We start from the raw sequence: 144179 nt of genomic DNA, 5'->3' as shown, positions 1-144179 counted from the left end.
ATGCATCTTTTAATGTAATGGTAATAGCCTACTAAAATTTTAGATTTTCATTGCTCCATTTGTGACAAAAATGTTTGTGTAAAAAAACAGGGAAAGTAAGATACAGGTCAAGTGTGTCATAGAACTTTGATATCCCACACACCCAAGGTACAAGTGCTGGACTAGTCTGATGCTGCCATGTATCATTTACCTTTACACACCAATTTCATCCCCACAGTTAAGAATTACATATAAGATAGGTCATGATAATACATGGTATAAGCTAGTCAGATTCTCTCCCTTTTCCTAGCCACTCAAGATATGTTATATGTATATGAATGTATGTGTACATATATGTATGTGTGCATGTGTGTGTATATATATTTATATATATAGAGAGAGAGAGGGCAGGGAGGGAGAGGGAGAGAGGGAACACCTATGGGGGATGTAAGAAACCACCCTGAAAATGAATTTCAATTTGGTAATAGTCATCAAAATTTCCCTCAAATATTTATATGCTTTGATCCAAGAAGTTTATGTCTGACAGTTTATCCTAGACTTATTGAGAAATGCAGGCAAAAATGTATCTATAATTATGTTTATATTATATTATTTGCAACAGAAAAAAATTGGATGAATAAAAACTTAATAACCATCTTCTGTTTAATTAATTATAATATGCTCATATTGTTAAAAATGATTCAGTTCTGCCTGGAAATCAGGTTACAAAAGAATGCTAAATAATGCAATAAAATACCCATAAATTAACTTTAAGTGAAAAAGAAGCATATAAAACAATTACACCCATAGTTCCAAGGATGACAGGCTAGGCATTTTTTTAAAAAAAAATATTTTAACTTTTCCATTTGTTCTTCAGTAAAAGTGTTTTATTTTTATGAACATAATAATTGAATAGTTGTTAAAGGAAGACAAATAGTTAAAATCTGAAACAGCTAATAGAATGGAATATGATAAAGCTAAATACAATTATCTATGTTTAGGTATAAATATTTGAGGAGACAAAAAATTTAATATGCATTTAATATGTATTCATGACCTTAATAAGTCAAGATCATGTTTAACTCAATCGTAGATCAATTTAATCTTAATAAGTCAAGGTTTAGGCAACAGTAGGCGATATCTCTGAGAAGATTAATGAAATTTTTGAATTATTATAATATTTCTATTAGGAGTATAGAAAGTGATAAGCCCTCTGTACTCTAATCTGGTTTGGTCATATTTGGAGTACTGTGTTCCATTCCAAGAACCATATTTAAAGAAAATCAATGATTTGTAAGCACGTATGACAAATGGCTTCCACGTAGAAATGGTTAGAATCACAAACTCCTCCAGAGTAGTAGTCCTAGTGAAAGTATCTGTTTTGATTGAATATAAAGGTATATTTCTCAAGAGTAGAACTATTAAAAAAAAAAATGGAACCAGTTTTTTTGTGACATCATTATCTTCCTTTCACAGAGCTAATAGAACAGCATCCCAGTGGCCTCTTGGACATGAGCCCCCAGCCACAGATAAAGCAGATTAGCTCCACCCATACCATCCCTCCAAATCTGCAGACTCCTGAAACTGTAAGTCAAAACAATCTGTGTGTTTTCAAGATTTAGACACTTTCTTCATTATAAGGATTCCTTCCCCATTAATAAAACATGGAAAAATATCAAACAAACGGGGCTGAGTATGAATCACAGAACTACTTTGTAATGTGGCATGTTATAAAACTATTCAAGCAGATGTACATAAAAATGGTTTGCCAAATTATTATGCAATAATATTATAAAATATTTTCTTAATGAAAAAGGCTTATGGCCATCAGCCTAAGAAAATCCTTTTGGGATGTATGTGTTCAAACCTGTCTTCAGAAGATACTTAATATGTCAATAATTACCTATGGGTCTATTTAATGTCTGGTTTTGAATTGCTTTTTCTGTGATTCGCAAAAAAGTACAAGTATGCCAGATGGCAGTGCATAAGATGAGAATAATTTAATGCTTTTGCTTAACAAAGTACTGTAACTTGGCTTACTTTGAGAAGGAAATTTCATTTTTTAGGATAAGTCAATCTTCACATCTAAATGTATATATGTATGTATGTATATATGTATATAAATACACACATATATATGAATATATCTATGAATCTATAAAGAAAATTTTCACATCTGTATCTTGTTTAAGTATTCAGTATTTTATGCGTTCATCAATGAAACTTAATGGGCATTGCTTTACAGTAAATTTTGTCTATGAGATGTTTTTCATTTTCTAGGTAACACATTACAGAATAGGAGAGAGAAGATGGGTCTGATAAAAACCTACAAAAAATCTGTATTAAGATCCTTATTCAACAAATGCAACATGGCTTTTAACCAAATGCATGAGGGCAACCGTATTTAAACCTTTCAATCAAAACTGTATGGACCTCTTAGTTATGAAGCATATTTATTAATAAAATGAAACCTGAGATTACATAGCATTAACATACTATTTATTGTGATTTTGTGCAGCAAAATTATATAACTTTCTTATTCCTTATTAGTAATAGACTTAACGTAACATATACATTTATAATAAATTGATAACTGTCTAAAACATTGGACAAAATGAGTCCTAATTAATAATGTTTTTTGTTATTTTCAGCTGAAGATTTTAGACAACATTTTATATTTAGCTATACTATAACCATATCTATTTAACTTTCAGCTGAAAGCAGAACTATGTCTTCAAAGTATCCTATACTTTCAGTGCATTGCCATAGCCTACATTCTAATTTTTCATTTTGCAGAAATAAAAGTGATTTCAGAAAGTTATCTTCTCTTTAGTGCTTCTCTATGATACCTGAATCTTCTCCATGCAAAATCACTGATCTCATCTAAAATAGCAAAACCTAAAGTTATCCTCATTATATTTGATGTCAAGTGAATTAACCTATCCCTTTCTAGTCTCATCTCCTTTCAATTGTCTTAACTTCTTTGCTGCCAATTGGTAAACATCTGCCATTCTGAACCATACCTAATTATTTTGGCTTTCCTCTCAATTTGTTCTCTGTTAATATTCAAATACGTATTTCTTAAATTACCAAAAAAGGTCTTGAAGATTTGCTCACTGTAGGCTAGCCTCAGAGACCTCAGTTATTTCAGGGTTTCTCTATCTTCAACAGGACAGCTTTTGCTACTTTGCCTGAAGCAGGTCTGCCCTTCTCTAAAGTTCGTTAGAGTTAGGTCTCCTCCACTGAACACTTTACGATTCAACTTTACCTTTCTTTTAATTCTAGTACACAGAGCTAATCTTCCTTGGATCTTCAATCAACATCCGGTGGCTAATAAACAAGTCAATTGCCCAACATTTAAGTTAGGTTGAGTCAAGAACCAAAATAATGTATATAAATGTTTTCAATTTACTGAATTAATAGCTATATAACAATTGAGCACTAAATTGGACTTAATCTACCCAAGTGAACCAAAAACAATACAGCAGATAGCCCACATACTCAGAAGGCTCACAGGTCATGTTTCTGTTGCAAAATGAAGGAAGAGAACGAGGGTCCAACCTGCCTAGCTTCCCTTGAATTTCTAGGATTCTGCAGGCACAATAGAAAGAATAGGTATACTGATACCTGCTTGGCATTTGAAGTCACAGTGCCAATCTGTCACCATCCTGTAAGCAATATATAAATCCCTCCTGCAGCTGCAAAAGGGCCGCTGTCTTCTGCACTTTAATTCATTTATTTGAAAGGAAAGCAAGAAACCTCATTCTACACCTTTTACAGGTATGGTGACTGCTGTCTCTGCAATTGATTAGGCTCCATTTGTTTACATAATATTAAGGAGTATTTCAGGCACCAATCTTTCAAGTTGGCAATATAAAAACACATTGTTTTCAGTTTCTTTAGACATAATTAATCTGTAGACTTCTGTGCTAGGTTAACCGAATTGATTTTTTTCTTGCCCCCTTCCCCCTTTGTCATTTGACAGCTTGAAACTAGGCCTGGAAAAGCTCATTTGCATTCCTGCAGCAAGGCTGGAGAATAAACCAAGCAAACGTGTCTATTTGTGTACTTCGATATATGACTGTGCTTGCTTCGATCAAGACTTATTTTCAGCATCATCGCCAACAAAAGCATTAAACGAGTTTTCTCCAACATGAATGATAAGCTGTAGAATATATTTCTTTAAAAGATTTTTTTTCAGTGACGCTTATGGAATGCAATAAAAAAAATAGAAGTAAGAGTGCAAATCTCACTAGAAATTCACAGTGCTACCTTGCCATTTGAACTCTTTCTCCTTGTTTCCTGAAATGTTAAGTACCTTTATTATAGTTTAGGTTGTACCTGATTATAAGTTTAAAAGGTTACAGTTATATTTCAAAAGAAATTATTTTTAAAAATTAGTATTTCACATAAAACGTCAAAGATTGCATTTTCAACCCAAGATTTTCATCTCATATACTGATATATTTTTGGAGTTAATGCTAGTATTGACTTTTTAGAATGGAATGCATCTAAAACATATGTTTTCAGCCATTAGTATTGCTTTGACATAATCCCTTCTGGATTTTTTTTCTTTTTGCTAATTCTTCCCCCATGGAAATATTTGGTACAGTTTCATTTAAATTATTTCTTCTTTAACTAACACCCCCCCCCCCCGCCTGCCCCCTGCCGGGGGCCAAACATTTAACTGAACTCAATTATTTTTCTGACTATAAACTCACATGGTTTCAACTATTAAAGTCAAATTAAGAGAGAAAGGAGAGTGAAAAAAAAAGACAGTTCTTTGTGTTACTGGAAAAGTACTGGTAAAAGAAAAAAATCACTTCCCCTGTGTTTCACGCAATGCTGTAGTATAGCTTTAATGACAGAGATGATGTTCTCAGTTATTTCAGTCAACACATTCTTCTTTTCACAACCTAATCTCCTTTATCTGAAAGAGAAATATATTTTTAGCCAACTCTCTGGGACCAAGTCATTGATTTATGAATATAAGGTGAAGGACTTCATGAATTTTTTCCTGGCCTCCATCAGTCATTGCCTTAGTCATATCTATTTTAAGAAATATAAAACAAATTGTCCTAATGGGGCACGTAATCACCTTGACATATCACAGTGGAAGGACTCCCTCTGCTTCTTATCACACTCATACAGAAAATAAGCTTTACACTGTCCTAAGTTGATTTCCTAGTCTTTATTATTTTATACTGATGATGACACATATTACACAAATGCTGATTCACTGAATGTTCTCACAAAACATTGGAGTAAGTCCCTTCAAGCCTTCTGTGGATAAGGACAGATAACCACAAGTAACTGTTGCTGCACCTGGAAATTCCTGGGAAATTAATCCACCAAAGCTGCCCAACATCTCATTACACCAACTGCTAACTTTCCCTTTCCTGTGAGTGAATTCACATCCTCCCAACACTAGCAGTTGTCTCCTCAACAGACATCACAACTGTTAGCCCTCAAGCCTCACCCAAAATAAGCATTAAAAATCACTTTTTTAAAAAAAGAAATACAACTATATAGGAAACAAAAAATTAAACTTTTGATTCATATTTGGAACAAACTCCATGTAGTTTCATTTTATAACTATAACTACATAAAGAAATTATAGTCTGTACACCTTTTAAAAAAATATTAAGGGGGTACAAATGTTTTTGTTACATAGATAGCATTCATAATGCTGAAGTCAGAGCTATTAGTGTGCCCAACACCTGAAGTGTTCATTATACCTGTTAGGTAAGTTTTTATCCCTCCCCTCCTCCCCATCTTGATTTCCAATGCCTTTTACTCCTCTCTGTGAGTCCTCTGTACACATTTACACATTCTCTCTCTCTCTCTCTCTCTCACTCACACACACACATATCCCACACACACGTACACATACACATACATCCACATCCTGTGGACTACAAAGAAAGTCTGGATGGAGGAAAATATGAGAACATTCATAAAGGCAATTTATTATCTTAGTTAGATGCAAAGTGGGCATAAGCCAATATGATATTTTAAAAGAGCAAGTTAGAAGTCTACACAAGAACAGAGTCCGTTTTAGGACAAGATACAATATATTTCAAGCAAACAGAAAATTTAACAGATGTTAAAGTGAGGTATTTCCTTTGTAAGGTACCGTATGATTTCTTGTGTGGATTTGGAAGTCCCAATAATATATTTCAGAATGAGAAATATAACTTTAATTCACATACCAAGACTTGGAACTGTCTCTAGAGGTTGGTATTGTCACTTCTGCAGAAACAAATGACAATTCATTGAAGGGACCTTATTTAAGGAAGTCTTGCTTGTAAAGAAGTTAGCAACTAGAGCTTTGTTATGATAATAAAGTCAAGATGAACAAATAATTACTTATCTTGGTTTTCGTTCTAGCTGAGCATTTATTTTGTCTTATTTGGACATTTTAAGAATTTTGATGAACTAAAGTTTTGTTAGAGAAGGCTGATTTGGAGAGTAAACTATCTAAAATCCAAATTATGAAAGAAGAAAAGCTATTGGTAAGGTAATTTACTCAGCTTGGGTACATAGGAAAGCCATTGTGACAGTTTTTCCATCTGAGGCACTGCCACAAAGAAAAAGGAATATCCTCATACTGTGTAACTTTAGAGAATAAAACTAGGTTGAATGAGCTAAGGTTGCAATAAGTTGGAGTTTGTCTCATGTTAAAGAAAGGTTTTTTGTTTTTTTTTTCCCCAATAACACTATCTAACCACACAATGAAACCTTTTTGAAGTTCTGTTCTTCCTGTCACTGGTAGAATGAAAGTGGCATGGTCATCTTCCACTTGAGAGCCAAAGAGAATCCTGCATTGCTAGAAATTGGGAAGTGAGACATTAGATCTTTTTCTAACCCTGAGATTTCAAAACCCTAATAAATAAGAAATATTGGAAGTTTGCAATTATCCCTTAAAAAACTTTTATAGAATTAAAAATATATTTGGATAAGCCAGATTCATATCACTTTTACTATTAAAGAATAAGGAAGGTGATTTAAAGAACATTTAAAAGGGTTAATGATCTCTAGAGTTACTCGGCATCATATTATGACAGAGCTAAGTATAGTTTTTGACTAAGTTCAGAGAAACATAGGAAAGGCCTGTTACATGTAAAGGTCACTATGTTGAGTGCTGAAGTTAACACAAAAATAAGACTGATCTGGTTCTTCTCAAGGAGATTTTTATCTACGATGGAGATTGGTCAATAATCATACAGAGATGAGCCTGCAGGCAGAAAGGCTTAAGTCGCCCCAGTAGATAGTCAAGATATTAGAGAACTGAATGAAAGGATTGAGGGAAGTACCAAATGCTGGAATGGACACACTACGTAAATCTAAAAGACCTACCAGAAGATTATGTTCCACGAGAGGATCAGAAGACACACCAATCACGGCCAAAAGGAGGCTGTTGGGGAGCAACAGAATCACTAAGAAGTTAAGGTGTGGCATCTGCAGGCCCAAGGATGATGGTAGGAGACGTAACCACAGAGTTGGGCTCATTGACATCTATGACAATTATGCAGCTCTGAAGTACTAGATGGTACCCATTAACCATAAGACTCTACGAAGCTACAATTTTCATAATAACTAGCAAGGACCCTGCTCACACAGTAGTAATATTCTTTGGGGGTACAGGGGTTGGGGGTGGGTAAACTCACAACTAATGGACACGGAGAATGTTGTGGGGGGAGGGCATGTCTCAAATCATGGTTGGGATGTGGCAAAGTCATAACATGTAACCAAAATGTTTGTACCCCCATGATTTCCTGAAATTAAAAAAAAACAAAACAAAAAAACTTAAAAACAAAATGATCACAGGTTCAGCTATGGAGACTTTTCTATAGGGAGTTGGGAATATGGTTTATATAACAAAGTATCTCTAAGGGCAAAATACACAAATAGTCAACAAGGGTGCTGCTTATCATATATAATATTAACTTAAATAAATCAAGAAAGAGGAATAAGAGACTGAGCATTGTCACCTCAATTAAAAAAAAGTCATTATTCCTCATTCATTTTCCTAATCTGAGCTGATTTTTGGATCCAGAACCCATTGACTGTCCCATCCCTAGGATGAAGGGTCCTACAATTCCATGACAAGTAAAAGCTGTGATGATTCCCCCAGACTAAACAAAAGCATAGACTGCTCAGTTATATTTGATTTTCAGATAAACAACACATAATTTAATTAGTACAAGCATGCCCCAAAGATCGTACATGTATTTGGAACACACATATACTAAAAAGTCTTTTGTTTATATGAAACACAAATTTAAATGGGCGTTCTGTGAATAATATGGTATGCCTACTACTTGGAGATCCAAAATGTCCTCCTGGCTCAAGTGAGAGCTTTCAGAGGTCAGATAATAACTGAGGTCCTGACTAAATTCTGTTTCACAGTGAGCCCAAGCATCTGCAGGCCCACCGGGAGATCATTTCCCCAGCACCAGTGCTTAATTGGGATTGACATACGTGGCAGTTAGAGTGACTTACACATTAGGTTCCTGGTCTGTGGGTAAGAGCTGTCATAGAGGTGAAAGCAAAATGGAAACCTATGAAAAAGCTCTTCCCCACCCAAGATAGTGTAACAAAAACAATATTGTATTCAAAGTTAACCTCATACTCAATGGTGAAAGACTGAAATCATTTCCCCTAATATCAGGAAAAAGATAAGGATGTCTACTTTCCTCACTGCTAATCAACATTGTACTGGAAGTTCTAGTCAAAAAAATTAGCCAAGGAAAAGAGATAAAAGACATCTAAATTGGGAAAAAAGAAGTAAAGGTATCTCTATTTATAGATGACATAATCCTATAAAGGGAAAATCCCAGAGAATCCATAAAAGCTATTAGAGCAAAGTTGCATGATACAAGGTCAACTGGATTATCACTTGTGCTTCTATACACCAGCAATAAACAATCTGAGAAGAAAATTAGAAAGTAATGTCATTGATTATAGCATCCAAATGAATAAAATGCTTAGAACACATTAAAGCAAGGAGGTGAAAAAACTTGTACACTGAAAACTATAAAACATCAAAGAAATTAAAGAATACCTAAATAAATGGGAAGACAACTCATTTTCATAAATTGGAAGACCTAATATTATGAAGATGACATTACCCAAAGTGATCTACAGATTCAATGAAATCCCTATCAAAATTCCAATAGTCTTTTTTCCAGATATAGAAAAGCCAAAGTTCAAATTTATATGGAACTGTAAGGGCCCCGCAATAGCCCAAACAACCTTGAAAAGTAAGAACAAAGTTGGAGAAGTCATACTAAAGTAACCAAAATATCATGGTACTGGCATAAAGATAGACATATAGAGCAATGGAATAAAAAAGAAAGTCCATAAATAAGCCACATATTATGGGTTTTACTGTACCCCTCCCCAAAGAAAAGATATATAGAAGTCCTAGCCCCCCAAAATCCCAAATGTAACTGTATTTGGATATAGGGTCACTGCAGATACAATTAGTTAAGATGAGGTGATGCTGGAGTAGAGTAGGCCCCTATTCCAATATGACTGATATTTTCAATAAGACAACTAACCATATAAAAACACAGACATACAGAGAAAACACACCATGTGATGGTGAAGGCAGAGATTGGAGTCAGGCAGCTACAGCCAAGGAATGCCAGTGACTGCCACCAGAAACTAGAAAGAGTTAAGGTAGGATTTCTCTATAGGTTTTAGAGGGAGCATGGCCCTGCCAACACCTTGATTTCAGACTTCTAGCATCCAAAATTGTGAGACAATAAATTTATGTTGTTTTAAGCCACCTGCTTCATGGAATTTTGTTATGGAAGTCCTAGGAAATTAGTACACCACACATCTATGGGCAATTGATTGTCAACAAAGTGTCATGATAATTCAACCAGGAAAAAAATAGTTTATTCAGCAAATGGTACAAGGACAATTGTAAATATTGTCTTATATATGCAAAAAATAACTTAAAGTGCATGAGCAACTTAAATATAAAAGCTAAAATCATAAAACTCTTAGAAGAACATGTAAAAGTGAGTTTTTATGACATTGGATTAGGTAATGGATTCACAGAGATGACACCAAAAGCATGAACAAAAAGGAAAAGACTAAATTGGACTTCATCAATGTTTAAAACGTTGTACATCAAGAAAAATCAAGAGATTGAAAGGACAATATATAGAATGGGAGAAAATATTTGCAAATCATATGTCTAATAAGGGTCTATTATCTAAAATATATAAAGAACTCATATAACTCAACAACAAACAAACATCTAATTTAAAAATGAGTGAAGGACTTGAACTGACATTTCTACAAAGAAGATATCCAAAAGCCCAACGAGCACATAAAAAGATGCTCAACTGCATTAGTCATTAAAGAAATGCAAATCAAAACAACAATGAGGTATCACTTCATATCCACTAGGATGACTATAATAAAATAAAATGAAAAAATAATTATTAGTGAGAATATAGAGAAATTGGAACTCTTATACATTGCTAGGGGGAATGCAAAATGGTTCATCTGCTGTGTAAGAGTTTGGTGATTCTCCAAAAAGTTAAAGATGGAATTACCACATGACTCTGCAATTCCACTCCTAGGTATATACCCCAAATAATTGAAAATAGGCACTGAAACAAATACATATATATGCATGTTCATGGGAGCACTATTGACAATAGCCAAGAAGTGGAAATGGCCAATATGTCCACCAATAGATATATAAAGAAATTGTGTTATATAACTATAATGGAATATTCTTCAGCTATAGAAAAGGAATGAACTTCTGACGTATGCTATAACATGGATGAGCCTCCAGCACATAAGGTCACATATTATATGATTCTCTTTATTTGAAATGTACATGACAGGTAAATCCATAGAGACAGAACACATATAATTGAATACTTGGGGTTAGGGGAGAAGAGGAAATGGAGAAAAACTACTTTGTGTATTTTATTTTGGAGTGACAAATGTTTTGGAAACTAGATAGAGGTGTTGGTTGAACAACACTGTGAATGTTCTAAATGCCATTTAATTATTTTTAAATACTTATTTATGTTTTATGAATTTTGCATCGATAAATCATTTTTAAAAAGCCAATATTGTATTCTAGAGGAGATGGCAGAGATTTACTTTGACCTTTCAAGAGCTGAAATATACGAGTGCAGTGACTCCTTCCATATCGTCATTTAATAATCTGGCCCCTGCAGAAACAAGATAGATCATGGTGAATGACTGTATTCTATGGCAGACTGAATTAAGCAGTAGCCCCAGTTGCAGCTGGAGCACTAGATGTGGTATCATTGCTCAAGCAGATGAATATGGCCTGTGTATGTGGTATACGGCCATTGACTTGGCACATGTGTTTGTTTCCATTCAAATTAGAGAAGAGGATCAGAAACAGTTTGCATTCATGTGGGACAGAACGACATTTATTTACAATTATGCCTCAGGACTATAAGTCTCTTGCCTTCTGTCATAATACCGTCCTAAGAGATCTAGACCACCTGGCCATCTCAAAGAATTTCATACTGCTCCATTACACTGATGACGTCATGCTGAGTTGGCAAGATAAGAAAGAAGCGGCTAGTACTCTGGAGGCTTTGTACAACACTTGTACTTCAGAGGGGGAAAAATAAACCCTGCAAAGGTCCGGGGACTTTATATTTTAATGAATTTTGGAGGGATCTAGTGGTAAGGATATTGCCACGGTATTTCTTTCAAAATAGTAAACAAATTGCTGCACCTTACATCTTCCAGGAAACAGTGCCTGGTAGACCTCATTGTGTCTACAGGTAACCCATCCACACCTAAGAATAATTACCAGAGAACTTCAAACACTATCAGATTTCCTGGAGGAGCTCAGGACACTGCAGCAAATCCAGTTCATAATGTCATCAATGCTGCCTCTTGGGCCATATTATCCTGCTGTCACTATGGTATTGGAAGTATCCATGGTGAAAAATAAGGCAGTGCGGAGCCCTAGTGGGAGAATCGTAGTGCAGGCCCCTGGGATTCTGAGCTATGCTATTCATCACAGAGAATTAAAAGTCCTTTAAAAAGAAAACATATTTTGACATGTAACTGGACCCTGTTAGAGATAAAGCACTTAAACATGGGACACCAAGTGGCAGTGCCTTTGGAATTTTCCATTACTAGTTGGATTCTGTAAGATCTACCAAGTCATAAGGTTAGATAGGGGGCCTAGAAGCAGCTGTCCATCATAAAATGGAAATGCACATGTGGGAATAAATCTGAGCAAGACCGAAGGGCACAAGTTATTCCCATGAACATATACTTACAGGCCCTATGTCACCTGCTAGAGCTGTATCAGCACCCTTCCATCATCTTGGGCCTATGGCCATGAGGGGGTTTCTATGCAACCAGCTGAAGGAGGAGGGAAGCAACTGAACTTGGTTTGTGGATAGCTCAGCTTGGTGGGTGGGCCCAGACTGAAAATGGGCAGTGAATGCAAACCCACATTCAGGGGTGGCCCTTAAAAACAGTCAAGAGTGATAATTTTCCAAAAGGGCTGAGCTGTGAGCAGTTAACCTGGTTATCTATTTTTGTGGAGCAGGAAATGGCCCAAGTATCAAGGCCCAGGAGGAAAAGAACTAGAAGTTTAGAGACATGTTCCCGACAGAAGCATGTGTATGGTCATATGGAAATGGACACAAAATGAGATACTTGTTATACATTAGCCCCATACAGAGAGGGTACACCACAGAAAAGATACTGAACCACCAGGTAGAACACATGACTTGGCTTTTGTCATCAGTCACCCCACAATAGGCACAGTAGACACATGAGTGGAGTAGCCATGGTGATGGAGTCAGAGGCTCTACACAGGCCCAACAACATAGGCTCCCACTTATCAAGGCAGATCTATTGATACTCTGAATTTCTATTTTGTCAGTAATGGAGACCAACACTGAACACCGTGATGGTATTATCCCTCAAGTAGGTTGACTACTTGGTGGGTAAATTAATTCTGTTGGGCCCATTCTATCCTGAAAGGACCTCATAGGGATGTTATTCCTCCTCACAGGGATAGTATGTACTTATTCTGGGTATGCGTTCTCCTCTCCTGCCCACAGAGCCAGAGTCACTATCTGGAGGCTTACAGAGTGATTGATCCACAGGCATGACATTTATACTCATATCACCAGATCAGAGGACTAACAGGCGGCAAAGGAGGCACCGAGTGGCCCATGACTAGGTGCCATTCGTCAGACACAGTGCATTCATTAAAACAACGGTCTCTCTATACGGTGCTCTGACCCTGGTAAGAAGGATACACATGTTCAAACACCAAGAGATAGAAGCATGAGTGGCTCCACTTACCATCACTGCTAATGATTCACTGGAGGACCTTATGTTTTCTGTCACTATAACTCTAGGCTTTATAGGGTTAGAGATCCTGGTCACCAAACAGGTACACTTTTGCCAGGGGGCATAGCTAGGAATCCCACTGAACTATGAGTTATACCTGCTACCTAGGCTATTTAGACTTCTTCCACCCAGGGAAAGGCAGGCAGTGAGAGGAGTCACCATATTGGCAGTGGTAATTGAGCATAATCTGCAAGAGATAATGCTCCTTTTTACACAAGACTGGGGCAAGGAGAAATACCTGTGAAACCCAGGTGTTACACTTGGGCACCTCCTGTTACTTCTGTGTTCCACTATATCCATGCATGAATACATGCAGCAACTTAGGCCTGGAAATAGAATGACTATCAAAGCCTCAGACTCATCAAAGATAAAACTGTGAGCTGCACCACCATGTGAGCCACCTGAACCTGCTGAGGTGATAGCTGAGGGTGAGGGAACTTAGAGCACATAGTGGAGGAAGGAGAGAAAGTGTCAGTTATGGCCCGAGATCATCCCCAGTAACAGAGCCTCTAGTTCATCTGATTAACTTCGTTCTTCTGGGTTTTCTCTCAGGAAAGTGGGCCACAGAAGACACATGCATGAGCTGCTCCCCACAGCTGCGTCAGAATTAGATCTGAACGGTGCAGGAGGAGGAGTGTGGCAGCCACGAGAATGTGCCTCACTGACTTCTAACTACAAGAGAGCACAATTAACTGAGGGCCTCAGCTGCTGAACGCTGAGCTCCGTCACTGAGATGTCCCAACATCATGCCTCTCTTAGGCAGGTTCCAGCCAATGACTAAGAGTGGCAAGGGGTCTAAGAACTTCCATATATCGATATAAAGAAATCAATAGAACAACAGATTAGGGAGATAATCAGCTATTTATCAGAAAAGGAAAGCAAACGGTAAACACGAAAAACTGCTCAATCACTAATAATTAGGATTCTCAGACAGAGAAGACACTGTCATTTCACAGTTATCAGATTGACAGATAATAATGATAACAATTACAATGAGGAAGAGAAGGAGGAGGAGAATTAGTAGTAATCTCGCAAGTCCAAATGCTGGTAAGGGGGAGAAGAAATAGAAACTGATATATACAGTGGTCTGAATTGATCCAATTATTTGGAAAAGCAACATGACAAAACCTAGTGTAAACATGTGTAATTCCTAAAACCTAATGCTTCAACCATGGTTTAGTTGAATAAAATGAAAATATATCTACATATCTGAAGCAAGAAGGCAATTCAAAACAGGAGTGCAGGGATATATAAAATTTCAGGAAGGCTGAAGGAGCAGGCCCCATGCGGAGGGCCCTGGGAAAGACTCCCATCTCTTATCTGGCCTCCCAGGGATGCTGCTATCCTCACCACAGTGGGGACGGGGGAATCAGGATGTGACCAATGGAATATACCACCACACAGCTATTTGCTCAGGGGCAGGAAGCTGTTGCCACAATTGTCAGCTCCTGGGCCACAACACATCTCCTAGTTCATAAGCAAAATAAAATAAAAATAAAAATAAAAAAAAAAGTGCTGTGTGCCCTGCCTCTTGGTGGCATAGTGGAAAGTGGGACATTGTCTGATGCTGGAAAAATAAGTAAGTAAAAGTCCTCTGTGCCCATTTGCCAGCAGAGCAGTCCAGCCTTCACCTCCTTTTCCTTTCCAAATCTCCACGTGGCCATCCAACTAGGAAGTCTGAAATACATTTGCAGCTACAGATAGAAGTGAGTATCTAACTGCTTGGGTTTTGTGAGATGGTCAGGCAAAGAAGAAGTTTGAAATGGCAGGTGATCGCCAACCTACTAAATCTACCACATCCACCAACTTCACTTTTAAGCACAGAACCTAGAGCACTCTTTATGCACAGGGAAAATTTTAATGTTTTGGGTGGCTAATTCTTTCTTGTTTGGGGTATTTATTTTGGGATGTTAAGCAGACCCCTAGTACCAATTTTCAGTAGCATCCTCCAGCCATTGTGATGAATAAGCTGCACATACACATTCCCAAACACCCCCAAGGACTGTACATCCTTCAGGTGTGGACCATTTCCCTGGAGGAATTCCATCATATTTGCATATGGATATTCATAGTAGCATTGTCAATGATAGTGAAAATTTCAGGACACAAATTGTCTTGAATGTAATGGAATAAAATGTATACAACTCAGGTGTATAACCTTCAGCAATTAAAGTGAATAATCCATCAACATGTATTAAGAATAATCCTTCAACAGTTAATATTTTGTAGGAAGAAACAAAGTTGTAAAACAGCTGCTATTATTGATCCCCAAACTTAACAGTATTATTAATATATATATATAGCTTCAAGATACTTCGACAAACTTAGCCATTTAAGTCAAAATGAGTCCAGTCTCCAGAACAGAAAGGCCTCTTGCTATTTTCTTTAATTTTTTTACAAAACAAATGAAAATTGTACATGTTTATCATGTACAATATGATGTTTAGAAATATGTATATATTGTGGAATAGCTAAGTCGAGCTAGTTAACTATGCGTTAGCTCACATACTTATTTTTTTGTTGAAGAAAACTTAAAATCTACTCTCAGTGATTTTCAAGAATGCAATTTACTGTTATTAACTATAGCCATCATGTTGTATAATAGATCTCTTGAACTTATTCCCCCTTTCTAACTGGAATTTTGTATCCTTTGGCCAATATTTCAATAATGTCCTACCTCCACCCCAGGAAACCAACATTCTGTTCTCTACTTCTATGAATTCACTTTTTTCAGATTCCACATAAAAGTGAGATTATGTGGTATTTGTGTTCTGTGCCTGGTTTATTTCACTTAGGCTAATATTATCCAGGTTCATCTACATTAGAGCAAATGACAAGATTTTCTTTGTTTTTAAGGCTGAACAGTATTCCACTGGGTATACACACCACATTTTCTTTTATCCATTCATCTGTAGTTGGACACTCAAGTCGACTCCATACCTTGGCTATTGTGAATAATGCTGCAATGACCTGGTAGTGCAGATATTTCATCAACATACTGACTTTATTTCCTTTTGGATATGTACCCCAAAGTGGGATACTAGATCATATGGTAGTTATAATTATATTATATTATATTTTGAAATCAGGGATTGTGATGCCTCCAGCTTTGTTCTTTTTGCTCAAGATTCTTTTAGTTAGTTGGGGTCTTTTGTGGTTCTATATAAATTTTAGATTTTTTTTTTCTATTTCTATGAAAAATGACATTAGAATTTTGATAGGGTTCGCATAAAATCTGTAGATTGCTCTGACTAGTATAGGCATGTTAATAATATTAACTCTTCTAATTCATGAACATAAGATTTTTTAATTTATTTTTCTTTAATTTCTTTCATCAATGTTTTATATTTGTTCGTGTACACATCTTTTACCTCCTTGAGTAAATTTATTTATAAGTTCTCTTATTTTATATTTTTGTAACTATTGTAACTGGCATTACTTTCTTGATTTTTCAGACACGTCATTGTTAGTGTACATAAGCAATACTGATTTTTGTATGTTGATTTTATTTTATGAATTTCACTCAAGCCATTTCTTAGTTTTAATGGTTTTTTGTTGTTACTGCATCCTTAAGGTTTTCTTTATATAAGATCATGTTGTCTGCACCAGAGATAATTTAACTTATTTCTTCCCAATTTGATGTCTTTATTTACTTCTCTTGCCCAATTACTCTGGTTAGAATGTCCAGTACTATGTTGAATAGGAGTGCTAAGAGTAGGTATCCTTTTCTCCCAGTTCTTAGAGGAATAATTTCAACTTTTTATCATTGAGTATGATGTTAGCCATGGCTATTATATTAAGTGAAATAAGCCAGGCATGGAAAGACAGATATTACATGTTCTCACTCCTATGTAGGAGCTAAAAAACTTGATGTCGTGCTGGTAGTGAGCAGAATGGTGGTTACCAGAGGCTGGGAAGAGTAAGGGTAAGAAGATAAAAAGAGCTTGGTTAATGGGTATAAAAATACAGTTACATAGAAGGAATAAGTTCTAGCATCTGACAGTACAGTAGGGTGACTATAATTAACAAGAATTTATAGTATATTTCCAAATAGCTAGAAGATTTGGAATATTCCCAAAACAAAAAAATGATAAATGTTTGAGGTGCTGGGTATCCCAGTTACCATGATTTGATTATCACACAATGTATGTGTGTATCAAAATACATATGGATTCTATAAATATGTGTAACTATTATGTATTCATAAAAGATCTCAAACAAACAACCTAACATTATACCTCAATAAACTAGAAAAAGAGAAACAAACTAAGCCCAAAGGTGGCAGATAGAGAGAAATAATAGGTATCACAGCAGAAATAAATGATATAGAGTCTATAAAAATAATAATAAAGATCAAGAAAACTAAAATTTGGTTTTTTGAAACTATAAATAAAATTGAAAAACCTTTAGCTAAACAGAGAAAAAGAGAAAAGACTCAAAATCAAAAAAGAAAGGGAAAACATAACAACTCATATCAGCAAAATACAAAAGATCATAAGAGACAACCATGCACAATTATATGCCAACAAAATTGGATAACCTGGAAAAAATGGATTAATTCCTGGACATGTACAATCTACCAAGACTAAATCATGAAAAAATAGAAAATCTGAACACACTAATAATGAGTAAGGAATAATTAACAGTCTCCCATAAAAGAAAAGCTCAAGACTAGATGGCTTCACTGTTGAATTCTACCAAATATTTTAAAGAATACCAATCCTTCTCAAACTCCTTCCAAAAAAAATTGGAGAGAATACTTCTAAACTCATTTTATGTGGCCAGCATTACCCTGATACCAGAACCAGACAACGACACCACGAGAGAACTACAGGCAAATAGCACTGATGAACACAGATGCAAAAATCTTCAACAAAATACCAGTAAACCAAAGTCGTATGCACATTTAAAAAAAACATTCACCATGCAAGTGGGATTAATCCTAGGGATGCAAAGATGGTTCAACATATGCAAATCTATAAGTGTGATACACCACATTAACAGAATGAAAGACAAAAACCATATGATCATCTAAATAGATGCAGAAAAATTAACAAAATTCATCGTATTTTCATGATTAACAACTCTGAACAAATTAGGCATAGGAGGAATGTCCCTCATCACTATTTTTTTGTTTATTTTTTTATATGTCTATTGACTTCAAAATGACTAGTCTAGAGTTCACAAGGTATCACAGAGCTTAACAATATTGGTACACACAGAATATGATAATATTTGTACAGTAAACTGTGGTAATTTGATGAGGCTGTTTGAGGCCAGAGGTGACAAGCCCATGGGCTTTTGCTACCTCTAAGCCTGTCCCAGCCTTCAGGGGCTGAGAGGATCAATATTTCAAGCACCTTTAACCCATTTGATGCACAATCTTTGGGAATATCTGCATTAACAAAAATCAGCAATATTCACATTGGCCTCAAATCACATTCTGCCAAGTTAGAACTTTCCTTAAAGGAGTTGTGTTTTTGAGACTATTACAATATAATGAAATAAAGTAAAGTAAAATAAAATATATCTAGAAAAAATATCCTGCAAGAGCAATCCTCATGTTAAATCTATTTTGTATGTACAGCTACTCCCTGAGAGTTGAGCAAAGTGCTTGCACCCCTAAATTTTTGTCAACTTTAGTGGAGTTCTGTTTTCATGGTTGTAGATCCCCTATTGACTGCCATATAAATTTCTAGATTCAAATCATAGTCTTCATTGTGAGATGATAGAAAGGGCAAAAAATGAAAAACTTCTAATTATATTCACATAATAGGGTTTTGCCCTAAAAAGTAAAAGGTCTAGGGTCCTCTGGTGAACAAACACAAACCACCAGGCTCTTCCTAAATCCAGAAAATTCTTTCCAAAACAATCCCAGTCTCATCTGTTACTGTAAACCAAATCAGTTTATTAAAAAGTAACACACAAAGTAAGGTTGACCTACAGGGTGTTTAAAAAACTGTTACAAATTCTGACGAGCCTGCTATGAAACAGAAAAATAAAAATTATAAAAGGAAAGAAGAAAGAAGGAAGAGGAGGAGGAGAAGTATGAGAGGGGGAGGAAGATGAGGAAGAGAAGGAGAGAAAAAAGCAACAACTTATTTTGGTGCTCTGCAAGGCAATTCGAAAATTCATGTGGATTTAATGCCTTTTTGCCCTTTGAGCCAATCACAAGGTCCTGGAGATTTCTTCTTTTCTGGGGACTCACGCCTCCTTCTTCCCTTCTTGGAGGGAGTAATGCGCCTTTCCTCTGCAGGATGTTTGGGGGTGGTGTGCCCTCTGCCTCGCCCATTCTCTGTGATATTTTCTGAACCTTAAGCAGGAGAAGAGATGCCCGGGGAAGCAGTGCCAATGTGGGAACTCAGACGTAATATTGCTCCCATCATTGCATGATCCCTCCTTTCTTCCCAAAACTCCATTTCAGTGCCTCCTGCTCATGAATCAAATGTGTTCTGATTCTGAACCACATCAGGCACCTGCCTGAAGCACTGCTCAGATTCTCTCTCTGGGGTATAGTTTGTGTGAAGCCCACTGAGTTGAAAGTGCTTCAGCATTTGTTCTTCCTGACACCTGGGAGGCAGAGCTGAAGCAGACCGTTTTGTATTCTAGCTGCTAAATGTTAGAAAGTCAGACCGAGACGGAAAGTTCAAGGCCTGGCCACATTAAGCTTTGGTATCACAGTGCTGCACACTTCGACTATCATTTGTGAGGCAGGACCACTAGCTTTAGAAACATTTTACATTTAAGACATAAGAACAGCCAAATCCTCTAAGTCCTCAGTTTTATTCATTCACCAGACCAAAATCATAAACCCTGTCACAAAAAAATCACTTGTTCTGAGGCACTGTCCAAATGAAAGGGCAGTTTTCTTATGTTTACAAGGAGACTGAACACGAATTCGTTCTGCTACTAGAATACGAATGTGAGAAAAAGGGCCTGGGGTAGTATGTCCAGTTCATTGTTTTGAGAAAAGGCTACAGGGTTGATAACACCAGTGGGAATTTGGCTTTGATATGGTAAAACATTTATCCTGAAATCCAAAATGTAAAAACTAAAATAACAAGATTTTTCTCCAAGACTCATAAAATGGTAACTGAGAGAGAAACACCCTGGCCTGCTAGAAAGAGACTAGGCTTTAGGTTGGCACGGGGTGGAGAAGTGCAGATCAGCTACCTGGTGCCGTAGGGAGCTGGGGAATTATCTTGCCCTCTCTGAGCTTAACTTTCCTTATCAGCAACATGTGTTTAATTCCAGCTGACTTTCAGGATTACTGTGAAATTTTACTGTCAATATATACACTATGTGCACCTAATTATGACCTTAAGCATCCTAAATTTCTTAATGATATACCTTATGGAAACCAAACACAATGTTTTCTCCGAATGGTATAGTGCTTGGTGTCCTGAATACATTAGCAAAATTCAAAGCCTTTCTGAAAGCTTGATGGACGAAATATGTTCCTGTTTAATTCGTTTATTTACTTAATATACACTTAATTGCTCACCAGGTTCTCAGCATCTAGCTGAGAACAATTTAGTAGATGATCCATCCTCCCAGTACATACATTAATTCAAGTATCTGGGAAATGTAGGACAAGATTTCTGGAAGAATTCAAAAGCCCAACCTAAATGTTCTCTTTTAGTAAAAATTATGAATATAGCTTATAGAAATTTATGAGTTTGATCATTTTTAAGTAAAATTCACATATTTTTGAGTTAATGTCAATACTTTACAGTGTAGTAAGATAAAAGTTGCTGGAAAATTCTATGTGCAGAAAGGAAATTTAAGTAGGTTTTCTGTAAGGACTGGATGAAAATAAGACCCTACCCACAGTGGGCGGAGCCCTGAGGCACAGTTCAGATCCAGGCAATTAAGCACTTACAGACTGAAGAGGAAAATTTGTAAACTCATTAGTTTTCATTAGTAAAGCCAAAGGGACATTTTATAATATAACGAGGAGGCTACTCCAGCCTTGTAACCAGGAAGCTTTAAGGCTATGCCTTAAACTCCTTGAAGTCATAGAGACTTGCCCAGTCTTTTCAGGGTAAACATTCCAGAGCATCAGCTCCACTTACAATTTCTCATTAATAGAAGGCCATTTTCTGTGAGCATCTTTTGACCCATGCATTTTTAACTTCTGAATCTGCTCTGAAATTAAGTCTCTGTAATTCATGCTTCCTATTCAGTCACTGTCCCAGGGGCCCTACTTCCAGATCAGCTGAAGTTTCTACAATTATCCATCTCTCTTAGGAAAGTTTGGGTGCAGAGCCACCTATCTGCTAATGTATGTTTGTGTGGAACCTTACTAATTGCCCAAGGGAGTTCCATCAAACCCTTTAGAGTTGTAAATTTCATGCTTACAAGAATTGCTTCCTCATTCCTAATTTTACATGCCAGCTCACCTGCCTCTTCTTTCTTGCTGCCAACACTGACATCTTAGCTTTGACTCTATTTGGAGCTAGAGCAGAATGGCATGGAATAAATTCAATTCTTGTCTCAGTTTTCCTAACACATTAAGTCTGTCACCCCTTTTTAGTGTGTATTCAATCAGAATCCCTTAGGTCTCCATTTCTAATTGTTTGGGCAATGTATCCTCTAGTGCCTTATACCCTTAGGTTACTGAAGGAATGGAAAGTTTCTCTCCCCTGAGATCTGGGGCAGCATTGTAATGATGGACAATGAAATTTGTGAGGACAGCCCAGAGTCGAACAATTTATGTGAGATAAAAATAGGGGACTTCATAGTGTTTCTTTATCTGACAGAGTGGAGCAATCATTATTAATAAAGTTTACTTGTATGAATTATTCACAGCCTTAATGAAACATAGACAGACATAATACTGTGGATTATACAACTGGCCTTGGAGCCAATTGAGCAAGCTTCATAGTAAATGTAAGCCCATGGGCTAGCTGAATAACCTCTACATGAACCTTCTTTTTTTCATTTACAAAATGGGGATAATAATTTCTATTAAACCCTGTTTCAGTGTTGCTTTGGGAATCAAACGAAAATGCATTAAAAAGTGAATTGAAATGTGAAAAGCATAACCAAATAGCAATTCAATAATACTATTAGATCCTGAAATTTGTCACATTAAAAGGGGACTATGTATCATCAGAAAGAGCAGTTTTCCTTTAGGAAAATTAATTACTCTTCAGTCAGATAGGGACTTACACATTGTGGATGAGCAAGAAAGATTCGTTGAATTAAAATCTATGTCCATGGTAAATAAATTTGAAACTCACATAATAGTTTAAGCATTTGAAGACAGAAAAAAGAATTTGAAAGAGAATGCCAACAATGAAGGAATAAACAATGACCCCCCCCAGGAAAACAGACAAATCAGTAAACATAAGCAAATTTTTAAAAATATATTCTTAAACAAGACCAGACTATTTTAAATGAATCAATGTGAGAATAAAAATTGTATGCATCTTACATATATATGTATACAAAATAATTATGCATGTGTTGTATATTAACTGTAAAATATATACTTAACTTGCTTATATTTTTAAAAAGCAGGTTATCTGAATTATAAAATTGAAATAAATAAAAATCAAAATGTTTATCATCAAAATGTAGTTGAAAAGGACTAAACAATGGAACAAAAGTGAAAAGTAAGCTTATTAAGAAGATATATACACTTTCTCAGCCTCATGTTTGTAAGAGTTGCAGAATCAAAAAGCGGAGACAATGAACAAGAGGACATAATTAAATAAACAATGAATCTGAGTGAAAACATTGTCAGAGTTGAAATGTTTATGTTATTTGAAGCAGAATTTATAAAAACACCCTCAAACCTAGAAATTCATTCTTGATTTTTTACAACTCCAAGGATAAACAGTATAAAATCTTCCAAAATAAAGAGAATATATGTAATCGCTTATCAAACTTCTTATCAGAGATGCTGCATCTACAGAATAATTATATTATCAAAATTTTGAAGAAAGACATTTCCGTAGATGTTTATGTCCAGTCAAATCTTCAGTAGGTACATGATTTGGAACACCTGTGAAAGGAGTCTGTCTACATGAATGAGAGAAAGATTGGTAGCTGAACCTGGCCCACAAATAAGAGACTACTGATTACTGACACTCAGTAGATTCTTCTTTGAGCAGTAACTTTTAATAACATTAGCTTACCTTTTGTTCATTCTATTTAGTTCTGTAGGGTACTTGAAGTTCTAAATTGATATTAGTCATAGAATATATGGTGTTAGAATCAAACTATAGATACAATCAAAAACCTAAAATTACAGATATAGGAGATAATGTAATGTTATAACCCTTCATGTAAAATAATAAAATGGCTAAGAAAAAATGGGAAAATAAGAATATTAGTAAAAGAACATTAAGTGTCCTAATTTCTGCATCTTTCATAAGGGAGACCAACATTTTATGTCTAAAGTTGATGTGAGGAGAAATAATTACTTAAGCTTATTTTTATTAATGGTGTCAGCCAAAACACAAATAAAATACTGATTCACACATAAGTACTAAAAATCAGGTAGTGAAATTTGGAAGGTTAAGTGTTTGATGGCATAATATAATGCATCTCTAATTTTTATTGTTATTTCAAAAATTCTATCTATTGTGATGTATCATGAAACAGATCTGAAGAGTTCACTCTTTAAAGATAACCACATAAAAACAAAACATTATTTGTCTTTATAGAGTGAGACCAGGATTAGGTTGGGGAAAAAGGCTTTCAATATTTATTTTATTTTTCTTTGCTGAGTGGATTACATTTTTGCTTGAGTGTGTACATTGGTTCTATAACTAATACACTACCAGTTTAATGAGGTGATTTTTAAAATTATGTATCCTGGCCTAGTTTGTTTATAATTATTGGATGTGAATGAGTCAGGACTGGTTATATAAATAAATCTATCTTCAAAGAATAAAGACTCAGCACTAGAGAATATTAAAAATGCTGTCTATACCAGGAGTTTTCCCAATAGTAGCCTCTCAAGGTCTTGAGGGCAAGGAAGGGTGAGGATAAAAGATCTTGCGCTATGCTACTATCACAGTGCTAGGGGCGCCTAAATGGATAGATTTTCAACTAGCTCTAAAGAGACCATCATGGAGAATGCTGGTTCCCATACTGCAATGTCTTCTTCCATTTCTAGTCTTCTTCCCTATATGCCTTCTACTAATCTCAAGAAAACTCAAACAACCATGGGTTTATAAGTAGAGGTTGTTGATATTTATCTTCCCCAAATCCTCCATCATTCCCCTTTATATTTCATAACATCACTACATTCTATGTTTTCCTTTGCTACATCATTTTATGTAGCAACAGGAAGGCTGTTATAGATAAACCAACAGAACAAAAGCACCATCTGTGTAAAAACCGAAAAGCATTTAGCCTCAGGGAAGAAATGGTCCATCTCAGGTGCCTACACAGAGAAGAGAATAGAGGGTAGAAGGATGTAAATCACGACATTTCTATTTCTCAAGGTTCCAAAACTTTCCCCCTAAAACAGTAGACCCCAATACAATTGATGACAATTACATCACTGTAGCCATGGTATATGCAACACTCATCCTTTAATATTAAGAAAAAGTAATTCAAGTATTTCCTGAGAATATAGGTTTTGTATCTTCAGCGCCTCACAACAGTGTGCTCCGGGTATGTCTGAACAAGTTTCAGACTCCAAAGGGAGTTCTCAACCTATTGCTAGGCCTCTGCCTCCCAAAAGGACTACTTTGTGGGGCACACCCTCTCTTTAGACGGGTAAGTGTTTACTTGTTAACTACCAGATACACTGATAGTCACAACAGGGATTCCAGTGTTATCTGAAATGTTTTAGTGATGATAATGAGGTGTACTTTCACTTCTGGTTGTTCATTATATATCTGCCACTAAATTGGTCATTCATTCTGTTTCTTAGGACTATCTCCATTTCAGCACCAGAGATGGAGAGGTTAAAACCCTGGGGTATACCTTGCCTAATTACAAGTTTGAAATACATTTAAATATATCACATTCTGGATTTTATAACATGGCTTGCATAAAAAGGAAGGTTTTATACACTTCAGGAATGGCTACACTAGGCAAGTGCTCAATACTGGAACCAAGTTTATTCAGCTTTGCCCACTTATGCTGTGTAAGCGGCTTAAAACCAAATGCAGAAATATTGCTATGTCTGGTAAATGGTAACACCAATCTGATTTTTCTTTTTCTAAGTCAGGACCATCTTAAATCCCTTCTCACCTTTCATTTCCCAGTCAGTCCTGCTTCATCAGATGCTCAGGACCGGAAATAGCCTTAGAGCCCTTCCTATTAGTAAATCAAACTATCTAGCTTAAATAGGCAAACCATATATCCTAACAGCACATTAATTCTATTCATTATCCAACAATAGTATAAAGATCAGATGCCAAATCTTAATTTTAAAAATTGAGAAGCTGAGACACAGAAAATAAAGAGATATGACAAAGCCTACCTAGAACTCAAATGATCAGCACAGAGGTCTGAGGATGTTTCAGTATCAGCCTGAGAAGGGAGATACTGGGTTGAGGGACAATATATCCATAGTCCAATGACCCACAGCATATAGTAGATTGCCCTTTTGTCCACTGCTCCTACGTTAGATGACAACCGCCTCCAAATCCAGTTTAGAATACAGTGACATTTGTATTTAGAGTACCACATTAGGATTTAGAATATTCCGGGCTCAAGGCCATGTTCCACAGTTCCCATAGACATCTTCTAAAGCCTCCAGAGCCTGAAGTGATGACCAGTGTTTCCCTGCACCTTGCCTTGATGTTAGTTGACCCCTTTTCTGGTGTTTCTAAAATGCTACGTTGTAATCAAGATCCTATCCTGCTTTTATTTGAGAATACTATTCTGGGAAAGAATATGAGTAGTACAATAACTCTACTTTGGGAACAATGTCAAGCCTTACAAGCCTAAGGACATAGTGAAGACCTTTCATTCTAAGGAGAACCCCCAACTCATTACCCAATACCAACAGTACCCTACCTCTCCGACGGCTACCAAACCTGAGAATTTATACCATGCCTGGGTCGCCTTCTATGACATAAACATGAACTCTACTCTTTATTGCCTCACAAATCATTGAGATGATCCCTAAATAAACTCAAATCATTTTATAATAGTATGTGCTTATGAATTCGTCAGAATTTGATCTGTAGACATTCTGGAAACTATGTGGAAGTAAACCACAACGAAGTTTAATATCATGTATGCTTAAGACACTTAGTTTCCTTCTGTTTTCTCTAAAATGACCCACACTGAGAAAATTGCTTAACATGCACAAGGTAAGCCCCATTTTATAAGCCACTAATGGAGAAGCTGCAGTAACTAATTAGCTCCAACCAGTACAAGTCAAACTGTTATTAACAAAATCTGAAAGTTAAATAGAGGTTCATTACTCCCCCAGTCATTGGCTCCCCCTCCCTGGGGAGTGTTTAACTTGTAGCAATGGTTTTGGCTTTGCTTGATTAAATATCATTATGAGAAAGGAATAAGCACTTGTGCCCAAATCTGAAGGAACTCAAGAGGTGTGCCAAGCCATCCATGAAGCTGTGCAGAAAAGGATGTGGTTAGAAGTCGGCATGCAAGCGCTTCTCTTCCAATTCAATCTGAAATGTGGTGAGAAATACTGTTCCAAGGCTTTTTGTTTTTCCTGATGGATTCCTTTTAGACCTCATTGAAAAATGGCCCATCTGCATCTTTCTATTCAAGAAAAACATGGTTAAATGGTTTGTGTTGTTTCCCATTTTTCTCAGGATTTTTCAAGGGAACGTTGGATTTGCAACGTTGGACAGTTGGCAATATATAAAGGAGGAACTAAGACAGCGTGTATAGTGTGTTTTCCAAAGACAGCAAAGGCCGAGGCAGGCATGAAGCTTAATAATTAAGGATGAGTCCTGGAAGCAGGCACAATCCTGTAGAAGTCAACCCATCATTTGCCATTATCCCCCCTCCCCTCCTGCTTATAAGGCTATTTGTCACATCTAACAATAGAAGATGGGGTATTAATGGGCAGAGCCTCTATATAGGTCCATGGTCATTTCTATCTACTCTCCACCTTGAACTGGAAGGTACATATATAAAATATTTTATATATATATATATATATATATATGAAGTTTGCTTGATCTCTGCCAATTGACTTAAATAGGATTTTTAAACCATAGTTTATTACATTTTATTAGATATTCAACTTTCTGAATTAATGGACATGCAAAATAAAAAAAAAATCTCAAAGTTTTTAGAGTTGTTGTCAAGAGAATTGCCTTTTCATTCTGGTTCTTTCTTCCAACACCGTGAGTAAGTCACATATGACTGCCATGACTGTCCCCATCTGCAATCCTAACTATGAATATCCCTAACTATGGTGTAAACAAAGGTAAGCAGGTGTCTTTGCTGTAGACCTTTTCAGAATTTTAAATTATGGGTTAAAATAAGATTTTAAATACAATATTCATAGAGATTATTCAAAAAGGGAATAAATCATATAGTACTTTCCAATGCTTATCTATTTTTTAACCACAGCCTGTTCTTCATAGTCCATAGAGTTTCTATGGGACAAGTTGGGAAATGTCTGCCTAATTCAGGGTTTCTGAATCTTGGCATTTTGGACCCAACATTCTATGTCACGGGCAAAGTTCTGTACACTGCGTACAGCAGCAACCTTAACCCCTACCCACTAGTCACCAGCAGCACCCCTCCCACCCCAGTCATGAGAACACAAAATGTCTCCAGAAATTTCCAAATGTACCTTTGGGACAAAAATCACCACTGGTAAAGAACCACTGGACAAAATGATCTTTAGGTACCTTTCCGATTGGCATGCTGTAGGATTTTCTATTCAGAAAACAATGTTCTACAGACCAGATCATGAGCACCACAGATTCTGAAATTAAAGCTTTGTGCCTCAACTGTTAAGTACTATGGAACTTAACACCTAGAAACTTTAGTTTCTGTCTCTGTAAAATGGTAGTAATAATAATAACATCACCTACCTCATACAGTTGTTATTGGGCTTAAAGGAAGTAATGTTTGATAAGCATTTATTGCAATGCCGAGTACACAGTGGAGAACTTTACAAACATCAGTCCTCATTTTTCTCTCTGGAATTTAATATCTATTAACCTTAATTTACTTAGTAGCTTAAGTATTTCTAAAAGTCACTTGCATTTTCAGAAGCAGGTTATATCTCCAATAATTTCCTTTTTCCTATTAATTCTCTCATTTATTTCCCTATAGCACTCTCGTTCATGTATACATCAAACGACTTCACTTTTGAATCTACTGTGCTGCCCTTCTGTGCTAAGCTCCTAATGATGGGGTTTTTTCATGGACGTGAAGGAATGGAAAACACCTCTGTCTAAAGTTGTTGGTCCTGGAGCTCATATCATGACCCTTTCAAAGAAACTCTGAGTTCAGCACAGGTAAACAAACCACTCTATGTTTTACAAGCAAATGGGGATTGATGTAGAAACCACAGAAAAGGCAGAAAGCTGAAGTCAGGGACCTACTACTAAATTTACTTTTCAAGGTGACACCTTCATGACACAGACCTACTGGCAGGAAGTATCTGCTTTTATACTATCACTGCTGTTACTGCCACAACTGTCTCAAACCCAAGAAGCTGGTGACAAGCAAACGAACCCACTGCAGACACACATGTCTTGCTAGAGCTTCTTGTCAGCTAACATAGACACAGACAGGTGGGTCTATTGTCCTAATCTCATGTACGTGCATTTAATTGGCAAAAACTAATTAATATCCAGAATACTAGACACAAAGAAGTCTAGAAACATATTTTTACCTTCCCAAACCTTCTGAAAAGGAAAGTGAAGCAGAGACCAGTCCAAACATCCAGCTACACGACACACATATAGAGCTTTATAGACATACATTTATAATCTTCAACAGTGCTGACAGTAAGATCTACTTGGCCGTCTCTAATATAATGTAATAATCCCCTTTACAAATGAAAACCTTCCCTTAAAGAGAAGACCTAAGTTTTCATCACTCTATTATTTGATGTTGTTCATTCCTCATCTAGTCAAAATCTCACCCTGAGATACTAAAACCTAAAGACTGAGTCAAGAAGTTCAAAACCAATAGCGTATCTTATAGAAAATGAGACAAGAAATGGGTTTTAATATATAAAAATATGTACATAATGAAGAAGGAAAGAAATATGCATAATTACTGGCCATGGTTAGTATTTATAATTTCCATCTCTCAAAATATATTTCATGCTTCCTTTACCCTAAGCTAGCACATCATATCGCTAAGGGTGCTATACTTCTTAGACAAGTGACACTTTCATTCCTGGAGAGTGTCAACCCTTGTGTTGAGTTTCTGAACTCTTCTAAGAATACCACACAGGCTCTTCTGTCCAGACATATTCTCCTGGCTCTTATTGGGTAGCAGCAAACCTATTTTTCCTTAATAATCAGAATCATTCATTCCAGTTAATTTGGTAACTTCTTTCCTAATTACTAGTCTTCATAGACTGGTTCTAATAAAGCACCACAACTACCATCTTTCTGTTCACCGGCATAAAATTCACCCAAGCATAGACCCTGAATTTCTTGATGGTTAACCTAAGTATAACTTGTGACAGCTGTGGAAGTTCATACTGGACTATTGAGGGCTCAAGAGGATGAAGATAAGCTGAGTTTGCAGCAGCAGTATGCTCCAAGACCCTCAGAATCATTTCCTGTACCCCGCTGTCCCTGCTCCTAGCCAAGAGCCAGGGCATTTTAGCAATAGAGATGACAGAGGACTCCTGAGCTATTACCGGCAAAACTATATCTCAAACTCATGATTTTATCCATAAACATCTTCAAATAATATTTTCCACATGGGATTTTTCAGACACAGTTATACTTCTGTTCACCCCTTTCCTGTTCACCTTCTCCTATAAATTTTCAATTTAATGATTGCACCATAAAAAATGTGGTATTGCTATTATTAGCAGTATTATAACTATTTTAATTGCACTTTAAATATTTATCCAGGTATTGGGTAAATACTATAAATACATCACCTTATTTTATCATTACAACTTCACATAGGAATGATAATAGAACTCAAAACTCAAGAGTTTTTAACCCTTTGGACAGACAGAAGAATAGAAATGGAGCCACTTTGAAGTTTTTCTCAAATTTGTCATAGCTTTGATACAAATCCCCTAATATTCAATAACAATATATATTTTCTTACCTTCATATGGATCACTGGAAAATGAGATTCCTCTTTTCGTACATTTCTCCTTTTTCTTAGTTGTCAGGAGGTAAAAGCCTAAAAATGCAATAACGACCCCAAGTCAAGATAACTTAAATCCTTTTTTCTTTAAAATAGGAAAAGAACTTTTGATTTTTATCTTAATTTATGAGCAATTAACATAACTGATTTTAAATCCTATATTTTTCCTCTCTCAGAAATTTTACAAAGGGAGTTCTTTAAATGGAGCTGTCTCTGTGTACTCAAGCAATGAAGCAATGATTGATTTCTGATTCACCTCTGATAAGGCTACTTTTGATCAATTATTAAACATCCCAGGAGCGCTCAGGGCTCTTGTATTATATGTCCTGACACCACTGTGTGACTTGGCCAATCAATTACTCTTGAGGCCTTTGTTGTGTTCCTTATTTGATGAATAGTTCGATATTTCTACAGCTCATATTCATAACAGATCTCACTCTGTGGACATACAGTCTGGTTTTCTGTGTTTCATGAACAATTTGCATACAGTTAAAGAAATGTTCCCCTAGCTATCATTGATCAGTTGGAAAAGAAATATATCAAAGAACTATAGCTATCCTAGAGGAAAAAACAGGTGTAAATCAGTTAAAATGTTTATTTGGAAGCCAATAGTTTATCACCTAAGTGATATATCCCTTTACATTTTTACTTTGCATGGAGATGCACAAAACAATTCCAGATGACACAATGACAAAATGGTGTGTTCCCAACACTGGAATCTTTAACCTCTCTGAGATTGTGATTTAGATGGATTTTGCATTTGGGAAAGTGCTTTAGATATATTTTGCATTTGAGATTAGCATTGAGAAATCCCAAAACTTAGGACTAAGGTATCCATAAAACTATAATTTTATTCAAGTGGCAAAATCCATATTATTATACTTAATAGAGATTGTCCTACTTAAAAACAGTTCATCATGAGGGTTGCTTCTATTGAGAAGATGTGCTCTTCATAATTTCTACCTGCCATGGATCTATTTTAGGTTTTTATGAGACAGCACGCTGCAGATTTGTTTTGGTTTGGAAACAACTGTCAAGCTAAATAATTGTTTATATAGTGTTTATTTTTTTCATTTATCCCTTCATTTGATCCTTCATTCAAGAAATTGACTGAAAGCTCACTGTAATTAATAAAGATATACACCACTAGACACCTGAATGTTGACTTTGAATCACATTCTAAAGATTAATCCTGATGTCAGCAGAGTGGTTCTTCCCAGCTACAATCCATTTTTCACATAGTAGCCAGAGTGAATATTTTGTTAGACACATAAGTGGATCAAGTGAACTTCATCTTGTGTGATGCTTTTCCTTACCAATTTCCTCCCTTTATGCTGGCCCCTCCTGTTCCTAAAACACAAGGTCTCTCTGCCCTTCCTCAGTGCCTTTGTGTCACTATTGCCTCATTTCTGATCTCCATTCCCTTAATTTTTTGCAGATCTGACCCCATCTTCTCAGATAAGCCTATCCAGACCACTCAATCTAAGATAGTATCAACTGAAACTCCATGGTTGAATCCTTACAACACTTAACGAGTAACTATTGCCTCCCTCTCTCACATTCATCCATCCATCCATCCATCCATCCATCCCACCATCAGGTATTGTCCATCCCGACCACCCCCTCATGCTCTTGCACATGTGCACATGCAGATTTTAATTCTACATGGGAGGGAACTTGTTCTGCCTTAGGAAAATAAAAGCAGATATATTTCACAACTCTAAAAACTTCGTGTGACACACTGAACATCTCCTGTCCTTGTGAGCATTTTTTTCACATGGCCAAGTTCCTGGCCTAGTCTCCCCTTCTCCTCTCTCCCTTCTTTGCCCATTGGCTCTCGTCTCCAACATCCCCCCTACAAAGGAGAAAATAAAGAAAAGACAAAAACAAACATTTCTATTTTCTTAAGTAAAACCATTCAGTTCTCTGCAACAGCCACCTCAGACTTCATTCAAGGCCTCCTTTTTTATCCCCAACGATTGCATTTAAACTTTGATATTACAATTTGTGACTTCACAGAATACACTTCTCTTCCCCATTTCTCCTTGTAGGAGGGAAAGGATCATACTTCCAGTTTTCCTAGCAACGTTGACATATTTCTATGATTAGCCCTACATTTCTAATCATTTTTACTCATTGAGTAGGTGATCTATACTGGATTTTGAGAATTTTTTAATTACTTCCTCGAGGAAAAGGGAACATTATGGTTCTTCTTGCAAGTATGATAGCATTACATGGAACAGTTAAAAAAAATAATATCTCAGCTGACTAAATCTGATGACAAAATGTTTTAGGGTATCACCTTGTTTAATCATCACAATCAATCCTTTAAGAATTAAAGAGAGGTTGTCATTCCTACTATATTTATGGGTGGAATGGGGAGATTAATGTTTTCTCCAAGCCATACATTCACAGCAAACACGAAAAGTCCCTAGGGTGGGGCCTACATGGAGGAGAAGGATGAAGCCAAAGAGGACAAGCTGGCGCAGCTACCCTTTACCCAGCACAGCACCTCTGATGTGTGCCCTCACCCTTCCTCTTACTTGGGATTACTGAAAATAGCTATTCATTCCCATGCCTCTAAAACCCAGCCGTGTGGAATCTAACATTCAACATTACCATCACCTCTCCTTCCCAGAAGCGATGGACCTAGAACCACGTTTAAATGTACTGATGATTGATTCTAAATCCACTTAAAAAGATGAATACTTTCCAATTATTAGTTCTCCCTACAAGGGAGGATGTGAAAAATATAAAGTGCCATGAAGATAGGCAGTGGATCTCACATGTATGGAGTTTCCGGCCTCTCTGGTAGAATCAGCTTTCACCCACCTTCCCCCTCCTGCATGAGCATGAGCTCTATGGTCATAAGTCTGCACTGAGCAACCAGCAATCACAGCGGTGTCAGCGGGTGTCTGCCTCTCCCTACTTGCCTAAAGTATTAACGAGCCATCCACATAATTTGGTCACAAAACCTGTATCTAGGTCTCTGACCCGGATTGCTTATCTTCACTCTCATGACCATAAAGAATTCTCAAGTTTCTGACTAATCAGGAATCATCTGATTAAAAGTCAAAGCAGTTCCAGAATGAGTCGTCAGGGAGAATCTTTGCTCCAAATGATCTTAAATGTCACCAACCAATGGAGCATCACAGCCCTGCAATCAGTGGCCTTGTTAACAAGCCTGCCCTGAGCATGCCCATGTCTCCCTGTACAGACCAACTTGTTTCTAATCAGGAAGTATTGATCTTCTCCACAGATCTGTTTGTTAAACTGACATCTACAACAAACATCAGACACCAAAACTAATATCCACCATTTTGCTATATCATTGAATGTCAAATTCAAGCAATGCCATTTTTAGCAATAAATAAAAGGCCCTGCAATAACTGTTGGTGAAAAATTTCTCCCTGTTAATCTCTCCTGTTTCCTGGAAACAGTTTATACCATCTGCTCTGGCCCTTTTATTAATTGCTAACCCTATTCAAGCTAACATAGTTACCAGTTCATGTTAGCACAGAGAAGTCACTGACCCATTTAAAAAAGAAAAACAACAACAACAACAACTTGCATTAGTGTACGTGGCACTGTGGTGTGTATCTTGATCACTTGAAAACATCTGCCTAACAACAGCTTAAAGTTCTAGAGAAATATCATAAAGTCTCTCTGTTACTTAGGTCTCTATAATCAGTAATCATCTAATTATATCTCTCTGGACTAATATAATTTGGATCAACAGAGTGGAGAAATATTTCATTTCTTATATGCTTTTGTGCTGAATCTATGAAACAAATGATGATTTCCTTTTTCAATCTCCTGCAATGCAGCACCTACGACATTTTTTCACTTGTGATAATATAAGGTCAGGGAATAAGGTAATTTGTATGTGGTTATTGAGCATATAAGACTCTTACGGGAAAATTTCTAAGAGAAAATCAGAAAAAAATATAAATTATGTTTTCTCCATTAAAATGAGATGATGGATCCTATAGATGAAAATTTTAAAGACATAAGAATTATGATTGATAAAATGGTCAGATTCCTCACATTGCCATGCAGGGTCTCTCAAACTCCAAACTGGCTCGTTCTCAAATGTATGGAGGGGGAGTCTCTGAACAACATCACTCTTCGGGTCTTTGCACAACAGGCCAGATGTGGAAAATACTGTTTAATCACTATCTTTTCCTCCTATGTTGTTACATTTTTTTTCAAACCAAGAGTACTTTTGAGATTCTATCTAAATATATAGTACTCATTTTTGGTGCTCCCAAATAGCAATTAGGAAAGGAATCATCATACTTCATCCTTCATTTTTTTCTTGCATTTTCCCTTACTTTTAATTGAACATTCTAGCCAATATTTGATTTAAATGTTCATTTTAAGTACCCAAAACCAGAAATCTCCAATTAAGCTATTTTTATACAAATTATTTTAAATAGCTAATTATATATAATTTTTATAATAGAATAAGTCATAAATCAAGTTTTTTAATTTTTTTTTTATTTCATGATATTATGGGGGTGCCCGTCAATCCATGAGTGGATTAATAAAATATGGTATATGTATACAATGGAATACTACCCAATTATAAACAACGATGGTGATCTAACACCTCTTATATTTTTCTGGATAGAGCTTGAGTCATCCTCCGAAGTGAGGTATCACAAGAATGGAAAAATAGGCACCACATGTACTCGCCATCAAACTGGCACTGACTGATCAACACTAAGGTGCTCACATGGTAGTAATATTCTTTGGGGGTTGGGGGTGGGTAAATCAAGTTTTTATCAGTATAAATAGTTAGTACAACTGTTGATAATTAAGCAGATGCTAAGAAATGAAAAAGCTTACCAGAGAGTACCAAGCTTGGAAACTTCCAGAGAGTCAGTCACTTCATTCTAATTAGAAGTCTTCTGTTATTGCTGGGATTATTGTGGTATATTTATTTGCTCTAATTCGACGAAGAGAACACAAAACAAGCCCTTTAAAAGCTGTTCTGGGAAGAAAGAAGATGAAAACATTTTAGTACCTCTAGAGTTTGTAACTGTCATATCACTAATGTCAAGAAGAAAACACTTAGCACACTAACTGCTTCACCTGCAGTTGTAGCATAAACTTACCACTAGGGGAAAATGATGCCAGAGATTTAATAAAATGTACACTTGATATGGCCATCATCTTACCAGGTGAGAATGTAAGCATAATTTACTTTGAAAGTCACTACAGAGAAACCAGGGACAGCTGTCACTCCTTGCCTGTCCCTCTCACAGGGCAACCCCTACATCAGCCCTCAAGTCCATGGGGGTTGGTGTGGGAACATGGAATTATTGGTGAAAGGCATCCAGAGGAACAGGTAAGTCACATGTAGGCTGTGGCCTGGGATGGCACTGGTGCAGCTGTATTCAGCACTCCCTGCTCAAGCTCAGAGTCTTAAATTTACAAAACCTTAATAAAAATTTTAAAATAAACTTTTAAGTTTCCAAACAGTTTTTATCTTTCCAGAAGTTTATGTTACCTTCAAATACTAGTATTTTATTTTCGCATTTTCCTGGCTGATCACATTCACCTTGGCTATGATGTAGGACCCTCTTAAGTAAGTTGCTATAATGAAAGAGTAGTGAAAAGAATGTTGTGTTTTTCTTTTTTATCAGCAATGAGAATGGTGCATAAAGAATGGAGAGGCTGGATATAAAGTGTTTAGTTCAGAAGTGACCCTAGTAAGTTACTGTAGTAACTTAAGCATGATGAGGAAGGTAACGGAATGGGAGAGAAATATCTCTGTTATTCTAGATTTAAAAATGTGTGATGGTAGGAAACAGCAACATAAAACAACAAAACCTTAAGTTTCATAACCTGCGACAAAGAAATCAGCAATATTTTTAATAGACATTCAAATCTATCACAGATTTCATATCAAAAAAAGAGTTCAGAGAAAGGAAAGTAATTATACATCTCAGTTTAAACACAGTGGCTTCAAAAGAAATTGGCAGATACAGTAACTGTCTACTGTTTTCTACTACTTAATCCAGGTACAGATAAAATTTTCTATAACAACATTTCCATGGTGCTTTTCCAGTTAATAAGGAAACTTTACACTTACTGTGTTATTGATGTTGTGATAGAAATAGCTTTTACATTTGCAAAGTACTTTCATTTATTATTTCAACTGATAATAGTTCAATGACTTATTGATTACACCTGACTAACTATAGTCTAGCCCAGCAGAGGCCAACCACCAAGAAGAATACAACACACACCCACGGATAGCCTAGAGACACAAATAAACCATGAAAGCCAGCAGACCTCTGGCCACCTTCTGCGCAACTCAGCTACTTTAGTTGAGGGTCCTTGAATAAAAAATTGATTTTAAGCAACGTGAACACCAAACCCATTCATTTGGTTCCACTCTCCTACAGCAAATACTGGCCATCTCATTAATAATTAAAAACAACAGCTGCTAATGCCTTGGAACAAGATGGCTAATTTACATATCCTGAGCGCTGGCAAGAGTTTTCTAGCACGTTCTGCCAAACCCATGGAGGATTATGTTTTCTCCAAGGCAGGTAAAGGGCAGAAAGGCATCTACAGCTCAAACACGAATATTAATAAAGTTGTAAAGGAGCATATAATTAAACCATATCAATTATTTATCTAATTATGAGGTTATTAGTCATCTAAAATTACTCAGCAAGCAACTCCAGAGTCTATGGGGTACTAACACACAAAGTGTTGTCCAAAATCATCAGGCCTGAAAAACTCCATCTGACAATGCTGCTTCAACATTAATTAGCTGTAAGATCTGAAGAATAAGTGGAAAATGGGAATAAGGTAAAATATTCCATATAGAAAAAGCTGTGTCTTTGAAGGCTGGAGGTAAGAGAATGAACAGTGGTTTTTTTTTTTTACTAAATGCTTCCTTATCATCTGAGATTATTTCATTTGGAGAAACCATCTCTTTATTCCATGGTCCAATTGGCTCCCTGGGTGTCAAGCTGCTTCATGGAGTTTTCTGAGTTTCATAACTTAACACTGAGGTAGGATCCTCCATTTACTGCAAGACTTGGCAGTTTGCTTAATATTTGCATGCAGGTAGTGAAGTTTATATTCACTGTGTAGACAAAATAATGATCTCCAAAGATGGCTACATCCTAATCCCTGAAATCTATGAATATGTTACTTTAAGCAGCAAAAAGTATGTTGCACCTACGATGAGCTCAGAATCTTGAGATGGGGAGATTAGCCTGTGTTACCCAGATGGGCGAAATGTAGTCATGAGACTCCTTACGAGAGGGAGTCAGGGAGGGCCATCAGAGAAGGTGTGACAGCAGGAGCAGAGGTCATTGAGAGAGAGCAAGAGAGATTTGGAGATGCTCTGATACTGTCTGTCTTTGAAGATGGAGGGAGGGGCTACAAGCCAAGGAATACAGGCAACTTGTAGAAGCTGAAAGAGGCAAAGCTACAGATTTTCACCTGGACCCTCCAAAAGTAATGTAGTCCTGCTGACTCGTTTTGGACTTCTGACTTCCCGAACTCTAAGGTAATATATTCATGTTGTTTTAAGCTCCTGAGTTTATGGTAATTATTACAGCACCAACAGGAAACAAATACACTTGCCACTTCTCCTCAGAATAAATTCACTAATACTTGAACATTTCACATTTCTTTTCCAAGGCACTAGGGATGATGAGCTAATTAAATAGCACAACAGTGGCAATAGTTCCCATTCACACTTAAGAGAAAGTCCTTTGTTTAAACAAATTAACTAATAAACAGAGTTTTGAAACTACCCTCATGAAAACATGGAGAAGTAATTTAAATGTACAGGAGAGAAATTGGGCTACTCAGCTGGCCTTCCGGATTTACAGGAATATAAATTAAAGCACAAAATAAAACTATTAGTATGGAAGAGTTCCATCCATAGAAATGATGAGAAATTCCTATAAGACATATTACAGTTTACAACAGATAAAAGTTTATGATAAACATTGTAGAACATAAAACTTCTGAATAAAAAAATCTATCTGGGGAGAGTGAGTGGAGTCCCCAAAGGAACCTACTTATACAGCCTAAATGAGAACAGCACAGGCTGGAGGCAACTGTGAGATTTGGGATTCATCCATGAAGTATAGTGTTGTGTGTTGGGTCCAGGGTTCACTGTCTGTGGACTTAGCCTCAGCTTATCCTTGGCCCCCAAAACATCCTATGTGAAGTAGAAGGACCATGGTGGTTGCTTAATGAGGGCACTTAGAGACGTTAAAGAGTCATTTCCACTTGTAAAAGCAAGCATAATCTCATCTCCAATTCCTCCAGAACCTTCTCTTTAAAGGAAATAAAAATGACTTTAGTAGCCTTCTACTGTACTGTGAAAGTCCAGTATCCTTCCTGACATTTCTGAAGAGACCTGGGGTGGGGTAAACGCTGTTTCCTTGGTCAGCCCTTATTCCACAGGCCGTCTGAATGGCCACTGCAACTTCAGACACAGTCCTTCATTCCCCAGTATACCACTAATAAAACCCCATTGTTTGTAATATACTCCTTCATTCCTCAGTATACCACTAATAACACCCCCACCCCATTGTTTGTAATATACCCCTTCTGAAGATTTGGTTATAACTCAAGAGTTCTAAAGCACAGCAAATAAAGTGAATAATTTAAAATTAAATGTTAGGCTTAATGATACTGGATTTCCTAGGCTATCTAGACAGAGACATTTTCTTACCAGACAACCTTCTTTGACCCCATTATGACATCAAGGGCCCCTTCTTCCTCCAAAGCCCGTTTACCCTGCCCACTCCCCGGATCTTTGCTTCCTTTGATCCTCCAGGGAACAATTCTAATCCCTGTTATTCCATTATACAGAGCTACTCACCTTCCTTTGTTATAGTTTCTCCCACCAAGAGAGATTGCACAACCTAGAAAAATGCCCGTTAAGATATTTTCCAAACAAAAGAGCAGTGTGCCCCCTACGAACCCTAACTTCTTAGGGCACAGGTGCAAACGCAGGCAGCTTCTGAAATAGCGACTTAGTCTCCCTGGTGCACAAGGAAACAATCTCTCCGGCCCAGCAGTGATTCTCTGGTCAGGCAGCCACCAGCTGTCATTTATTTCTCCCTCTCAATGAGCACCTGAAACTCATATTAATAAAGACAGACTATGGCTAATTTAAACATCTGCCCCTTCCTTTGTGCTTAAAAGATTTGGTAGGAACTCATACAACTTCTGACAGAACCAGTGGCAAATCCCAAGATTGGACACATAGTCCCCTCTGAGAAAAACTGCAAGACACATGAAAACATTACATACTTCAAAAGAAGGCAACCCATATGAGGAGAGAATTGAAACATCACCCACAGCAAGGAATTTAGATAAAATAGAAGCAAGTTATTCTATCAAAGAAAGTTTAGAAATTATTTAATTCCTATTTACAAACACATTTAAGAGGATATATTTATGAAGCTAAGGGAATCACTCATGAAAATGTACTGACAACTTGAATACATCATACTTTTCCTCTGTGTCAGTGAATGCCAGAGAACAATGGGACTTCTATAAGCTGCTGGGGGTGGGGAGAGGAATGTTTGGACCCAATTATTATATATTTAGTCAAATTTTCATTTGCACTTAATGACAACCCCCCAAAATTGTTGAGGATGAAAAAATTTTAAAGTATACCATTTACATTTACTTAAAAAAAGGAAATAGTGGAAAATGTTGAAACAAATGGAGAAAAAGAACAAAAAAAACAAAATAGTGAAAAATGGTACCTACAAAACACCTGATGATGAGCAAAGAAATCAGCAGAACAGAGTAGACTAACTCAGTGGTTCTCAATCTTGCCTTTGCATTTTAATTACCTGGAAGACTTAAAAATAAAATAAAATAAACATATGCATACATAAAATAAGTAAAAGTATCTCATAGGCCACATTCCCAGAGGAGTAATTGAATTGCTCTTGGGGAAGCCCTAGACGTGGGGACTTTGTAGAGTGACCTCCATGACTGCAATGTGCATACAGAGTCGGGAGCCCTAGCTGAAGTCATTTTTTGTGGGGGTGGGTTTATGGATATATGGGATGGTGACAGACAAGAGCTAGAGGACATAATTTTTGAAATGTTCTATCTCTCCTCATAAAAATAGGAGATGATTAAAACATCATTGAAAGCCTCTACTCTGCCAGCCTTTTTGATAAGTGATGGGAATAAATCCTGGTTAAAACAGGCCCAATCCTGAGATTCAAGGAACAAGAGTCCAGCAATAAAGATCAATAAGGAAACTGATGGACATGGTGTGATGTGATTCAAGGGGACCAGGACACACTGCCGTGGGAGCACCTGGGAGCCAGAGCTACTCGCCCAGAGGAGCTGACATCTAAACAAATGCCTGATTTGCTCTTCACTCATAAACAAGCTGTTCAGGCACAACTTATAGTATCTTTTTCTCTTATTCTAGCTTACTATTACTTGTTTTCTCATTCATACCTGATTAGAGCCAATAAATTAAATAGAAAGAAAGAAACATCTAGGGGCAAGTCTACTATTCAGAAAAAAGTGAGTTTAAGAGCTGATAACAATAACTAAAGCCAGTAAGGTAATTCAAAACAGATCCCAAAAGCATCACAGTCTTGGGACATTTTAGGGAAGAAAAATCATCATGCAAACCTCAATATTTTTCAAAGGCAGTGGTGAGAGTGCATAATGCCTACAAAATACATTTAATAAAAGGATAAACACATCGTTGTCACTTCTCCTTAAGTACACAGGAAGTAAAGTCTTGTGGGTACTTTCCCTCCTTGTAAGGATAAATTTTCTGTAAGGTATTGGAGAAGAGGGAGTTGTCTTCCTTCAGCCCCTGAGCTATGTCCCTGGGCTATTACTTATCTTTGTTTTGAACTTCTGAATTGAGCTTTTCTTGGGTTTACTAATCTTGGCAAACACGTAGAACTTTTATTCCACCTTCTATTCCTCCTCAACACGATGTTACTCCCTCCTCACCAACTTCAGAAACAGGGAAGAAGGATATGGTGTAGCCTGCACGCCCATTAAATGCCCATAATACTGTTTACGAGTTTCTATGGCAATATTGATTTTACTGAGTAGTTTTGGTAACAAGAGGATAATGAAATGTCTTGAATAATATTCCAAAATAAAAACTGCATGTTGCACATGACTAATCCTCTAGTCTAAGGCTGGGGTGGGGACTCAGCACAAAAATTGACACCTGTCACTTGAGTTTGTCTTGGGATATATCCCATTTCCTAGCTTGCCTCCCTGACCAGAAACCCATTACATTCCCAGAAAGTGCCTTCTTGTTCACACTTTAATAAGGCAAATCCCTCCTCCTTTTAGAGAAACCCTAGTTGCTTATCTAAGTTGCTTATCCATCCAGCTCTTCCCTGCCCAGGAAAATCTATGTACTGGAAAATCTTCTGTACTCATGTTTTCCAAAACGTAAGTAAGCCTTTCTAGGATAATACCACAGAATAAATAGGAAGGGGAAGAATGATTAGAGAACGAGCTAAGATATACGTGGCCCCCAGTCCCAGTTAAGACACTGTGATACCTCCTCAATGGTGTGAGGTACAGATGTGCTTTTTCACTCTTCTTGATCATCTAAATGGTAACTATGGAGTCAAACACAGACAACACTTCTAAAAGCAAATCATGCATTTTCTGAGGCAGTACAGTTGAAATCCACATTGAAGAAGATAAACATTTCCTTCACTGCTGTCTCCTCTGTTCAGCTGCCCCAGCCCACTGCAGAGGTGGCACTTTACACATATGTCAGCCCGTGCCAAGCAAGGCAGCCCTCCTTTGTTTCACACTGCCTGCAAGTGGCACTTCTGTGCCTATCAACACCTGAGATGCGACCTGTTACAAAGCCATCCTCATTACCTTCAGTGCTCTTTTCCAGTAATAAATACCCAGTAAAATCTTTCTTTCTTTCTTTCTTCTTTTTTTTTTTTTTTTTTTTCTTGAGACAGAGTCTCGCTCTGTTGCCCGGGCTAGAGTGCCGTGGTGTCAGCCTAGCTCACAGCAACCTCAAACTCCTGGGCTTTAGCAATCCTCTTGCCTCAGCCTCCCAAGTAGGTGGGACTACAGGCATGTGCCACCATGCCTGGCCTAAAATCTTTCAAATGCAAGGATTTTACTATTTTTTTTTTTTTTCCCATGTAGCTTTTAAGATAATTCAAGATTTTGGTCATGGCTTTCTGAAAGATTCTCCGATTGCCATTGTGTTGGCATCCAAGGTACATTTGGCTTGATCTAAGACAGTAAAAATATGTGAGCTTTCATAGTCTCTGGCTGGAAAGGTAACTGTATGCATATTGCCCATCCCAGGAGGCCTTTGCAATTATAAAGCGAAGATAAGGTTGGATGGGAGGAAGAAATGTTCAGAATTTTGGGACAGGCAAAAGGTCATGAGATTCCTAAGAACTGAATCAGTGCTCTCCAGAAGAAATAATGTGCCTTTTACTGATTAAACATGACAGCTAATTCCAACCTCAAAAGCAGCAGTTACTAAATAATGGCCTTGTAAACACTATTAACTAATGAAATACAGTAGAGCCTTCTTGGGAAGCAAGAGTTAGTCTGAGAGAGGTGAGTGGAGGGCGGTGGGGGGCAGAGAGAAAGAGAGAGAAAGAGAAAGAGAGAGAGAATTGGAAGCTTACCAATTCCATTGCCCATGCATCAAAACTTCAATTATCTTAGGCCATGAAGGAGCAGCTGAGTCTTCCTCTCATTGAATTCCTCTCAGATAGAATCCCAGTAGTAAGAAAAAAGAGAACAATATCTATCAATTCAATATTCTATTAAATTAGATTTGCTTAATGTTATACTCTTGAAGGGTTAGGTGCACTTTAACTTTACTGGAAAGCTCTTGGTTATAATCCTAATTGTTACAGAATTCTGTTTGCATTAACCCTTTAGAAATGCCTTATCAAATTAATTTGATACTTATACATTTTGTCTTTTAAAGTAAAGGAAATATAAAATAATCATAAGACCCTTATAGCAGTAAATGCCCAAAATACGAGGTCCAGAATTGAAGAAGAGTATCACGTGGGATCCATGTGAAAGGTTGGTTTGGGATTTGGCAGAGGAACCATTCAGCTATAGCCTGAAGATAAAGAGATACAGAGGAAAATCAAAAGCTAACTGGGAGGGGAGAAGTATGCAAATAGGGCTGTGAGTTGGAGACAGCCTTATTAATTTTCAGGGGAACCTTGTATACAATATCATGAACAAAGAACATTCACATTACAGATTCTGTAGAGATTCACTGAGGAATATGAAAGAAAAAAGATAAAAACAAAAACCAAAAGCAAATCCAAATCCAGTGCTGTTAAAGGAGTGTGGTTATGTGTGTGTGCTGGGGGGACACATATTCACATTTACACTCGCACATGTATTAAAGCTTGATGCTGTCTGCAGCGTATATAATACCTATCACTAGAAATTTGTTTACAGTTTTCTTTTTCTAACACAACATCTTTTTGCAAAGAGCAGGCCTCCTGCATTATTTATATTCTGAAGACTTGCATAATAAGGTGCAGGTACATTTCCATTACATTGCATGCATTTCTATAAAAGTACTCAATAACAAAACTGATATGGAGACTAATGAATCTTGGGTGAGGAGGGTGGCTTGGTGACTAAGTTAGGCTGCATGCCATCTTTACATATCACCACATTATTTTTATTGCCCACTGTTATTTCCTAACATTTATTTTAAAGAATAAGCATCCATGCCCTTATTTAAGATTTTCCATCTTCTGAATGATTCTTAAGATGATTCAGCTGCAAGACACTTCACAGACTATCAAAAAAACAATTTATAGAACTGAATTCATTCCCTTAAGATTTCCCTAAGGTTTGTTCTACAGAGTATTTGTTTGAGAAAACAAAACAAGTGTGTGTGTGTGTGTGTGTGTGTGTGTGTAGGATAGGACAGGGTATCCATGGTAGATTTTAGATGGCATTTGGCTGTCATAAATGCCTTAGATGTTTCTACTCCTCAGCATCCCAAAGTTACAAAGTAACCTTTGGAGCATTGAGTTAATTTCATTTAAACTCTTTGAGGACAGTGCAGTACTCTCAAGGAAAGCTTAGCAGTCAATAACTTGACCCTGCCCGCTAGAAGATAGATTCTTTCTATGGCATCAGTGAAAAAATGCTGCTCACACTCACTTTGGACACACATATGTCTAAGGGATGGGGAGCTAATTCGGGTGAGAAATCCTATTTATGTTCTTTGTTAAATTGTGCCCAAATATGCTTCCTTTTAAGTACACTCTGCTTTACAATTTGGGGTGATGCTAATCTAGGATATAACTTTGTTAAGCATTGAAGGCTTCTACCTGAATCCACCTGAATATTCTCTTCAGCAAGCTAAACTCCCTTAGTTACTTCATTGTCCCTAATTTCATGTGATGCACCACAAATTATAATAAGAATGATAACAAAATAATAACAAAACCTTATTTCACTTGTGTTAGTGTATTAAATTACTATAACAAAATATGAGGCATGTGGTGCATATATTAATATCCCTAAAATGCAGAGTGGGAAACCGACTCTGAGCCATTAAAAATTACTACCTGGTTAGTAGTAGCAGCAACAGAGCTGTATTAATAGGAAAACTTTCATTTCTCTCATAACTTCCAACTGCCCCCAAAGCTATTATCTCAAATAAACATACGTTCTAAACGTACCATTGCATTGTCCTGAGCTAACAGAGCTTCAGGACAAATCCCTTAATCATCAGCTCCTCCAGCCAACCAGACTAGTGTGGCCAAGACCTTTCTACAGGGAAATTCTAGAGCGACCAGAATAGAGACTGGAGCTCAGGGTGCCTCATCCTAGTGTGGGTGTTTTCCATTGCATCAGCTCAAGCCAAGGAAAACATGAATGGAATCAAGCCTTTGTTATAATGGAATTCTCCAGAAATAAGTACAACATAGACACTGCAGTGTGGACAGTTCAAAATACAACTGGTCTGCCAAGTCCTATGGTCTGGACACTCTTTTGTTTAAATGTAACATGTGCTCTATGAGCATTTTTAGTGTGCACACTGTTGTTATATGTTGAGCTCTTCAAAATTTTACAAAATAGTCTACATTTCAGTCCTACTAGTATAAGTAATATTGCATGTATTTATTTTGGAGGATGGCAAGCTTTTCCTCCACATATGTAAAAAGCAACTTTCTTTTCCCCTCATTAAACATAATAAAGAGAAGCTAACTCTGAATATATTATCTTCCTAATACCTTTTTGTTTTCAGCATCCTAGGTTCTGAGATTATAACAGAAGTAAAGAAATTGGTTTGTAAAGTATTACTTTGCATAGGGAGTCATTAAGTCCCCACTGACACCAAATAATACACAGATGTGTAATATTTGCACACTTTTCATATGTGGTGGCCAAGCAAGCACCTTGCCCTAAATCAGTCAAGCGGTCAAGGGCCATTTCTGAAAACCATCGTTGTCTTCATCGAAGTGCCCTGCCATCTCCCCAGAATGCTCATTTAAACTCCAAACCCCCTTTACCATTTTCCATCTGTTCACACCAAGATTCACAGGTATACTGGAACCACACAATTCCAGAGCAGGTGAGAATCCTTTAATATCTGTTTAGCTACAGAGATTTTGTAACTTCAGCCCTTACTAAGAGCTGGTTAACATTCTTCTTGCTCAGGGGAAATGCTGTTTTTTGTGTGTTGAGTTATACACGTATATGAATACATGTGTTATCTAATTATATATGTAATTATGATTACAGAGGAGACTATAGGGAATTTAGTAGGAATAATAAAAAACAAAACCCTTCCTTGTGGTCTGAAAGAAATGCACTCTAATTTCACATTAGTCACCTATAGTTGTGTTCCTTTAGGCAAACAAAGTGTGAGGGATAGTAAGTAGACAGCAATTTGTGCGAGGATTTTATTTACAGGTGGTCCTGACTACAAATGGATAAGAAACCTATTAAACTTTTTTTGAAAAACAGATGGATTGAGATATCCTTGACATACAATTAACTCAGCATATTTAAAGTGTACAATTTTCTACGTTTTGAAATATATATATATATATACCCATGAAACCATCATCACAATCAAGATAATGACTATATCCACTACTTCCAAAAGTTAATTCAGGCTTCTTAGTAATTCCTCCTTCTCCCCAATCCCAAAGGCTCATCTCCAGGCAATTACTGGTCTGCTTTCTGTCACTGCATATTAATTTGCATTTTATAAAGATTTATAGAATTAGAACATATAGTATGTATTCTTTCTGTATGGCGTGTTTCATTCATCGTAATTCATCAACCCTGTGTCTATCAATAGTTCAGTCCATTTTATTGCTAAGTAGTATTCATTCTATAGATATCCTACAATTATTTAAAAGATATCAGTTCACATATTCATTGATTTGACTGTTCTCAGTTTTGGTCTATAACAAATAAAAATAGTTTGAACAAGCCTTTGTATGAACATATATATACATATGTATGTGTCTTAGTCAGTTTTGGCTGCTATAACAAATAGACTATAGACTGTTTAGCTTAACAACAAACACTTATTTCTCACTGTGTTGAAGGCTGGGAAGTCCAAGATCAAGGTGCCAGCAGATCCAGTGTCTGTCCAGCACCCGCTTCCTGGTTTGTAGACGGTTGTCTTCTCATTGTACCCTCATGTGGCAGAGAACAAAGAGAGAGGAAGCAAGATCTCCCGGTATTTCTTCTTTCAGGGCACTAATCCCATTTATGAGGACTTTACCCTCATGATCGAATTATGTCCCAAAGGATCCACTTCCAAATACCATCAAATTGGGTTTTAGGCTTCAACATGTGAATCTGAAGGAAACACAGCATTCAGCTCATAGCAGTAAGAAACTACCAAACTGTATTCCAAAGTGTTTCACCACTTTACGTTTATACCAGCAATGTATGAAAGTTCTAATTACTACGTATCTGCCCTGAAAGAGATGAGTAGTAGTATCTCATTGTAGTTCTAATTTGCATTGCCCTAAAGACTGATTATTTGATCATATTGTTACATGTTTATTTTTCATCCATATATCTTCTTTGGTGACGTTTCTGTTCAAATCATTTGGCTATTTTTTTAATTTAATTGTTTTCTTATTATTTAGGAAATTCTTTATGACTCCTATGTCAGACAAGTGACTTACAAATATTTTTTCCCAATCTATGGCTGAGAGTATCTTTCAAAATGAAGAAATTTTAAATTTAGATTTTTAAATTTGATTTTAAATTTTAATTTTGATTGTTCCAGTACCATTTATTGAAAAGATTACTCTTTGTCTACTGAAATGCTTTTGGACTTTTGTTAAAAAAAATAAGTAGTTTATATGTGCTAGTCTATTTCCATATGTACTATGTTTCATTGGTTTACTTATCTAACTTTATGCCAATGCTACACTATTTTGATTGACTTATAATAACTTTGTTCTTTTACAAAGTTGTTTTGTATATTCTTAAGTCTTTTGATTTTCTGTACAGACTTTATAATCAGTTTATAAAGATCTGGCTAAGATTATGACATAGCTTCAGTGAATCTGTAGGTCAAATTGGAGAAAGTTAATGTTTTAGCAATATTGGGTCTTTCTACCCTTGAACATGGTACATATGTTTCAATTTTTATAGATATTTTTACATTTTTAGAAATAATTTATAATTTTCAGTGTCAAAGTTTTACACATATTTTGTGAGATTTATTACTGTATATTCATCAATTTTATGCTATTGAAGTGGTACCTTTTTATTTTAATTTCCAATCATATAATGTTATATAGAAATAAAATTGATTTTTGTGTATTGATCATGTATCTTACAAACTTTCCACAATAACTTAGTAGTTCTAGTAGCTTTTTTTCTGTAGATTCCACTAAATATTTGCATAGAAAGTGATAGCGTAGAGGCCTTTTCAGTACACACAGATTTTAGTGAGTATTGTGTCATTCATTCTTCTTTTGAGATGTACAAGTTGAAGATAGTGGAGCTAAAAGATGAAAAAAAAAAGTATCAGGTTTATTGAATCATGACTTTGAGGAATTCTGCTAACAGGAACACTTGTATTTAAGTGAGTGAGAAGTGTGTGTGTGTGTGTGTGTGTGTGATTAAAGGCAAACTTTGGGAGTTTTTCCATTTCAGCCACTAATATTCCTGAAATTAATACATGGTTAAATTATCACTATTTTATAATATTAAAAATTGAAAGTCTTCAATTAACTAAAAATCACATACATAGCAAATTTACAAAAGCAAGATTCAAATCCAGGCATTCTGACTCCAAGGCCCCTTTTTGTAAGGTAAACTTTTTATTTTAGAAATTATAAATTTACAGAAAAATTGTGAAGGCAGGACAGAAGGTTCTTGTACCACACACCTAGTTTCCCCTATTATTAATAACATACTAGTATGGCACCTTTATCACAATTAATGCATCTGTATTCATAGATTACTATTAACTAATAGCCATACTTTATTCAGATTCCCTTAGTTTTTCTCTAATGTCCTTTTTCTGTTTCAAGAGCTTATCTAGGATGTCACAGGATATCGTGTTATATAGAGCTGCCGTATCTCTTTATGCATTCCTTCCTTGTGACGGTTTCTTAGAATCTCAGACTTGCCTTGATTTTGAGGACTTTGACAGCTTTCAGGAGTACTGGCCATGTATTTGTGCAATGCCCCTCAGTTGGATTTTATCTGGTATTTTTCTCACTATTAGACTGGGATAGTGTGATTTTTGGAGGAAGAGCACAGATATAAAGTACTGTTATCATCATATCATATCATGGGTACATAGTGTGAATGTGACTTATGATTGTTTATGTTAATCTCAATTATCTGGCTGAGGTGGTATTTCTCATTTTTCTCTATGGTAAAGTTATTCTCTCCCACCCTCACTTTCCATACTGCACTCTTTGTAAGGAAGTCACCATGTACAACCTACATTTAAGCAGTGGGGTGTTATGTTCCACCTCTTTAATGGTAGAATATCTACACTGATTATTTGGAATTCTTCTGCATTGAAGACATGTCTATTTACCCCATTTATTTACTTATTTATTCAATAATTTATATCAGCAATGGACTCTTGGAAAATTATTTTATAATTTGGGTTATAATTTAATGCTACTTTATTTTGTTGTGTAAATTTTTCAATCTTTGGCCATTGGAAGCTTTTTCCATGAATGTCTGTGTCCCTTTGACATACCTTCTTCATTATTTTATTTTTTGAGCACTTTTTTGGTTTTTGTCACTGTAAGATGCTTTAAGCTCATTTTGTATATTTTCTGTCCCAGTCATAGAACCAACAATTTTTCCAAGAAGACCCAGTTTATTTTATTGGAGAATGGTATTGGAAACCATCTAAGCCTCAGAGTTTTTCACAGCTACTCTCTATTACCTAAATCCTTTCCAAATGGGAAAGGTATAATAGTGATGTTAGCAATAGAAAACATAGGAGGATACCAAAAAAAGCCCTTAGAGAAGGGAAAGATGTCTTTAACAAAAATAAAAGAAACAAAGCATTCAGGAAAAAAATGGAATTTCCTGTACTAAAAATAAAAATAATTTCTGTTCATTGGAAGATATTGTGGAAGGCGTAAGCAGAGAGGAGATGATTTAGAATTGGCTCTTTGAAGTGTCTCCTACTGAGAGGGAATTAACATCTAAAATACAAAAATGAATCCTGAACATTAATAATAATGCAACAAATACTATATAAAAATGGAAATGATAAGAATTCATAATGCATAGTTTGCGATATCCAGTTGGCCAGCAAGTATATAATCTTACGCACAACTTCACTAGTTAACAGAGAACTGCAAAAGGACAAGAAAACTCCCTCTTCCAGCTAAGAAGGGCGGGGGGGTTGTACCTGAACAAGGCTTTCATCAAGACCAATTAGGAAAAACACCTAAAATAGGGAAAGAAAACCCTGAAAAACTCTTTGAAGGCATTAAAGAGTTTCTGGGGAAGCCAGAAATTGAGAGAACAGGATCTAATAGAAGAGGAAACTTCAACAGAAGGAACAGACATTCTATAGCTGCTTTTCACCTTGGGGCCTTTCTGAATTCTCGGTACTAGGCAAGAAGCTGAGAATCTGTGCAAAGAACCCAGAAAGATTTGCTACTAAGAAGCAGAGAAAACAGTGTGGGACTGGAACTTTCAAGGAATTAGTGATAAAAACCAAACCAAACAAATTAATGGAAATAAATACCCAGGTACTTGAGGAGCTAAAATTTTGAGAAAATAGAATATCAATGAGTTCTGCAATCAGACAGTTGCCATATAAGTTGCCCATTGCAAGAGATTAAGAAAAAGCTTCTGAAAAGCAAAGCTGAGTATCTGGCAGTCTTTGGTACTGAGAAAATGAGGTCTAGAATTTAGGACTCACTAGAGGCAGAGGCCCCAATCAACACGATAGACTCTTAGGTGTAATTCCTACAGGGATATGTCCTAGGAGAGGCAATAAATCAGAAGCAGAGAACACTTACCTGAAGTGCAAGTCAGCCTCAAGTGAACTCACTCCCTAAGAATTTATGTGAAAGGCTCTCAGTACATCTGCCTAACAGAAAAAGATGAACTTTTCTTGAGGAAGATAGTAGCATACAGATCACATATAATGTTTTCATTACAATATCCATAAGGTAGTCATAATTACTGGGCAAGCTGTAAGATAGAAACAAATGACTAAAAACTAATAGGATAAAGAAAATAATAGAAACAGACCCACAGGTTACCCAGATATTAGAGTTAACTGATAAAGACTTTAAAGTAACTAACATCAATGTATTAAATATATAGTAAAATAAAATAGTTGGAAAATACAGTTTTATCATAGAATAAATCTATAAAAATAAACAAATGAAAATTATAAAACTTAAAAAGCCATGGTAAGCAAAACTGAGAACTCAGTAAATGGGCTAGCAGCAATTTAGACACAGGAGGAGAAAGGATTGGTGATGTGGAAATCAAGTCACTAGAAATAACTAGAGTGAAGCAGAAAGGGAAAAAGAGAAAACACATAAGATCTTGTAAGAAAAAAACATGAACTACAACTTTAAAAAATGACATGTCACAGATTAGAGTCATAGATTAGAGTCACAGAAAGTAAGTATAAAGTGTGAGGAGGCAATATTTGAAGAAATACTGGGTGGACAAGAGACATTGATCCACGATTTCATGAAGATTCATCAAGCTCTGCAAACTCCAAGCAGAATAAATACAAAGAAAATAACACCAATACACAAGTAAAGTAAAATTCTTGAAATCTACAGAAAAAAGTAAAAACATCTGAAAACAGTAACATTTGGACAATGGATTAGCTTCAAAGCTACAACAGTAATATTTGCAAATATCTCAACAAAAATGTTGGAAGAGAGAAAACAATTAGGTGGTATATATTTTTAATGTTTTGAAAGAAGATGACTGACAATTTAGAATTCCACACCTAGGAAAAAATATATTTTAAAATTTAGACAGAAATAAATACATCTTCTGAAAGTTAAAGACTAAAAAGTTTACTGCCAGCATGCCTACATTAAAATAAATTCTAATGAGATTATTTAAGACAGCAGTAAAATAATCACAGACAGAAACAAAAAAATGAAGGCTAAAAGGAAAAGCAGAAGGAAACCTCTACGCATAAACAGAAATGAAAACTTGCCAAAAATTAACTTATTGTAGGTTCTTAAAAAATGTAGAATTAAATGTGTGATAATAGTAACAAAAGATGCAGGAGTGGATAGATGGAATTAACATGTTTGAAGTTTTAGCATGTTGAGAAACTGGTAAAAGTAATAATGTATATTAAACTGTAATAACTAAAAAATGCATGTTTTGATCTTTAGGGTAATCATTAAAATAATAATAAAAGAATATATAACTAACCTAATTTATTAAAAGGGAAAAGCATAATAATTGTAAAGAATATATGATTAAGACATAAAAAGGCAAAAAAGTGAAAAAATACAATGAATTATCAACTTTACATGCATCATATTTTTAAAGTTAAATAACTCTAAGTGTTGATCAGGATGTGGAGAAATGGAAACCTTTATTCATGTATATATAGAGAAACATGGCTAATACTTCAAGATATAGTATTAAGTATAGCAATATGAATTATGCAAATTAAAATACATATATATACAGAATACTATATATTCTTCTACAATATAACCAAGGACATATATTAAAAATTAGAAAGGATACTAATGTGAGAGAGAAATTAGAATGGGGGTAGGAGATAGCCTGTCTTGAATTGAGGAAGTAACTAACCCACTGTACCTAAAATATCAGTTATAAAAAATAAATAAATAAAAGAAATCAAACTACAATTAAATATGATAAACATTTATTAAGCATGGACCATTATGACTTGCTTTACAAATACTGGTACAAGCATATGCACATTCCATTTAAATACACAAATGTGTATGAATGTTAAGTATGTATTCACTCATTTATGAATTCAGTTATTTAGTTATCTATTTTGAGCCCAATGTCTTCTTTGTAGAATACATAGTATTTCCCCTTGAATATTTATTCATTCCAAATTACTGTCACCCCTTTAGTGAAAACCAAGTGAAGATAATTATCTTGATCAATCTATTAATATTATGAACATTGCTTATTGTTGACAATCAAGTCAACACAATTCATAGGAAATCTTAACAGTGCTTCTGGAGGCTTTCTCTGTCTAGGATGCTATTGTCCTTTGATGAAAGAACATGAACTCAAATATTCAGTCTCTTACTTTCAAAGGCACTCCATGTGTGAATTACCAAGATTTAAGCTATCTAGTTTATACCTACTATTCCAGGGATTCTAAGAATTAAGAGGCTTTCCATTATTTCCTTGCCATTACACCACACCTTAACACCAATCTTTGGTCATTATGTTCAGCTTGAGAAAACAACTTGAATTTTCCCTTTATTTAAGGTAATTTTTTTCTCATTGATCTCATTTCTCACACCTTATTTTTGATCAAAGCTGGTCAGGTACCCCTAATTCATATCAAGATCATCTTACTCTAAAACTTAGGAAACAGGAATGGGTTATCAAACTCTGTCCTTTCTGGTTTTCTTGGGGTCCTTATATATTTTAATCCATCCCTCTTTAATCTAGAAATTAAAAAGCAATTCTATTTCTCTCTTTAATCCAGAGAGAAATCATGTCTGTATATTGGATATTTCAAACTAGAAAAGGTTCTTTTGGCTTTCTGTATCTAAGACAGTGGTTATTTACATGCCTTGTGCTGTTGTAACTAAATGTGCCCATCAACAGATGTTACATAAAAAGATCTTCTAACTGACTGTCCATTTTTAGATGCAGAAGAAGCTGCCATTCTATTTACTCTCCTCAGTGGAAGCCCATTAAATATTTTTTGAGAGATTACATAAGAAGATTAACTTACCCAATATTAGAGAGCTAGAGAAGATTTTCTAAAATAAGTGATTTCATAATCTGGCCTCTAAAAGATGAGAATAAGTCAGCATTGGCCAAGGTGGAAGTTAAACTTCACAAATGGATACACTTAATGTTAGAAAGGGTCAGTTGTATTCAGTAAAATACCAGTGGTCATGTATGATTGAAATTTAGGATAGGAATGCATCCTTCTTTTGGGATTAAGTCTTTTAGGAATCCCTCTCCTCTTCCCAGGACTTAGGGAGATAAAGACATGGTCCAGTGTCTGTTTCCCATTGTCAAGAGATGATATCATTCTCTTTCTACAAACCAGTTTCTCCGTCTCCATCTCATCGTCTATCTTACTCTTTCTCAGTGCTTTTTCTCCTATGTTGCTGACCCAGATAATTTATGCTAGTTTCTACAACATATCACTTCTGAAGTCCCAGTAGCTGAACACAACAAAAATTTATTTCTGGCTTATAGAGAGTCCAGTAGTACAGGAAGCATGCCTTGTGGCAACAGAACAAAAGAATGGAGGAATTACCCTAGTTCTAACTGCCTCCGGCTGGTACAGACACACGTCACCTCCACCCAAAGACCATTTGCCAGAGATAGTCATCGGCTCAACCTCACTGCAAGACAGGCTAAGAGAGATGGAGAAACATACAGAATATTACTTTCCTCTCCTTGTGTGGCTGCTATAGAGTTCCTCTCCCCTCTCTCCTCTCCCTCTTTCTCTCTCATTAACAGATGTCTGCCTAGAGAGGTTTTGCACTTTCCATTGTTTAAGCATTTGCACATGCATTGTGTCTCATTTAATTCTTTCAACAGCCACGAGCAGAGAAATAAGCTCATGAGTGGTTAGTAACCTACCCAAAGTCATAGCATCACTAAAGGGGCGATCCAAGATTTGAACTTAGATTTCCCTTTCTAAACTCTGCTTATAGTAGTTCTCAACCTTCAGCCTGAATCAGAATCACCTGGAGGGTGTGTTAAAGCATATATGACTGAGCTTCACTCCCGGTATTTCCGTATTTCTGATTCAAGTGATCTGATGGTGCACAGGAATTTGCATTTCTAACAAGTTCACAGGTGACACTGATGCTTCTGGTCTTGAGACAAAAGTTTAGATACAGGGCTGTATTATATCACAGCAACCCCCATGAGGGAAAAACTAAAAAGCATTACATATAAAAAAACATTTAAACAAATAACTCTTTCCAAATCAGAAATGCTTCTTAGGGGATGGGACATGCTGTGAGCAATGCTTGCAGACTCCTCATAGTCCCTCTTCCGACAAGTTTTCCTCTCTGCATGCCAAGTTGCAGAGCAGAGGCTAGGCTCTGGTATCAGAGGAAATTAGGTTCATGAGCCTGCCTCCTCTTCTTCTGGGGAAGGCACTGCCAACCGTTTTTTCTCCAAGCATCCCATCTGCCCCAACCCACATTGAGCTCTGGTGTATGTGTTCCCTGTTTAGAGGGGAAAAAGAGCAGGAATAGTTTTTCATTTCTTTCTGCCCATGCCTCTGGCAGGCATAACCACGGCCCATCTGTTCTCTTCTCAGATTCAGCCTACCCTTGATCTTTCTTTTTCTTCTAGACTTCACACTTCCCAGAAGAGCAGAATTATTAGCAGGTACTCCTCCTCAGCTCTCAACTTCTCAGACTGTCTGAAACGGCCCCTCCCTACACATTGCAAACCTCACTTTCTTAAAGTAAAAGTCCCCAGGGGTTGGCAACAAAATCACTGATTTATACATATGTATAAGTAATCCTTCTTAGTGATACACCTGGTTTGGAAGTAATAAATGAATAACAAATAAATATATAAGCAATGAAATTTTTCAGTATCCAAACTAGTCTATACTAGCATGTACAATGAGAGAAATTAACAGAGATTTTTCTGGACATACCTCACTTAACACCTTCAAAGCCACTTGTCATCAAAAAATTCAAGGGTTCCAAGAAGAAATATTGCCTAATGAATCTGAGAATTTGCATGCTATTTTCTAAGACTTGTTTCCTCAGTATCCTCTTTAACAGATATGTTTTTAAACAAAATCTCAGAAAGCTGAGGTAGAGACACTTTGTGAGAGGTGAGCCTGCCTAGACTCAGTCCCTGGGGGGCTCTATTTTGAGACTATGTCAAGACCAGGCCTCCCTACCTGTGCACAGGTGCTAGTGTTCAGGTAGTTTGGAGGCCCAAGAGAGAAGAGCCACAGTCCCAGAAGGGCTCTACAAGCTCCACACTACAATAAAAGGTGATTACTATGTTCGTTAGTGATGCCTGCAGCAACATTGCCAAACCTAGTCCCCACCCACTTGTTCACCCTCTGAGAGAGGTTAACTCCAACAAGAAGGATTACTCACAGGACTTCAGTTAGCTGTGTCCTGGAAATGAACAATGCTGCATAGAGAAAAGTCTTGAAAAGTCATAAAAAAAAAAAAAAAAGCTGAACTGGTTGCATTTCCTATACCAGGAGTGGAGTCAGGTAACTGAGGCAGAAGCAGAGGCGAGAAGGTGAGGGCACATTCACATGGGATCAAGTTGGTCTTTGCTAAAATAAACAAACACACAACCCTTTCCCAAATCTTCAAATTCTCTTAGAGACTAATAGGCCAGAGTTCCTGGTAGATTCAAAGGAGGATACTGTGCAGCCATCACTCGTGCAAGTAGATTAATCCGTTCGGACAACAGGGTATTTATAGCAGCAGGTAAAGCCAATTCGCCTGGGTGGTAGGTGGGAGAGGAGGAAAGGGAGGAGAGAGATTTCTCACATATGACATTCAATTCCTTTTATTTCAAACTTGACATTTTTCTCTTTCTTCATTTAGGCAACATACACTGAGTGATCGACATTAAAGAAGATGCAGGGTAAGGCCAGGACGCTAGCCTCACACTGCTCACGTGCAGACGTGGGGGATAATATGGGCACACTCAACAAAGTGCCTAATAGTGAGGTGACATGTTCCTTCGGAGGGAGACGGAAAAACCGTGGAAGACCCAGAGGAGGAAATTTTCAATTGTAAAGTTCAAAGAAGACTCACGGAGGAAGTGATTCTGAGCTGAGGCTCGAGGCTTAGGTGATACCTTCAGCCACAGAGGTATCCAAGATCAGGGTGGGGAGAAGGAATCAGCTAAGCAGAAGTAAGAAAAAAAAAAAAAGTAGGGAAATATTGGGTTGATTGGAGGGAAATGTTAAAAATGCTATTAAGCTAGAACATCTAAGGGAGGAAGAGTGTATATAACTTGATGGAAAAGTTGGGACTGGATATGAATATGGTCTAGAATTGATGGAACACGTAATATATTAGAGAAGGAAAGAACATACCAAATTCTTCTTTGGAAGGTGATATTGAAGTGGAGGGATGAAAGGGAGAAGATTTTAGAGCTGAACTAACAAATGGAAGGACATCCAATAGTACATGCGCACATTCATTCCACAATAATTATTGAACCTTTGCAGAGTGTGTGGAATATGTTTTCATGTTTTATTCACTTACTAATCCATTCAAACAGTTTTCATTGAGAGTCAGGTTCTATTCTAGGTTGTATATAGAGCAGGGGACCTGCAAACAAAAACCTTGGCCCCCGTGGAGCATGTCCTAGAGCAGGCACGGATTCTGCTAGACTTTGGAGATCAAGCCTTCCTTCCCTCCTCGGTGTCATTGTCTGAATCAGGGAGACAGAAATGCTGCCTGCAGATCTGTTGCATCTCCTGGCACAAGGCTTTGTAAGTTCACGGCTGGGGTGATTGTGAATCTTGTTAGTGATAGAAACCTGCTGATGACAAACAGGCCAGAAAATGAACACACAGCACCAAGGAGGCAGCAAGTATAGACTTCCACGATTCAGAGGAGGAACAAGAATACTAATCATACTGTGCTTGAGCACCTCGGAACTCATTCTTGCCTTCCCCGTATGCTCCCTGTCTCCCCAAATCATATGCTTTTATTCATGATATTGTCCTGTTCAGCTGTGCTACTACTTCATTTCATTTTATCAAAAATATGCTCATCCCCTTTTACTATTAATAATACTTACTAATACCAATTAACCATCATTATTGCTAATGATGATAATTAATTTTATGAATCATGATAGTCCATGAATAATAAAATTAATTTACATTTGTTGAGTGTATATTGATTTCTACTCTTTTATTTAATCCTAATAATTCTGATCAAGAAAGGTTAAGTGACCTACCTAAGTTCCTAAAACAGGGCAACACATTGATTCTGGATTCTGACCTAATGCTATAGAACTCCAGAGCCTGTCATTCTGCATATTTACTGTCTGATTGTTTCCACTGCAAATGACACTGCTCCATGTTGAATTTCTCTAACTTATCAGGCCGTCCTTGCCATTATGCCTGCCAGTGGCCTTAGTCATACACTAAGGCATCCACAGCACTTATATTGTTAATACCACAATTTGACATCTATGTGTATTACATGTGTAAAATCACCCTCTCTGTGTTTCCAGTTCTAGGCAAGGCATTAGGAATAACAAAGAGCCTTTTAAGAGACCTTAATCTGCCCTGAAAAGCTCACAGTCTATGAGGATTAAGGGACATCTGAACAGACAACTCTGTTTGATTTGATAAGTGGTCAGGTTTCCCGGAGGAGGTAAAAGCTGACCCTTTCTAAGAGAAACAGGAAACAGGCAACAGTGACACAATCCCTCCCACACAAATGTTCCACTTAGAATCATCCTAAAGAGTGTTGTCAGAATGAAAGAGGCTGTGACATTTGAGCTGAGTCTACAGTGAAAAATCAGAGACCCCTGGCTAATACTGAAAATTCCCAGCTGCCTTAGGAAAGAAAGGCTACATCCACACGGATTCTGGTTTGAGGTTCTTTTTCTGCCACTTAATCATGGTGGGCTTTTTCTCCAAAATATTTTATTCTTTAAAATGGCAGAATTTCATTTTATTGATAATATTTCCAAAAGGTGAGAAAACCAAAGTGTGTATTCAAAATGCACAGTGGCAGTTTTAATTCTCCTATTCTAAAAAACCCTTTTTGAAAATACAAATAAAATATTTAGGATATATGGAACTATAGCCCAGACCATCTAAAGCAGGGGTCAGCAAACTACCACTCACAGATCAAATCTAACCCATAGTCTACTTTTATAAATAAAGTTTTATTGGAACACAGCCACACTCATTGGTTGACATATTGTCTATGGATACTTTCATGCCACAGTTACAACAGACCATATGTCCTACAAAGCCAAAAATATTTGCTATCTGAACCTCATCAGAAAAAGCTTGCCAATCACTAAAGAACTGAAAAAAAGATGAAGATATGCAGCTTAACATTGTTAGAGCTTTATAGCAGTGCTCCTCAAAGTATGGTCTGTGGATAGGTGTCAGTTTGTGATGCAATAAACAGAAATTGAGAGTAAAAATTTAGAAACTTCTGTAGCAATTTGACAAAGTAATTTTAATGTCTGTTGAATTTATAGCAATTCAGACATTGGGTTTGTATTCTGTATTTTATTTTACTAGTTGCGTTTTAGTAATTCTTCCCTTGCAGTTTGTTTTTATTGCATTAATGCATTAAAGAATGAAATTTTTAAAAAATATTGTTTATGACAAATATCTCAAGAATTACTGCCCTAGAGCACAGGTGGCCAAAGCTATCCATCAAAGGGACCAGAATTCACCAGCACAAAATGCCCATGGTATGGTATTTTTGCTGGCAAAATACATAATCTTAAATATGTAAATACCTCTGTCCTTTGGTAGCTGAGGAAGCATTTATCTCTGCATTCAGTCATTTTTATTCTTCATCATAACATCAGTATACCTCACAGTGACAATGTACGCTCTCTTCTTCAGCCAAATTGCAAAGAGGAAACAAACAGAAACAAAAATACACGGAGTCTATCCTGATTCATTTTGGACTTGTGGCCAAAGAGTTCTCTAGTGTGTGTGTGTGTGTGTGTGTGTGTCCACACACGGGTGTGCATGTGTCACTTAACCTTAGAAGGGATCAATAGGGAAATAGAGTCTATGAATCTTAGAATTTCCAGTATTGGCCTCTTCATTAATGTGTATTGAATTTATTCTGGAACTAGATTTTAGATCAGTAGATATTAAACAGAAAAAAAAGTGCTACTCTTAAAGTTTAAAAAAATGATTTCTAGCTTGCAAAATAAGAAGAGGGATCTGTTTTCCAGGACTCTTACTCCCTTTGTACTATGCACGCCTCACTTCCTAATTGGCCAGCTCCTCCATGCATAGTCTCCTGGATTCATTTCTGCACACCAAAGCCTTCTGCAGGGAGAAGGTCCTTGCTGGCCACTGCTGGTAAACAAATTAGAGAAACTTCATTATGTTATGTGAAAGGCCTAGCATTTTTCTCTTGCTGATTGTAGTGAAGTTCATCTAAAGGTCAGCTGCAAAGGGCCCTCTGTGATCACGGCTGCTATACATGGAGGAGTTTAGTCATATTTAATACTGCAGCTTTGCTGTGGATAGATCCTAAGAACTGGAACTCGTCCAGACCTAGGACTAGATTGCTTTGTGTCTGTGTGTGCTTACTGTGCTTTATGTTCTTCAACTCTCATCACTTGCAGCAGAGGAGAGAAATGGAGAGAAGGGGTTCTGTAGCTGCAAAGGTAGCTGCTTTTGAGGAAGTAATTCCCAATTAATTCACTATTATAAGTAGCTAGTTCCCCCTGCTCCCATGTGATAAGCCTTTGTAAGTTTAACATAACTGATATTATTAAAATTGTTTATAAGTGCCCAATATAAGGTAGCCTTTGGCAAGTGCTTCCACTTCCAATTCAGATGCCTCTATGATGACCCCAATGGTAGTAAGAGCACCTCTAGGCTCGACTGAGGAGCCCTCTGGATTTGTTGGTTGAGTGTTCTTCAAACCAGAATGAACAGCTCATGCTTGAGTTTCCACAAAGTGTCTACCTGAAAGCTGATATCTGTCATCTCTCCTCACCCACTATTAAGAAAACCTCCTAACCTGCTTCAGAGATGATTCTAGGACCTGCCTTGAGCATTAAGGTATCTGGGTGGCCTCCTGTAAATCTTTTAATTCTACTGGATCACTTCTTCCTTTGAGTAAAATGAAGAAGTGTTGTTAGTCTGTCATTTTAGGTGACTATATAGTTAATCATCCTAAGTGGGACATTTTTAGGGGAAAATGGAGCACTAGGATAACAGGGCTAAAGGACTGTTCCAAGAAAAATGGAATACATAGTCCTTTTTCTAATGCCAAGTGTTTAAGGAGACTGAGATGTTTAGATATGCTTTTAAAGCCTTCTTGGGCACACACTTACTTCACCTTCATTTCTATCCTTATCTTCCTTCAGAAACCCTTTAAAGCATAGTGTCAGGCTAGAAATGTTAATAATAACTAATATAACAGAGGAAAAAGTCAATTTTCTAGAAAGTAATATGCAGACTCACTGCAGGAAATGTACAAAGCTATGAATAGTGATTTCATTCAAGAAAGCTTGAGAACATTTTTAATTAGAGGTTATATATATGTGTGTGTCCACATGTACGTCTGTGTGTGTGTGTGTGTGTGTGTGTGTGTTTCTTCCATGAGAATTAAGGTCATTAGCACAATGCCAAGTGACTAGGTAGATTCAGAAAGCTGCTGATGCATCAGCACATTGATCCAGATGTTCTATGTTCTGTCAGCACAACAGTCTCCTATTGCATAAGATCCTACATTAGGAAGTAAACTGAATGTTGTGTTTATTTTCTGGATAAGCGGTGCATCAAGTCAAGCCCAAGCCTTCACCCTTTAGGTAGAAAGAGCACTTTTCTAAACATGAGTGCCAGGACTCTGAAATGTATAACAGGGCTACCTCAAGTATATGCTTCAAACATATACTCCAAATGGCCTTATTTTTTTAAAACAGTAACATCTTATGTAACCATGGTACATTTGTCAAAACTATGAAATAAACATTACTATATTATTACTATTCTCTAACAATACACTTTAGATTCTTAATTATAATTTTTAATTATCTTTCGTATACTTTGGCTCTCCATTAGGATTTGCTTTTAGAAACATCTTGATCTCCCCAAAAGTTATTTAGGCATACCTCAAACACAAGTTGAAGCAGGTGGCAGGAACAAAATAGTTAATTTCAATATCGGATGAATTGATTTTTTTTCCCTACTAAAATTGCTGGCTTTGAGTATGTACGTGTGTATGGGATGAGGGGTGGTATTTGTTTTCTCCCCTTTAACCAATTTCACAATTGAATGAGCCTCAAGCTTATCTCTTGCCTCAGCAACTCAGAGAGACGCCCACCACAGAGCTGTACCCAGCACTTACTGATAGTCTAAGTACTGTACGTAATGGTCTCCTGTGTGCTCCCAGGGGACCATCCGCACGGAGTCGGGAGGTGGCGAAGCACAGCTCCTATTTTCAGATACAGCCATGCTTGTCTTTAGTCAAACTGTGCTTTCTTTCTTTCTTTCTTTTTTTTCTTTCCCCAAATACTGCCCATTTCATCTTCCAAAGCACTGTCTTGAGGCTTCCCTCACAAAAAGAGCAGAGCAGGCTCTCAGCTCTCATATGGCAAGGAATTAGAAACCAGAATTTGTGGCTAGGACTCTGTTTTAGTTGCATAAATGTTGTTTTCAGAATATATTTAGAGCTATTATGTAAAGTAGCACTTAGCGTTTTTGCAGGCAGTGTCAGTTGAAAGAACACAGAATTCAAGGACCTCACCGCCCCCACCAACCTGAGTTTGAATTCTGGCTTGAACACGTGGCTGCTGTGTGAACTTTAGAAAACGGCTCAAATTCTCCACACCTCTGCTTCATCCACTGTTGTACGGCAATGACAATGCTCACTTGCCCAGTGTTGAGGAGTAAGTCAAATGGCATGTGTTCATTTGGCACAGAGTAGACGCTCCACACAGACAACTTTTCTTTCTTAACCAGCCCCATAGCCAGGACTAAAAAAATAAATAAAAATGCTGAATTGATATTCAAAGTGAGAAGGGGCATTACTGCATCTCTGCTTTTTTGGACGCTGTCATTTATTGAGGAATTCTGGCTCATTCAACTCCTGTGGCTGTCAGTTGCCAATTTTAAACTTATCCTTTAACCCAAAATTGCCATTGCTAACTGGGAAAAACTGGTAGAAAATAATCAGTATCCAGTAACCGAAGATTATGCATCTGGCCCCCAAGCCCAACATGTGACTGTCTTTAATCCCAAGCTCGGAGATCTGTGGCCCCTGATCTCAAGTTTTAAACTTCTGACAAGACCTTGTACAACCTGAGCCAACATTACACAGACAAACTTGGCCTCCACTGCTTTTCTCCACACGCCCTTGTCTTTCTCACCTGCTTGGTTTCTTCTCTGAGTCTTCTCAATCTAATGGATAGCTCTCTCCTCTTTGAAAAGTTCTGCCCTGTTGCCTACACAGCTCGATTCTGCAATCCTTCCTGAGGTCCTCTCTAACTCACTCCCATCTCTCCTGACCATCAGTGCTCACCAGGGATTAGCACACACTGCTACATTTGTGCTCTCTTTCTTTGGTCTCTGCTTTGGTTCTCCAAACGAAGTGTAAACATCTTGTGTGCAAAGACTCCTTATCCCAAACATTGTTCACTACCTCACAGTCACACAAACATGCATCCAGGATGTCTGCAATCAACACTTGAAATTAATTTTTCTGCAGGCATTTTTTATAAAATATATAATTTTGATGGCTTCCTGAATCCAAAATAATTTTGATAGATTGCTGTGTTTTGTGATATTGGGTAGTCAGAGAAGAGTGCATTTTTCACTTCCAGGAGGAAATCAAATTTCAAAAGTAACTGTAGAGTCTCCAGTGAGGAAAGCTAAAGAATATAGAAATATTTTGCAATTTCCTGGATATCAAAGTAATAAAAATTATAAACTGAGCATGTTCACATGTTCAGAGCTTGGGTCTTTGGGCAGAACATATTTAATACTCTGAATAATTTAGTTCCAGAAAATTCTACCTATTTAAATATATGTAAATCTCAGACAATAGAGACTCTAATTTTCATGTTAGTTAAAGTGATACATATTTTACCAAAACAAAATGTGGAAGTCTCTAACAATGGACCTTGGAATATTTCTCAAAATTATCAGTGCTATATTTTGGAAAAAGAAGTCAGAAAACTAGAAATAATACTATGACAAACACTCATGAGCTTCCAACACAGTTGGTGGCTGTTTACATTGCATCATTTTTCTAGTCTTTATAATACATATAATGTAGCTTAGTTTGTATATGTGCTTAAACATTTTCAGTAAGTGATGTAATACTGTACTTATTTATCCACTGAAGCTTGATTTTATCTTTCAGTATTACGGTTTCTCTCTCTGTGTGTATATGAGTGTGTGTGTGTGTGTGTGTGTGAGAGAGAGAGAGAGAGAGAGACTTTTGGTTTATTCCATAGTGTTAATAGACTACATTGTATTTATCTATTCAAGTCCAATGTGCATTTAGGTTATTTCCAGATTTGTTATGTTTTTGTAAACCATGCGGTAAAGGATACACTTATCCAAAAATGGAAATTACTGCAACATGGAACATGTGCATTTTAAATTTTACTAGATAGTACAATATTGCTGTCCAAAGTGGTGACAATTTACAGTCCTCAAAACATATCAATTTCTCTTCCAAAAACTTGCTATTGTCAAACATTTTATGGATTGAAAATTTGACCATGGAAATATGTCACTTTTGTTTTAGTTTACAGTTCTTGTTATTTGGGGAGGTTGAGCGTCTTTTCATATGTTTAATTGCTATTCAGGTTTCCTCTTCTGTGAGTTGCCTGTTCATAATATTTGTACATTTTTCAACAAAGCAGTCTTTTTTCATTGATTTCTATTGCTTTATATATTGTAAATTTGAAACCTGATATTAAAATTTGCAATTTATTCCAGTTTATAATGCATATTCATTAGAATATAATTTAGGGGCTATAATAATGTGGCACTAAAATACAGTAGCTCAAACTAGTTAGATGTTTAACTATTTCTGATATAAAGTCTAGGTTGGTAGGACAGGGCTGGTGCCATGGATTTGTGTTATAAGACACCTAAAGCATTTTTATCTTGCTTCTCCACAGTACTTAAATCCTGGCTTCAATCTCACAGTCCAGGATGACTGATCCAGCTCCCACCATCAGGAAAGCATTACACCAGTGAGAAGGGAGTCAATGATACTTCCCAAATTATTGTAAACATGAGTTTTACATGTTCTTGCCATGCATACCAAAGCTTACTGTGATGACCATTTGTTATGGCAATTTGGCTAGGCTACAGTTCCCAGTTATTTTATCCAATACTAATGTAAGTATTGTTGGGAAGGTACTTTGTAGATGTAATTAAAGTCCACAATCAGTTGACTATAAGTAAGAGAAATTATCCTAGATAATCTGGGTATGCCTGATCCAGTCAGTTGAAAAAACTTCACAGCAAAGCCAAGGTTCTCCTGAAGAAGAATTTCCTCCCGTGGCCAGCAGCTTTGGCTTACCCCAAAATTTCCAGCCCATCCTTCCTGATGGCCTGTGCTAGAGAATTCAAACTTGCCTTGCCAACCCCACAATCCCATAAGCCAATTCCTGGACAGACAGATATTAATAGATAGACAGATCCTGCTGGATGTGTTTCTCTAGCTGAAGGTTGAACCTTGACTCATGGAGTCACTATCTCTCTAGCTTACAATCTGTGCCATGCTTATTTGCTACCTAGACATCAAGCCACTGCCATTTATCTTAGGCTTTCTTGTGACAGGATCCTACTTCTACTAAAAAAGTTCTGTATTAGTTAAGTACAAGTGAAGTTTTTGCAACAGAGAAAACCCAAAATTCAAGGGCTTAAATGAGCCAGAAGATTGCTCGTCTCTTACATAAAAGTTTGAATAAGTTACCCAGGGCTAGCATGGCTATTCAATGAAACATTAAATATTTTTTAGTATCTCTTTATTTTTCTACCACCTACTATTTATATTTTCTATCTACTTTTATTGTTTGCATGTTTGTTTCTTTAATATCTTAACATATATATTTCATATTTTTGAAATATTTTCTAAATATAATCAGTATTTTATCTTCCTCTGAAAATAAGAGCCTGAAATCTTTTAACTTCTCTCATTCTAAGGATTCTCTTTCCATCATTTATGCATTATTCTTAAAATATTTATTCTAGTTTAATTTACAATACAATAATTCATATTATCATATGTATAATTAATTTGCTAGATTATCCAATATAATTTATCCATTTCCCTTATAAGTATTTTTTGCATTTTATCCATGAATTCCAAAGTCATTTCTATTTTTTTTCCATTCAGTCTCCATGTAGTGCATTATCTTAGTTTTTCTAACAGTGGCAATGTCTTTGTACAAACATCATTCTTGAGTACTAATTTAAATAAACAGAGAGTTATGTCACTCAACCTTTGAGGTTAATGTGCCCTTAGCTTCTAATAGATATTACTGCTGATGAGAAATCTGCTGCTGTTCTGACTGTTGTTTGTTTATAGGAATGACAGTCTGGCTAGGGTCAATGCCCCAGATAAATGGTACTTTTCTAGTCACAGTACACAGGAAAGGTACATGATTCTAGGTCTTTTTTATACATAAAGAACTGGGTTCTTATTCCCTACCAAGCATAAGATGTATTCAGCATCTGTTTATCAGTTGGCATTGAAAATTGGACCAGATCATCTATATGTGGTCCTGACTTCCCATAGATACTTTGGCTCTGGGTTCTCCTTTTTAACTCATAGATTTTTGCTAATGATTTTGAGTATACATATGTCTATAGATGTAGATTTTTAAAAAAATTTTAAATATGTTTTATCTATCATGTCTATGTGTTTTGAATGGATGGTTATTTACTTGTGCTTACAATTCTATTTTTTAGTTTTCATTTTCTTTATTTTAAAAGGCAAAATTCCTGAGCCATTATTATGTTACTATTGTGTCCTAGTTATAAATGTACCGAGTGCTATTTATAAAAATTAAAACATTCCTGAATTACAGTTTCTTGAACTCGTTCTTAGAACATTAGCCACTTTTAATGACATTCAAATGGGATGCTATGATGCCAGGAATGGTCATTCAACCAAATAATGCACAAACATTTAAAGAGCAATTGCATATTAAGAATTTTCTCAGATTTCTTTCCTCTAATTGTTTAATCAATCTAGGCACGTTCTCAGTTTGTTCTGATGGTCACTGATGCCTCATATTCCATTATTCAGGCCAATTTTGTGGCAATATTGACTGAAAAATCACATGTTCTGATATGTTATTAATATTTACAGAGCACCCAGCCCAGGTTTAGCACTAATGTCACCTTGACTGGAAAAATGATGCTCAAACATTATTTAAATTTATGACAACAAGCAAAAGCAATTATTATTATTTTTATTTTAGAAACTGATGCAAAGAGTTCATCTCAAATGGCTATCACATAGAATATTCATAACTCAGGATTACTGTCAACTTTCCTTTGAAGAAAGGGAACTCAGGAAAGCTAATAACTACAACCACAGATAAAGCAGTGGCCATAAGAGAGAAAACTTTACTTATTCTCATCTTGCTCTTCTGCAGATAAATTTCTATTTCCAAGATTCTTAAAAGAATGAGGGGGAGAAAAAGTGCTTTCTAAATTGTCCCAAAACCGGGAATGCAGTGAGAAAGAGCTGTCCCTCCTTGCAGAAAGGCAAACCTTAGGAAGAAAAGATCACTTTCCAGTGGGCTGGGGCAGTTACAGTTCAGCTGCTGCTCTTCTCACAGAAAGAGAGAAATAAAGCACAGCCCCTCTTTCTTCCAAATAGAGCAACATTTATGTGCAGACTTTTCCAACTGAACATGATGACACCCGAGTTTACAAATGTATATGTGGCTCACAATATTTAGTGAGGTCAGAAACTCAGGACTCTTTTCTGGGGAGAAGCTGAGTATTAAACAAGAATTGAGATCAGAGTCCTATTTAAGTCAAAATTCCAGAAGGCAGCCCGATGTTCTAAAGCCTCTAATAACCCTCCTTGGAGATTCTCCAGCCACCAAAAAGTATCATTTATAATAGTTTTGCTTCCATAAACCAACATTCAGGACTCTAAGCTTCAGTAGAACACAGTTAATTCAATGCTTGAACGTAACATCCTGGCCCTTATCCCATCCCCCAGATGTAAAAGCCCCTGGTTAGCAGAGGGCTTAGCAGACTGTACCACGGTCCCAGGCTGGCATCATATGTAACAGAAGAACATGGCTTTGAAATATCTCTTTATTTCTGCCAAGTCTATTCTTTCATTTGAATTTTTCCATTAGTTTTTAAATAATATTTTTGTTATATACTGCCCAGCATTTGTATATGTTTATATTGGGAGTCTGCCAAGTAGGGGTAAGGTTTTCAATGGTTTCTGCCCTGTTATCAGAAACCTACTTTTACTCTGAAAATTAATGTGCATTTATGTAAATTAATAACTATATTTTTATTTCTAGGATTTCTAGTTGGTTATTGATCTTTTTTCCCATCTTTTATGCCTTTGAACAGTGTAATAACAATTGTTTTAAAGTTCATTTCAGATTATTTGTAATTTATAATCCTTGGTCATTATATTAGTTATTTTGGGTTGCCATAGCAAGGTGCCACACAGACTGGGTGGCTTAATCAACACACATTTATTTTTCTCACTGTTCTGGAGGCCAGAAGTCCATGATTAAGTTACTAGTGGGTTAGTCTCTGGTGAAGCCTCTCTTCCTAGTTTACAGACAGAGGCTTTCTCCTGCCATGTGTCTTCATAAGCCATTTCTTCTTGTGGGGAGGGAGGGAGAGACAGAGCAAGGGGACATGGGGAGGTGGAAGAGGGGGAAAAGCAGGAAGAGATATATTAAGATACTTTTGGTGCCTCTTCCTCTTCTATAAGGATACAAGTCCTATGGGATTAGGCCCCACCCTTATGACCTCAGTCAACATTAATTACCTCCTTAAAGGCCCTGTCTCCAAATAAAGTCACATCAGGGGGTAGAGCTTCAATATATGAATTTGGGGGAGACATAAATCAGTCCATGAAAGTGTTTGAAACTTTTGCTTTGTTCCGATTGCTGACTCTTCACTATGGTGACTTATGTCCTCAAGACAGAATATAAATTAAAAATTAAAAATCTGAAACAAACTTTAAAATGGGTATGATGACAATGTTCAAAAAGATAAAAGAAAAAAGATCAAAAGGCAATAACTAAAGTTTCTAGAATTGAAAGATATAATTACTAAATTAAATATATGCACATTTGTCATTTTTGGCTGAGAACTCAAGTATTAGGACAATGGAGGCACCCCTACAAGGCAGTTTTGCACTTTGCTTCCCCAAGTTCCACGTGTTTCAGCCATTCTCTGTGAGTTTTCCTGGATAATTTTTGCCCAAGTTCCCTACAAGACACAGGTATTTTGTTTGGGAGCTACCAAGACCTGAAATCTGATCCTAACAGAGCATCTGATAAAAATTGATGACTGGATAGATGGATAGATTATATTATCTATATAATATTGTTAAATGTAATACATGTCCTCAATCACTATGTCAGATATTCTCAAGCAATAAAGTCTCTTTAAAACATGTGTATGCATTTTTTAAAAAGTATGTGTTTCTTGAAGAAAGCCAGCTGAATTTCATAATACTTATGAAAATGTTCCTTCCACACCCTTTAGTTTTGCTGCTGCAGTGAAAACAAACAGAAAACCTCAAAGAACTAAAAGTAGACCTACCATTTTATCCAGCAATCCCACTAATGGGTATTTACTCAAACGAAAAAAATACATTTTATAAAAAAGATACTTGCACTTCGAATGTTTATTGCAGCACAATTCACAATTGCAAAGATGTAGAAACAAGCCAAGTGCCCATCAATATGTGAATGGATTAATAAAATGTGATATATGTGTACCATGGAATACTACTCAGCTGTAAAAAATAGTGAACTAATACCTTTTGTAACAACCTGAATGAAACTGGAGACCATTTTTCTAAGTGAGGTATTGCAAGAATGGAAAAGCAAACACCATATTTATTCTCCATCAAATTGGAACTAATCGATCAACATTTATGTACACATAGGGAAGTAAAACCCAATGGAAATCAAGCAGGTGGGAGGGGGTAGAAGGGCTGGATAAATTCACACCTAACAGATACAACACACACTATCTGGGTCATGGGCACATATATAAATTTGACTCAAACTATACAAAAGAAATTTATGTAATCAAAATCTTTGTATCCCTCTAATATTCTCATATAGAAAAAAAAAAAAAACCAGGAAAGAAAGAAAACCTAGCAATTGTAAGTGGAAGAACTTCGCAACTTGTTTATGATGATATATACTGTATGAAATGCATCTTTTGTGTGACCGGTTACTGAGTTGCTCTATTTAACGGATTATACACACTGGTGAAAGCTTTAAATAGCATGGGTTTGTTGTTTTTATTTGATTAAATGTTGACTTTGAAGTCCTTTCTTAAAGCAAGTGTCAGTAAGACTGCCTAGGCTGGGTCGGGATGCATGATACCACATTAAGGGCTGCTAATGTGTGTCAGATACTAGAGTATGTGCTAAAAACTCTTGATTGTTTTATATCTATAGCAACTGTTTGAGGTAGATATCATTTCATTTTACATATATTACAAATCAGAAAATGAGTCTCAGAGAAGTAGACTGGATCAAATCATCTAGCTACAAGTGCAAAACAATATTTAAATCTAAGCTTTTACTCTAAAATACATACTTTCTACAGAAGATCATTTTGCTCAGAATTTAATCATCTATTAGAATGTTCTTTTAATAATAAAATGCAATTCAACATATATCCTTTTAATTTAATCACCTTTTTTTCCAAATAAAATCTTTTATTCAAATACTTTTATTTTTAATAGTGCCTGACAATAGTTACTTATTTTGGATAACAAGAAAGAAATCCGTAGAGGAGAAAATCTTATTTTCAAACTCAGAAAGAAACATAAGGTGAAATTTTGAGAGGCTGTATCTTGGAATTATATTAGTTTAAGTGATACAAGAAAAAAACAAATGCATTCTGAATACAAGAGAAATGTTTACAGAATATATTATATTTGATGTACTTAAAATGTATCTTCTACCTAGAAAATGTGGAAATAGCATAATCATCTAGTATATTAAATATAAAATCTGACTCAAAACTATCATATTTTTCCACGGCAAGAAGATCTCCCTCAGAAAAGTTTTCCATAAACCAGGTTGACATTAAGTTCCTACTGATCAACAGCATTTTTAGTATTGCTGAAGCATTTCCAAGCTGAAGGAGTAACTTGGGAGCCAAGAATGAACACAGGATCACACAAGCACGTATCTTCTGAATATCAAGAGAAAAGTTCAGACTGCTAGTTGTGATAGCCAATTTCCCCAGATTTGTCAAAGCAGTTCCAATTTAAAAATTATTTCCTATTGTCATAGTATTAGTATATGTTTAATCAAATTTAATCTTCATGATCAGGTCTTTCTTAAAAATCAGATGTACATGTATACAAATGTATCCCCTTAAAGAATAATAAAAGAATTCTAGCAGGCGTCACTTAGAAAGTCTATTCAAGCTTTTGAGTTTCTTCTTCAACATGAAAACCACTCACCAAGAAGCAACTGTATCTCATTGAATGGATATAAATCTATTTATATACATAAAACAGGCATCTGAGTATGTGCCATATAGTAGGTACACACAAATGGCTATTTTAAGTATTATTATTTCCATTCTGAGGCATTTTCTACTTTTTCAGGGAATATATAATATACATTGTAAAATATTAAGAACATAGAGCATGTAAAATTTTAATGTGCACACAAAAGTCTTTTACAACCTCCTCACTCACTAAGTGGTCCCACATTAAAATAAAATAAATCTTCACCCAAAGAGAAAGCACTTAAAATGTGCAGCCTTTTCAGATTTTAGTTCCCCAAAGAATTCATTTTTCTTAATAGTGTCAGGTATAATAAAATCATCACTTCCAAGGAAAAATAATTAAAGCACTTAGCATGATGTTTTACTTTCAGTATTTAAAAATCAGCTATTTCTTATGATCAGTAATTTGGGGTTCCATTAGATTTTATGATACTAAATATAGATTTACACAATAGATACTAATGACTCTGGACTCTTCAGACACTTGTTACTTAAGTTACAAACCAAGATATCTGCCAAAAACTTATGTTCTTAAGAATTATGCAGAGAATGCAAAATGATCAAAAAGTAGGGCATACACAAAGAACACAAATCCTACCAAATTATACTTTTCATATGTTTCAAATTCCTTCAAACCCAGATCCATGCTTAGACAGAAACAGCCTTGGTTGAATGTTATTTTCATCAATTCCTTTTAATATATTTTTTTATTTAAATATTTGAGTGCCTGCTATAAATGAGGCACTATCCTTTGCACCAGGGATCTAAAAAACAAACAAACAACAACAACAACAACAACAACAAACAAATATAAAAAAACAGTAAAAAGAAAAAAGAGTTACAGTCCCTGCCCTCAAAGAGCTGAGAAACTGGTTGGGGAAAATGTAAAACCAAATGAATATTCGTTTGGTGTGCTAAGGCAATGTTACTGTAAGGGATGAGTGATGAGCACTGGGGAGGCTCATCTTTTCTGCCGAGGGTGCTCTGCAAAGGTTTCACTATCAGAGTGTTAAACCAGTAGAAATAGGAAAAACCTTCAGTAGGGAAAAAGAAAGGCCATATGAGGGCACTTTCCTCCAGGTCTTTAATGGTAGAGAGGTGTTTTTCAGATCTAAGCTTCTCAATATGTTTCCCTTCAATAACCAAAATCAGAAACCCCTCAAGCACTGCAGATTTCTGGGTTCTATCTAGAACTACTGAGTCAGAATCCATGAGGATGGGGCCAAAACACGTGCTTAACCTGTCACTAGGTGGAACACACATGAAGCATCAGATGCACAGACAGCACAGTGACATATCACCTAGAGCTAATAGCAGTTTCTTAGGAAGTCATCATCATCTCTTTATAGGCTACCGCTTATAATATCTTCTGCTACAAATAAAATTTTTTAAATAGGGTTGATTAAATTACATGTTTTTATAAGTAATAAAAATACAAAAAAATCCTTAGTCAAGACACTCTTTATAATGGCATATGTATATATCATGCTTTCTTGAATAAAATGAGCTTCCTAAAATCTACGTCATTTTTAGAACTGTGCAAATTGTTCCACTCCCTGCCACTGGGTGAGGAGAGACACTAAGTGTTAGTGCTGCTTCACAGCAGTTAGGTTTCCAATGAGCAGAAATACTGTGAAGTCATTGAATAGCATGCATCATAGTTACATAAATTAGTCTACACCAATATCTCTGTTACGATAATAGTAATAATAATAAATGTCTGCCAATATTTGCATGGCACATTCAAGACAACATCTAGAGTAACTTTCAAAGTAGAAACACCTGGCTATAATTTGCACTGCTGCACAGTACATCTCAGCTGTTATCTCTTACTCAGTAATTTAAATCTGATTATATCTCTCTGATCTAAATAACAAATTTTCCCCAATTCCTGTCTTGAGTTTAGAAGCCTTCCCATCTTCCTTCACTTCAGTGATAAGGATGGACAGAGAAAATATTGTCTCATTATAGAAAAGGTAACAAAATAACAAACAAATACCATAAGTGGATCAGATGCAGTCTTTAAATGGCTGCTTAACTTTTCAATGAGAATTTGCCTTCCCGGCCTCCTTAAAAATCACCATATTTTGATCTTCATCTAATTTCCTCTTTGACCTGTGTATCATTCAGCAGTAGGTTGTTTCGTCTCCATGACTTCATGTAGAGATGAGTGTTTCTGTTGGAGTTGATTTCTAATTTTATTCCACTGTGGTCTGAGAAGATACATGGAATAATTTCTATTTTTTTAAGCTTATTGAGACATATTTTGAGGCCTAAGATGTGATCAATCTTAGAGAATGTCCCATGAATTGATGAGAAGAACATAATATTCAGTGGTTTTTGAGTAGAGTGTTCTGTAAATGTCTGTTAGGACCATTTGTTCTTTAGTTCCATTTAAATCCATTGTTTCTTTGTTTATTTTCTGTTTGGAGGATCTGTCCTGTTCTGTCAAAGGGGTATTGAAATCCCTGGCTATTATGGTGCTGCAGTTTACCATTTTGTTTAGATTAAGTAGGATTTGCTTTATGAATCTGGGTGCACCTGTGTTGGGTGCATAAATATTTAGAATTGTTATGTCTTCTTGTTGAATTGTTTCCTTTATGATTATAAAAATGACCATCTTTGTCTTTCATTATTTTGATTTGAAGACCAAGTTATCTAATATGGGAACTGCTACACCAGCTTTCTTTTAGTTTCCGTTAGTGTAGAATATTGTTTTCTTTTCACCTTGAGTCTGAATGAGACCTTCTGGGTTAGATGTGTTTCCTGAAGACAGCAGATACTTGGCCTTTGTGTATTTATCCATTCAGCCAGCCTGTTTCCTCAGTGGGCAGTTCAAGCCATTCACATTTACTGAAACGATTGATAAGTGGGGTAGATTTCTGTTCATCCTGCTGAGCAGAACTTTGTTGCTTTGTGTTATCTCTTGAGCCATTGTGGTTCGGGCCTTTGATCTTTAGCTTTTGGTAGGAAGCATTCATTGTCCTGATACCAAACCCAGGAAAGGACTCAACAAGAAAAGAAACTGTAGACTAATCTCCATTATGAATATAAATGCAAAAATTCTCAATAAAGTCCTAGCAAATTGAATTCAGCCGCTTATCAAAAAAAATAATCCATCACAACCAAGTGGGCTTCATCCCAGAGATGCAGGGATGGTTCAACATATGCAAATACATAAATGTAATTCACCATATAAACAGTAGTAAAAACAAAGACCATATGATCTTCTGCATCTTCTGCATAGATGCACAAAAAGCATTTGACAAAATTTAGCACCCTGTTATGATAAGAACACTTAACAAAATAGGCATAGGCACATCTTATCTCAAAGTGATACAAGCCATATATGACAAACCCACAGCCAACATCACACTGAATGGGGGAAAATTGAAAGTATTCATACTTAGAACTGGCACCAGACAAGGTTGCCCTCTATCACCACTTCTATTCAACACAGTGCTGAAAGTTCTAGCTAGAGCTATCAGACAAGAGAAAGAAATCAAGAGCTTCCAAATGGGGGAAGAAGAGGTGAAACTATCAAACTTTGCTGATGATATCATCTTATATCTAGAAAAGCCCAGAGATTCTGCCAAGATACTACTGGAATTGATAAATAAATGCAGCAAAGTCTCAGGTTACAAAATCAATGTACACAAATTTATAGCATTCATATGTGACAAAAAGAGTTAAACTGAGAACCAAATCAAAGATTCAACACCTTTCATAATAGAAACAAAGAAAATAAAATACTTAGGAATATATTTAACTAAGGATGTGAAAGACCTCTAAAGAGAGAGCTATGAAACACTGAGAAAGGAAATAGCAGAGGATGTAAACACATGGAAAACCATACCATGCTCATGGGTCAGCAGAATCAACATTGTTAAAATGTCTATACTACCCAAAGTGATCTACAGATACAGTATAATCCCTATTAAAATATCAACATCATTTTTCAAAGATCTAGAAAAAATAATTCTATGCTCCATATGGAACCAGAGAAGACACGCTATAACTAAAGCAATCTTAAGCAAAAAGAACAAATTGGGACACATCAATTTACCAGAATTCAAGTTATATCACAAGGCTACACTAAGCAAAACAGCATGGTACTGGTACAAGAATAGAGACATAGACCAATGGAACAGAACTGAGAACTCAAGTATAAAACTGTCCTCATATAGCCATCTGATCTTTGACAAAGCAGACAAAAACATACATTGGGGAAAAGAATCCCTATTCAATAAATGGAGCTGGGAAAATTAGATAGCTGCCTGTAGAAGACTGAAACAGGATCTGCATTTCTCACCTCTCACCTCTCACAAAAATCAACTCATTGTGGATGATGGACTTAAACCTAAGGCATGAAACCATAAAAATTCTAGACGAAAACAATGGAAAAACTGTTGTAGACAACATGCTAGGCAGAAAATTTATAAGGAAGACCCCAAAGGCAATCACAGCAACAACAAAAATAAATAAATGGGGCCTGATCAAATTAAAAAGATTTTGCACAGCCAAGGAAACTATCATCAGAACAAATAGCCTACAGAAAGGGAGAAAATATTTGCATACTATACAGCCAACAAAGGGCTAATAACTAGAATCTATATAGAACTCAGGAAAATTAGCAATAAAAAAATCAAACAACCCCATTAAAAATTGGGCAAAGGACATGAACAGAAACTTTTCAAAAGAAGACAGAGTAATGACCAACAAACATATGGAAAAATGCTCAACATCTCTAATCATCAGGGAAATGCAAATCAAAACCACAATGAGATATCACCTAACTCCAGTGAGAATGGCTTTTATCAAAAAGTCCCAAAACGATAAATGTTGGCATGGATGTGGAGAGATAGGAACATACATTGCTGGTGGGACTGCAAACTAGTACCACCTCTGTGGAAAGTATATGGGAATACCTCAAAGAACTAAAAGTAGAAATACCATATGATCCAGCAATCCCACTACTAGGCATCTACCCAAAGGGGGAAAATAAAAAGACATTCTATAAAAAAGACATCTGCACTCAAATGTTTATAGCAGCACAATTTACAATTGCAAAGATGTGGAAAGCACCCAAGTGCCCATCAATACATGAGTGGATTAATAAAATGTGATATATGTATACCATGGAGTGCTACTCAGCCATTAAAAACAATGGTAAACTAATTCCTCTTGTATTATCCTGGATGGAACTAGAGCCCATTCCTCTAAGTGAAGTATCATAAGGATGGAAAAACAAATGCTACATGTACTCACCATTAAATTGGTACCAATTGATCAATACCTACGTACACATATTGAAGTAACATTTATAGGGTGTCAAGCAGGTGGGGGGGAAAGAGGAAGATATGGGTAAATTCACACTAATGGGTGTGGTGCATACTTTCTGGGGGATGGGCACACTTACAGCTCTGACTTGGGTGGTGCAAAGGCAATATATGTAACCAAAGTATTTGTAGCCCCATAATATTCTGAAATAAAAATAAATAAATAAATAAGCAAATATTAAAAGGGAAAAAAAGTTGCCATATTGTTCTTTTACTTCCTGAGGTAAATCTTAATTAAAACCAGCTTTATTGTGCCTGTCATTTATTTATTCTTCCCATCTAATACATATTCACTCACAGGAACTGTATAAAAACTTGGGATACAATTGTTCTATCTTCTTACCTTGATCGCCACAATGATCTGTGCTGTTAGTAAGAGTGACAATGCTCCTAAATTGTACTGACTACTTGAAAGTTTAAAACCTGCTAAGAGCTTTCCCATTTGAAATTTCTTTAGATGTGCCATTTTACTTTGTCTGAAAGTGATAAAAATACTTATTAAAACAGAACTAGCTATAAATGTGTATATGCTGTACTTTTATCATATTATCAATTCCAGAAAAACAAATATTAATATAAAAGAAGACTTGCATATCTGCAATATAAACAAACGTACATTCCTGGCAAAAAAGATGTCTGTCAAATATATGCCCAGTTCCTTATAGGAGTTTATATAGCTTCTTTCTAAAAGGACAAAATTCAAAACCAAATAAACAATCCAATAACAACCATTCTTATTCAAGCCAAAAGAGGAGACAATGTTTTATTACTTAAAAAAAAATGAAGGTTGGGCAAATAATGTTTCTTTCATTAATTCCCAAAATGTCTATTATGTACCAAAATGCTTTTCCATATAACTGTGATATAAATATGAATACAGCATATTCCTAAAAATCTAGTGGCAGGTGTAAAGAACCAGAAAAAAATAACCTAGGTCATTACCTTGGAACTTCTTGGTACAATAAACAGCGTTGAGTAGGTACCTTTCTCAGGTATCCTAAGTGCCTAATTTGCTCCAACCCTGGGCCTTTTACTTGTTTTCTATCAATACATGATATTGCTAACAATGCCCTTAGTTTGTTTCTTTGTAATGTGGCCCCATGATTCCTATACAGTGTTTCCCCACGTTTGTGTTTACTCATGAACAGGTAACTGGTTTCATGGATTCTTGGTCAATTTCTGTGGTTTATTCAGGTGAGAAGCATTGTGAAATTATAAAATACTAATTCAAGTTTGGCGATTCATGGAACATTTTTTACTACTTTCCCACATTCTTTAAATTAGCTTAAAAGTATACAGATTTCCAGACTTGTGCCAGATGCAGACCCAAAATAACCTCAAGAGCTCATAAACACTTTAATTTACTCTTATCAGCTCATAATGTTTTATAATTTTGAAGTTCACTTTCTTGTTTGAGGAATTGGAGTAAATTAAAAAGAAAGAAAAAAAAACTGTACACAAATGTAAAAGACTTAAATAAGAACCAGATGTCAGGAAAATTGCAGCCAGAGTAGGGAGACTCTGAAATATATTACCAAAATTTGAGGGAATAAGGAACATTTAAAAAGATATACCTTACCCTCTGTAAATATTAGTTAGCCTGTAGACTGAAGAGTACCAATTGGTTGCTCCTAGCTTGTAAACACTGGGATACTAGTACCAGCTGGTTTCCAGGGAGCCAAATGAGATTTGGCAGATCATAACAGGTGTGAAAATTATTGTCAAATAAAACTTTATTTGTTTATTTTTTTCCTGTTGATTTACTTGCTGAGTTATGTGATTTTGTTTGTCCTTTAAACTTCTCTGTTAGCATTTTAATTATGCACCTTAGTTCATCCAAACTTTAACCTTATTGGCAAACGAGTTCAACCTCCTACAAAATAGAGGAGAGCACCTGACAGCTTGCCCGCCTGGTTATTATCTATGCAGTGAGTGAACAGTGCCAGGGAAGAGAAGCCACGGCTTTGTGAAGCAATTCATGTCAATGCGAGACTGATGACTACCCCAGTTCCTATTTCTTCAGTCCTTGTAAATCATTGCTAACCATTGATTCAACATATATTTATTGTGCCAGGAAATAGAAAACAAAGAGGCAAACATATAAATAATTCCAGACTTGTGGAAAGTGCTACATTTAACATGAGGAAGGTGATAGGAAAATCACATGTTGAGGTGAACTAAGACAAGGTGGTTGTGGGTTCAGATGAAACCTGAAGGATGAGAAGGAGCCAAGCAGGGAAGAATCTGGAAGTGGGGGGGGGGCAGTGGCACCACAATCTAGACAAAGTGTCGAGAAAATACCAAGCCCTAAGTGAGAAAGGATGTGCCCAGGAGGGGGAGAGACAGTCACCAGGTAAACTGGAAAGAGAAGAGGGCAGCATCATGTAGGACCAAGTAGGCCAAGGGAGAGAGTTAGTCTTAGGTCTTCCTCTAAGATGGGTAGGAAGCCACTGATAGGTTTGAAACTGGAGAATGCCATGATTTTACCCATGTTGGAAAAGTATGTATCAGCCTGGTGGTTATAAATAAACTATCATGGTAGAGTCAATGTGAAATTCCCATTAGGAAGCTATAGGAATAGTCTCACTGAGATATTATTGTTTCTGAGAATACGGTTATAGAAAAGCAGCATCAAAGAAAAGGTGGGTTCGAGGCATATTCCATAGGAACACTAATGAGTAGTCAGTAAGTCAGATGCTGTGGGTCAGGTAAAGAGAAAAATTAAGTATACATTACGGGTTTCTGACTTAAACAAGTGAGTAATAATAGTACCTTTAAAAGATATGAGGAAGCATAAGGTAGAGTTTTTGGAAATATTAAAATAAGTATTGCTCATATTAAATTTGAAATGGCTTTGAGGCACTCAAATATAGATATGTAGTTGATAATTCCGAAGTGTACGATTTTAGTCTAGTGCAGAAATCTCAGCTGGAGGTTTCAATTTGCTGCTGTTGCCATGCAAATGCTGGTCAAAGCCATGGCGATGAATGGATGGTTCTGCAACACCATCCCTGATTTAGGCAACTCCTAGAGGAGGAGAAACAAGTCATGAAGAGGAATGAAAATAATCAACTAAAAGGTAGGAGGAGGGTCTGGTGTCAAATAGCCTGAGATAGGAACATCATTCCTAAAGGAGAGACTGCGGAGATTGGGTGAGAAAAGGACATAAAAGTGTCCATCGACAAGAACACTTCTGGTGGGGTGATAGGACTGAATCTGCCCGGGAGGTAAGATGGACAGGTGAGGAGCTGCAAACACTGCGCACAGGAAACTGTCTGGAAACGTGTAGTGCTAAAGGGGAGCAGAGAAATGGAAATGTAGCCAGAGGGACGTGAAAAAAAAAAGGGACTTTGTTTTGGTTTGATTTGCTTGTTTTTATTAATGAGAAACACTAAAGGATGTTTGTTTATAGAAATAAGAAAACAATAGAGCAGAAAGTGTTAGACCCAGAGGAAAAAAATAACTGAAGGAATAATGTCTTTGGCAAGGGAAGGGGATTTGAGACCCGTGGTGCAAGGGGAGACAGTGACCCCTCAAGGGCGTCTTTGGGTAGGCAGTGTCCTTTTCACAGGGTATGAGGTCACTCTCTTCTAAATTAGGCCTGAAAAACTAGTCATCTAATATATGAAGCTTACTAATTCATTTTTAGGGACATGTCCTTCAATGTGGAAAAGTGAGAGGCATTAGTTTTGTCCCTTCCAATATCCATAAGGGAGACCAGTGTTCTGGCTCACCAAGACCTACACAATCAAGAGTTGCCTATATTCGAGACAAGTGAGAAACATGCTTGGTAAAGATTATGAACAATCCTGAGGGGTTGAGCAGAGAAAAATCACCAGGGTTTTGAAATGAGATGAATGAAACTCAGTTGGGTTTTTAATAACTATGTAGTACTTCTAACTTGGTGACAGGAGTATTAAAAAAAAATCCTAGACAACACCATGATATCACTGCCCATTGTAATAATAGAAGTTGCAATTAAGAGAAAACCTAACCTGAAAAGTTCTAAGTAACAATGGGATCTACAGGGATCTGTATATTCCAGGGGTATTTAGGCATGCCTTGGCTCAGGGTTCAAAAAATGGTAATCAAGTCCCGCTTGTTCTCTTCCTCTGTGAATCTAGTTTGCTGTCTCAGTGTTGCTTTGGCTCTCAAGCAAGCTTCCCTCTCTTGCATAAGATGACTACATAAAACTTTTTTAAGTGCTCATCAAAAACACTAAAGGAAAAAGACAAGCAACAAACTCGGAGGAGGCACCTCAAACATATAACAAACCAGTAATATCTAAAATATATTTTTACAAAATTCCTATAAATCAATAAAAAATAAGCAATGCAATACCCCCAAAATGTCAAAGGCATAACTAGGCTATGACTAGGAAGAGAAACAAAAATGGCTCAGAAATATTGCAGTTGTACAATACCAGTAAGAACCAAGGAAATTAAAAATAAAATCACAATGAATTCATTCCATACATACCGAAATAACCAAGTTTAAAAAGTGGTGGCAAGGACGTGAAGTGATGGAACTTTCATATTTGCTAGTGAAAGTGTAAATTGTCACAGTCACTTTGGAAAAGAATTTGTCATCACCTAGTAGAGCTGAAGGTGCACATTTCTACACCTGGCCTTCTTATGCATCTCCTACAGAGATCTGCCACCAGGAGTTGTGTACAAAACTTTCCATAACAGCAATAATGATGCAAAAATTCATCAACAGTAGACAAGATAAGTAAATAAATCATGCTATCTATCCCATTCATACAATACAGCACTGTAAAGCAGTGAAACTAAGCAAACCACAGCAAACCAGCCACAACATACATCTCAAAAATAAAATGTTAAGTAAAAGTAACTGTTCAAAGGAAATACATAATGTATGATTCTATTTGTGTAAGTTCAAAATGGGAAAAACTCCAACAAATATTATTAGGGTATACATACATATTAGAATCCTACAGAAGGCTAAAAACTAAAACAACGTTTAAGGAAGTGGCTGTCCCTGTGAGTGGTGACTAAAGAGGATGACGTAAGATAGGAAGGCTTCTAAGCCACTGGAAAACTTTCATTTATGAAGCCTAATGTTGAATACATATTTTACTTTAGTATACATATTTTATACTTTTTAGCATATATGATATATTTAACAATAAAAATGAAGTTAACCAAATTAAATACCTAATTGCTAATATATTTATGCTACTGGTAATGAGCTGGTGAATCCAGTGTGTTTACACATAGCTGCTAGTATTGTACTTTGGCACATAACCTTTCGCAGAGGACTTGACAATCCATATGCAGAGCTGTAAAAATATTCTTTCCTTTGTACCCTGTGATATTATTATTTGCATTTTACCATAAAGGAAAAATAAAGAAAATTAAGTTCTGGCCTTTCTTTCCAAATTCATGTTCCACCACTTTAACTTAAACACTCTAAGTTATTCTGATACCAAACCACTCGCTGCTTCTGATTTTGTCTCTGTGCCTTTCCATAATCTCTGAGCCTCTGTAAAAGTCTTACTCAATTTCTTTAGAACAGGCTCCTTCCCCACCTGTCTTCCTACAGGACTCAATGCAGGTGTTATTTTTTTTTTTCCATCTCAACTGTCCTTGATCCACATGTCATGGTTACGTATCCCTACGTTGTGTTTTGATATTTGCATGTTCATCTTTTGTGGCACTGTCATATCATTTTCTATGAAACTGTCAACTCCATAAAACCAAGTAAGGGTTTATTCACATCTGCGTCTCTCACCCACAGCAAGTACTACACATCATTGTTTACTGAATACTTGTTAATTAAAAGAGAAAAGAAACCACATGTTCACAACAGCATTGTTTATCACAACAAAAACTCCCAACCACCCAGATGTCCACTAATGGGGGAGTCATCTGTTAATTAGAACACATCCATTAATGAAGTATTACACAGTCATTAAAATGCTATTTGAAGTAAAATATACTGAAATATTGAAAAATCTTAACGATAATGGTAATGAATCTAATTCATAAGAAAGAAAATTTTTCAAATATCAACCTTAGAACTGTGCAAAAATATACAAACACGAACAGGAACTGGAAGGCAAAATAAAATAGCCCATATATCACGGAGATATAAAAATATCTGATTGTGAATTCTTCGTTGAATTTTTTCTTCAGAATACCTATTTTTAGATATTTCTTTTAAAAATGCAATATTTTCAGCCAGAATTGACAGAGATTCCGATGCACATAGTGCGGCAGCCTCACTCAGGGCAATCTCTGCTCCCTTCTTATTGTACTGCTTAATGTGAACACTGATGGACGCTGAGAAGCAATTTCTGATCCAAACCAGTCAAGTGATAACAAACTTTTTAAAAATAAACATTCAATAATGAATTCTCAAGAATAATCCTAGGTCACTGAGTAGTAAAAAAATTTAAAAAAGGAAAAAAAAACCTCTCAAAATACAAAACTACAAACTGTTTGAAAGATCTCATAAAATTGAAAAATGTTCTTTGAATCACCCAACTTAATTATCTAGATTGTACTAATTATTGTTCCCTTGATTCCTTCCACATATGAAATAGGACTGCTTTCCATGTGGGATCACAGAATTACAAAACAAGCACTATTTATCAACCTTGCCCATGTTTTACACATCTGAATTGGCTCCAGAACAATATAAATACAGATTCCCAGATCCTATTCCAAGTGAGTTGGGATGGTTCACCAGGCTTTCCTAGTTTTAAGAATTCGTCCAAAAATTTATATATATTGCTCGGATTGAAAGACACTTGCTTAGAACATGAAAGTCATTTTTTTTAATTTTAACAAAAAGTTTAGTAAAATAAGGGACTCACATTTTTTTTTTTTAAGTGGCATTACATATAGTATCTTGGCAGAAGTATGGGTAACCAAAGGCTCTGAAAATCAGGTCATCTTCATTTGAGCACATGGTTGTAAGTGCTTGAGTTTGACGTGTCTGAAATCAGTGACTCTTTCGTCTTTCACCTCCACTACCCAGCCATGGTACTTCACTTCTGGCACACTTTTAATACTAGTTTGGACTCTCTAACTCTTCCTAGCTGAATCCATCCTGAATACCATTGCCAAATTAATTTACCTTGGGCATAACTCTGCTGACCAGTCTTCAGTAGGTCCTCGCTGATCACTGGAGAAAGCCCCAAACCAACCAACTACCACTTGCAGGCCTTGACCCTCTGACCCTAGATAATCTCTTCCATCTTCTTTCATTTTCCTTTATGGACTCTGTATTTCAGCCAAGCTTCTTGATGCTCTGTGTACCTATTTCTACTTTCCCCCACATATGGGCTTTTACTTTTATTCTTAACAGAGTGCATCCAACTCTACATATTCAAAGCCCACCCACCCTCCAATTCCAGCTCAAGTTTTATCTATGTCCCAGGGCTTCCCCTGACACCTCTTCCACTGAAAAGTCTCTACTTAATCAATCCGACTATTATAATAATTTGTACTTTTGCTCCCTGTAACTTTTTATCGTTTAGAATCATTATTATCTCATCATCTGTAGAATATGTAAGCTCCTTAAAAATAGGATTTCTGTCTGATTGATTGGTTGTCTTATTTCCAACAGCATTTTGCCACTATTCATTCCCCAGAAAACTTCATCAAATTAACATGTACATTAAAGTACTTTTGACAGGAAACTCAAAGTATAAAATCATACAAAATTTTCTGTTATTTGTCCTTCTCAAAACAACAACAATAACAGCAATAATGTATTTCCTGTGTCTTCTGCCTGGTCCTGCAAATTTTTAAAGTATTTATTAAGCTTGTACAAAGTTGTCTATAAGCTTGCATCAGATTGCAGTGACACAAAAAGAAATAATACCCCGTCCCCTTGGAATGCATACAATGAAAATATCAAAGGACATGTGTTAGGGGTCGAGATAAACAAAAAAGTACATATTTTATAATATTTATAATTGTCATGCATTATATTTAATACAAGATGGTTATGTACAACTTGCCTCTTTCCATAGGAGCATCAAAGGGGTGACTCAGAGTGACCTAGGACTTCAGGAATGCTCACTTGTACTCTACTAGGTCTCCAGTAAGTGACATTGGGATTTCTTCTCTCCATCTATTTTGTCCCACCCTGTGCTGATCTACCCAGCCTGGGCTGACAATTACACTTCTTCCCAGATTCCATTGTCCCCATTTTGGTCTCCGCACTCGCTTACCAAACATTATCTGGGCCACCAGAAAGAGTTGATCCAATTCCATATTTGCTGGTCAGCCCATAAATTACTGATTTCGATTTGAGGAGGAAGGTGGATATACATATTCTTCTGTGTTTTCCAGAAGAGGGACCATTTGTTACCCCTGTAATGTGGATCATTGAGTGACTTTATGTCATTAAATGCATTTGCCCCCTGCTTCATGGATATTCAACAGGGGAGACCACATCCCATTCTTCTTTTGAAATCAAAACTCTTCAAAAATGTTTGTTTCTCACCCTCATTCTTTTTTCCACTTCTCTAAAGGTCTCAAAAAATCCTGAAAAGCCCTACACTAAGTTTTCTCCACTAGGAAAGGACCAATTTTAAACCACTTAATTACCAATCAATCTTAAGTAAGTCAAGCAAAAGCAACATCTGACCCAATTTGTTTAGAAACCCATTCATTCAGCCTTGTGGCTTCTCTGCCATGCAGGAGACCTGTCAGACTAGAATCAAGAAAAAGGCTTATTGAATTTTAATGTTTAACTAATGTTGCTTCTGCAGTCACCTGCATTACAGGGGTGATGGGAGTCCAGGAAAGAAGTGAAAAATGCTCTTTCTCTCTATCACTCTTTTTTTTCCCTTTGCAAAGAGTTCAAACGTTCAGCCTGTCCTTTCTATGAACCTACTATTTACAGCAACCTTTTTTAACCTATATATAATGCATGAAGAAATCTAGGCAGAATAATATTGCATGTAGGCACTCATATGACTGATTGCATTGAACCCTGAAAGCTTTTGAATGTCAGGATCACGATATTGCCAGGTCCCCAGCTAACTCCACCTGCTAAGGCAACTCTTATCAACCCTCAGAACAATTATGCATAAATTTATAGTATGAGACTTCAAGTGTGGAATCTGTCTCAATGTAGGGAACTTATATGCCTTCCTCACTTCTCTGCATTATTTTTCATAATATAATGCCTTCAATAGGGTTTCATTAATGCTTTCCACTGAATGACAGAGTCTATAAATTTGTGCAGTGATTTAAAAAGCATCTATGACATCTGAACAGGAGGAAATATCATAAATGAATACCGATTTTCTCATCTCCTCTTTCCCAATTATTATAATAGCTAGTCCTTTTTCTTTACCCCATATCTCACCGTCTACTTAAGGCAAAGAAAAGTAAGAAAAGTAGTAAGTAAAGATGGTAGATACTCGTTCTAAATTAGTCATGATTCAAGCTCTGCCTCAGTACCCAGAGCACCTGAACCTTCATTTCTCACAACATACTTATATAAATGACTGAGATCAATCAAAGAAAGTGACTCCTAATAGCCTGTTCGGTTTTGGATATTTAACTTCATTATTATAGTTCTACTGTGTCCCACACTAGATTTAAAATAGCTAAACTTCCATATCCCTGCTCCACCACATCTGGGAGTTGTTACTTGCTTTTTAAAGAAAGATCCATTGATTAAGTTTGGGTTCATCCAAAACAGAGCCTGAGACAGGGGCTTGTGCACAAGTAGCTTATCTGAAAGTGGGAGTGATGGAGAAATGCTATCAAGAGTGGAAAGAAGCAAAATATAATAATGTATGCAGGTTACCACTGAGGACAACTGGGGCTCAGTGGCAGAGGGAAATCTCTGAATGGCCATGCAGAATGGATATGAAAAATAATGTCTTAAAGGACTGGGAATCTCAACCATTTATCCACCAATTTTATCCCACATAGTTTAAAATTGTCTTGGACGATCACTGATTTGCTCTCACTTCTGGTTTGCCCAGAATACATGACTTTGGGCTAACCAAGTTCCTCAGCCTTTGGAAAGTAAATTCTTGAGGCAAGGAAACAGAAATATGGTATGGACTAAAAGTGAGGCACTGACACGAACCTGATATCAGGGCTGTATGAAAAGGTGTGGTGATGGTCACGAATTTTGTGTTTTACCCAGGGCCTCCCAGGGTTTCTCACCCTCAATGCTATTGACATCTGGGTCACATAATTTTCTGTTTTGGGAAGCTTCCCTGTGCATTGTAGGATGTTAAGCAGCATCCCTGGCTTGTACCCCTTAGATGCCATTTAATGCTTCCCCAGTTGTGACAACCAAAAATGTCTCCAGATTTTGCCAAATGTCCCCAGAGGCCAAAATAGTCCCTAATTGAGGCCATAGACCTAAGTCAATTTACTTCAAGTGATCTGAAATAACCTTTTGATTGTCTAGTATGCCAGAGAAAACATAGAAAACTCAAGCAACAGGTGATTCTTCAGTCACCTGTCTCTACCACAAAAAATAATAGGATCAACTCATTCATTTATTCATTCCTGTATACATTCAAAAATATCTGTTTACCATCTGGTATCTTCGAGGCATGGTCGTTGAAGGCCCTAAGGATGTAAGCAGCAGATTTTGCCCTGCCCGTAGGGAACCTGGTTCCCAAGATCAATGTAGAATCCTGCAAATATCCATGCCCATTTTGTAACAAATGGGATGACTTTTTTTAAGATAATATGTCAAATTAGTCCTCTGGAGCACTTGCCAGAGCAGAATAATTATAAACACCTTAGGCAGATCTCAAGAAAGTGGGTTATGTTCTAGAAATGTTGTATTGGTGTTTTTTATAGATCTGGGATTTTTTTCCAAATATTTTTGATCCATGGTTAGACTAACCCACACATTCGAAACCCATGAATACAAATCAGCTGGTAGTATTTTGTAGGTGAGTAGCAGATATCTCCCTAAAATTTTTCAAGATTCTATTTGTATTATATTACTAAGCACTTAAGTCATACAAAATATTTATAAATATGTGTGAAATATGTGATGTGATAGTATTAACAGCTGGGGCATGTAGGAGGTGAATAAGTTACAATGGTAGAGCCCTCATGAATGGGATTAGCACCCTTATGAAAGAGAGTTTGAGGCCATTCACCATAGCCGAGATATGGAATGAAACTATGTGTCTGGTAACAGATGAATGGATAAAGAAAATGTGGTATATATACACATGGAATACTATCCAGCCATTTATAAAAATAAAATAGTGGCATTCGTGGCAACATGGACAGAACTGGAGGACATTATGTTAAGTGATATAAGGCAGGAACAGAAAGTTAAACAGTGCTTATTCTCACTCACATGTGGAAGCTATGAAAAAGTTGATCTCATAGTAGTAAAAAGTACAACAGAAGATACCAGAGGCTGAGTGTGGTAGGGAGAAGGGGAGATAGAAAGATATCTGTTAAAGGATACAAAATTACAGCTAGATAGAAGGAATAAGTTCTAGTGGTCTATAGGATTGTAGGATGACTATAGTTAACAGTAATGTATTATATAGTTGCAAATAGCTAGAAGGAGGATATTGAATGTTCTCAACACAAATGATAAATGTTTGAGATATGGATATGCTAATTACCCTCATCTGATGACTGTATATTGCACTTATCACCTCATTATGTACTACTTAAATATACACAATTATTATGTGTCAAGTTAAAATTTTTTTAATTAGATAAATAAAGTTCCATGGAGCCGCCTGCCTTCTCTCTTTCTCTTCCATCCCTTCTACCATGTGAGGACATCATTCCTCCCCTTCAGAGGATGCAGCAAGAAGACACCATCTTAGATGTAGACAGCAGCCTTCACCAGACACCAGAGCTGCTGGTACCTTGATCTTGGACTTCTTAGCGTCCAACAATTTATATTTTCTGATTATTTTCATTTAGCCAATTTTATGAGTATTAAAGACTATCTTAAAGCTCATTACATGTTTATTGGACATTCATATTTTCTATTCTGTGAACTGCTATTGACTTATTCTCCTATTATATCTACTTTATTTGAAATGTATCATTTCTTTGCATATTCCAAATATTAATTCCTTGACAGTTTTACATGATGCACATATATTCTCCTAATGTATACCTTTACTATCAATATTGCTAATAGTTTCCATTAATGAAGAAAAACTATTAATTTTTAAATAGTTAAAATTCATCAGCTTTTTTATCATGGTTAGTTCTTTTGTCTTATAATATTAAAAAACAAAACATGCTAGTAAAAAAAAAAAAAAAACTTTCCTTATCCTGAAGTCAAAAACATATTATCTCATTTTATTTTATAAATTTTACATGTTTCTTTTCCTTTTGCATATAGAGACTTGACCCAAATTTATATTTTCTGTATAAGCTGTCTAGTAGAAATAAAATTTTATTTATTTTTATATGGGTAACTAATTGTCAACACAAATTATATAAAATTCTTTCCTTATTTTACTCATCTGTATTGCTAGCTTTCTCAAAAATCAAATTTTTTTCTTTGACTTTTCCATAGATCAATATGTTTATGCTTCCACTGAAAAACACCATTTAATTACAATAGCATAAAAATAATTCTTGATTTTTGATAAGTCAAATATCTTCACCTCATTCTTATTTAGATATATAACTAATTTTGGCCCTCTATTCGTCTATAAATTTTATATTCAGTTTATTGAAATCCACAAAGTAATTATTTGGCATTTTGATTATAATTGCACTGTATTATAGATGATTTGAGGGGAAAATTGACATGTTTTGTATATTGTGTCTTTTTATCCATTAACATGAGATATCTCACTATTTAGCTAGCTTTTTTTAATATTACTTGATAAAAATTTACATTTTTTATAGATGTCAAAACTTTCTGATTAAATTTGGCTAAAGGTATTTGCATATTTCATGGTTTATTAGATTATACCACTTAAATTACTTTACCTAATTATTTCTATTCTATAAAAAGCCAATTAATTTATTTTTAATATATTGAGCCTATACAGCAATCATACTAATTATTTCATTAATTTTATTGTCTATATCTTTCTTGTATTTTATAGATAATCTACTCATCTGAAAATATAGATAAGTTTACTTCTTTCATTTCAAACCTTATCTATTATTTACCTTATTTATTGATTTATTTCTAAATTTATTGTTTTATAGGCCTGGCTAGGATTACCAATATAACATTAACTAGAAGTGGGGTAGCATATACCTCTTCTTGGTCTTTGTCTTAAAGAAATTTCTCTAAATACTTATTCATTAAGAATATTTCTTCAGAGGTTTAAAAATATAGTTCATCATATTAAGAAAGATTGTTTGGTTCATTTTTTATTTTGCTATTTTTTTCATAATGAATAGATGTTGAATATTATAATATGCTATTCCTGAAGTAGTTACCCTTAATTTTATGGCTTTTGTACTTTTAGAAGGTGAATTATTTCAATAGATTTTCTAAATCTAAGTACCAATCTATATACAGAATCTAAATATCAATTTTCTAAATATAAAATTTTGATCTTGTATTTATGAGAAAATTCAACTTGGTCGTGTTATATTGTGTTATTTATTATAGGTACTGTTTGTCAATATTTTATTTAGGGCATGTGTATATATATTCATGAGTGAAATTGGCTAATAAATTCTAGACCTGTTATTTTTGTTAGGTTTTGGAATCAGGTTTATGTGAACTTTGAAAAATGTGTTGCAGAGTATTCACACTTTTTCTCTTTATGTCATCATTTTGTAACATTGATTTACTTGTTTCTTCAGTGTTTGAAAAAATATGGCATAAAACATTCTGTCTGATACTTTCTTTATGGGAACAATTTTAAACAACGCTGATCATTTTTCAATGATTATAGAAATGTTTAATTTTCTATTTCTTATTGAGACAGATGTGATAAGTTGTGTTTTCATTAGACATTTTTTCCTTTTCTTAAGCTTTAAAATTTATTAGTATAAAGTTGTTCATTATACACATTCATTAACATTTTAATCTCTGAATTGACTATAGTTATATCTCCTTATCCGTTCTTTTGTTGTTGATGTTTTTAGGTCTTGTTTTAAACTCAACTTTACTGAGAAAATTTTATATAAAATAAAATACTGCTATGTATGTGTATAGTTGGTTTGATAAATGTATGCACCCTCATTCTTAATATTGATTTTTTGAGCATTCTCTTCTATTCTAGATAAATCCTGCCAGTATTTTATGGTATACATCCCTCCTTACTTGTCTGCATTATTTTTCTTTTGTTTTATTTGGCCTTAGACTTTTCTTCTCCCACATTCATCCCCCGTCCCAAAGACCAAAACCAAAACAAAACCTTATGTTGGATGCTTAGGTTATTCATTTTCGACTGATTTTTGTTATCTAATTCTTTTAACATTTAAGTTTACAAATTTCCATCCAAGCACCATTGTAACTCATTCCACAATTTTAATATGTAACATATGCATTTTTTAGTTCTAAATATATTCTAAATTCCATTTTAATTTGTTCTTTAAATGTACATTATTAAAAAAAATGAAGCTTTTAATTTCTTAAAATATGAATGTTTCTAGCAATGTTTATATGACTGCATTCTAACTTACATTCATTAGGGTCACAATATGATCTGTATCTAACATCAATGTATTTAATTTTTTTAACTTTAGGTCAATGTAATGAATTATATTGTTCAATTATTTTATAAAATCACTCATTTATTTTACCTATGTAATTAATTAAATACTAAAAGAATTATATCTAACTTTCTCAATGTGATAATTCATATAATTTTAGCCAGTTATTATATCACAGAAGTTCAGTATTATTATATATTCCTTGTGAAATAAAAATTTTATGGTAAGGCACAGTGGCTCACACCTATAATCGTAGCACTTTGGGAGGCCGAGGTGGGGGGTTTGCTTGAGGTCAGGAGTTCAAGACCAGGCTGAGTGAGGCCCTGTCTCTACAAAAAACAGAAAAATTAGCTGGATGTAATGGTGTGTGCCTGTAGTTCCAGCTACTTGGGAGGTTGAGGCAGGAGGATTGCTTGAACCCAGGAGTTTGAGGTTGCTGTAAGATATGATGATGTTAGTGTACTCTAGCAGGAGCAAAAAAGTGAGACTCTGATAAATAAATAAATAAATAATGTATTAGTATGTAGTGATTCCTTTATGTATGTTCATTGTTTTGCCTAATATATTTTAGGCATATATATTTCTTATAAAAGGCATATAATTGTATTTTAGCTTTTGTTTCAATTCAATCTGACAATCTTTACCTTTTGCTTGGAATATTTAATCAGTTAACATTATTACAATTTCTAATATATTTAGATTCATATTCAACACTATTTTGATGCTTTCTATTTATTCAAACTTTTTTGTCTCTTTTCCTCTCCTTTTTGTGTGCTTTTTGATTGCATTTCTCATTTTGTTTTCTCCTGTATCAGTTTGGAAGTTATATAATTTTATTTTCTTGGAGTGGTACCCAAGAGATTTTTACCTGTATGTTTATTAAAATTTTTTAAAAACCTTACTTTTATTCCTCTCCCAAACCATAAAAGTTATTTGTATATCATAATACCAATCATCCACTTCTTGACTTCTATGTTATTGTTTTTATGTTTATCTTAATTTTGTAATCCCATACAACAATATTCCTCTTCTTGCAGGAAATATTTGCTTTAAATTTATATACATTCACCACTTTCTTTGCTTATTATTTCTCCTGTCCCTTGGATCGTTCATCTTAGCTTCATAAGAGTTTCCTTTAGTGAGTGCTGTGAGTGTGTATGGGGAAAGGGTGATGGGGAATACTCACTGTCCTTGATGGGTGAGAACACTTCCATTCACACTCCCCAAGTGAGAAGTTAGCCACAGGGCAATACCTTGTGGCAAGGAAAGTCAGGAAGTGTTGTCAGCAATGCCCATGTTCAGCCACAATTCTATAACTATGGAAGGAGGGGAGAACAGATTTTGGAGAGAAACTACTCTGTTCTAATGTCTGGCATCTGCTCTTTTTCCTCTGCTCCATCTCCACCAAAAGTGACCTATCCAAGGTGTTCAGAAGCTTCCTAGGACACTGAGGGACAAAAAGATCCTGACCATATTTGGAGATATCACTTGATATACTATTTTCCAGAATGCTAGAAGGCCACAAAGGCAATTAGAGTGCAACTAATTTGAAAAAAAAAAAAAAGTCTTTAAATTTCCCTTGTTTTTAAAAATATAATTTTGTTGGCTGTATACTTCAAGACAAATTTATTTTCTCTCAGCTCACTGATATTATCCACTGTACTGTGGTGCCCAATACTCCAGCTCCCCCTGCTATATACTCTTCAGTTTCATTGTTCATATGTCTAGGCATGGAGACCTTATATATAATCTGCCTGTGATGCATGGGGCTTGCTGAATCTATAGTTTGTTTTTTTGGGAATATCATAAAACAATGATCAGATGGTATATATAGCCTTGTTGGCTGGCTAATTTCTCTTAGAATAATCTATTTGAGATTCACCTATATTTTTTTACATATAAATGGTTTAGTCTTCTGCATTGCTTTCGAGGATTCAATTGTATGGATGTACCATGATATATTTATCTATTCACCATATGAAGGACATTTGGACAAAGACATTAGAAATGATTGAAAATAAACATTCATATACAGGTTTTGTGTGAACAATAAGTTTCATTTCTCTTGGTAAATATATAGGACGGCTATTGGTGGATCACATGCTAAGTATACATTAACTATATCCCAAAGTGGTTTTACCAGCTTGCATTCTCATCAGCAATGAATGAGAGTTGTTCTTGCTCTATACTCTCCACGGCACTTGGTATTGTTATTAATGGTTGTTTTGTTTGTTTGGCTGGTTGGTTCTTTTAATTTTAGCCATACTAATAGGTGTGTAAAAGTATATCATTGTGGTTTTAATTTTCATTTTCTAAAGACTAACGATGTTGAACTTCATTTCTTGGAGAACTTTGCAATCTAAACATCTTCTTTGGTGACGTGTCTGTTCAAAAACTTTTGTTGGGTTTTTTGTTTGTTTGTTTTTCTATTATTTATTATGTTTTGAAGGTACTTACCAGCACATGCTTGTAAGGAAACTACCTGAGGCTGTGGGGAAAGAGATACAACGGACACACTCAAAATGCTTACAGGGAACAATCTGCAGAGCTTGTATAGGAATAGACAGGTTTTCTTATCACCAGCTAGAGTGGAAAACTACGTAATTCTCCAGACATCAAATAGAGTATCAGAGGAGTATTTCCTAAATAGCAGACCGATATTAGACCTATACTAAAGGTTGCTGTGATCATGTCATCACAAACTTAAACAAGGCTCAAAAATTTCCAACAGTGTCCAAGTAAGTTAAATTGTTAAATGCACCACAGAACAAAGCTCAGTTTTATGAATACAAAAGTCTTTGCACCCCAAATCTGCAATGCCTACCATATAATCAAAAAGTAATAATCATGCAAAAAAGCAAAATTTAACCAATCAAGAAAAACACACTCAGATTAGTAGGAATGTAAATTAGTACTGCCATTATGGAAAACCATATGGAGGTTCCTCAAAAAATGAAAATTAGAATGACCATATAATCCAGCAATCCCACATTGGGGTATTTACAAAAAAAAAAAAAAAAAAGAAAAAGAAAAGAAATCAGCAGTATCAGTGAGATGTCTGCACTTCCATGTTCATTGCAACATTATTTACAATAGCCAAGACATGAAAGAAACCTAAGTGTCCATCAGCAAATGAGTGGATATAGAAAATGTGGTATAAATACACAATGGAGTACAACTCAGCCTTAAAAAAGAAAGAAATTTTGTCATTTATGACAACATGGATGAATTTGGAGAACATTGTGTTAAGTGAAATAATCCAGGCACAAAAAGATAGATATTGCATGTTCTCACTTCTATGTGGAATCTGAGACTATTAAACTTGAAGCAGAGAGTAAAATTGTGGTTACCTGAGGCTGGGGAGGGTAAGGGTATGGGAAGATGACAGTCAAAGGGTACAAAGTCTTAGTTAGACAGGAAAAATATGTTTTTTTAGTGTTTGAGCTATACTGCACAACATGGTGAATATAGCAAACAATAATGTATCGTACATTTCAAAGTTGCTAAGAGAGTAAATTTCAAATAGCCTCAATACAAAAATGATAAGTATTTGAGGTGATAGATATGTTAAATAAATTGATTAAATTATTCCACTTTGTATTAATAAATCATAACATCACTTTTTATCCCACAAATATATACAATTATCATTTGTCAATTTGTAATTACAAATAAAAATTAGAAAAACACTGAGAAATCACTCTAATGATAGAATTAGTAATCCAGGACATACAGTAGTTATTATAATGGCAATATTTATATTTGCAGAGGTGGAGGAAATTTTGAACATGTTAGAGACAAGAAAGATAGAAAAAGACTGAAATCAAAGTTCTAGAGTTGAAAATGACAATCTCTGAAGTGAGAACTATACTGGATGAGATTAACAACTGATTAAACACTGTAGAATAAAATAATTCATTAACCTGAAGATATGGCAATAAAAACTATTCAAGGTGAAACTCATAAAAAGGAAAATAGCTGAGAAAAAAATAAACAGAGCATCAGTGAGATGTGAAAAGATTTTCAATAGCCCAGTATGTATCTATTAACAATTGGGTTCCCTAGAGAATAGCTTTTTCTACTTTGTCCAGAGTTTTCTATTGTGATCAGTGAGATAGACAGACTACAGTGGACTTATCCCACCTGTAGATCACCACACAACTAATAGTCTTTTACTATCAGTCATTTGGGAATATAGAACTCAATCACTTTTGTTATTGGCAGCTCATGAATATGCATTCAGTTGACTAGTTATGAAGATGATCAAGCCCATCCATTTATCACCTATTAAAAGAAACTACCATTCCATATAATGAGCTTTGCCAACTTGTTTCACTTTTTCTTTTTGTGTTTTGCTCTATGAAAAGGGTAGAGAGAATATGACTTGTCTTAAAATAAAATTAAATAAATAAAATGAAGAAAAGCCACCTACTAGCCTACTTCAGTGCTATTCTCAAAGGAAGGATTTAGCTAATTTCTTTGACTTATTAGGCTATTATTTGACTTATTCTAATAAAAAGCCTATTAGGTAGTTCCAATTCATTAATTCACTGAGTTTCAGTCTGATAAATCACCCTTTATAGTAAACATTTGGCAATGTGTACTAAATTTTTAAAATCATGCTATTTGGAGATGTATTTCTATGCTAGCTAGTATGTTTAATTCTCACTTAAAATAGCCAAATAGAGGTCACTAAAAAGAATAAAAAAAAGTAGTTTCATTAATTTTCCCACAGGAAATGCAGGATTCTCCTGCAGGTTTTTATGCTGAAGAGAGAAACTTCCTATTCCTGGCAGGAGTGTGAGAGCTAATTCCGTGGTGGTTCACTAGCATAAGGAGCTAACCTGCCGTCCTTCCTGTATCCTGGTTGAATGTGCATTTGACCATTGTCAATATGTGTTGTATCCTGTGGACCTACACAAATAAGCCACCTGTGTATGATCCTATGGCACAGTTGGGTTCAGGTTTTGTAATCTTTTACCTAGATTACTGCAGCAGCCTCTTAACTGGACACCCAACCTCTAAGCACTACTGTCTTTAAGTCCTTGCCAAAATTAGTATAGAATGGGGTATGTGTGTGTGTGTGGTGTGTGTATGTTTATGCTTGTGTGTGTGTGTGTGTGTGTGTGTTCTCTTGTAAAAAACCACCTAGTTTTCTGGTCTCTGCAAGGTTGTATACAATCTCCTTAGCATGACATCTCCTTGCCCAGTCTTTACCACCAAAGATGTGCTCATTTTCCCCAGCATAAAAGGCAGTGTTTATCAGACACCTTTGTGCAAATGGTTCACCTGTAATTCTTTCTAACATTCAGATCTTATAGTGGAAAAGGACTCGGGACACTGCATTTTTAATATGCTTTCCAGGAATTAATTAGTAATGTAGGTAGTCCAGGGAACCACACTTCAAGAAACATTACCTAATGTCCTATCCTCGTGTTTCTCAATCATAGCTACCCAATAGAATTAACTGAAGAACATTAAATGTTCCATTACTTGAGCCTAACCTCTAGATATTCTGATTTAAATGTTCTAAGGTGGGCACTAAAAGAATAATTTTTTTGTTGTTGTTGTTGTTTGTTTGTTTGTTTTTAGAGGCCTTTAATGTGTAGCTAGGGCTAAGAATCCTTGGATTAACCTCAAGTCCCAAAGCATGCTTCTGTGAAGTTATTCCTCTTCTTGACATCCCGATCCTACCACTTTCTGAGACTTACAAAACCTTACTCAAGCATCCAGGCCTAGATGAAGTGATCCTTGTTATATCTTTCCAGATCTTCCCATCTTAACTAAAACAGAATTAATTACTATTCCAGGATTGAGCCTAATATATTAAACATACATATTTTTTATATATTTGTTTTTCCTGTCAGACTATGGACAACTTGAGGGCAGGGAGAATGCTTTACTTCATCTTGGTAATATTCAGATATTCCCTAGGAGAGCAGAAACGGCTGCAGAACACGGGGGTCGCTACATGACTACACCAATCTCTAGGTGAGTTCACCCAGCCTCAGGGTTTAAACACCACCTGTATGGTGACAACTGTTATATGTCTATCTTTAGTCCAGACCATTCCTCTGAACTCCACATTCTTCTATCCAGCTGTTGACACAATATCTCAACTTGGATGCCATAAAGCATGTCAAAACTAAGGAGATTTACCTCCACCCACCCTCCAATCTCCTTATCCAAGTTTCATGACAGCTTTATCTTTCCTGTTGTTCAGGCTAAAAATATGGCAACCTCCTTTGGCTCCACTCTTTCTTATACTTCACATATGACATACCTACAAATCCTGTTAAATCTTTCTTCAAAATATATCTAAAATCAGACCAATTCCCAATACTTCTCCATCCTGTTCCAAGCCACCTTCTTGTCTCAGAGATTTATTGGGATATGCTCATAAGTGATCTCCTTATTCCATTTTTGTCTCTATATGCTGTTCTCCTAAAAACAACCAGTGATGCTTTTAAAACTTAAATCTGATTTTGTCATTCTTTGTTCCTCTTATAGCTTCCCATTTCACTCAGAATAAAGGTCCTTACACTGACCAGTGAGGCCTTGAATGATATGGCCACCCTGCCATTTGCCTCATCTCCTATACCTATAGCTCCTGTTCACTCTACTGTAGTCATACAGGTTCCTCAGGTTCTTTTCACATACCGTTTCCATTACCTAAAACCTTCTTCCTGCACATGACATAACTTCCTTCTGTTCTCTGCTTAAAGTTCACCATATGAGTAATCCCTTCCATATCCACCTTATAGAAAATAATATATCCTAACCCTATGCTGACATTGATCCTTAATAGCTTGGTGAATTTCCTTGGCATGATACATATCACCATCTGACATATTATCTATAGCAGGCTGGATAATTTTTCCCAAAGATATCATGTCCTAAACACCAGAATTTGTAAATGTGACTTAATTATTAATATATTAAAACCCTAAAAACTCCTCCAAAAGACTCCTAAATTTTCTAAAAGACTTCAGTAAAATTTCAGGATACAAAATCAACATACAAAAATCTGTAGCATTTCTATACACCAATAACAATCAAGCTGAGAAACAAATAAAGACCTCAATCCCATTTACAAATAACTGCAAAAAAATAAAATACCTAGGAGTACATTTAACCAAGGAGGTGAAAGATCTCTACAATGAGAACTATAAAACAATGGTTAAAGAAATCATAGATGACACAAACAAATGGAAAAAATGTCTCATGCTAATGGATTGGAAGAATCAATATTGTCAAAATATACATACTTCCCAAAGCAATCTACAGATTCAACAAAATCACTTTCAAATTACCAATGTAATTTTTCACATAATTAGAAAAACAATCCTAAAATTCACACAGAACCAAAAAAGAACTAAAATAGCCAAACCAATCCTAGACAAAAAGAACAAAGCTGAAGGCATCATATTACCTGACTTCAAATTCTATTACAAAGCTATAGTAACCAAAACACCATGGTACTGGTATAAAAATAGACACATAAATCAATGGAACAGAATGGAGAACCCATAAATAAACCCACGTAGAACCCACGTACCTACCTATAACCAACAGATCTTTGACAGTCAAACAAGACATACACTGGGGAAAGGATATCCTTTTCAATAAATGGTGCTGGGGAAATTGGATAGCCATATTCAGAAGAATGAAACTGGACCCATAACTCTCAATATATACAAAAATTAACTCAAAATGGATGAAAGACTTAAACACAAGACCTGAAACTATAAAAATTTTAGAAGAAAACCTAGGAAAAACTCTTTTGGACATTGGCCTGGGTAAAGAATTTATGACTAAGTCCTCAAAAGCAAATTCAACAAATACAAAAATAGACAAATGGGTCTTAATTATACTCAAAAGCCTCCACACAGCAAAAGAAATAATCAACAGACAAGTTACAGAATAGGGGACAATATTTGTAAACCATGCATCTGACAAAAGTGCTAATATCCAGAATCTATAAGGAACTCAGCACAAGAAGAAAACACTTAAGCATGTGTTGAGAATTGTGTTGTGTACCTTTGTGCTGACTCCTTGTCAGTTGTGTAAACTCGGACAAGCCATTTACCCTGTTATCTTCATGATGACTCTGAAAAGTGTATATGTTCATTGATATGGTATAGTTCCTTTGCAGAAACTGCAGAAAAGAAAACTGAAGTGACTTGCTCAAGGTCACATAACTAATAACTTTTGGAACTGGAATTCACAATTCAAGTCTGTTTGACTCCAAATTCCATGTACTTTCAATATAATCCATGCATCTCTCTCAACTCACTTCGGGCCAGTCACTGATCTCTGACTCTAGTTTTCTTCATCTATCAAATAGACATAATTTTGCAGGATTGTTAGGAGAATTAAGAAGTCATTGGGTATGATGTAAAATGTTCAACAAAGGAACAGATACATTTTGAATAGGACATGCAGTTGGCCTTGAGTTTTAACAATACAGCCAGTAAATGTGGACTTCCATGTTCTTAGTTTCATCTTTTCTGAGGCTTCTGTCTCCAACCTCCTCCCTCTCCCTCTTCATGCAGCCTTTTAATCAGTCTGTTTCCTCATCCTGCTCTATAGAACAATTTATCAGATATTTCTACTTCAATGTTTGGTGGTCACCTCTGCCCACACTGAGGGATTTGACTTTTAAGCCCCTCTCTTACTATTAAAAGACAAACTCTTCCCAAAAAGTGATGTGAAAGGATAGGTTCTGAGGTGTCAGCAGGTGAACTGGTTGTTTAGGAAGCATCAGAGATTTGGGGGTCGTCTAAAAACACACTGCCTTCGCGTAAGGCTCTCCTCAGTGGGCAAAGCAGCTTCCTACAACCCTAGCTATGATCTTTCCCTAGAATCCTATCAAGCTGAGTGTTAGCATCTTCTCTGGTCAGATGCAAAGCACTTCAGGCCAATTGTTTCTTCACTTCAGACCAGCCCACACTCCTGCCACTTTGCAAGCTGGGCAAACATGTGTGGGCTTCAGGCGGCTCAGTTTTGAGACAGCCCTTCACTGCCCGCCTCCACCTCCTGTGCAGACACAAGGCCAAGTTCTGAACTGGTGAATCCATATGACAAGGAGGCCTGTTGGGAAGATGTGGTGTCCCTCCAAGCTGATCTTTCTGCAGACATGACCCAGAAACACAGTTCTTTCTTTCCTCAGAGAAGGGGCACTATGCCAACTTCTCTAACAAAACCCTCAAGGGTGGGGCCTGCATTGCACATCTTTTGCTTTCAGCAGATGTTCCACAGGAGTGGCTGCCAGGGCATTTCTGTAGCAGGGAAGGTGTTAAAGCTTCAGGGTCTTCGGAATATGTCTGTGCTGACAGATTGGGGGAAACATGCTAAAGCGCTTATGGTGATGAGCATGTAAAAATAGGGCACAGATGTCTAATTTAAAAGACAAGAAAATTTCTTGGCATTTACATCTTATTAGTCATTACTATGTTGTTCTTGTATTTTATTCACACATTTAACTTTGGGTGTTCCTCTGATTTGCTTTGCCAACTGCAAGCTACCATCCCATAAACCAAAAAAAAAAAAAAAATGTTCTATACATTCCAAAGGATCAGTAAGAGTAATGGAAATTTCCAAATTTCCAATGATCTTTGCTTGGAACCTCACTTAGGCTTCAATGTAACTGTGCTCAAACTAATATGTCCATACATTGGGCCATCTTGACCCGATTTGGTCACAAGAAAGAAGCTTGGATGTTTGTAAAATGTGTCTGTGGAGAGAAAAAAAAAAAAAAAGCTGATTTTGAAAATTACCTCCAGAAGGCTTGAGACATAACCTTTCTTTGTTGTAATGGTTAGCCCTTATGTTAACATATATGATGACTTTAATAGTTTTACCCAATTTGCATCCACGGTGTGTTGAGCAAAATCTGAGTACAATCAAAATTAGTGGTTCTACAGTTACATAAACACTTCTTCTTATATCCATTAGCTTTTATAAGCCTTATGATTAGAAAAGAATGCTAAGCTAAGATGCTAGCTCACAGACTAAATGGAAGGGAAAGATTTTAACTCAATAGACAGGGATACTTTGGGATTTTCCATTTCTAGAGCAGCTGGCTCTGTTCACATACAAAAAGAAAACAAAAGCAGAAAGAAACTGAACTCAGATGAATGGTTTTCCCTTTCCAATATACCTTAGGGCCAGTTTTTCTATAGCACAAAAGGGAAGGATCCTGGTTCATGTTGATAAATATCTCAGAGCAAAAAAGAGAAAAATATTACATGTTATCAACATCATCAAAGCATGTGCTAATTAAATGCATAACACTGCCTGGTGCTATGAGAGGGGCTGCCCCTATTCTCTTAGGCTCAGGAATGCAAAGGCGCGTGCATGTGTGCACACACAGGCACACACACACACACACACACACACAAACAGTGGAGCTGAACAACTGAATAGAGTTGTGAGTGACCAGTGAGAATACTACATCAAACTACCAAAGTAACTGATAAGTTAGTGGCTAAGACACTCTACAAATACTTACGCAGCTAAATCTCAGCTACAGTACACACTGTGTGGCATTGGGTACATCAACAACCTTCTTTAAGCCTCAGTTTCCTTACAAATAAAGTGAAGACCAACTCACTCAAACACTTTAAAATACACAAAGGGCTTCTCAGGTTCCTGGTACATTCTAAACACTCAATAAATGATAGCTATTATTGTTTGTTGATCTTTTCTTGATGCAGTATATAGACTGTTCAAGGATAATCAAAAAATAAAGCAGAATCCTGTTTTTAGCACTTTTTCTAATCACAAACTTTTATATCTAATTGCACAAACATGTTCTACCTTTTCACAACACTTGACATTTGCAGAAGATCCTCAGTATGCCAGAATCAGGACAAAGCAGAGCTAACTATTGATGTAGTTTTAATGGGTAGCTCCAAGAAAGGGCTGCTCTCAGGATTGTGTGTACTGCCCGAGCCTCCTAGTCATCCTTGTGGGAATGAACTTCCTGTGCAGCAGCCCATGGAGTGCTCAGAGTCTGTCATCTCAAATGTTCTACCAGTTTTTGTCCTTAGGAGGACACACTGCAGAAGTTTTGCTTTCATATTGGAAAGTCCTTATATGTAGAATTCTAATGAAATCCTTCTTCAGCTAATTCCATCCTCTGGGAGCTTTCTAGGAATATTCTCCTTCAAAACTTATAGAGGATCCTTTTTCTCATTAATCCACACCATCAAAATATTTTTAATTGGTTAAGGTAATGCAAATGAAGAACATAGCATAGTTTCTGATTCATGGCAAGCACTCAATAAATGGTAGCTATAATTATTGTTATTATTATTATTAGTCCATTTATAGAAAATCAATTTCTAGCACACTTTTACAGCAATCACTAAAATTAAAATCATTAATGCAATCACTATTTGCAGTACCTAATTTTATGATAATTATCTTTATCTTAATAATCCAAATATTACTAATAACTCACAGTTATTTCAATTATCATTAATTACTTCTAACTTTATAGCAATCTATAAAGTTCTGCAGGGCCAGCCCTCAGCTAAACACTGAAGGAAACATATTTATGTTAGCTTACTCTACTCTATTCTTTCAGTACTCGTCTTTCCTTCCTCCTGAAAAGGATTTGGATAAATGAATCCTCAGTAAGGAGAATTGGCTGATGCAGCCTCCAGTGTGGTCCTTTATCCTTTCTCAGTCCCTGTTCTGTGCCATACTTTCTGTGGCCCTCCCTTTGGGTGGCTGCCAACAAACCCCTGGTGGGTGACATGGGAACACTTGACCATCAAATCTGAATATTTCCAGAGTCATCACCTCTGGAAAAGTCCTCTGAAAGGCCAAAACTAAGTTCAAAAAAGTTGATTTCAAATGATGGACTCAATGCCAGGAATTCTAACCAAGGGCATTTGGAGAGGGGGTGTATTTTGAAGAGGGTGATCCAATGTTACAGAATTTTTTTTTCTTTTTACTTGGAAACCCTGTAAGAGGCTACAATGCTAAGTGGTAGTGGTTCACCTAAAAGGAGGGGTAACAAATCCCAAGTAGCCTGGCGAGTGGCTGCCTTCTTCCTTAACAGGAGCAGCCTATTAGTGGCAGTGGTCTGAGGTACAGAGGCTTCATCATTATCATCAACGCTTACAAAAATCATGTTCTGGGAGTTAGAGAGGAAAACTGACCTCGGCATGCCAACCATAGGACTGCAATTACAGAAACTTATCACAAGTGTTAATTATCCTTCAGGGGTCAGTTTTTTCCGCAAAGGGTTTTAATATATCCCTTCCCCCTTCCCCTTTCTCTTCCCCCTACCCTTTCCCTACCCCCTCCTTTTTCTCCTTCCCTTCCTCTTCCTCCTCCTCCTTCAACAACCCATTAAAAAAAGGTAAAATACATTCTTAGCTCAAGAGCCACAGTTTGCAACTTTGCAAAGTGACCAGAGGAGTCATGGGGAGGAAGAACAAGGTAGGCTGTGGGATGGTTTGAAAAGGTTTCTGGAAAAAAGAAGGCAGAGATGTGAGCTCATTCATCTACCTTCCCATCTCCAAACCCTACAGATGTGACCATTATTTAGTTAGTGGCATTTGAGATATCATCTGTGTAGACAAATCCTAAAAGTTAAAAGAAAACGCAATATGAAATTCTATCCCCAGAGGCCTAACAAAGCTAGCTACCCCACAGAACAGGAAAGGACCACCTTTCTCTCTGACTGAGAGACCACCTTTCTCTCTTTTCCACCATCCAGCTGAAAGGATCACACAGGGAAAATGACCTCTGTAAGAACGGTTAGCAGACAACAGTTAGCAATATGGAAACTAACAACCTGGAGGGGCTGGCAGAAAGGCAATGTGCCACTGGAGTTATGAACTCATTAATTAAATATCAGTGTATCAAATGGGCTATGAGCTATTAATTCGAAAGCTATTACTGGCTTTGAAGTTGAAATTATAAGCAAAGCAATTAAAAAGTAACTTCTCAATGAGAGTGTAAAGGGAGCATCATATCTGTTTACGTACGTCAGCTCTTTAATTGGGGACTGAATTGCTCCCTTAAAAGTAATGATTGTATAAGTCATCAGACTACTTATTTTATTGCAAAGCCTGGATGCTATAGTAGAAGGAAAATCTGCAGTCTTCCCTTTGCCTCAGTCATGCCATACATGGCTGATATTCTCTCTTTTCCACACAAGTAAATAGGGATTAGCTGTGAAAAATACAAATCAGGGAGAGAGTTGTAATATTGAAGATCTTAGTTTTTGCTTTGGCTTATTTTCTTTTATTCACCATACCTACAAGAGAGTCATCTGTCACCAGATGATGGTAGGTAGTTTTGCAGTTCAGATGTAGATTTTTTTTTTTTAAAGTACATCCTAACTCTTTAGTCTACAACATTGTTTTTTCTCAACATATATAATACTTTTATTCCTATCCTAATAGTCGATTTGAGCCCTCATCTCCTAGGAATTCTAATGGAATTCCCAGTCTTGTCAATTTGCATCCTTCCCATCTTCTGTGTCTTATCTTCTTTATTTTACTTGCGTAGTCTTTTTCTTCTCCCCTTATACCTTTCTCTCTGTCAGTTTTCATTTGTTTTCCTCTCTTGGTTTTAAACACATGCGTACCAGCAAAGCAGCTACTGGAATCCTACGGAAGTCAGGCATTTCTCTAAATTTCATCTTTACTAGAGAAACACTAATTAGGAACAAATAAACAAACAACTTCTCTGAAAAGAAATTATTTCTCTGGGCAGAGTTGCCATTCTGGTGGTTTATACCAAGACATCCTTTCATCCTATCATGTATGCACCAACACTGCTGGTAGGGGTTTGATTAATGTACTAAAACTTAGTCTGAAGGAAAATGAATGCTTTTAGTGGATTGGAGGCAGAAATGCCTATAGTTTATAGCAAGTGACGAACCACTCTGAAGGAGCAGCTGGAGACTTTACATCTATTTAGTTGTGGATATAGTTGCAGGAACTTCTATTACTTTTTCTCAGTGAATTCTAAAAGGTTCCTTTATTGCTGCAAAGTACAACCTTTCTTTTCTGCAACAAACCAAAAATAATGATGGGGCAGTTCAAAGTTGGCATTGGAAGTCACTGCAACCTGGGAAGTTCATCCATTTAATAGCTATTTGTTGAGCATCTTCTTTTTGTCAGGCACTGTCCCAGGAACTTGAGATGCAACATTGAACAATGTGGACAAATGACCCTACCCTGCCTTCATGGAGCTTACAATCTAGCTAGCATTAATAACATTTTAATCAAGTACCAATAGTATCATATAACAATGGCATTCTTGGCACACAGTGAGCTAGAAAAACTTTTTTCCCATCACTGAGAATCCCTTAAATTACTGTTAGTTAACCTCAGGCATTGTTATGAACTGAATGTTTGTATTCCACCAAAATTCCTGTGCAGAAGCCTAACCTCCAATTTGATGGTGTTAGCAGGTGGCGCCTCTGAAAGGAAATGATTAGGGCATGAGGATGGAGTCCTCATGAATGGGATTAATCACCTTCCAAGAAGAGACACAAACTATTCCTCTCTCTGCTCTCCACCAGGCAAGGACACAGCAAGAAAACGGCCATCTTTGAACCTAGAACCTGGTCCTCACTGGGACCCAACCGTGCTGGCACCACTACTAACCTTTGACTTCCCAGCCTCCAGAACTGTGAGAAACAAATTTTTATTGCTTAAGCCACCCAGTCTATGGTATTTTATTCTAGCAGCCCAAACTAAGAGAGGAGTCGAAGGAACACAACGGAATAAGGAGGGTTTCAGAGCTAACGTCAGCAAAGGAGCAGTTCTGGGAAGCATTATACGGCACTGCCCACTTTGGTATCAAACACAGGGGCTCCGATCCCAACCTTCGCACTTAAAAGAAATACGCTGCTGAAAATCTAACCCTTTCTTAGATTCACTTTTATCATTTGCTTAATGGAGACCCTACTCAAAAGGCTTTGTGAGGATATAATAAGATAATGTATGTAAAACACTTAACACAGTGTTTTCTCCTCAGCAGGCAAGTGTGAGCCTCCCCATGAGGCTTTCATTTGTTTTGACAGCCGAAAGCCTGCTGAAGAAATGCTGGCAGACTCCCTTTCATCCAGGTGCAACCAGAACTGGGAGTGAGGATATTGAGAGGGAGAGCGTCTGTCTGATGTCTTCCCCTGGGCTCAGGAAGACACATAGGTAGTTAGTGTCTCCTGGGCCAGACACAGAAATTTTGTAAGTTTTATGAGTGTTGGATTCTGCAATAATATCTCACATTTTCCTCCACAGCTCTTCTGGAAATAATTTATACTGTTTACCAAAAACAGCCAAGACCATCAGATTAGTGAAATCCAGGATTCATATTTATCCTGTTGTTAATGAATGATGGAACAGAAGATACGGCCACAATTATCCCATCATAACAGATTTGCCTCATTTCTGCCACTTGCTAGATTTTTGATCATTGAAACAAAAGGAGAGAATAAGTAGCTGCATTCTGCATCAGTTTTCCTGGTGCATCAATATTCTCTCCCAACTATATTCTGGATTCTTTTAATTAGGGGCAAACAAATCACAATCACAAAGGTATTAATGCTCATAAAGCTTAAAATCTCTTAAATCTCAAAAGAAATACTTGGTGTAATTAAAAAATGAAAATCTATCATTTAAAAAACATTTTGACATGGCATATTTTTATTTTGCATTATAATAGTTAGGACTGTGATATTTATTTGTGGTTTACCAGCTGAAAAGACAAAAGGGAAGGCGTATCTCCACTCTCACTCCAAATCCATTATTTTGCAGCTAGAAATGATTATAACAGAAAGCGTATGAGGGGACAAGAGTGTGTATGTGGGTTTCAGGGAGGGAGGTGGAAAAAAATCATGAAAGATAAGAATGTTCATATCATATTGTAATCCACCAAATGAATATGTTCTAACTCTGCTGGTTTTTCTCTTCCCCTGCAAAATTTTATTGTTCAAAGAATCTACAAGTGTAAGACGTAATTCAACCATGGCAGCAAGTAGAGGTCATCTCCTCTACGTCTAACATAATTAATGAAGGCAAATGGGCAGTCCAGAAGGGATTTAAGAAAATTAATTTAATAAGTCTTTGTGAGGATATTTTACATGGTTGGCTCTGTGCTAAGTGCTGTGGGAAATGCAGGAGCTCAATAATACAAGGTCGCTTGCTCGAATAAGACACATATCCAGGGCAAACACAAAGAAAGATGACAGACTTATTAAAAATACTAACAAACTTTAAAAATCTTTATTAAAACATTCTCCAATTAAGCCAAGGTACAATACTTATAACCTGTGGGTTCCATCACCTTTCTTTTTTTTGACCCAAGTTCTATGTCACATTTACACTCTGAAGAACTTAACATTTTTATAGGATTTGTACCATTGCTTCAGTATGTCATGATATTTTTTGTATTTTGTATCTAATATACAACTTCAGGTAGTCTGATTATATGATAGCATGAAGATTAAAGATAATGACTAGATGAATATCACCAGAAACCTCCTCCAAATATAAATGTGTTTTTCAATACATACACTTTGGTTAGAATAATCCAACCAGGTATAAATTTATCTAACACTATATATTATTGCACTTCTACTAGCTACAATTGGGGCCTGGCCTTCTGCTGGGCCCCTGTGCCCACTGGGAAAACAGGATTTACTCTATATTCCAACTAAGAAAGATGTTTATGTTTGTTTATATAAAAATGTCTTTAACTGTTTTTTGTTACTTTCTAAACACATGCAGAAGCAGACACAATTGTACAATGAACCTCCATATATCCAGCCTCAATAGTGACCAACTCATGGTCAATCTTGTTTCCCACTCTACTGCCCACCTCCCACATGTACATCAGCATGAACAAGTAGAAATGATTTTAATTCAGTATGCTAGAAGTTAAAAAAAATATATTGAAAGAGATGAGTGAGTGAGGATCAAAGAAACTAATGGAAGATTTCACAAAATCTGGAAGCCCAGGCAGTCACAGGTCAGTTTCTGGAAGATGCTGTCAGTTGCCTACAGTAGAAAGCATGGAATTTGAAAGAGCTTGTCCAGGGAGGCTGTGGTTGTTGATCTCAGTTGGTTGTAGGACTGAAGTGGGTGCATTGAGGGAGCTGAGCAGGAAGGGACCCTATATGTCACAGCTGTCATTTGTTTTTAGCTCTGCCTGCAGCTGCCTTTACTTCTGCATTGAAATCTCAGACCAGTGCTTCTCATTAGCAGAATCTCATTTAAAAGCATAATGGAAAACAATTTGGAGAGATGGAGCCCCAGCTTCTCCACTGTAATGCAAAGGACAGTACAGATGAGGGTGGATATGAGTCTAAGCTCATGGCAGTGTGGCACAATATAATACATACATTCCCCTGTTTAAAACCTTCAACAACCTTAATAAACAGGCATTATTAATCTTGTTTTCATAGATGAGTAAACTGGTACGTAAAAGGTTAAGCAACGCATCCAAGGCGACACAGCTGGCAAAGCCATGATGTAATCCCATGTTCCATATAAATCCAAAGTCCTTGATCCTATCCACTACACGTCTTATTTCCCAACATTATGTCAACAAGCATACCTCCAAATACCCATTCTATGATTTGTTTTATTCCACCTAATGCATTTCATTGATCTGCCAGGTTAGTTAAGTTATTAAGATAGGAAATTAGGAGAGATCAATAGGACCTATTCTTGTTAAAACCATGTGCTACTTCCCTTTCCAATCACTCATACATTTTATTTTTAATGTCAGATTCTAGATTCTAGCTCAATACCCATGTCATGGTCATCTTTCAAAATTTAATTTCTTTTTTTTTTTTCTAAAGCGTGAACTGAGACTTCTAGTGAAACATGAAAATTTGAACTCTTCTGATTGCTTTTAGTGAATCCCAAATCCTCAGTGACAAAGCAAAAGGAAAATTAGGGAACAGCAACAAACAACAACAAAAATTGAAAGAGATTAGGTGAACAAGTAGTATCTCACTTAACAGACCTAGAGGATGAACATATAAGCTAGCAATAAGAATAACAAGAGTCGAGAAAAGCTGGATATATGACAGAGAAATCCAGGGAAAAAAACACATATTAGAGATTCAATAATCTCTAAAAGTGAGTTCCAAGTGGGGCTAAGAAAAATGGACTAAAAGTCTGTATGAGAAGTTAGATTCTGTAAGAAATGGTCCCACCTGATTAGCCAAGGAAAATCGGCAGCTGCCCTTGCCCTTTCCTGGCACACGTGACTGTGGGTTTGGAGCATTAGATCAGCTCTGGGCAGAGGTGCTATGATGAAAAGGAGGAATAACCCCCAGTGGGCATGCTGAGCATGAAGCCTCAAGCTTTCATACCCACCTTGTTTCCCCTTAACGTCTGGCAGCCAGCTTTATATTCTTAGGCAGACATGATAGCTTGATTCCGGCAAAATTACATAACTAACATAACTAAATAAATAGAGATACAGATATCAATGGCTATGGGTCCTCCAGTGAAACAGCCCAACCATATCACTCTGCCGTTACCCCGCTAATATGGAAAAATACCAAAACAAAACATTCATGAGCACAGAGCTTTCTAGAGTTTCACTGCTAAATACGAAAGGAGAAATAAGAATCAACAGAAGGAGGAAAAGAAATTAAGAGCTAAAAGGATATATGCGCATAAATGAGGAAAGACAATGCAGAGAGAGAAAAATCTAAAACAAAACAAAAACAAACAAAACAAAAACAAAGCCACAGCCGTCTTTATGCCCGCCTATCTTCACAGCAATAAAACAAATATTCAATGCACGAACAAGAACAGAATGTCATGAAATGAAATGTCTGGAGAACCACAAAAAAAAAAAAAAAAAAAAAAAAATCAACTCTTGAAGATTAAATTTACTGGAAACAATGCACATTAAATTTAGGAAATCTTCCAGAAAGAAAGCAGAAAAAGACAAAGGTGGAAATAGAAAAGACAAAACAAAACAAAGTAAAAGATAATCAAAGGGCTAGTTTACCTTGTTCAACAACCAAATAATATAAGTTCTGCAAAAAGTGAGGCAAGATACTAAAGGTGAGAAAGAGAATAGCATCCCCTGATGGCAGAGAGCTGGCTGGTGTTGCTAGAAGCTGACTGACCACCAGGGTTGGCCAGGTCTTGTTGTTTTCCTATTCAGCCTACATGATTTCACAGGAAATTAACATCAGATAAGGCTACTCTATGACCATGATGGAGCAAGACAAAAATAACACTACCCTATAATCATGATGAGCACAGACAGAAATAAGAACATCATCTACACCATAAAAATACCAAAGTAGCCCTGTTCCTAATATGAAAAAATGCTGCTTCTTTACTATGAATAATTACAATTTCAGCAAGCCTTCTTTTCTCCCACCTTCAAAGGAATGATTAAGATACCCCATATAATCGTCCCTATTCCTGGCAGCATCCCACTGAGAGCTCAGCTCAGTTCCTTTAGCCCTTCCCAAACTCACCCACCACAAAACCAAACCTTATAATTAGTCCTTTAGTGAACTCTACTTCTGAAATGCTAAATGCTCTCAAATATCAGGAAAATACTGCAAAACCAAACAAAAAATGAAGAGTAATCCAAGACATGGAGAGAAGGAAAAGGAAATTCAACCCAAACAAGGATCATGAAATTCCAAGATGACAGTAAAAGGAGATCTCAGGACAAGAGCTGGGCAGAAACTCTAGAAAACAAATAGCCAGACTGAAACAGGAAAATAGGGAACTTCTTTAAGATACATTAATTAATTAAATTTAGCAAATTTAAATCAACAAATTCCCTGTTGTGTTTAAATATGTCAAGAGAAAATGTATATTGTTGCCTGAAAGTTTGGGAATGAATTAATGATAAGCATAATGAAAAGGGTAAATAAAAAATAAGGTAATTATTAATTCTAGGAAAACAATAAAAATAAAGAAAATGTATAATCATCTTATATTGCATCACTCAGCAACAGGTATTTCATAGACAAATAATAAAAATTCTGAAATTAATTTAACCTGTGATATAATCATATTTTAGGATGGAAGGATGAGAAGCTTGTGTGTAGAATGATATAAGATAGATAATTATTTATTTTAAATAGTAGAAATTCAAAGAAAAGTTTTTAAATACAAATAGTAATAATATAAGTCTGTCATTTAGAATTATGAAGTTGACCCATTGGTAGAACAACAGCTTTAGAAAACAATGCATATGGATAACTTTTATGAAAATAAAACTTAAACTAAAAACAGAACAACAACAAAAGAGCCGATGGAACATTATTATGATGGAAGCCCTGGGAGAAAAAGTCAAAAATTGTGGCAGATGAGACAAGAGAGGTAGCTGAGGTCTGGCCCCTGCCAGGCCTCGCAGGTTCTGTTAGGAAGTTTGGAAGCCAGGCTAATTTCAATGAGGAGTCACTGCAGGTTTTAAGCTGAAAAGTGATAACCTCCAAATTTTATTTTACATAGATACTTTGGCTACCATATGAAGATCATTTCTGAGAGATCCAAGACAATGAGGAGACAGAATTTAGAAGGCTCTTGCTCTAGTTGAGGTTATGGGTGATGGTTTGGGAACAGGATGGTCAGTGCTATGGGAAGAGTTAGCCATATTTAAGACATATTGAGGAAGAAAAATCAGCAATAGGTAGTGATAACTACCATGAGTGGTCAAGCATAACTGAGATGTTTCTAGTTTGCATAACTGAGTAGAACACTGAAAACAGATGAGCTTCAGCCATAAAAAAGATCATGGGAAGTTCAGACTGGGACCTACAGAATTTGAGTGGAATTTTAACGGAGTTGCCAAGTAAGCAGCTCTGAACAGAAATCTGAGCTGCAAACCTGAATGTAAGAAACAGATCTAGATTGATATCATGATATATACAAGTTGACACAAGAGGCTTGATAAGAAAAATTGGTTATAAAAGAAAATACAAAATGGGAAGAGAGAGAGGGACTAGGACAGAGTGATGCTTGAGAAATGCAAACATTTTCAGGTTTGCTGGAGAGGGAAGCACTGCCATAAGAAGACCGTGGAGAAAGCAGAAAACCATTAAAAGTGTATTTTTTAATGCTGCAAGGGGAAGTAAGGTGAGAACTGGAAAACATCCTTAGGATTAATGTTTGAAAATGATACTGTGTGAATACAGTGATAGGAGTAGAAGCCAGATCAGAGTGTATTAAGAAGTAGGTGGAACATCAGGAAATACAGACAACTCTTCATAAGTTAGGCTAGTAAGGCGGTGAAAGAGAATTCACACATCATTCCCAGGTAGCACGGCTTCCCTTTCTAGGTCATCTTCCTCTCCTAGACAAAGTAACTAGGTTATTTTGTTTAGGATAAGTGGGGCTTAACATTTTTCATAGCTTTCAGTTCCTTGGAGGGTTTTAATGGCCCTGTCATCCTTCTTATGAGCCCCCATCACTGTAACATATTTGTCTTTGTTATGTGTTGTTCTCACTTTTTTCCTCCTGCCCCCTTCAAAAGATGCCATGAGCTCCTCGGTATCTCTGTAGGAATCCTGGGGAATCTCCATTGGTGATACTCATCAGAATAATTTACCACTGTGAACCCAGACTTCACTTCTGATATCTTCACTGCAAGATGGAGTCACCTCTGCATTTAACACATTAACTGCCTGGTGAGTTGTATTTAACTCACACTAGTTTTGAACCCAGGGCCTCGTGAAGCGTATGTAACTCACATGTCTCTTACAATTAATATTGACAATTTAATTGCATATAACTCATGCACAGAAAACCATAAAAAATAAGAAATCTTTCATTAACTGAGAAAGGATTATTTTATTTTTGAAGTGTTTATTCTATTTTTTGTAATAAAACACCATGGCACTGAGGGAATATTTTTTTTTTCCTAGTTGGGTAGTCAGTGTGTTAAAAACTCACATTATGAAATCCTGTTTACTGTTTCTCTGGGTTTTCAACATCTAGGTCTCTTAAATCCAGTTCCTCTTTCCTCAGCTATCATAGATTTTGGACAGTGTGCTTGCTCTCTTTCTCCAATACAGCAACCATTTCTTTTTTGTCAGAGGCAGAACTTTGTTTAAAATTCTCCTTTGGGGAGATTAACTTTTCAGTAAAGCAAATTTATAGTTCATTAGATTCTCTGTATTTAGCTGAATGAAACTTCTAGCAGATTTCTAATAACTTGAAACCTCCGTCATTATATTCTGCTCTGTACCATACTTGAGACCCAAAATTGAAATAATTTTCTCCACTGAGTTGAGTGGCTTGGCATATACACATATGTTCATCCACTCATCAAATATTTATTTAGTGCCTACTGTGTGCCAAAATGATATGATTTGTTTTCCCTTCTCCTATCATCTGTTTTTATGATATATTTCAAATAAATTTTCTACATATGAAGGCTAGAGTATTTGAAAGGATAAATAAATCAATAATGCTCTGCCCTGGCTCAATTCAAACCCAAAAGGAATTTTAAAATGCTGAACCTGTGGGCAACCCAATTTTAATGCTGTGGAGTTTCAAAAGAAAAATATTTTAAAATAGTTACCAAACAATGATGTTTATCATGTTCCAAGCAGTGTTGTAGGCATTTGTCCATATGTACATATATCATCCCCAAAACACCTTATGATATATTTTTATTTTTTAACCCATAAAAAAATATTTTTTAAAATTAAATAAATTTGCTAATATCACATAGTAATTGGTGACCCTGGGTTTAGAGTCCAGATCTGTCAGGCCCCAAGCTACCCTTGGGAAATTTACAGTGTAGTTTTAAGGAATAGAGACCCCTACAGAGCAGTCAATGAGAAAATACTGAAAAGAATAGAACAACAAAGATGATGACAATAACAACACCGACAAAACCTCTTCCTATAAAAAGGACACTAGTTCCTCCACCCATTCAATTTCATCTGAGGTTCACATATTGGAAGTTCACACTCTGCTCCTGAACCTCAGCGGATAATGCCTTTCACTGATTTGCATCACTCAGAATATACGATAAGATTTAATGTCACTTAATACTCATAAATTTTAACATACAGTAGAAACCTCCTTGATCAGGAGAGAACCCTGATAGATCATAGAAGTTGAATTTCTTCCATTGCTATTTTTAACTCAAACTTGCAGTTATTAGTTGGATTTCACTGGCTCTTGTAGATGATTTTGTGTTTTGGTAAGAATTATCTGACACAGAAAACAGATAACAATAGTAACTTGATAAGTAAATGGTGAAACGTGAAGCTTTGTAAGAACAGACTAAACCAGGGCTTAACTGTTGTCCTCGAGTTTGGCCTTCCACTGTCCAAGGGGGTCAGAAGTTTGAAGCATTTGAGTTAAATGGCCTAGAGACCGACATTCTGTCAAATAAGCAAACCAGAGGGTTTTCTAAAAAACACTATATTTGGGTGAAATCCTGATGAAAAAGGTAGAACATCTGCTGTTATGGAAGTACAGAGTGAGACCACTAACACCCCTAACTCCTGTGAATTAGTGGTTATTATATGTGAAGGAAAACACAAACTTTGTTAATACTTTTCCTATCCACTGTGAAATATCGAAACTCAACTGTGATGTAGCATTTAACTGCACGTCGAATCAAGAGTCCAGTAATAGAAATTGCCTTTTTGCAGTAGAAAACAGGGTTAGAAGCAAACCAAAATAACACATAAAACAGATCTCCATGGAGAAAATTGAAGGCTGTTTCTAGCATGTAAAGATCGAGGATGCAATTCCTGTTCTGTGAAAAGCTTTTTCCTGGGGTTTTAAATTTTCCCCTTGATTATGTGTGGAATCAAGGGGTGTCTGTGTGATTGCACCCATGCATGACTCCGAGAAACAGAAACGGGGCAGACACAGACAGATGGTGACAGGCTCATTTTTAAGCCCAACCAGCAGGGATAGAAGTCAAGAACGGAAGGCAGATCATAAAGTTGGCACTAAATTTTCATTTCCAAATTCTATATCCTCGATTGGTTAAAACTAAGTTCACTTCACTAGTAAATGATAGATTCAGAACAAAATAGTCTTTTTTCTTTAACCAGCTTATTCACCAATTTTTAAAATATCATCCATATTCAGTGTTAACAAGCATGCAGAAAAATGGATGTTCTCTTATGCTACTACTGGATATATAAATTAAAGCAGCCTGCCTAGAAAACAACTTTGTACACAAATAATTATTCGTAATGGATAAGAATGAGAAACAATCTACTTTCTAAAAAGCAGAAAACTTCCCTATCCATTAGAATACATCAATACAAATTAGGTTTTCAACTAATTTTAAGGACAGAGGAGCCTGCTCATGATACCATGTTTTATGAACCAAATGAGATACAAATCAAATATGCAGTATTATCCTCATAGAAGACTATATAGTGAGTTTTTTTGTTTGTTTGTTTGTTTTTCAGCTCATTATGGGGGTACAAAAGTTCAGGCTATATATATTGCCCATGTCTCCCCATCCTCCTGAGTCCGAGCTTCAATTGTGTCCATTCCCTAGACAGTGCACATTGCACTCATCATGTAAGTGTGCACCCATCCCCTCCCCCCACCATCCCCCCCAGTCAGAACTTCAAGCGTGTCCATTCCCCAGGCAGTGCGCATCGCACACATCAAGTAGGTATACACCCATCCCTTCCACCCAGCCCCGACCTCTGTCCGATACCCAACTGGTGCTATTCCCAAATGTGCACTCAGGGAAACCAGTTTGCTGGTGAGTACATGTGGTGCTTATTTTTCCATTCTTGGGATACTTCACTTAATAGAATGGGTTCCAACTCTCTCCAGGAGAACCAAAGAGATGCCATATCGCCATTATTTCTAATAGCTGAGTAATATTCCATGGTATACATATACCACATTTTGCTAATCCATTCATGAATTGATGGGCATTTGGGTTGTTTCCACATCTTTGAGATTGTGAATTGTGTTGCTATAAACATTCGGGTGCAGGTGTCTTTTTTATAGAATGACTTTTGTTCTTCTGGGTAGATGTCCAATAATGGGATTGCAGGATCGAATGGTAGGTCTACTTGAATCTGTTTAAGGTATCTCCACATTGCTTTCCACAGGGGTTGCACTAGTTTACAGTCCCACCAGCAGTCCCAAAGTTATCTACAGATTCAATGCAATCCCTATTAAATTACCAACATCATTTTTCACAGATATAGAACAAATAATTTTATGCTTTGTATGGAACCAGAGAAGACCCCATTTAGCAAAAGCAATCTTAAGCAACAAAAACAAAATGGGAGGTATTAATTTGCCAGACTTCAAACTATATTACAAAGCTGTGGTTCTTAAAACTGCTTGGTATTGGCACAAGTGCAGGGACACAGACCAGTGGAACAGAATAGAAAATCCAAATATAAAATCATCCTCATATAGCCATCTAATCTTTGACAAAGCAGACAAAAACATACTCTGGGGAAAAGATTACTTATTTAATAAATGGTGCTGGGAAAACTGGATATCCACATGTAGAAGACTAAAACAGGACACACAGCTCTCACCTCTCACAAAAATCAAATCACGGTGGATAACAGACTTAAACCTTAGGTCGGAAACTATTAGAATTCTAGAAGAAAACGTAGGAAAGACTCTTACAGACATTGGCCTAGGCAAAGAATTGATGAAGAAGACCCCTAAGGCAATCACAGCAACAACAAAAATAAATAAACGGGACCTGATCAAATTAAAAAGCTTCCGCACAGCCAAAGAAACAGTCACGAGAGTAAACAGACAACCTACAGAATGGGAAAAAATTTTTGCATACTACACATCAGATAAAGGACTGATAACAAGAATCTATTTAGAACTCAGGAAAATCAGTAAGAAAAAATCGAACAACCCTATCAAAAAGTGGGCAAAGGACATGAATAGAAATTTTTCAAAAGAAGATATAAAAATAGCTAACAAACATATGAAAAAGTGTTCAACATCTCTAATCATCAGGGAAATGCAAATCAAAACCACAATGAGATATCACTTAACTCCAGTGAGAATGGCCTTTATCAAAAAGTCCCAAAACTATACATGTTGGCGTGGATGTGGAGAGACAGGTGAGTTTTTTTTTTTTTTTTCAAAAGACCTGATACATTTGAAATATTATCAACAGCAATCTTTCAACATTGGATAATGAGAGATTTTATTTTGCTACTGTAGCAAATTTTTTTTAAATTTTGCTTTATAATATATATCATTTCAATGAAAATGTGATTAAAAACAATATACTCTCTTCCTTTTGTATGTGCCAATGTATTTTTCAAAGTATAGCCCTATGTAATGTTAGAGAAAGAATCCTCCTCAGCCAGGAGAAGCGCATCTATATTGCTTTTGTTGAGTCTGGGCTCATAATCCTTTTCTTCTACTGTGTGATAGAACCAGAGCTAGATGTCAGACTCGGGTTCACAGCCTGTAAAAAATAAATACAAACACTATAGCTCCATCTCTCAATTATTTCAACTCTCCACAAGACAACGTCCTCAAGAGAAGAGTTACCAAAGATTCAAGGGGTATCCTCCTCAAGTATGCTGTCTAAAGCCAAAGTGTCTACCAGTGGATTTTTAAAGAGAAAACAGAAAAGAATCAAAATATTCAAATTGCATAGGGGTTAACCCTTTATGACTTTGTTCAGGGACTCTGCTTGTTGTGCTCCATGTCTTTCTCAGGTCATTGAAAGCCACCACAGGAAAGGTCTCCTGAAGGCTTCTCACTCCCTTCCCTCTCGAGTAAATCCATTCTCCCCAACCCCCCAAATCAACTGACCTGTACTACTACTTCTGCCTGCATTTTCTAGTGCTTCTGCATCGATTTTGTTAATTTATGAATGTATATTAATATTATATACTATAAGTTTACCATGCTGCACTCTTCTAAGTCCTCCCTCTCTCTCTCTTCTTTTTTAATTAGAAACAACTTTATAAGGTAGGTACTGTGACTAGCTTCTATTGTGCCTAGGAGAAATGAGAAGCTTAAGGAGATTAATTTGCCCAGGGCCACAGAGCTAATTCATAGTGGAGTTAGAATTCAAATTCAGGCAGTTTAGCTCCTAAGACTGCCTTCTACTCCTACACTGTATAGCATCTGTAACTGTTTTCTTTGTACAGATGTCATTGTCCTGCTCAGTTAAACACATGACAATTTGTCAGGCCACAGAAAAATATCTGATCCACAACTCAATATGCAATATGCCTTCTCAAGTTAATAAAAACAATTTAAAGTCAGTAAGGATCCTCAAAGTACTTGAAGATTAGCATGTAGTTTCAACTATAATAATGTGAAAAATAGACTTTTGTTCTCCCCACCCCCTGTAGGTCTAATGAACCAAAATCATCTCTGGATATCAAATATATATATATATATATATATGTGTGTGTGTGTGTGTGTGTATGTATGTATCAGACTGAAGTTTGCAACCCATTAATCCAAGGATTTGAGGCTTTCCCTCTGGACCCTTTGGGTGGTCATTAGTAGAAGGGACAAGACTATTTGCACTTAGGGGACAAACAGGATTCTTGGTTTAAGATTTCATTCAGCAAGTGTTTAACATCAGGCCCTCTTCCCCTAAGTTTTATACACTTTCCAAATACTGATATGCATTATTTTAGGGTAATCTATGTACACAGATATGTGCTTTTTTGGATGGGTGGATGCAACTCTGCATATTTATATTTGGGGTAAAATAAATGTAGTATCAAGATCTGGAAAAGATTAATCATGCCTATTCTTTTTGTCAGAAAAAGAGAATAAATATTAATATAATATTTATGTTATTGATATTTCCCTTTTCATGTCTTCTCAAATCAATCAATGGAAATTTTTCTGCACACTTATGGTATTACAGTGTCAATTATATGGTATGGTTGATTTGGGGGCCTTTAGCATTGTAATGATATCAAGGTGAATTCCGCTGAATCAATCATTTCTTCCACTAGTTTCTAGGGAAGTTGAGAATATCCTGTCAAACCTGATGAGAATAATTGGATATGTGGTTTTGTCAACATTTGAGACACCAAATGATAGTTACAGACTGTGGAAAGAGTTTATTTCTTAACTTTGCCATATGTTTGTGCCATTGGAATCTTGATCTATCACATAAACTACTTTGACCTCTGTTTTCTCAACCCCTAATAGGGTTGGTTTGGATTAAAATTTTCTAACAGAGCTCTTCCATGTTTTAGGACTGTCGAGTTCATCTTAGCCGCTGTTTTTATGGCCTATTCCAAAGTTTACTCTATTTTAGAAATGCTTTATTTGTCAGTGGTTAGATCAACCGACTACAGAAAAATGTTTAGAAATATTACCAGTATGAGCGCTTTACCTCATTTAAGACCATTCCTGTGGGAATATTTTCTAATCAGCTAAATAAAAATGATTCAGCCTGTGTAAGGCTACTTTCTTTAGCCAAGACAATGAAAAATGGATTTATCACTTTTCCTAGAAAATAAAGCTTTTGTGTGGGAAAGAAAATTATGACATGCCCATACAGAAACTGTTCATGGGGCAAAATTTTCAAATAAAACTCTTATTATATTGATAGACATTGAAATTGCTACTCGTGGAGCAGGGACATAAATATCCATTCTGCCCAAAACAAATTTAGCAAAATCAAAATATATAACACTAAGAACATTTCAGCTTTGCGCTAACACATGGAGCCAGCCTTACATGCCAACCCGATTCTATCGCCTCTCCTCATTAAGCTTGAAAGCATATTTTGTGTTGCTTTTAGCAGCTCCTAAAATTTCTTTGTCTCTTCACACAGCACCATAAAAGTTCCCACCTGACAGATCATAAATAGTTCTCACAAAGCAATCTGTCCCCTGGCACAGTCTGGTTACATCCTATTCTCCAGATACATAACTAATAGCATTTATGCACTTTTGCACAAAACTTAGTTTCAAGATCTGGAAAATGCTTGACCCTATCCTATCAATTCATAGCAGGGAATGGCCCACTTTTGACAGAACATTTATTCACACTGAGAGTGAAAGGAGAGAAGGTTTCCTCTGTGATGAAACACATTTGGAATGATACAGAGTGAGCTATGTGAAGTCAAGGATATCTGGGCACACAAACATGACCTGGATATTTAGGACTGTCTTACACACTACAGGATCCATAATGGTGTTTTTTTTCCACCAGTCTCTAGACGACATTAAAGGGTACATAATTTGTATGTCATTCTGGTATTTGTTCCTTTGTTTCCCCAAGCGTTTTTTTGAGAACCCACTAGATTTTAGACACTTTGCCAAGTGTCAGTCTCAAAGACAGGATGTAGTCCCACCCACAGCTGCACAGAGGTTTGCGGGTGACGCATGAAGCTAGGCATGCCTATTCACCAAAGTGTCATAGAGATGTTATTAATCAAGAAGAATCGTATTCTTTGGAAGAGAAAGAGAGGTCAGGAAAAGCTTTTAAAGGGGAAGTAAAGTGTAAGGAAAATTTTGAGATCTGAATGGGAGTGTCTTAGCTGGTCATTGGGTAGCCGGTAATATATAAAAAGTACACTAATGTGAAAGTGTAGCATGTTTATATAACAGAATGGGAGGTAGCTCAGAACGAGTGGAATCTGTGTGCTATGTGGTGAAGTGGAGGTGAGCCTGCAGAGGTATGTAAAGTCAGATCCCAAAGGGCCCTGGATATTAGCACAGTCGTTCTGCCTTAACCACAGCTTTACTTTCTGTGGTTTCAGTTCCCCATGGGCAACTGTGGTTCGCAAACATTAAATAGAAAATCCCAGAAATAAACAATTCATAAGTTTTAAATTGCATGTTGTTCTGAGCAGCACGATGAAATCTTGAGCCATCCTGCTCTGTCCTGTACAGGGCATGAATCATTCCTTTGGCCAGCATCTCCATGCTGTACATACCACCTGTCTGTAGTCACTTAGGAGCCTGCAGGGTTATCAGATCCACCGACATGGTACCACAGGGCTTGTGTTCAAGTAACCTTTATTTTACTTAATAATGACACCAAAGAGCAAGAGTAGTGATGTTGGCATATTTTTATAATTGTTGTATTGTATTATTCATTATTGTCAATCTCTTACTGTGCCTAATTTAGAAATTAAGCTTTATCTAGGTACATATGTATAGGAAACAATATTATATATAAAAAATAACTGATTACACATACACATACACATAAAGGGTTTGGTACTATATGTGGTTTCAGGCATCCACTGGCAGTCTTGGAACGTATCTTCCAAGGACAAGGGAGGGCAACTGTATGAAGAGTTTGAGCATTTTTCCTATGTTAATGAAGAGCCAATGAGGGTGTGGCATATGGAAGTTAAATGGACAGATGTTCAGACACTTTTATTCAATTATTATTAATCAAAATAACTACAGAAATAATAGCAAGTATGGCAATTTGCAAAAAAAGGTCACAAATTCTCTCCATCCCCATACATGACCCTTTACAGAATGCCTCAGAAGCTCCTCCCATCCAAAAGTGGAGTAAGTTTCCCCATTCATTGAGTCTTTGTTTGCTTTGTGATGTACTTCAGTCGATGGGACAGTAGCAAGCACCTGCCATCAGAGATTTGAAAACAGCTTTCATAGAGAGACTTGCTCACTCTTGCTGCTCATGAAGACCTTAAATTGTAGATAAAGCCATCCAGACTAGCCTCCTGAATGATGGGAGACATATTTCCCAGCCACCTGCTGCCTTGGCTAGCAGCCTGCTAATAGCAGACAAGTGAATGAGGCCATCCTAGATCATCCAGCCACCAGCCAATTCAAGATGTGACCTAAGAACTGACTACAGAAGTGTGAGAGAGCCCAGGAGAGCTGTTGCAGACCAGAAAACCTACCCAATCAGCCCAAATAACTGTGAGTGAAATAAATGGTTGTTTTAATCCATTGAGCTTTAGAGTAGTTTTTTTTTTTTTTTACGTAACAAAGCTTGATACAACAAATAGCATTATTAAATACTGAAGGAATTACAGTGACTATTCCAAAGTTTCTAAGTATGTTACCTCATTAAATTATTTGTAAAACCTTATGAGTTATGATTTACCTCCTCATTTTATGGATGAGAAAATAGATTTGTAGCCGTTCTTTCTGACTATTGAATAAAATAAGCTACTGAGAAAGTAGAGTAAGAAAAACAAAACTAACAAACAAAACAAAGACTGAAAACAGAGTAAGTCCCTGATTAGAGCTGACGATGCTAGTCCTACTGAAATTCTATTTCCCTCCAGAGATTTGAGTAAACTATCTAGACAACCATTCTGATACGCATCAACTTTAAAATCCCTTGTGTACTTGGTTTGAAAGCTTAATTTCTGTCTAGGTCCAGGCAGGACTATAAATGAATGGAAGAGAAGTATGTTGGATATAAGATGAAAACAAGGTATAACACATGTTCCACTCAAAGTGGGCAACCTACATCTAATTATTGTCATGTGGAATGTGGGCCAGATATTTTCTCAACTTCTAAGTTTTTAAAAAGCAGAAATTCTTGATTTAATGCAAAATATTCTACTACATTTGACATGAGCAACATGAGTTTCAACTGTGTGGGTCCACTTATAAGTGGATTTTCCTTCACCTCTGCCACCCCTGAAACAGCAAGGCCAGTCCCTACTCTTCCTTTTCCTCCTCAGCCTACTCGATGCAAAGATAATGAGGATAAAAACCTTTATAATGATCCACTTTGACTTAATGAATAGTAAATATATTTTCTTTTCCTTATGATTTTCTTAATATCATTATCTTTTCTCTAGCTTACTTTATTGTAAGAATACAGTATACACTACATATAACATACAAAGTATGTGTAAATTGACTATTTATGTTATTGGCAAGGCATCTAGTCAATAGTAGGCTATTAGGAGTTAAGTTTTAGGGGAGTTAAATGTTATACATGGATTTTTCAACTTCGTGGGGGGTTAATATCACTAATTCCCATGTTGTTCAAAGGTCAACTGTATTTAAATTCTTATAACAGATTTATAGCAAAGTAAAAGCCAGGTGTTATGGGCTGAATGTATGTGTTCCCCCAAAATTCATATGTTGAAGCCCTAACCCCCAGTTGATGGTACTAGGAGGTGGGGCCATTGGACAATAATTAGATTTACATGAGGTCATGAAGGTTGAGCCCCCAAGATAGGATTAGCGTCCTTATAAAAAGAGGAAGAGACACCAGAGCTGCTTCGCTCCATCATGCGAGGCTGTAGCAAGAAAGCAGCCTCTGCAAACCAGAAGGTCCTCACTGGAACCTCCCCATGCCAGCACCCTGATCTCAGACACTCCAGCCTCCACAACTGAGAGAAATAAACATTTGTTGTATGAGCCACCCAGTCTATGGTATTTTGTTACCACAGCATGAGCTGAGTAAAACATAAGGTGTGTCACAAACAAAACACCGTTGCCAGTATTTGGCTGGTGGACTCCCAGTTTGTGATCTCAAGTCAACACTTTTGATGATGGTGGGGATGACAGGTTGACCTGAGGATGATCAGGCTGCTGAAGTCCTTCAGTATCCAAGTTCAGGACAAGATTGCTGGTTTCACAGGGACAGTTTACCTGGAGAACCTGCGTCACTCCATCCAGACTTTTTCCTCAAGAAAAATACCCACCATTTGGGAATCATCCTGACACCGGAAATGGTGAAAACTTAGCATCTCTGGCTACTAAGTTGTGTCTTTAAAGATTCAGTGTCATAAGGCTTTCCCAGCTTTAAACCAAGAGACATCTGGGCACCCTCGTCCCCAGAGATCCTTGCCTTATAGCAACTAGTCCCTGTCCTCCCCTAAAGGGCCAGTGCTCCTTGGCAGTTCCACCCTCTCCCTTATTCATCTCTGGAAGCACGTTCAGTTACTCTTGGTTTTCAGTCATTTGGTCCCATCCACATTTTTTTTCACAAAACTGCCATTTTTTCACAAAGCTGCCATTCTCTCTCTCTGAATGGTTCTCAGAGCTCTGAGCTGTCCTCCTCATTTCCCACCTCTGCTGGGCACAGAAGGGCAGGGAGGCATCTAAATAAACCCAAGTTCTGCTGAGACGTCCTGCACGTCACATCATGCCCCGCAGAGGGCAGCATTGAGAAAGGCCGAACCGCCACCGCAGCGACCACTCAACGTCAATGAGGACCCCGACTTGATAAATTTTATTGCACCTTTTATCAACAAATCTTACTTCCTCTTTGCTACCAGGCTGTCTGCCCTATGCAGGTGACACTGGCAAATGGGCCAGAATTTCAATGTCTTCTTTGTATTGATTTCCATTTATTTTGATCTTTACAGTCTTTTCTCTTTGCCAGAGAAAGTTTTTGACCAAGGGAAAGGCTATTCAGGGTTGGCTTCTTTCTAAGTTGTAGCACTTTACCAAAAAAAAAAAAAAGTAAGTAATAAAACAAGTGACAGGTAAGGGTCAAAAGAGGACTGATCAAGGGTAAATTGTAGGAAAGTACATCAAGGCAGTGTTTGGGGAAAAAGGAAAACCTGATATGAAGGTCCCTGCCTTTCCTCTCTGTCTCAGGCTCTAAGAACAATCGTACCCTTGGACAAGAGCATTTGGCTTCGCACAATTTCAGCTAAGGAGCTCAGAAAATTCAAGATTAAGTCAGGTTATGTTCTGATTCCACTCTGATCAGTGCAACAGTACTAGATACACGTCTGTGCCTTTAACCTCAGTTCCTATACTTGCACCCTGCTTCAACCACTTCCCAGTAATTCAGTTCCCCTAGACACAAGGTTGTGCCTTCCTTCCTCCAGGCTCTCCCATACACAAAGGTGCCTGAAACTCAGCCAAATTTTTGAAGCCTCATATTTGTTGAGAATTTTTCCTAATGTTTTCCTGCCTAAATCTTTTGGTATATTATTTTCCAAAATCCCTATTCCTATGTGTAGCTTTTTTCCCCCTTTTTTAACACTATGCTAGTTGACTTTTTATTGGCTGCCCCTCCATTTCTCATCTGGATGTGCCCCACCTGGGTTGCAGGGAAAACCAATAGGGCCCAAGACCTTCTTCCATCTCTATTCTGCCTTAGCAGTCTGGGTCTGCTGCTTTTTAACATTATATGTCCAGGTGTGGGCACTTTTCAATTATTCCTTTTAGGTGAAATGCAGTAGATCATATCTGTTCAACAAAGTTCAATTGTAAGATAACTTATAAATGTCCTATTTTAAAAGATATGAGAGAGTTGTCTTTTAAAGTAATGTGGACTAGATGAATTAAAGAGCTGGGAATTTTAGGGAGTTGACATTTATAGGCAATTTTCTCCCTTACAGGTATTTGTTCACTCTGGGTGTGGGCCAATAATGAGTGTTGGCCTAGGCTGAGAGTCTCTGCTGGAAAACAGTTTTTTTTGTTAGTTAGTTTGTTTGTTTTTTACTATTGCATAGAGTGATGAAACAGATTGGAAAGTAGTAGAGCCCTCGAACACACAGCTGGTTTCCCCACAGGGCATTTGCTAAGTTGTGGGTGTCACAAGAGCTTGGGGAGTCAGACCAAAAACTTCTAAAAGGCAGTAAGGAATCTCGTATGGTCTAATAGTGTTTTGAAAATAAAATCCAACCAGAAGAACTCAATCTATGACTAGTCCCTCCTGAAGACTTTGGGTAGGAAACTGAAGAACTAAAATTAAAACTCTGGAGAGCAGAAGTGAGTCTTTCAGTCTTCCAGAGCTAGATAAAAACCCCAAGAATGCCTCACTCTAGAAACAGAGATGAATCATAAGTGGACACAGCCTTACTAAGATGGAAGGTGAAAACAGAACACTCTAACTTCTGCTTATAGTGATTAGTTGCTCATATTCTCTGCCTAACAGAGGACAAGATGAACATTCTCTGGGGGAAAATTAGCATTGTTCACAGTCTCCATGATTCTTTTTATGATAAAAAATCATGAGACACTTGAAGAGGCCAGACAATGTGTGTGAAAATCAAGAGAAAAGACAGATAATGGAAGCAGACTTGCAGATAAGCTCAATAGTGGTTTCAGCTGGCAAGGATTTTCGACTGTCTGCGTTAAACATACTAATCTCCTTAGAGTTTGTTGGGCTTCTTTGGTATTTTTAAATATTTCTGGAATTTTCCTCAACTGCTATTCAGATAGGACGTCTTCCCTGTCACTGCCTCTGGAAATCTGTTTAGACATATGCTGGACTACTCTCTTTAAGCTGGAATCTTGAAATTAATTCTTATTGTCCAGGCATAATGCACTTCTCAAAAGAACTATTCTAGACTGTTTTAATGAACTGCATAATGACCGCATAGCAGGCACCCAAATAGCTGTGAGAAAACACAAGTAATGGGCCTATTTGCCTCTTTGAAGGTGACCATGGGTTGGAGAGAGCTAAGTGGCAGAATGGAGGTCACAGCGTTCCACTAACTGTTGTAGTTGGCTTTATTTACTCTTTTGTTTTCTGAATTGACTAATTGCTGATCTGTCTCTTCTGCAAAACACCAAACAGTAAACCTGGTAACAGATGTGAGAATGTTTGGGGGTGGAGGCACGGGGTTATTTAGTGGATTTTCCCAAAGAAGATCTAGTCACCAACAACAGCCTGCCTAAATTAGGAAAAGAAGAAAAATGGACCCATAGCGTCTTTTGCCTAAGCAATGCAGAGGAGGCCAACAGCCCAGGACTTCAGGACAGGAAAGGGGCAACGTCAGATCATACCACCCCAGCCAGATACTGCAGCTTATCCCTGGACAAGGGCACAAGGGGGACCTACTCTCCGATTTCTTCCATAACATGGGCATTAGGAATGCCAGCTCTGGCTTAACTTCCATAATGCATGCTGCTCCTTTCACTACAAAAGGCAAAAATTCAGAGCAAAGTACTATAAACAAGTCCTGTTCTCCAGAATGATCCTACAAAAGTGAACTCATGGTTGCCTTAAAGTTGAAAACAGCTTTTCAAAGAGGCAGTCTCTGGGATTCTTAAAACTGTCATGAACAAAATTGCCTTTTCGTTGGAATATGCTAGAGAGATCATTTAGCTCACGATGATGGGATATTTTGTTATGCCACTTCTGCTGATGGCAGCCACATTGCCTAGTCTGTGTTCCCTAGAATGGGCTTTCCCCTGGGAGGAACTTGGGTTCTGTGTGGACGTTTATAACGTGAGACAGAAAGAGGCTGTACCCCAGGACATGCATCTCAGGGCAAAGCTTTAATTTGCCCGTTTCCATTACTCAGCAGCCAGTAGAAGTGGGTTTCCAAATAGACAGCTCTACTTTTCTCTCCCCCATAACCTTTTCACGCCTTTCGCACTTCCTGATGGAGAACATCCCTCCCTTGATTGCAGCCTTCTGTAGCCAGAGGGCCCTGTGCATCCTTTCTTTCCTTCCTTTGTACATCCAGCTGGGCAAAGTTTATTCTGTTTTATGTACCATAATCTGTCATGGCTGATTTTGTTATAACAAGATCTGAACAGATGGGGAATAGTTTACTCAAGAATTACTTGCATATGAGTGACCTATAGAAAAAAATTGGAAGCTGGAATGCAATCCCTGCAATAAAATCCCAAACTCGTTATCCTCCCCACAGGATGCCCGTGTATCTCACCCCCACATGAAGGTGTTAATGACTAATCCAAAGACCTATAAAGGAGTCCAGTCCTCTGGCAAATAGCACACAGGCAAACAAAGGAATAAGCAACAGAGAAAGGCAGTAACAATTCTTTGTCATAACTTGTCTTTCTGATATTTTTTTCTATCAAGTGACACATACTTAAAATATACAAACACAACAGTTAACAATTGGAATGAAAATACTGTAAATAAGGCAATTTCCTTAGAACTGGAAAATCTCCAGAATTAGACAGATTCCCATCAGCATTTAATAAACTTTTTTAACACCTACTGAGTCCAATTTCATAGTTCTTCAAAGTTCTTGCTAAGCATAACGGGGAAGATAATCAGAAATCCTTATGGACAATATGCTGTCTGAAAAGAGTATTAAAGAAAAACAGATTAGGCAATGAGGGCGCCATTAATCCTCTAATCCAACTGCCCATATTTATGTTGATTTTCAAAAAAAAAAAAAAAAATGCCATTCTAAGTTGTTAATGCCTCCACTCCAAAGAGATCATACAAACAAATTTTAAAAATCCTTGTCTGCATAAGTTCTCTGTGGTTTAATATGTTTCACAACGATTGCTCAATTAGATCCAGCCTGAAGCCATTTCTACATTTAAAAAATTGCGACATTAACCATATGATCTTTGAACAGCATTTGTGGTCCAACTACATATTCTCTGCAGGATCTAAAATAACTTGATAGAGAAAATAAAGAAAATAAAGAGAAAGGACAATTTTACTTTTTATGATGCTCTAATATGGCCTTATTCTTCTCCTTTTGAAATGTACTATCCCTTTTAATCTGCCTACCCACATCTTAGTCATTTTCCATCTCTACCAAGCTTCCCCTGTCTTTAGTATATATCAAAACTAGGGCATCGTTGTGTTTTGTCTTGTTTGTATCTCAAAAGTCAACCCTTGATTAAACTATGCTTCTATTTTCCTTTTCTGTTTTAGGTGAAATAGTTTCTTCTGTATAAGTAAAATTAATTTCTTAAAGGTAGAGACTACTGACTTTCATCTTCCATCATTAACACTAAATAACATGAAATAAATAAGTGCTAACTCCCATAGTTAATACTTAATAATAGAAGATCGATGTCTAAATTTCCTTTCTTATGGCTAAATAATTCACATTATGCCTATGGAAAAACAGCACAAAGGACAGAAAGCTATTTAGGGAATGGTTAGATCTGAAGCTGCTTCATTAGTTTTAGTAACAGCAAATTTGAGGGAGTACCTTGCATATTCAGCACTAGTCCACAGGTAGCTTAATGTCTTCTGAAAAACTGAGCTTCAAACTTATCATCCTGAATTTTTAATGTGCTTCCTGCACCCTGAGTTCAGCATGGTTAGAAATCCGGGGCTTCAAACTCTGGAAACTTTCCCCACTGTGACTCACAACTTTGCCAATCATTTTCCAAAGCTACTGTAAAAAATGAGTCACCTGGGTAATGACACTCAACATTTCAACAGCTCTTTATCCCTGTTAGTTAATTATCCTGCAATGCAGAAAATGACAATGGTTCCTATATTTAAGAGGAAAATGAATGGTTTTGCTAAAGGTGGGAAAGTCATTGAAATTGGTCCCTAGAACACTGGGCATTTTTCCTCCTATGTACCCAGAAGGATACATTGGCCTCCTCCTCTTCTCCCTCCTTCCCAGCCACCTCAAGAACCAGGACTTTTCCTGCTTTGTTGGTCTCTATTTACCAAGAATTCAGGCAACTATTCTTTCATCAAATTTCCACCTGCTGCATCCCTTCCATGAACAAAGTAAATGTCAGTGAGCAATTGAGGGTCATTGGGCTAATGGTTCAAAGTTTTGTATAAAACCAGGAAAACATTCATGACTCGAGCAGTAGAAGAAGCTGAAGGAAAAATCCATTGGAGTTTGCTGCTTTTCCACAACATCTTTTCACCTACATTTTCTAAGCACTATCACTTACTCATCAATCCACCACCATCACCACCCACACTGCCAGACACACTCACACACTAGCACAAACAGGCACACAGACTCATGCGCTCACACAACACACACACACACACACACACACACACACACACCATTAATTGCATATCAAGGGCTTTCGGAATGTGATTTAAATATGCATATTTAGTATCATATTTTATGAGTTGTTTTATAACTTGCTTTCTTTCCTTAACACACATTTTAAATTTCTCCAGAGAGAGAGAAAGGAAAGGAGGAGGAAGAAAGAGAGGGAGGAAGAAAGAGAGGGAGCGAAGGAATTCATTCCTTTCAAATGCTGTAAAATATTTCACTGTGAGAATGTCACATTTCATTATTAAAAATTATTGCTGTAATGATTCACTGTTAGGCTGGTTCCGGATTATTTTCACAATTGCATAAGTGTTTCTATACTGTATGTGATATGACCATTTTTCTTACACCATTTATTAAATAGTTTATCCTTACTGCATTGATTTGACATTTTGTAAAGAAGGAAAATTTTTTTGCCATTATCTATTCAAATTTTCCTTCTTCCTGATTCTCATTTACCTTATCTATTAAAATAGTTCTTAGTCGGTTCTTCACCAGAAGTTCTCCTCACTTCCCACACTGATCATACCCCATTTTCCTAAATATCCTTGGGTCAGTGTCTTTACTCTCTTTTCTCTTCTGCTTATGTGTTGGTTACCCCTACATCATTACCACACCACTTTTATTACCACAATTATGTACTATCTTAATATTTAAAAGGACAAGATTCATACTCCCTGTTGGTTTAAAATTTCTTTGGCAATCCTTGAACCTTTACTTTTCTGTGGGAATTGTGGTGTATCAGTTTCGTGGGAGATTCACCGTGATTATGGGACAAACCATTCTCCCAAGGTATCGGAAACCCTACTCAGGTAACAAATAGGTGTCAATGGCGCTATGACTGTTCCTACCCCTAAGACTGCTCATGACTAAATTATAACAATAGACAGCTATGTGTGGTTTAACAGGGACTTTCTAGAGCAGACTGTTCCACTTCTGTTCTCTTACTCCCTAGAGTCACAGCCGTAATGGCACTGCAGCAAGGAGCAGGCAGCCTACCCACTGAAGGGAGGACGTTTCAGAAATGCAACTCTGTGGAGGAATCATCGCTACAGCTCATCATTAAGGAACAACAAACACCAGGATATCTTCAGTTAATATTTATAAGCTTTCAAGTTAAAGCAGCAACTCTGAGATTTTTGAATCCAAGATTAATTCTCAATAGAAGCCTGGTCATTGAATAAAAGAAGGTTTGATTGAGAAGTGTGGGAAGGTTATTCCCTTCACTGCATCGTATCTTTTCTTTCCTGCACCTCTTCAAGCCAGGCAGTGCAACATCTTCCAGGCTATGACAGTAAGGAAGGTATCAGGTATGCTGGGGGCACAGACGGAGGCTTTGTGCAACGCCCAGGGCCTGGCTAATGTCTCATTTCTTGGGGGAGGAGGGGTGCAGGGAGAGTGTCAAGAAGGAGAATGAATCACCACGCAGGATCTTCATCAATCTTACCCGTGGCCTTTCAGCACAAATAGAGGCAGGGAACTGCCGTAACTCTAACCATGTTACAAGGACAGTGTATTATCACAAAATTACTAATTTGTTGAGGCGACAGTACAATTTACACATCTCCAGTTCCATCTCTAATTGTCTGACACTTATTTGGTGCTGCAAAGAAGCACACAGCAGGAGAGGGGTGAGAGGCGAGCCGATCCGTGGACGGCTTTCAGGAGCCACAATGGACACAGTCCCGGCTTGCGGGACTTCACAAGGAACGATTTCAAAGGGAAAAAAAAGGAAGCCCCATTTCTGATGAGAAAAGGAATTTTTGAAACAGAAAACATTGTTTGATAGAGATAATATAAAAATTGGGACAATTTCGGCTTTTTCTTACTCATAGGGCTGCTATGAGGGAATTAGAGATCATGGAAAAATGCTTTGTAAATCCAGAGTGTTGAGATGTGAGGGAGGCAGGCATAGGTTGGGAGCTGTGTCATTCATCAGGGCCGGAAGGTTAGCAGATTCTCCATCTTATTGGGTAATCCATTGATTCCATTCTTCCTGTAGCAATGCTTTGCAGGGATTGCTTCCTCTTATCTTTCCCCTCTTTTAAAATCTCTAAATAGCTGATCAAACCTAGGCTTCCTGCTTTCATCCCTTTGAATATTCTGGCAGACATGCAAAGAATGATGAGATTGGTGTCAGCCATCTTTTGTTACCACCGAGGCAACTGGGAGCTTCCTGAATTAATGGAGTCCCACCCCAGATGGATCAAAGTCCGAATGAACCGTATATAGCAAGGAATGGGTCATCTTTCTCAGCTCCCCAAAGACTACGAAAGTAAAGGGGAACAATAAATTCAGGATATCTCACCTTAGAAGTTAAATGTAAATGGCAGCCACTTAAGTTGCAGAACAATGGTGCAAAGCTGAAAAATATTAAAAACCTATGAAGACAAATTACATGAATTCTTTGTGGAATTAAAAGGTAGCCTATGCTAACAAGGAACCTCAAATGTCTTACACGAATATATATACACAAGGACACATATGCATTTGTGTGTGCAAAGAAAATTAACATTACAAAGCAATAATGTATTTGATCAGCTATCAAACATATGATGCTCACATAAAGAAAAAAGCTCTGAGATTTTATAGAATGAAGAAATTTTTTGCCTGTTGGTGAACAGGCCAGGCTCTATGGAGAAGGTCTCAATTAGGTAGACCTTGAACTACAGGTGTGTGTATATATTTGATGTATGCATATATATGAAACGGAAAAGGAAGACATAGATCAGTTGGAGATATCATTTGCAAAGGCTTCATAGTGAGTCTGAGCAATCCTTATAATGAAGACAGTGGAATCAATGAAGTGGGAGCAGAAGATTTGTGGAAGGGAGAAGAGTGAAATCGTAAAGTCATTTAGTGAGACTGTGGAGGTTTTTCATCACCAGAATAAAAGGAAGGACAAAAAGAATTAAGGAGCAGAGATTTAGTCATCATCCTCAGCATCAAGCTGCTCCAACGTTGGCAGCAGCAGCTGACTGAAAGGAAGATTAGTCCCAGGGCATGTTGGAAATGTTGCTTTATCCAGCAGCTGCCAATCAAGTGTGTGTTTAACTGTTTTGTAATTCATTATAATACTCAGTGTTTCCATTGTTCTTATCAAATAAGCTTTTTGAAAACCTGCTTTACCTTGTGACAATTTCACTATGTTGAACCATTTTATTTATTGCTTCTGTATGAGAGAATAAAGATTCTGGAAGGGTCAGCAATGGGTATGGCTTGCCATAATGTCAACAAGATTTTAATTCATTTAGAATGAAACTATCAAAATACTAATTGGAAAAATAGTTTACATCTAGCAAATCATTAGCCATCAAAATAACTGGAATTAAAAAGGTTGGCATGATGCATAATCTAGGGAGCTATATATGGGTCACTGTGGAACCCAAGCTCACCATGCATATCACACTTTTATAGTGGCCATGAGATAAGGCTGTATAGCTAATTAAGGGGCAAGTGATGAATCAGAAACTATTCAATATGAACTGGTCAAATCCCAACATTAACTTATTTCACATTTAAGAATACAAGACACTTAAAGAATAAACCAAAACAAATTTAATTTCAACAATGGAAAATAGCATTTAAATGTTAATTTATTAGACTTGTTTATCCAGAGAGTTGTCCAATAATATTTATCAAGAATATGCATAAATTTAGCTAGAAATTATGAGCAAATGATGAGTCTCCTATGAAAAAAGCTGAGGGGAAAATGATATTAAACATGGGGAGCCAAATTTTGAACTATATACCCACTTGATCCATAGATTCATTCATTCAATAAATATTTGAGTGCCTGTCTTATAACAATTACTATTATGGGTGTTGAATACATAGCAATGAACAAAAATAATCTTTTCACGGAGTTTATGTCCTAGGAGACACAGAAGTAAACAAAAAAGGCATTTAGTGTTATGTAAAGGAATGGTAAGTTCCTTGAAGAAAAATTAAGCAGAGTGGGAGGATCTAGAGTTATAGAAGCATTTTGTTAAGTAAGTTGATCGAGGAAAGTCTACAAAACATTTACAAAGAAACCAGACTAAAGAAAGGAAGATGGCCCTGAAAATATCTGGGGGCAGATTGTCATTGGCAGAAGGGTTAGCAAGTGCACATGTCTTTAATAGGATTGTGTTAGCTGCAATGGAGAGAGAGAAACAAGCCAATGGAACTGGACAGAGTTCAGAGGCAGAGAGTGGATGAGGCTGGTGAGTTAGCCAGAGGCCCCAGTATAGGGCACTGAGTCCATGTGGAGGACCTAAAATTTGAATCAAAATACGGTGGGAAGTCTTAGAAAAGTTTTATGCAGAAGACATAGCATTTGATTTATTTTTCAGAGAATGCATTCTAGCTGCTCTATGAGAAATAAACTTAGGAAGACAAATACAGAAGCAGGGAAACAAGTTAAGAGACTATTGCCAAAGTTTAGGTAAGAGGCTTCAGAAGCTTGACCTATGGTGGTAGCTATGGATATGGTGACAAGTGCTACCTTTGGGGACAGATTTTGAAGCTAAGACCAATAGGATGCATTGAATGCTGAGGGAGTGCAAAAGAAGCATGAAAATTAATATCTAAAGTTTTTGACTTGAACCGTTGAGCACCATATCTTGTCGAGGACCCTGAAGGGGGAGCTCCAAGGAGGTGTGGATGGAACTGAATGCTTTTTATGGAAACGTTATGTTTGAGCTGCCTGTGAGACACCTAAGTGGATACACTGAGTAGGCACTTGATTATAAATCTGTGATTCCTGAAAGGTCTTGACTGGAGAGAAAAATTTAAGAGCCTTCAGCATGAAGATGCTTATTTAAAACAATGAGACCAGTTGAGAACACATCTGAAGTAAGTGTAGATAGAGAAGATTATATGACCAAACCCGGGGCATTCCAAAATTAACAGGCTGCGAAATTGAGGAGAAATCAGCCAAAGAGACTGCAATTATAGACCAGGTTAGAAGGATTGCCAAGAGATGTCCCAGAAGCCAGGTGAAATGCTTCAAGAAAGATAATGTGATAAATTGCACCAACTACAACTGATATGTCAAACAAGAGGAAGACGGAGAAATAATGACCCAGTTTTTAAATGGAACTCATTCGTATTAGGGGAGAAAAGTGTCAGTGGAAAACTAGGTACAAAAGTACAAATGCAGTGGGCTCAAGAGACAGTGAGAATGGAAAGTTCAAGAAGATTTTATGTGATGGGGAGAAGAGAAATGGGAAGAAAACTGGAGGCAAAACTTGTTTTCTTATTTGTTCTGTGTGGAAACTGGACAACTTACATTAATGGAGTAAGTGCAAGTATATTTCCTCATTTGCGTAAAAATCAAGCCCAAATTGGCTATTGTCCAGATTATAGTAATGGATGTCAGAGGCCTTCTTTTAAATTTATTTTATTATTAAATATATCATACATAGAAAAGTGAGTACATGTACATGCATTTATATATGTATTATATATACATACATTTGCATATGGATATATTTATAGGTGTGTGTGTATATATATATATAAATACACACATGCATAGAAAGAGAGAGAGAATGCATTCACACTTTAATATTAAAAGGAACACCATGTACCTATGGCCCAACTTTTAGAAATATAATCTTAGCATTATCTAAGATGCTCCAAGTGTGCTCACTTCTGAATGTATCCCTGTTCCTTTCTCCTATAACTCTGAACTTTTTATTAATCATTTCATTGCTTCTCAAAAATATTTTTATCACATATTACTAATATATCCAAAAACAATGTCATTGTTTAGTTAACTATAATTTTTATTTAAATGGAAACATATTGTATAAGTTGATTTATAATGTACTTTTTCAATGGACATGGTATTTTTGAGATTCATCTATTTTGATTCATGTAGCTATGGCCCATTAAGCTTCACTGCTATATAGTATTCACTGTGGTATATAAATCCTGGTATTTATTTATCCATTTTACTACTGATGGACAATTTTTAGTCACTATTAGTGCTTTGCTTTGCAAAATAATGCTGCAATGGACTTTTTTTTTTTTTTTTTTTTTTGGACATAGCATCTGATACACATGTATTACTTTCTTTTGGGTATATACCTAAAAATAAAATTTATAGATCATAGAATTCACTCATTTTCAACTGTATTTGGTAATGACACACTGCGTTTCAAAGCCACTACACTAATTTACATTGCTCTGGCATTATATGACAGTTCTTAACACTTCAAAACCTTGCCAGCACTTGGTACTTTCAGACTTAAATTGTATTTATTTTGTGGGTATGAAATGGTAATGCAGTGTAAGGTAATTTGCATTTCTCTGGCTACTAATGATGTTGAGCATCTTTTCATATTTTTACATGCATTCAGATTTTCTATTTTGTGATGCCTGCTTTCTTTTCCCCCCATTTTTCTCTTAGGCTCTTTGTCTTGTGAGAATTTCTTTAATGGCAATATCCAATCTCATTATGAACTATTCTATCTCCTACAACTTCTAAGCACAGTGAGGGAACAAGTCTGATACAATCCTTCACAGAAAGAATGGCACTGGAAGGTTTTGCTTTGTGGATTCCTATTATTAATTGGGAGCTTCAGCTCCCAGGAAGAGAGAAGCAAGGCAGGAGCTCTCTCACTCACCCAAGCTTATTGACTTCATGGGCTCTAAGTGCCATGTGTATTAACTGAGCTGATTGACTATAAGCTTGCAGCCTTCTCTTACCTTGCACTTCATCACTCCAAACAATGTCATTCCCAATGCAAGACTGACAGGCACTCTTGTCCAGCCTTCATTCTATATCCCTAACCCATTAGTATTGGCTTGAGGTCAGCTTTTTGAATACAAGATCAATTCTAATATAGTAATATTGACTTCTCTGTCTATCAGAGAGTAGATAGAAAGTTGAAAGAGATCAATAAATTCCAAACAACAAATCAGAAAATACATAGTGTCTATGAGCCAGTTAGCATGCATGGATTTCTCTGTGCTAGTCAATGATTTAAATATAGGTAGTCCAGAAACAATGTGTTTGTATCCACATCTGAAAGCCAAAATGGAAATCAACTCCTCAAACTATGTCCTTAGCTGAATAGAAAACAAGGAATGCCAAGATCTTTGGCCTTTTACTCAAAATCTTACCTTTTCTGAGTCTATGTTACCAATTAACATCTCATTTGTGTCTTCACTCCAAGTCTTTTTGTCGGTCTAGTCTAATTCTTCGTACAAGAGAATATGTGGCCCTTTTCACATATTTCAAAGAATCCAAAAATTATAGCCCTTCCTCTACCTATCTACTCTGCCACTATCATAGATTTCCTTCCCATCTCTTTTCTGCCTAAAGAAACCACCCTAAATGTCTTCTGTGAAGACTTTCTTTAACTCCATTGCTCTGAGGAGACCTTCAAGCTGCCAAAATACTGAAGCACTCATTACCATTAGCACTAATTTAGAGGCTTGTTATGTCTCCCTTCTCATGTCTGCCTCACATGGTTGGTTTTCTATCTGTGTTTTTTACCCACCAAATTAATGGCACCTGAAAGTCTGGGACTGCATCTGAGGTATTGGTGTGCGTCCCACCCATTGTAGCATATCACCTGAATAAAAGATCATGCCAACTAAAACTGAGTCATTAGACAAGATAGGAGCTTGCACTCATACCCTTGCTGATATCATGTTAATCAAAGTGGACCAATCTCAACTAGGATCCTGCTCTCCTTTTAACCTGAGGTATCAAGCCTGGCAAGTTCTATTAACACATGTCTGTTCTCTTCTTCCACCCATCCTAACCGTAGTTCACTCTGTTAAGGTGAGTACCTGCTATTGAACAAAGAATAATCCAGCTAAAATAGCCCAACATTTGATCTAATGGGTATCCTCTTCCTTCCTAATGTCTATTATTACAGCATCCTCGTAACTCAAAGACGCCAGCTTCTTGTTCCTAAATATCATTATAGATATTCTAAATCATTCTAAAGATGAGAAAATCATGTTCTTATAAAATCTTGAGCTGTTTTTGAGTCTAGTAACTTATGGAGATGATCATTATAATAATAAATAATTTTAAAAAATGCTTATATAATGCCTCCTATATACTAGGTCTCATTCCTAGTGCTTTGAAAATATTAACTCATTTAATTAGCATTAAGAACTCGATGAGGAAGGTACTACTACTGTGCTGAATGTTCTCCCTTAGCCACCTACATCCAGTCTTCCCCATTCTTCACCTGCTTCAGGACCCAGGGGCCTGACCTCATCGGCCAGGCTGCTCACCCTCCGGCTTGTCATTGAATCCAGCCAGCAGTAGGTACCAGCAAGATATTAGACAGTGGGAGAAGAGAAGAGTAATAGTTTACTTTATCAGCTTCCTTTCCGCCAGGCTGTGTCTTGACAATGAATACTTTTCTCCACAAAAGTCTACAACTTCCATAGCTAGCCCATTCCTATAGTTACAACCCCCCTAAGATTCCACTAACCACTCTCTCTCCTTACCCCTTTAGACCTAGGAGGGGTAAAATGGTTTTATTGTCAGGGTACTTTACTACTCCTTATTAGTTTGCCTTAAGCCTGATCACAAATTTATAAATATTCTTATTGTTAAACTCTCTTAAATTTCCCCCTTTGAGTATAGCATCTTACTGTCTGAACCCCAACCATTACAAGTAAGGAAACTGAGGCACAACATTATTAGGTTACTTGCTCAAGATAGTACAACGAATGAGTAACAGAGTTGGGTTCAAATCCTGGCTGTGTGGCTTCTCAATCTTTGCTCAACAAATGTGCTCTGACCATGCTGTCTCTGGGTCTGCATGTCTCCAAATTTAGCCAAACAACTGCCTTTTAACTGTAATATAGGCCTCCAATTTCTCCTTGCCAGCTGAAGTCAAGAGCAACGGCTTCTTCCTTTGCCAGGAGAGAAAGATCATCAGATCTATTTCAGAAAGGACGTGGGCTGAGTTAACCATGAAAATGGAAAGTGTCACGTTTGGCCATGGTTTTCATATAATCTTCTGGGTGCTACTGCTATCCATTTTGCATATAAACCGTAAGGAGAGAAATGAGTTTAAGAAAAAATAAAAATAGTATACGATTATAAACAGAAGACAAGTGAGTAACAGAGAACTACAGCAGAAAGTAGAAAGTCAAAATGCCAGCTGGACACTCAAGCCAGTCCTTTGTCCAAACTAAAACCAATAAGGAGGCTGAATTTTAATCCAGAAAGGAACTTTGGAAAGGAAACTCCCATGAAGGTACTAAAGGTGGCTGAGACACTCCACTTAAATCCTGTAATAAATCACTAAAATCCTACAATTAAATCACACTAAGCCACTGCAAATAAGTTGCAGTGGTTCTTGCAATTTACCATGAAGACAATATTGTTTTAATGCCACAATGCCTACTCTATGTGAAGGACTTTATCTGTATGTTATTGTTACATTTCTCCACACTCTTGAAAATAGATAAAATTACCCCATTTTCAGGTGGAGAGTAGAGGATTGGATTGATTAAATTATTCTCTCAAAATCAAAACATGAGTGGAGAACTGGGATTCAAACTCAAGTATGACCTTGAGTATTGTGTTTCTGTGTGTGCGTTAATTATGATTATACTCACAGATGTAGAATTATACAATCATTCAAAATCTCATACCCTAAGATGAAAAACACCATGAATTCTACTTCAGCTTTTCCTAGTTCTGCAGTACATATGTCATTTTGCCTCACTTCTGAGATTATACAAATGCAATACAACGCAATTTTTATAGTCCCCTGAAAACAACCACAAGTGTGGTTAGGAATAAAGCACACCTCTATGTATATAGTTGACATCTTCACAGCTGATAGTTGGAAGAATTAAACTTGTTAGCTCTACAAATCTCTGCCAATTGCAGGTTGTACCTGGCTTTATGAAATACACAGGTTTCTGAAATCTTTTATAATCCAAGAATATGAGGAAATCATGTCTTTTTTCCCTGATGACTTCTAAGACCATTTAAGAAAGGGCAAGCTAAGTTTTTGATGTAGCTCCTCTCACATTCTTTTCCCCTTCTTTCCCCTGTCCTGGGCAATGTGCTCAGGAGTCAATCAAGCACTTTATTAAATGTCATTTTGTAAAAATATGGTCAGGTAGGTATAAGCCAAGAGTTCCTAATAATGGTTGTTCAGTTTGGGGAAACTCTGATAGACATAACCACAAGATCTGGTACATGGGCTTTTCCTTGTTGCATATGATTTTTTTTGCCCAGCGGTAGAGAGATTGTAGGCTTCTGCTGTTGTAGGCAGGGCTGCTAACAGTGTTTACAAAAATGGTTGAGAAAACCCATGTCTGTCTAACAGCTTTTTACCACATCAATTATAAATGCATTTTCCCTTGGGTGGTATTATCTCTCGCCCAAGGAATTTTCCACTGTCCTGGAGCATTTGCTGAGGAGAATTGATTAGGAAGGCGGCTTCCCAGTAGATGGAGAGAAACTGCAAATGCTTCTGTTTGTTGATGCTGTTACCCTCGAAGCATAAGTACTGCAAGAATGTGAACAATTACAGCCGAAAATTCAAGCGGAAGCTGCTATGATAGAATTGGCAATTCACCCCTGTGGAGTGGAACAGACTCAGATAGGTGAAACCTGAATATATCTACCTGAGCCAAGTGATATTTGCTGGTGAGGAAATTAGACACGTCAGTCATCTGTAGGGGCAGGAGGGAAACACGTATTTTGTTTGCGGTGAGATATAATTATCTGGATTGCCCTCCCTGAAAGTTTTTCTCTGATTATATTTGCATAGACCCAGTTTTCTCTTTGTGATTATGGTCATGGGATATTAATGTTTAATATAAATCAATTTTATTAAGAAGAAGAGTTTATGTAAAAGTAAGATAAACAATTGGATATATTTCTTAAGGCTTTTTATTTATGAGTATGACTTTTTAAAATTAATACATTTATTTACTTATTTTTATGATGTAAAACTTGGTTGTCTTTGATTCTGAAGTAAGGTAATTGCATCTCAACCTTCCTGTCAGTGTTATTTCATACTGGATGTGAATGGCAAAATTTTGTTTGATAAGACTTTTTATGTAACATCTGGCTCAGGATCAATATATACTAAGTACTGAATTAATTAGCTACCTAGAAGAAAAATGCAGCTTAAGGTAATAGACTTATCTGGGAAAGTGAATAACTAGGAAGCAAAAATCTTGAAATTGTTCAACTTTTAAACTAGTAATCCCATGACTATGAATTTCTCTTTAGGATATCTGCTGTCCAACACAGTAGCCATAAGCCACATAGAGCACTTGAAATTTGACTCGTCTACCTTGATACATGCTTTAAGTTTAAAATACATACTGAATTTTAAAGATAATACAAAAATAATGTAAAATATATCTTTAATAATTTTTATTTTCATCACATGTGGAAATGAAACATTTCAAATATATTGAATTACATAAAATATATCATTAGAATTAACTTCACCTGTCTCTTTTTACTTTTTTAATGTGGATATTAACACTAGAATATTAAAGGAAATTTAATTATGTATGTGGCTTGTGTTTGTGTCTTGTATTTCATTTCTGTTGAATAGATGTTTTAAAAGGAAAAAAGGACTACATGCCTATGAGGATGTGCACTGTTACACTGCCTGTGATGCAGGCATTTTACTGTGCTGCTGAAATATTTATCAATGAGAGAATGGCTCTGAGCACTGTGATATTGATATATCATTGAATAGTGTGCAGACAATGGGAATGGTAATTATGACTACAGCAATATATGAGACCTATAGAATACATACATAAGTGAGAAAATATAAAAAGAAATTGTATGTATAATAGATACAGAACTTTGTAAAAATATGCATATGAACAGAAAAAAACTGAAACAAATTATAAAACTATAATACTTTTCATAATGTAAGATTTTGGAAGAATTGCTTTTCTTTTTAAACGCCCATTATTGGTAATATACTATTGTTTTCACAAGTAAAACAAAAATAAAAAGGTAAAACTTGTATTAAAAGATGTTTTGGCCACATCTGAGTTGTCTAAGTTAGGAATTTTCCAGTATTTTGCAAATCTGGGCAGCCCATCACTGCTGCCAGGAGCAATTGGTGCTACTGGTGTTAGAATGCAGTCAACATTTGGTTCACCCTGGGGCCTTATGATGGAATTGCTAACCCTCCACAGCCCGACCAAGATACAGTTTGAATGTTATAGGAGAGCTCTCTCTTTTTCTCTCTCTCTCACACACACACACCCCACAGAGAGAAATTGATTCATTTCAACCACTAAACAAATAAACACGAGTTCTTACACAAGCTCTGCCTGCCCATCATTTCTAGTTCTATTATAACCCCTAGGTTTAGGCCCCCATTGTAATTCCTATTATCTCATTGGCTCATATTTTCATCACTTGACATAGACTTCTACCTGAACTCTCTGACCCCATTCTCCAGTCCCTCCTAGACATTGCACAAGATCAGTTTCCCTAACATACTTATATTCCAATGTTTCCCTTTCCTTTTCTGATTAGGAAAAATCATGAAAACATAAATAACAACTACTTTCTTACCTATACACTAACAACCACTTGCCTTTCTATGGGTTTTTATTCAATGTAACCACTTCTGTGCTCTCTCACCATGCCTGCACATATTGATAGATTCCAATCTCCAACTAACCTGGTCTAACAAATACTTCCTGGTCTCCGTCAATGAAAACAATATTCATCTTGAAGGCTAGCCCAAGTACCACCTTTAAATAAAGTTTTTCATCTACTACATGCCAGTGATTTGGGCAGAGATATAAAAATGAGCACCTAATTTTAACAAACACATTGTATCCGTATCACTGAAATCTATCTGGTCCTCATGCTAGACACAAGAGTTCAAAACTTCATTCTGCCTTCTTTACACCCTTATCAAAGTGCATCTTTCTGTTGGTTTTACATCCCACATAGCTCTCCATTTCGTCTCTCCATTGTGCCTAGATTTTGACAACTGCCTCCTAAGAGGTCTCCCCTGCTCTGATTTACTTCCACCACCCAAACCCTCATAACCACTAAAGAATCATGCACAAAACACAAATCTGATTATTTATTACCCTCCTGGAGGCCTCTACTTCCTCTAAATCACCATCAGGGTAAAGTTATGGAGGTTTACAAAGCTCTCCATGACGGGCTCTCTATCTGTCTAGCAATATTTCCCAGCACTTGCTGTTTTATAGTTTAGGCTCCAGCAACACCAATATACTTACTTGTTGCTAAATATAGCACAAGGTTTTTAGGTTTTATATCTTAGCTCCTGAGCTTCTCTCCATCTATTGTCTATTTGCCATTCCCCTGCCTGGCTACATATAAATAAACCACATATGACTTATTCCTCCTTATCCTTTGAAATTAAAATGAGCACTGTTTTTCCTAGGAAATTATTTAAAAAATTACTTCTGATTGATATTAACAGCTGGTTTCACTGCATTTCCTTTATTCTCTAAACATACAACTATTTATTCATTATCCCAATGTTTCAAAAATATTTGTGTTTGTCCCCCCACAGTGAAAACCTTGAGAACAGAGAATATATTTTATCCACTTCTTTGTCACCAGCCCCTAATAAGTCACGAGTACTCCATAACAGTTTGTGGAATGAACTAGCAAAGAAGGTTAGCCTGGCTCACTGTACATAAGAGGGTTATCAGGACAAGATTGTAACCTAGATCTTATTGTATACTGCCAGTGATGAAAGTTATATTTGTCTATTTAATCCAAGAACTCTTTTCTATTTTCACCAAAATATTGGTGCTAATGTGGACAATTCTCTTGGCTTCTCTGACATGTTAGGTTCCACATAACAAA

This window comes from Eulemur rufifrons, chromosome 19 (genome assembly GCF_041146395.1).
Source record: "Eulemur rufifrons isolate Redbay chromosome 19, OSU_ERuf_1, whole genome shotgun sequence".
In the NCBI taxonomy this organism is placed as follows: Eukaryota; Metazoa; Chordata; class Mammalia; order Primates; family Lemuridae; genus Eulemur; species Eulemur rufifrons.
The sequence above is the reverse complement of the archived record's forward strand: the minus strand, read 5'-3'. Positions refer to the sequence as shown.